At 33.6% G+C, this 120,492-nt stretch overlaps 7 protein-coding genes and 1 pseudogene across 11 annotated transcripts; 2 read left to right on the forward strand and 6 right to left on the reverse strand.

Annotated features, from left to right (window-relative positions):
* Positions 1-2,325: 2,325 nt before the first annotated feature.
* On the reverse strand, positions 2,326-7,079 carry LOC147386940 (uncharacterized). Of its 5 annotated transcripts, none has more exons than XM_086424458.1 (11): positions 6,801-7,079; positions 6,411-6,713; positions 6,186-6,293; positions 6,024-6,098; positions 5,715-5,951; positions 5,282-5,594; positions 4,887-5,148; positions 4,437-4,600; positions 3,161-3,277; positions 2,601-2,721; positions 2,327-2,520 (listed from the first exon to the last, which is right to left on the reverse strand). In XM_086424458.1, exons 2-6 carry the CDS (start codon positions 6,486-6,488, stop codon positions 5,292-5,294), a joined length of 801 nt encoding a protein of 266 aa, XP_086280584.1. In that variant the 5' UTR covers positions 6,489-6,713; positions 6,801-7,079; the 3' UTR covers positions 2,327-2,520; positions 2,601-2,721; positions 3,161-3,277; positions 4,437-4,600; positions 4,887-5,148; positions 5,282-5,291. The 5 variants fall into 5 exon arrangements, with proteins under 5 accessions (XP_086280587.1, XP_086280584.1, XP_086280585.1 ...); XM_086424459.1 differs by lacking the exon at positions 2,327-2,520 and adding an exon at positions 4,088-4,151 and having other exon boundaries at positions 2,527-2,721; XM_086424461.1 differs by lacking the exon at positions 3,161-3,277 and having other exon boundaries at positions 2,326-2,520.
* Positions 7,080-7,311: 232 nt separating this feature from the next.
* LOC147386941 (uncharacterized) lies at positions 7,312-9,631 on the reverse strand. Its single transcript, XM_086424649.1, has 2 exons — positions 8,102-9,631; positions 7,312-8,026 (listed from the first exon to the last, which is right to left on the reverse strand). Exons 1-2 carry the CDS (start codon positions 8,389-8,391, stop codon positions 7,312-7,314), a joined length of 1,005 nt encoding a protein of 334 aa, XP_086280775.1. The 5' UTR covers positions 8,392-9,631.
* On the reverse strand, positions 8,974-10,791 carry LOC147386942 (uncharacterized). The gene has a single exon (XM_086424650.1). The coding sequence runs from the start codon at positions 10,789-10,791 to the stop codon at positions 8,974-8,976; it is 1,818 nt and encodes a 605-aa protein (XP_086280776.1).
* A 26,846-nt stretch (positions 10,792-37,637) lies between these two features.
* Positions 37,638-40,970, forward strand: LOC147386943 (zeatin O-glucosyltransferase-like). The gene has a single exon (XM_086423897.1). It carries the CDS (start codon positions 39,533-39,535, stop codon positions 40,934-40,936), a length of 1,404 nt encoding a protein of 467 aa, XP_086280023.1. The 5' UTR covers positions 37,638-39,532; the 3' UTR covers positions 40,937-40,970.
* A 15,552-nt stretch (positions 40,971-56,522) lies between these two features.
* On the reverse strand, positions 56,523-67,153 carry LOC147386944 (zeatin O-xylosyltransferase-like). Its single transcript, XM_086424651.1, has 6 exons — positions 67,122-67,153; positions 66,913-66,985; positions 66,654-66,738; positions 58,432-58,565; positions 57,835-58,300; positions 56,523-57,021 (listed from the first exon to the last, which is right to left on the reverse strand). The coding sequence occupies exons 1-6, from the start codon at positions 67,151-67,153 to the stop codon at positions 56,837-56,839; spliced, it is 975 nt and encodes a 324-aa protein (XP_086280777.1). The 3' UTR covers positions 56,523-56,836.
* Positions 67,154-68,132: 979 nt separating this feature from the next.
* On the reverse strand, positions 68,133-69,198 carry LOC147386945 (putative serine/threonine-protein kinase At1g54610). The gene is made up of 2 exons (XM_086422136.1): positions 69,019-69,198; positions 68,133-68,644 (listed from the first exon to the last, which is right to left on the reverse strand). The coding sequence occupies exons 1-2, from the start codon at positions 69,181-69,183 to the stop codon at positions 68,396-68,398; spliced, it is 414 nt and encodes a 137-aa protein (XP_086278262.1). The 5' UTR covers positions 69,184-69,198; the 3' UTR covers positions 68,133-68,395.
* A 6,455-nt stretch (positions 69,199-75,653) lies between these two features.
* Positions 75,654-83,392, reverse strand: LOC147386946 (phospho-2-dehydro-3-deoxyheptonate aldolase 1, chloroplastic-like). Its single transcript, XM_086424652.1, has 12 exons — positions 82,884-83,392; positions 82,695-82,753; positions 80,714-80,787; positions 80,525-80,599; positions 80,285-80,364; positions 79,811-79,929; positions 79,575-79,718; positions 79,189-79,389; positions 77,441-77,532; positions 76,398-77,071; positions 76,050-76,295; positions 75,654-75,848 (listed from the first exon to the last, which is right to left on the reverse strand). The coding sequence occupies exons 10-12, from the start codon at positions 76,482-76,484 to the stop codon at positions 75,654-75,656; spliced, it is 528 nt and encodes a 175-aa protein (XP_086280778.1). The 5' UTR covers positions 76,485-77,071; positions 77,441-77,532; positions 79,189-79,389; positions 79,575-79,718; positions 79,811-79,929; positions 80,285-80,364; positions 80,525-80,599; positions 80,714-80,787; positions 82,695-82,753; positions 82,884-83,392.
* A 14,004-nt stretch (positions 83,393-97,396) lies between these two features.
* Positions 97,397-99,265, forward strand: LOC147386947 (zeatin O-glucosyltransferase-like; annotated as a pseudogene).
* The last annotated feature ends 21,227 nt before the right edge of the window (positions 99,266-120,492 follow it).

Below are 120,492 nucleotides of genomic sequence, written 5' to 3' on the forward strand. Positions count from 1 at the left end.
TTATTTCATAATGGTCTCTCAACCTCATCTCAAGTTATAATAATTTTGAAATATTAAAATTACCTCATTTTTCATCTTCTTCACATACTTTGGTTTTCAAATGACGATTGCAATCATTTTTGACGATTTTTATCGCAAATGATTTTTATTTATTTCCATCACAATGTGAAAAAAGCCCAAATTTGATGGCCTTGGGCCATCAAATTTCATAAAATTCGACAGACTAAGAGATTGAATTGGCGTCAAAATTTTCATTGTCAATTTTTTTTTCGACGGGCAGAAACTATCAAAATAATGAGGGATGAGAGAAATTTGACAACTCTAAGCCATCAAATCTGGGAACATCAAGAATTTCGACGGTCCTCGACCATCAAAATTCAGTTTCTAAAATTCGTGGGCCTTGGCTCATTAAATTTTTATGTCGAATTTTTCAGTTTTCACGTAGTGCATGATTTATAACAAAATATGAAGAACAAAGTTGAGATTCCAAAATTTTATATAGTATTGAGCTTAACAACAATTTCTTTTATTGTCAAGTTCAACATTTTTATTGTCGAGCTTATCACTTTATATTTTCGAGCTCACTACTTTTTATTGTCAAATTTGATATTTTATATTGTTGAATTCAACAATTTTTAAAAAGTGTTGAACTTGACTATAAAATTTTTGATCTAAATAATAAAAAGTGGTGAGCTCGACATTGGAAATGTGATCTAGATTTTTTCCTTTATATTTTTTTATTTTTTCAACTATTATACTGGTGTCGACAACAAATTTCACAAAATCTACTTCGAGATTCATGAAATAAGATTGCAAATGATTTCATTGATTTTTGATATAAAAAAAAGGAGATACAAATCTCAGTGTTTTACTCTCACTAATAATCAAATACAAAAACAAAAATGGCGTGTGTGTGTAACTTTATTCTCTCAGGGTTACGTGTGTAATCGGTTGAGAAGGTTGCTTTGACAATGACTTTGTTTGTACTTAATCTTCTCCAAAGGCTTCCATAAATTTTTTTCTCTTCAGGTTTTGCACTTTATCGATTGAAAATGATTTCTTGACTTTCAGGGAAGGGGTTTTAGGTTTGATATTCTCTTTAATCGGAGTCTGGATCTCTTGAATAACTCTACTTCGTCTCTAGAGAAGGACTTGAAAGTTTCTATCTTCTAAGAGAGAGTGATCCAGATCATGCCTCCCAACTGAAAGAGGCTTTGGTATTTATAGACTTAAAAATAATTTAGTTTCTCAATTATACATTGATTTAAAGAGATTTGATTGGTTCATCTACAAGTTAAATTCGTCCAAATTTGATTAAAATTTTTTTATGGATTGTTAGTGGGCCAAACTCATTTATTTGGGTGTAGGGCCCAATACTTAATATGTGGATCACATAGATTTATTTTAGACCATGGGCTTCATCTATGAACATCCAAATCCCCAATCTTTAGAAGGCTAGTCGATGGGTCCTTAATTAAAATATATAGGCCGAAGTTTGATTTTAGAGATTTTCTCAATAATTTAAAAACTTGCAAAGTCTCTTAAAACATTTTGATGCCTACAACTAGATAGATCTTCTCGAAATACTGAAAATGCATGTATTATAGTTGTAAAATGAATATTCAGATGAAAAGTTACAATGAAATCTTTAAAAAATTTAGAATCTCAACTTCGTTCTTCATATATTTTAAATCGTAGAAATAAATCAAAAAATATATGTAATTTAAAATTATAAGTACATCATCCACTAGGTGAAAATACCCAAAGATCGACGGTCTAAAACCGTCGAATTATGGATCAAGTCGACAGTCATGACCGTCGAATGGGACCATCGAATTTTTTCTTGTCGAAAAAAAAGTCGACGGCTAAAAACCATAGAATTCTTTATAAATTCGACAGCCGTAAACCGTCGAATAATATATTTTCGACAGCTATAAGCTGTCGAATAACATATTTTCGACAGCTATAAGCCGTCGAATAAATATTTTCGACGGTTTAAGACCGTCGAATCTGGGTTCTTACCATATTTTCGACGATCAGAACTTTTATGTGACAAAATGCTTTTGTTTTCAACCTACACCTGTGAAAAAAAATCACACATTCATATCCACATCAACATTCACATTCCATCCCATCTATTCACATCTAATCCACACCAATTTGCATTCAATTTATAGTATAAAGAATAGTAAGATTTTAAAAAAAAAATTACTTATATAATTCAAAATTTTAATCTCACATATTGGAAGAATTCCTGAGATCATATTCACATACATCAATGTATCGAAGTCTTACAAAAAAAAAAAAAAAAATCCCACTTCAATTGGACGTGTCATCCCATTTCTTCGTTGTCTTCATAGTATGTTGTAGGATGCTCCGTAGAGATGTCGAATAGGAGATAAAAATCAAACTATTAAAATATCATGTGCCTTTAATTAAGCAACACGGGTGACGGCTGCATGCATAGCATCTGCAAGGTGAGGGACTGTTCTAGAGCTTAGACTAGCCATGCTAATTCGCCTGCACAGAAACAAGAGTGAGCAAATAGGGTGAAGAGTCCTTAAAAAGATAAATAATAGTAGGGGAAAGAGCATTGTTACCCATCGGATGTCAAATAGATGTGAAACTCTTTGGTCATGAAGGCAACTTGTTCAGTGTTCAATCTTGTGAAAGTAAACATTCCAATCTGCTTGATAATGTGGCTCCAATCACCTGGCGTACCTGCCAAATGGTAAAGAGAAATATGTTCTAAAACTGAACTTGATTTTATAGGTTATTCTTTCCTCACCAACATATTTAAATAAAAAATCAGAAATCCATCAACCAATCTCAGAGTTTACAATTGTTTGGCAAACACACTCAACTATATCTCATCACTAGGAAATATAAAATACTGCAAGCACAAGTACTGTGTAGTGTTTCTTTTGCACTATATTACCAGTCCCAAGCCCAGATATGGGCATAGTAAACAAGTTTGGATTCAGCAATTATAATATAATAGATTGCACAGCCCAACTTAGATCCAGTGTGTGAATGGGTCTGCTGGCCTATTAACAGGACACCCCAAAAATAAGGATTTAAAGGCTTGATTTTGAGGGGATTCTAATCCATTAAATGCAAGTAATAAGGATTACCACTCATAGGTAATATGGAGACTTACCATCTGAGCCTTGGCATGGAGTACTTCAAATAGAGGAACTCTGCTCAAAGCCCAGTTTTGGCGGATCACTAAGCATCCCATGGTGGGAACCAGCAAACATAAACAAATCCCCTTCATCTGTGTAAGATACAAAAAAAAAAGCTATTTAACTAGCCACACACCTCCATTAATTTGGAATATGGGACAACATGGATTAAATCAAACTAGCTGCTGAAACAATCTAAGTTGGGGGTCTTTTCCAATGTTGGATTCAAGTTCACCTTCATCAAAACTAGATATCATAGCCCAAGCATGTCATGGACTCAATGCCTCTACTCATTCACAATCACATAGGGACTGTTTATAGCCATATAAACTTGGATACATGAATGCCAAACAAATCCTGATTTTTGTATGTGATGAAATTTTTTCTGATATTCAAAGTTTGCACTGTATGTGCAGTATACTAATTCTTTTCTGTACACAAATGTATAACCTTACACAACACAATAAAAGGGACTATGTTATATTTTAAGGTATATCAATTCTACAATATGGTACATAAATTTGATTCATACTGACCTTTATAAGAACAATTTCATTAATTGCTTCCAAAATAAGTGGGCAAGATAAGTTTAAAGCAGCAACTACATGAGTAACATGTGCTACAAGAACCACTCCTGAAGCCTGAAGGTAATAATGAAGAACCACTCGTGAACTTCTCTTGAAGAAACTGTAGATCAAGTTGAAAAATATTGATTTCTCTAAGAAACTCAAGCTCGCTGAGAGCTCCTTAATAGACAGTTTTATGCACATTGCTCTCATTTCTAACATGATATCAAGAACAGATCTACCAAAATGATTCCAAAAATCTCTTCTAAGCTACAACGCACGTAAATTCATTGAAACAAAATCCACTCAAAGTCAATCAAAGTTGAAATCATTTACCATTCAGCACAGATGTTTTGTTTCAGATGAGAAAGATTCTTATATTCTAAGCAACAAATTGTACCTGAAATCAAGAAATACGAGAAAGAAAAAACACTCACAAAAATCTCAAAGCTAAAACCACAATCTACATAAATTGACAGTGAAACTGAATGCGTATATATATAAAAAATGATGAACAAAAACAAAAAAGTTATAATTAGGAAATCATGTTATATTGGTTGTCCATTGGCTGAAAAGGAAACAGCAGCCAAGGTGGGCCATCTTACAAGAAGCAAAACACAACCAAAACAAAATATACAAGACGGTCATCCATAGTCAAGGAATTCAATTTAACAGAAATACTTACAAAATCAGATACATATTCAAAGGAATTTCTTTCTTGGCTTCTTTTTCCACTGTGGTCTTATCCTCTGGTTGCTTTTTAAGAAGAGAGATAAGTATCTGAAGATCACTTGTTGCTTTCCTGTAGTCTCTAATCATCTCATGTAAAGTAGCTCTTCTAGAAACAGCCTGAAAAATATAAGGGCAATTGGAATGCAAAGGTCATCAATAAAGGGATGTCAGTATGATATCAAATGAAGGCTCTCCAGAAATCTTGTAAAAGAACTTGTAGACATTAAGAAAAACTGAAAGAATGGTCATGAATCACTATGTCAAGAAAAATACAACCATCCTCCAACAAGTGAACTTAGGTCTGACCAATTTGACAGGTTTTTGCCTCAATCACTGGTTCTGATTAGTCTTAAATTTAACATCTTAACTAGATTATTGAAATTTGAGGGACAAGGACTAATACCTTGGGATATCTCATACCCATATTGTCTAAGCTGACGAAAGCGAAGTGCTATGCCATGGAGACTCTCCTCCGCTCCATCATTATTGTTCTCGGTAGCTATGACATCCAGCATTCTCTTGATGTCCTTCTCGAACAGGTACCCCAATCCTAGTCTTCCAATTTCATCGATCAGCTCTAGCCAATCTAACAGTCCCACATCTTCAGCTTTGATCATACACCTTATATCCTCCACCTTCTTGGCTCTTCTCTCATACATCTCCATCTGTGGAATTAAGGGTAGCTAGAATCAGTACAGTATGATCATTTAATAGCTAAAATTAATAAAACTAGAATAGGGACAACAAATTAATTAAATAGTACAGTATGATCATCTATCCAACATTTATGGAAATTACCTCATGCTCATCAAAATACACGACAATGGCTCCTAGGCCATCTAATCACCTCACCACAAAGAATATCAAGTAAAGTCCCTTGGGGTCCATCTCTATCCATTAGCTCAGCCGAAGAATCAATGATCTCATCGATACAAATTGAATAATACTCCATATCTGGCTTCTCAGGATCTACTAGTGCTCCTTTGGCGTAGATCACATTCCTTCTAAAGTTCATCAATAAGCATACCTTACCATTATTCAAGGATGGTAATGGTTCTGATATTGGTTCTTTACCTCCTCGCCTATTAGGAATTGTGGAATCCGATGTCGCCTATAAAATTATTGTTTATGATTAGATATATAAGCTAAAATCCATCATTTATATGAATTAAATATTTTTAAAAAAAATTAAATGAAGAATCTCTAAAGCTAAAGTGTTTTTACATTTTACCTGAGTAGAAGGACCTCCAACTTCATATGTAGATGATTTTTTTTTCTTGTGCTTGTTCTTGTGCTTCTTTTTCTTCTTCTTATCTTTCATTAGTGCATGAACTAATTGAGTTAAATTAACCATGTCTCTTTCAAACTTATCCGTATAATTCCGACATTGAGTTGTATAACGTAATGAAGTCTTTGAAACTCCACCTCCCATACCTCTTACTCTACCTTTTCCATCTTTCCCAAACACCTATGCACAACTACGATTAATATAATGTATGTAAATAAAAAATTAAAATTAAATAATATAAATCATACATACAATGGAAATAGGATCATGGTCAATATCTTTATGGGTAAAGCTAGGATCTTCTTTAATAAGATTGTTTAATTGACCCTACAAAATAATGAAAACATTACGATGATAAGTAATTTTTTTAAAGATAAAAATAAACAATTTGACCAAAAAAATGACATTACTTACGAGGGATTTGGCCAACTCAGGAGTGAGAGCACTACCATCACTCCTCGTATGACTATCAATGAAGAGCTCTGTTCTTGTGGGCTGCCGACCACCCGTCTTATATTTTTTCTGTTTAGACCAAAAATGTGCAAAATATTAAAAAGCAAAAATGCATCAATAAAAAACAATACAAATTAATGAAATTTGAAACAGAATATAGAGATTAATAATTAGATTAATACTTACCATTTCTTCTGCTTTTTTTGCTATACCCTTTCTACCGGTTGTGTGTGGAGTTCTATTTTTTTTACGAAGCTTTTTCATTTTGTCACACTTTTCTTGGTCAGTCGATGTCGATTTTAAATCGACAAACTTCTCCCAATCATCCTGTTTGATCCATCTACTTTTGGGCTTATTCAACTTTCGCTCTGCATCAGTACTACCAACTCTGCAATATTCCTTCCCCAATCGATATTTTCAATCTCTCCATGCATGGCCGGCTTTCTGTAGGCAAAACTTCTTGTGGTCCTCAGAAATGTCATAACGGGACTGTCAAAATATGAACAAATAAATCAATTATAATATAATGAAAATATTCATAATTATTACAACTAATCAATAGAATATTTAAACAACCTGGAGGAGACGCCAAATAAGTTCAAGCAACTCCGTTGGTACCTTTCTCCAAGAAGAATAGAAAGGTGGCACGTGTGCCATCGCATAACGGCCTATATTGGTCGAAAAGTCTGTCGAATTCTCCCCAATGCATTGCCCCATAGAATTGAATTCTAGATGGAGGCGTGAATCAGATGATGAATGTGGATCCGATGTCGACGAGCTCTGATGACTATCTCGTGTAGGAATCGAGGGTGTCGAGCTATCAAAATCCGATGTCGACGAGCTGTCAGAATTCTCCATTGATCAAACGACATAAGCCTGTATGGAATAACATTAAAAAATAGTATAAATATTTGAAAGCAATAAGATTAAAATGAAAGCAATAAATCAAATAGTGAGTTAAATAACAAGCAAAGCAGAAATATTATACAATATCAACAATGAATTTGTATTTGAATGAAATAAAAGTAGATCATTACTATTATAACACACTATTTTTCATAAATAGATACATAACGTACCAATATAGTTAATTTTCATCATCATTTTCAATGATATCTTCTTTAAGAACAGATGATAAAACATCCACGTTACTTGCCACAAATGCTAAAGGATCTTCAAAAGCGTCTACTTCTTTATTCAATCTCTTTGGAGCTTCTAAAACCACGTGCCAAGCTTTCGTAGGCCGATTTTGATCTTTACAATAAAAAACTTGAATTGCTTGTAAGGCAAGAATAAATGGTTCATCGTCCACTTTTGTATTTCTCATCAATCTCTCTAGATTAACATATCGTAAATTTGTGTCTCGATCAACCATATACCCATTTGAATCTTCTATACGCACCCAATCACAATAAAATACCGTCTCTTTGAAATCTAGGTAGTCCAACTCAAGTATTTTCTTTACAATACCATAATAGGTAATTTCTTCATCTACATAATTTGTATCTCTAGCATTTGCCCGGAAACTCGTTACAGCTTTCATTGACACCCCAGAGTTTTGTGTTGATAAATTCATTTCATATTCCGCTGTATAGAAAACATACCCATTTACTGCATATGCGTTATATGAAATTACAGAAGCATTTGGGCCGATAGCAAGCCTTTTTGTGATTGAGGGGCTGAAATCGTCATGTAGTTGTTCTCTAACCCAATGAGCGTATGGTATTTCTTTCTCTGCTGGTGAATTGATCTTTCGACTATTAGCCCTTGACGCAAGACTTTGAAGGTATTCATTATATTTCCTATAGAAGATAGTATGAATTAATGAGGTTTAAATTCATATAATATAGAAATAAATTTGAGTTGTTGCTACATACTTTTCCCATTGAGAATTCTCAGCAGACTGACGAAGTACCCATTTGCGAACTTGCTCGTACTCCACATTGTTCAGAACATAACGTTTCCCATTCTTATCAATAGGGTAGGCAGGTTCACAGTCATCATTCATAATCATATGTTGGCCTCGTTGATGACTTCCTATTCTACGTAAATCATCGGGCATGTAATGCATAGCATACATCATTGCTTCTTCCATAAGATAACATTCTGTGATAGAACCTTCTGGGAATGTTTGGTTCACCACATATCGTTTATAACTCTTCATCATCCTAATAATGTTTTACGAATTAGATAACGATAAGACAAATAAAAATATTCATTGCTTATTGATCATCACATACCGTTCAAAAGGATACATCCATCGATATCTAACTGGTCCGCACATTAGCGCTTCCTCCACCAAGTGCACAAGGAGATGTATCATAGAAACAAAAAAGGAAGGTGGAAAATATTTTTCAAATACACACACTGTTTCTGCAATACGTCCTTTAAAACTTTGTAACTCCAAACGATTGATTTTTTTCGAGCATAAGACATTGAAAAATATCGAGAGTTGTCGAATAGCGGCACGCAACGATTTTTGATTCTTCATCTTGAATGCGTGCATTAGCAACACCGGTAATAAATGTTGCATAAGTATGTGATAATCATGTGATTTCAAATTTTTCAATTGAAGTTCTTGTAAACTCACATTTTGTTTCCAATTTGAACTGTATCCGACAGGAACTTTCAAATCCCACAAGGTTTTACAAATTAATTCTTTTTCCTCATTAGACAGTTCGTAAAGAGCTTTTGGTAAAACCTCATTGCCATTAATATTCATCGGCCACAAATTCTTTTTTATCTTCATTTATTTCAAGTCTAAGCGAGCTTTACGGCCATCCTTGGTCTTATCCTTCGTCTTCATAATTGTTGCGAAGAGATTTTCAGTCACATTTTTCTCAATGTGCATCACATCAAGATTGTGACGAAGTGGCAAATCCTTCCAATAAGGCAAGTCAAAGAACATTGATCTCTTCGACCATGGAGTCTCATCATTCATAGATTTTTTCCTTTTCTTACCTGGTAATTTCCCAAACTCTGTATGAATTGTTTCCAACTTGGCTAATAGATCAACTCCGCTCAACCGACAATTCTGCTTCTCTTTTTCTTCATACCCATTAAATTGAGATTTTTGACTTCTGAAAGGATGGTTGAGATCAGTTAAAAATTTTCTGTGCCCCATATAAGCAAATTTTCCACCATGTTTTAACCACATTGAATCTGTTCCTTCACTACAAACAAGACATGCAAATTTTCCCGCTGTTTTACAACCCGATAAATGACCGTACGCTGGAAAATCATGTACAGCCCATAACAAAATTGCTCTCATTGTAAACATATGTTTAGTGCTAGCATCATATGTTTCAATTCCTGTAGACCACAACTCATTTAGCTCTGCAATCAGTGGCTGCAAGTACACGTCAATGTCATGTCCTGGACCATTTCTCCCAGGAATTAAAAGTGTCAACATCGTAAACTCCTTCCGCATACATAAAGATGGTGGTAGATTATACGGAACAACCATAACAGGCCAACAACTGTATGAGTTGTTTTTCATCCCAAATGGATTAAATCCATCTGTTGCAAGTCCCAACCGAACATTGCGTGGCTCAATAGCAAAATCTCCCCATTTACTATCCACTCCTCTCCAACAAGATGAATCAACTGGATGACACATAAACTCTTTTCGTTGTTGACATCCTTTAGAATGCCATTTCATGTTCTCTGCAATCCATGGCACACTATACATTCTTTTCAATCTTTGCGTTAGTGGGAAATACCTCAATATTTTCACCGGTAATAGTTTTTTCCTCGACTTCTTTTCATTAACCGGTTTCCATCTACTCTCGCCACATTTTGGACAACTATCTCTACCTTTATTCTCTCTCCAATACAATATACAATCATTAGGACATGCATGAATAATTTTGCATTTCATCCGTAAAGTCTTGATCATTTTCTTTGTAGAGTAGGTATTCTCTGGTAAAGAGTTATCATGTGGCAATATCCTTTTAATCATTTGCAACAATTCATCAAAACTCTTCTGAGACCATTGATGTCTAGTTTTCATACTCAACAACTCAACTATAACTGACAATTTTGTATCCTCTTTTCGACATGAATGATATAAGGGTTGCATCGCTTCTTTTATCATTTGGTGATATTGAATATCATATACTGAATCATCATGAACTTGGTCATCGTTTCTATCAGAACACTCGTCCATACAAGTAACTTCATCTTCTTCGTTGGAAAAACGTCCAAGCGCATCATTCAATATATCTGTCATTCTTGGGACCATATCTCCATCACACTGACGAACATATGTACTAGCCCCGACTGTTACATGATCCCCACCCCTCCAATGTTCTCCATGGAATATCCATCTCGTGTAAGAAGTATCTACACCGTCACAAACTAAGTGTTCTACGATTGTTTCTATATCTTTCCTTCTCGATGAAATATTACGACATTTGACACAAGGACAAAAATAATGATCATCATAACCGAAATTCTGTTTATTCATTTTCAAGTATTCAATAAATGACACTACACCATCAATATATTCCGTTGATAACCTAGGTTTCGACATCCACTCTTTGCTTGGAACTTCGAGTCTCTCCATCAAACATACAACTGACAAGTAAGAGGAAAAAACAAAGGATAGATTCACAAAATAAGTTGAAAATAAAAAAAATTGGACCTTAAGCGATAAAGATATATGCTAATACTTACTAAGTTGTGCACGCATGCATGCACATGGTTTAAGGGGGATCACAATGTGGACCAAAACCATCCTATGTAAACAATACATGGTAAATTTACCTATACAAATCCATCATATACATGGTTTAAAAGGGACCACAAGGTGGACCAAAATCATTATTTATAGACCAAGTATATGTTGAAATCATACAAAGAATAAGGCACGTGGAAGTACCTGCATGAAAACACTAATGTACTACTTTCACTATTAATGAATTTTAGAACATAGGTTATTGTTGTTAGTAGTTCATCGTGGGTTGTATTGTTCCACCATGTTCATTTAGGTACTTGAATGACTCATGATAAACAGAACCTCTAGGAAATCCTATACATTTAGCACCTCTAGTTTATCTTTAATTTAAACTAAGCACATTTTGTACACCTTAATATAATGAAAATAGAGAGTCCCACTCGTCTCTTTGACATCATCATCATCATTGTTAGTTGAAAGGCTTTTGGATAAGATGGGAAGAATTGTGAGTTTGGTCAGGCCCTGTCTTGGGTCTTTTTAATTAACTAGTTATAAGTCACAACTACAAGATTGAGAGAAGCATGAGAGCTAAACACTCTCAAACATCTCCATTATTATCATTATAGCACATTTTACACATTAAAACAGATAACAAAGCATTAAAAGCTGCAACTAAATAGGTCCTTAAACTCTCCTTACAAGGAAAAAACTTAGATCCAACATTGAGAGCAATGTTTTTCTCATGATTCAAACAACAGTAGCATCAGCTAGGCTTTGGCATTCCTTGATAGGCTCATTCAAGTAATTTTAGACACAAAAAAGGGTATAAAAACTGCTTATGATTATGACCATTAGATTTAAGGCCCCATTATCTCTGCTGAATGTACTCCAATACAAGAAAGGGTTTACGCTACTTTGCATTCTAAAAAGATATTCTATAGTTTTCTTTATTAAAGCATCAATTTAGTTTTGCACAAATTGGATTAGCTTGCATCAGAATATAAACAAATCAAAAGCCATAAGAAACAGACTTTTAGGATCAAATAGACCTACAATACAACAACATTCACCGTGGACTTGACCAAGCCACTTGATGGTGGGTTCTAGCCCATGATAAACAAAGGAATAGAAATCATCAATCAATCAAGTTTACCTAACTTAACTTAGGTGTATAAGTCCACACATAAAAATACAATCGAGGTCGAGGTGAGATCAATATTATATATATGGTATAAGTAGCAGTTTGCTACCTCCCCTAGATACATCAGCGGGAGTAAAGGATCTGCGCAGTCCCACGTCCTCTCCCTTTATTAATTAATACTTCAACTAAAAACTATATATAAAAGGAGTGATATGTTTTGGATCCATGGTGATAGGAATGACTTTAACGACCCCAAGAAACCCTACTCACCCATTGGTCCACGTGAGGGTTGTGAATTTGTAAGCATTACCGGTGTAGACAGAATCGCACCCAAAAATAAAATAAGACAAATAAATACTGACGTGTTCAAAATAAAATAAAACAAATAAATACTGACGTGTTTTTTTAATATTATTATTACCTATGATTTACTACAGGCTAGGTAGTACTTTGTGTTTTTACCTTCAAATGCTAGGTGTGCTTTTACTCTTTATTTCATTTTATTTTTGTGTGATTTTACTTGAAGAGATTTAACAAGTAGACATTTGACATACCAACATCAAACATTCATCTGAGTTTGGAAGATGTTCATGGGAATTCCCAAGAGAAACTATTTTCCCTCCCATCTTAATCCATCTTTTGATGCAAAAAGTTGCTTTAGGCTAGAAAAGTCCCTTGGTTGAACGTGAAAAGTAGAAGAAACAAAATTGAAAACAGAGACTTTTTGGTTGATTTAACATATGCAAATATTTAAATAAGTTTTTTGAAGAGCTAGCAAATATTTAAATAAGTTTTTTGCTCTTACGCAGAGAGATCAATACACGTGACGTGTTTGCATTGGTTCATCAGCTTGGCACAAAATATTTATAACAACAAATCATTGTTCCATAAGATGTAGTTCTTCAGGACATAACATTTGTTTTAGGAGTTTTAAAAATACTATTATGGTCATTTTGATAGAATCTAGTGGTTGAAAGCAATTTGACCTTACAGTAATTACAGCTTCTCCACCAATCATGAAAAAAAATGTGAAAATATCTTCCTGATATAGGTTCGGGTTAAACAATATTTTCCTGCCAATATAAGAAAATATATTTATCCAAAAAATATTTCCTTATGAAAATGTGCAAATGTACACTGCAAAATGAGTTGTATAGGGAAAACCATTTTCCTACTAATTTTTTTTTTTTCTGATTACACAGACCTAAATGTGTGGTCCCATTGTCCCCACTTCAAAACAAACTTAAAATCACCCAATCCACAAATGGATTTCCTAACCATCTGATCTAATGTCGATGATTGAAGTGTCAAAGAAGTAACTAGTGAAAAAGCCAGACAATCAAATTTAAGCAAATCAGACAGTTCAATATGATACAAGAAGTGGCCTACTTCATGATCTGATTTTACATGAGCAAATGTTGTCTTTCATCGAAGCCTTATCCAAAAGATTTGGTGTCAAATAAAAATATCGTGTTCATCCATTCAATTTTGTTCATAGTCGTGTGTCTTATGTTATTGAAACTTTGTCCATATAAGATTTTACTATCTTAATAACTCAATACATATATTTTTAGGCCTTAAATTCATAATAAATTATGTAAATACTACTAACATCAATCAGAGGAAAAAAAACCCTAAAAACAAGGGAAATTGATGAAGAATCAGAATAATTTAAAAATTGATGAAGAGTTAACAATTTCTACAACAAATGTTTAGAAATGTGAAGCAATACTTACTGGATCTGAACCAATCAAATGGCTGAGAAGAGAAGATCAAGGATTTGAGCTTCAGTTCTTGGAAGGCGCAGATGACGACGAGATCGAGAGGATTTGAGCTTATGTCAAAGAAGGCGATCAGCAACTTTTATAAATTGATCGATCGAGAGAGACTTAAAGAGGAGAGATCGAGAGTTCGAGAGATCGAGAGAGACAGAGAGGAGAAATCGACAGAGACTTAAAAGATGAGAGTTCGAGAGATCGAGAGAGGCAGAGAGACGAGAGACGAGAGTTCGAGAGAGATAGAGAGACGAGAGACGAGAGACGAGAGTTCGAGAGAGATAGAGAGACGAGAGATGAGAGTTCGAGAGAGATTGAGAGAGACAAAGAGTAGAGTTCGAGAGTTCGAGCGAGAGAGATTTACAGGGAGAGTTCGAAGGAGAGAAAGAGAAAAAGAGAAAAACAGAAAAACAGAACGGGCCGGTAAAACGATAGAAAAATTCGGTGGGCCAAGTCTGTCGAAATATTTTCTGGGCCTAAATGTGGGCTTTGGACCGACGAAATATAAACGACGGCTTAGGGCCGCCGAATTTACCGCTACAGTGATGCCGAAATATTCCTGTTTTGACGTTGTGATCCTCCATTCCTCATTCACGGAAAACAATCATCAGAATTGATCTCAATCCCCGTTGAAAAACCTAAGTACATAAAAAAGATGAGAAATGGTAGTTTGGGTATTTCAAAAATATTATAAGATGAGATAAGGTTCGGGGACCATTAACAAAAGAAAAGTGAACTAAATTGACTATCAAGCAATTGCAAAGAAATCCCTCTGCCAGGGACCTTTAAGTAATTTTTCCTAAATTTTATATTGTAAAATGTCCCTTCATTAAATTAAATGACAATGCTAAGTTATCTATTTAAAATTTGTAATAATCTCTTAAATCAATTATAAAGACAATTCTAACCTTAGGGGCTACTTTGCTTTGCTAAGGGCTTTACTTCCAATAAACAAAGAGGTAGAAGTGAAGCAATTGAGCTAAAGGTAAAAAATTCCCACCGAATTAGTGGTCCAATTACCAAAGCTCATGTTAGGGAAAAATTATCCCTTGAACACCAATCTTATCTCTCAAGATCAAATCAAAATTAGTTTTAGAAGAACCTAAAAAAGAGTACATGAAAAATACCTGTGATGCATAAACATAATGTAAAACATATCCGAATGTGTAAGCTATAGAAAACCAGCGATCCCTTTTGTTCCAATCAATCCAAACACTTCAAGTAATACTCCAAATCTATTAAAAAAATAAAATAAAATAAAAAAATATTAAATCATTAGTGTGGTGCTCTACCCTTGCCCTCACGCGATCAAATCAATGGGAAAGCTCACAATCTCATAATTTTCAATTAGATTGCTTTCTTGAAAATTACAACTTAGTCCCTCTTGTTTTTAGCCAACTATTATTCAATTCCATAAAAAATAAAATATTTGTTAAGACCATAATGAGAATTTTAATTTAATAAAAAACCCAAGATAAAATGAAGTTTTATTAAAAATTCCAACAGCTCGACCATATATTGTAACAAAATTGTTTTGGTCAGTGAACAATCACTATGTGAAAAAGTGTCTTCTTTGACGGTCAAGGGTCATTGAATTTTGCAAAATTTGATGGCCCAAAGGCATCAAACTAACTAAAAATGCAATTGCTAGAAGCTGTAGAATTTGTCTAGAGAAATTTTGACAACTGTAAGCCATAAAATCTGGGCAACTTAAACTTGAATTGTATCTAATAAAATATTAATGTTTTTTTATTATAGTTTAGTGAAGCCTGCAAACAAATATAATATATTCAACTGTACACCAAGCCATCCAACAATCAACATCCAGTCATTCAAACTATTGCCACACAATCCATAAAAACTATACTTCATTAAATAAAATCGAAATATAATTGCAAATCCAGTTTGTTGGATAATTCCTATCCAAGCCATATTGATTACAATGAGTTCTTGATTTACGACCAGTTGATTTTGCCATCATCATCATCGAAGCCTTATCCCAAAGATTTGGATCAGCTAAGTAGATCTTGTTCCTCCATGATTTCCATCCATAGTCACGTGTAACAATATGATTTTGTAATAAACCTAAATGAACTAAAGCAAAAGCATTTATCGAAGAAAAAGTATTATAACGAGTATCATCTTTACAAAAGCATTTGTCATAACTCAATAACTGAAATTCAAGAACAAGTGCTAAAGAATTGGAAATCAAACTCTCAATATCACAGAAAAAATTTCAGAGGTAGTACTTACACAAAGGCAACTGCTGAAAGTTGCATCTCTTAACAGGTCAGGAAGACAACGTTTTAATGATTCACAAATCCTGCATTGTGTAAACAAAGATGCCTATATATATAAATGAAAGGGTATAAATTTAAAAATTGCACCATTATCTTAGAATTCAGTTCGTGTTTACACACTCTTTAGAGCCCCACTAATCCAATATTTAGATTCTCAGTCAGTGAACCCATCCATAAAAGACTATATATAGACATGAAAAAAGATCAAACCCATTGACCATACTCAAATGCAATTAGTATAACTCATCGCTCAAATTACTTGTTTGTGTTAACAGATAAAATATAGTCATGCAATCAAAGAATTCCAACAACATTCACAATCACACAAAATAGCCATATTACTCACCAATCACAATTTCCCCTTTTTCACCTTCTTCTGAAAGAGAAATTGCAATAGCTCGATCTACATCTTCATACTCAAATAATGCATCCTGTATTCAAGTTCCTTCACAAAATAAAGTTAGAAAAGCACTAACATGAAAGAAGCAACTTAACATTTAAAAATTACAAACCCATCATCTAACCAAGACTATGATATGTTCATGGGAGATCAAGAATATAATCAAAAACAAGAACCTATCTTTATCAGACTCGATAGCATCTCGGATTCATCGATTAACTCTAAAACTATAAATTACGTCTTGCTTTCCAGCTAAATGTGAGGGAACAGAGTGCCCTAACCAAGTAAGAAGAGCATGAGAGACAAAAGAGAATTCCAACAAGATGCAATAACTGAATAAAGGTTCATCCAAAACTCTATCATCTCCAAGCTTCCCATGATATCACCCTTCTGAAATTTTACGGTTGCAACCTTTAAAATTTTTTATCAACCAACCCATAATGTGGAAGTTATCTGCTCATGGTCTGACAAAATGTTGCCTGCACATACATTATCCATTTAAGAAAGAGAAACATCAAATACAAAAACAAAGGTATCACAGTTACCTAAGATATTTGATTAATGAATGCAAATATTCACATTCATGGGAACCCAAAAGTATGAAATGAGAACAAGGACTAAGTTAGGAAGTGGAGAGTGGATGTGTGTTTAGTGAGAACCCAAAGTTCAAAGTGGATTGAGGTACCCAATTGAGAAAGGGTTACCACAATGTTTGTGAGTGGGTTTGGAGGATTTTTAAAAGAAGGATTCGGTTAGTAAGGACTAGATTCCTAAAATATCTTACTCAAGCTTTCATCTCCCTTGGATCAAACTATTATACAAATTTTTTTTTGAAAGGCTAGCAGGGTTAAGGTAGACCCAAACTAGCATAAGAAGGGGTAACTTAACCAAACTAGGTTTCGTTTTCCACTCCTTACTTAACCAGGTTTCGTTTTCCACTCCTTACAAGTTGAATAAGTAAGGATGATGTAGTTTTATCGAACTTTCAACAAATCGGGAAAAAAAATGTATCTTAACGTCATCTCTTAGAATGACAAACTATATAAATTTATAATAGGATATAATTTGAATAATAATAAGTCCCAAATAGACCTAATCTAATCTAGACAGGAGTAAGCAAAGCAATTTCCCTATGCATGTATCAACATGTTTGCCTCGGCTCTGTCAAATGTCCACCCAAGCCCAGATTCTAGTTAAATCTGACTTCAATCATCACTGAATCCAATATTTAAGTTCTCTAAATCTTATTTGTGCAAGTTTATCTCCAAGGATCATGCATTGTGGAATAAAGAAAACATAATTTGAATCAAAAGATCAATTTTCATGACAATTGTAAAGTTTTCAAAATTGGCTACCCTATAAAGTATAAAACTATCAAGAAAGTTAAAACAAAAATAAATTAAGATATGAAGGCCATTCCCCTTCCAAGTCAACATGGGTTTAGTGTACATGAGTAGATGTTAGATACAATACTGATATTTCAAAATGGATCAGAAAAGACATAATGGGAAAATGTTCAAACTAAGAATTGATTGGTCATTAGGATTGACTCATTTTCGAAGCCTGATCTATATACTAGTAGTCAATTTACCAAATCATTATTAAAAATGCAGAATGCTGCCCAACTTGCCTCACCAATGAGTCAGATATGTTTTTGGTACTCCAAAGGACATAGTTGACCTAAGTTCAAACCACCACAAAAAGTTATTCCCTTTGTAAGCCAATGAAATTGCTCAAGCTTCCCCAAAAGAATTAATCTTGAAGTAAAAAAAAAGTATTTGAGGCTTAGTTAAGATAACTTCTTGACTATGCTATTCCAAATGCCTGAAAGAAACGAAGAGCAAAGAAAACAAAAAATACACACAAGAACACAAGGGGATTTATGTGGTTTGGTAGTGTGCCTAAGTCCACGGATTAGATCAAGGAAAATTACTATTGTTTTACAGTCCTAGAGATCTCTATTTATAAAATCGGGAGTTGCTATATGCATCTATCTTCCCCAAAATTAGAACCCTCAAAAATAGAAAAAGAAAATAGAATAAAAGAATCCAAATACAACGACCCTTCCCATGTTCTTAACTAAGTTGCCTACCCATTTCCTTTTGTTTAATGGTTATTGCACCCATCAAAGTTGAGGTAAAAAGCTTGCCTTATGAAAAGGAGGACAAGTCACAATACGCCAAATGCAAATTATTTCCACGTTGCAGCGATGAAGATGCAGATGTCAAGAGCTTGACACATATAGAAAGTGTCAGAATTGGCTAACCCTAAAAAAATAGGATTTGTATACTCAAAGTCTCAAACAACACTAAATAATGTGAAAAATAAGAAATATTTATGCAATAATAAAGATAAATGAAATACGTAACGGCATATCTTACAATTTGTATCATATACCCATAGAAAAAAATACATATACGCATAATATATATCTGCTGAAAGGAAAAAAAAATTAGTTGGAATAAGTAGAATAGAACTCATACTCTATGATAAATGTTAGTTACTATCTTGCAAGGAAAGAAAAAAAGAAATCCGGAAAGTGTAGACACCCCATTTTTGCATTCGCCTAATTAATCAACTCGTCAACCCGATTGCAACGGTTCCCAATGATGAATGTTTATTCCAATACTTTATTTTGTTACCAGATTTGTTTCAAAAATTTGGATGAGGTATCTCAAACTGACAAAACTATAGAAACCACGCTACACTAGAAAAATATAACCCCAAAAGCTTAGAAATCATCATTTTTCAGACAAAAAGAAACTTTACGATAAAAATCACTAAAAAATGATCAAATTACCAAAATACCCCTAACCTTAAAATATCCCTAGAGCCTACGTTACACTTAGAAAAATCCATTCAAACACATAAAATAACAAATCGAAATCAAATAAATCATTTCGCCAATTTTCATAGAATTCAACAAAATTATAAAAATACCCCTCATAAAGTTCACGACCATTTAACACAAAAAAATTGCATAAATAATACAAACCAATATTTCCATGAATTCCTTACTAAAAATTGATTCTAAAACATCCTAGAACATCAAAAACAGACTTGAAACACAAAAAGTCCTCTCCGAGGGTAAAACGATAATTTTATAATTTTTATAATTAAAAATTTTAAAATTAATAAATAAAATATTAAATAATTAAAGTGAAATATTAATAGAATTATTTTAAAAATTTAAATAAAAAATCGATCAATCAGGCTCTCAGGCAAAATTGTTGAGAGTTGCCAAAATATTTATTCAAGGACCCCTCCATTTGGGAGTCCAAAGAATTAAAGATATAATAGAGGGGGGTTCTCCCAAAAAATTAAAGTCAATCAAGTAAGACTAAAGTCAAGATATTAAAGTCAATCAAGTAAGACTAAAGTCAAAATCTTAAAGTCAATCAAATAAGACCAAAAGTCAAAACCCTAATAGAGTTCTAATTAAATAATAATTCTATTTAACAATCCTAATTAAATAATAACTCTATTTAATAGAATTCTAAGTAAAATATAACTCTACCTAAAACAATTCTAATTAAAATATAACTCTAACTAAAAGAATTATAATTAAACACTAATTCTATCTAAACAAACACTTAAAAAATAGGGGTCCTCACACTGTATTTTCGTTTCAAATAATAAACCCTAAGAGAAGTATGTCAAAAAGCTTCCCTAACCTCTCATAAACCCTAATTTTGAAGTCCCAACTCCTTACCTAATACCCATACTTCAATTTTAACTTGAAAAATAATTAGAATCCCTTCAAAAACACCCTAAAATCCATAACAAATTTGAAGAATCTAGATCAAAGAAAGAGATACTTTGCCTCGGAGATCAGAAATCAGATTCGGAGATAGAACGAAGTAAGGAGTACGGTAAAAAGAGCGATTTTATCAGATCTGAGGGAATAAAATTTTTACTTATCGAAGGTAAATTTTTTTATATTTTTTTATCTAGATTTTATGTTAGCAATGTAGTCTTTATTGGGATAAGTAGAGATCGGCATTGGCCGGGCGGGGTTGGTGCCTAACACCTTCCAACCCCGTAATGTGATCCCCGGATTCAGTTTTTCTTTAGTAGATTATTTTTTTATCCGTTTAGAGTCAGTATCCAGTTTCTAGATCGTAATAACTAGGTGACGACTCCCAAACCTCAAAAGTCAAAAGCGGATCCACACACCCTGTGGATCGAGGGCGCTTTCAGTGGCGACTCCACTGGAGACTATTGAAGATCGGACTCTAAAAATCTCAAGTATGGGAGCATTACCAAGATGACCTAGTTTTTTTTTTTTTTTTATTTAGTTCGATTTATTTTATTTATTTATTTGTTTATTTAGTTATTTATTTTTGTGGCTTAATTATGGATGATTTTGGGTATTGTATTTTTGTCTAATTAAAGGTCACTTTTTGATGACCCCTAAATAATGAAAGATTCAAATTGACATATGAAAAGGATGGAGTGATGAAGGTTGGACAGTAATGTTAAAACATTTTTACAGAATATTCTAGTGAGAATTAAGTTTGGGCACTTCTTAACAAAATGTAGATCCCATCGAGTAGATTAATTTAGAACCTGAATTCACTCGATTTCGTTATCGGAAGCCTTGGATATCATCAATGCAAGTTAAATATGTAAATCTAGAATTGTTGCTGAATGAAGGTTGGGACAGTAATGTTAAAATATTTTTACAGAACAATCTAATTAGAATTAGATTTGGGCACCTGTTAATAAAACGTAGATCTCATCGAGTAGATTAATTTAGAACTTAAATTTACTCAATTTCGTTATCGGAAACCTTAGATATCATCGATGCAAGTTCAATTTGTAAATATGAAATTATTGCTGAATGAAGACTGGGACAGTAATGTTAAAACATTTTTATAGAACATTCTAATAAGAATTAAGTCTAGAAACCTGTTAGTAAAACGTAGATCTCATCGAGTAGATTAATTTAGAACCTGAATTCACTCAATTTCGTTACCAGAAGCCTTAGATATCATAGATGCAAGTTCAGATTGTATTTTCCTAATTTACAGAAAATCTGAATTTATCTAGTGTTAACACAGTTAATGTTCATAAGAGCGAGCTCATTTGGCACTAGGATTTTTCTCTTTGATTTTCTTTTGGGATGTGTTTCTAAATTTTTTTTAATTAAAAAAAAAGAGAGGGTTCATCGTTCCTCATCTCAACAATTATCATTCTATCATCAATGTAACATCTATTGGAATCTCGATTTATTTTGGATCATCCAAAAGTGATCATCGATTGGACCTTAAAAATTATAAAAATTATACCTATTGCAATGTTTGGATTTGATCAATTATTTTATGCCATGCTCATTAATTAATTTGCCATTGATCTTGATCAGATATATAGTTGATGTATTTATTGGTGATCTTAATGATGCTATTGGATCGGTATTTATTTTGGCTAATATTCATATGGTATTAATGTGTGATGGTATAATCAGGCCCATGGGCCCATTTGTTTGAAAAGGACCCGGGCACACCCCACCCTGTTTTGCACACACCACATGCACGTTTATTGTTTTGCAAGCTTGCATATCCCAATATAGCCAACGTGGCACTAGTGATTGGCCCGGTCTCTGCGAAGATGCGACGTCATTCATGAAAACCACAACTCCAGTCACGTACCTTAGGGTATATTAAACTGGAGCATTAGTACCGTTTGATCAGGTGACTCTAAAAGGTATATCGATGCACCCAGGCTGGAGCGACCTGAATCTTTGACTTATTGTGAGCCATACAGTCACATGTCCCGATTACCAACGTAGTACTAGTACGTGGTCGGTCATCTCGTGGGATGCCAAACCATTTATGAAAGCTACAACTCTTGACTCGTACCCGTAGGTATATAAAAGATAATCCAAGTACATCAATTGCACTTCTTGGTCAAAACCAGTGCCTAAGCGAGATCCTGCCTCGTTGTACCCTACTGTACGAGGGGGATAGACTACGTCTATTCTAGACGAGAGGTATTTAAGTGGGCCCCCTTGCTCAGCTCGTGCGCCATCTCTCAATTGGGAATCAAACTGGCTGTTTTTGGCTTCAGCGAAGTGAGTTGAAGTTTTAGATTATCACCTATACGGTATATTAAACCAAGTCACCACGTACCGTCTGATTGAGTACGCTCGAGAGGTATATAGGTGTACTTGGGTAAGGGTGGTCAGTTAAAAATGCATTGCATATAGTAAACTTAGAGTCTAGAAAGCTCCCCTGTAGGCCACGACTCGAACTTATCGTGGGTGTTCCCGGGTTGTTCATTGAATGAGGCCTTATGAAAGATGAATGTATGTGAATGATGAGATCATAATGCATGTGAATGATGAGATGAATGTATATGAATGATGAGATTAGGAATGTGCGAGTTTGTCCTTAAGGATAAATTTTTTGTTGTTTAACCTGATTTGAAATTACAGTATCACTGGGTACACCAACCCAATAAAAAATCCATTTTAAACTTGACCCAGCCTATCTCGATCCAACGATCATTGTGGGCCAAGCCATTTGAATTAAAATGAAATTCAAACTTTTTTCTAATTTGGATTTTTAACCTATTTTAAAAGACGAAAAATGCTTTCCAGAAAATAAATGCTTTAAAAAAGTAACATGTTTTCTAGAAGAATAAGATTTTCCAAAAGGAAATGCTTTCCCAAAAAAGTTTTCTAAAAGAAAATATTTTCCAAAAAAAAAAAAAAAAAAAAATATTTTTCAAAGAAAAAAATGATTTTACAAAAGATCTATTTTTGTATGAAAAATTATTGAAATATGTTTGTGAAAATTATTATTCAATAAAAACATTATTTTTCAATAATTTTCAAGAGTGCAATAAAATTATTTTCCTTTTATGGATGAATTGTTTAATGGATTGGTGTATATAATTCAATAAAATCTTAGGGTTCATTTAAAATATTATCAAGGGGTTAACACTGGAATTAATAATCCACATTTGATGGGGTTACTAGGTTATAATTGTATCTAAGTTCAATCGTCTATCGTCTAGTTAGGGTTGTAAATCCGGTTAGTTAAAGTAAATGTCAATATCAAGTCAATAGTTAGAAATGACATCAAAATTTCTCAACATTGTCCAGTTGTTCTTTGAAGATCACAGTGCCTCAGTCATGCCGATTGTAAGCAGTCCTCAGTCCTAATCAAGCCCGTTGTGGGTAGTCTTGAGTTTTCATGAGTCATTTGGGTTAGTTTGAGTCCTTTTTTTCAGTAAGGTCATGTCTTCTTTTCGAGTCGACTTTTTTTTTTTCTGTTGAGTTGAGTTAGTTTGTCGAGTCATAGAGGTATTTGTTACCCCATTTGAATTTGATTAGATAAAGAAAATTTCTAAATACCTCGAGCGCATTAACGAATTAAACACTAATCTGGTTTCAAGGATAGATTTTTTTCCTGAGTAAGAAGATAAGAGTCAAGCTCAACGTTTAATTGAGAAAACAAAGTTCATTGACCTCGGAACATAAAATAATTCCTAAAGAGATTCAAATAGAAACCCTCCTATCCCTAGAGGAACATGAGGGGATAATGAATTTACTCAGAAATTTTAAAAGACTTGTTCGCGTGATCCGATGAGGATGTGTTAGGTGCAAGCTTAGGTGTTGTTCAACATGGAATAGATACTCGCTTGATAAGATGAAAATATCGATAAAGATGTTATAAAATATCAGTGCTATCATCACTACATATTGAGTTGCAAATCACATATTATCAGTCGATATGGGGGTACCATTTGAACTGATCCCTGATGATGGGTCATACTTCAAAGTTTAAGTCATTATTCTGCGTACAAAGTTCAAAATTCGGCATCACAGATCATCCCCCTACCATCCTCAGATTAATGGAACGGTTGAAGCAGCTCGTAAGAGTCTCAAGATAATTATCGTGAAAATGTGTCAATCACACCAAGATTAGTCAGAAAAGCTACCATTCACACTATGGGGGTGTCGTACTTCAAATACAGTCTTCCACTGGAACTATTCCTTACTCTATAATATATTATCTAGAAGCAGTCTTGCTAGTTGAAATGGAAATTCCATCTCTCAGGATCTTGTTGGAAAGTCAGTTGTCAGAAGCAGATTAGGTTCGTCAACGGTATGAAAAATTAAATTTGATCAAAGAAAAACGAATAAGAGCTATGTATCACGTGCAAACTTATCAAAGAAGAGTCACCCGTGTGTTTGACAAAAAGATCAAGACCCGTCAATTATAAGTCAGGGATTTAATACTCAAAAAGAATCGGGTACCTATCTTTGACCCTAGAGGGAAGTTCAAACCAAATTGGGGAGGTCCATTCATCATCAAGGAAATATTACTAGGAAAAGCTGTCAGGCTTCAAGATTATGATGGAATCGAATTACCAGAACCAACAAACTTGACCAAATCAAACGGTACTACATTTAAGGAGGCCATTTTTGGTCGAATCAATTCTCCTATTACCTAGTTCAATATATTCTTTCTCAACCCCTTTGCAGTTTTTTCAAAAAAAATTTATATATTTTTCTTTCTCAGCCCGATCACCTAACTTAGGAGAGGAAAGATTCGAACTACGTTTTGGTCTAATCCCAAAATTCTGGGGTACGTAGGCAACCTGAGAAATTACTTCAGGCCCGACCACATCAAAATAAAAAAAATAGAATCCTCGATAAAGAAAAAATCTAATTCAAAGGAAAAAAGAAATATCATCAAAAATGGGGAAGAAAATTAAAAAAAATAAAATAAAATAAAATGCTACACAAGGGGCATTTGGGTTTTTGAGCCACAAAATTTCTTTCTTTTTATGCTCAGTCCTAAGCCTACCTATAAAAGTCCTCTTAAGTATCGTGTAAAAAAGTCAAGGAAGGTAGGAAAATATGATCAGACAGTCACTCTAGAAGTTCAGAAGGGAAGAAGAAAAAACAAAGCCTGCTAAGTTGAAAACGTGAAAATGGTGACTTAGGCAAAAACTAAGGCAAGCTCGCAAGGTTGAAAATTCGAAAAGACGGTCTTGGCAACAATTAGAGTAAAGAGAAAAAAGCTTGCTAGATTGAAAACTTGAAAAGACAATCTGGGCAAAAGCTAGAGCAAGCTCGCTAGATCGAAAATTTGAAAAGGTGATCTAGGCAAAAGTTAGAGCAACAAAGAAAAACATAAGAAAATCTCAAGAGGTTCGAGCCGAAACATTTGAAGTCCGAATAATCATGTCTAATATTTAGCTTAAACCAGGCATAGACTTAAAAGCCACAAGTATCTTGTCTATGATTGATCTGAAATTTTTTACTTTTCCAAGTTAACCAAGAGGGAAAATGGTGGATTCTACAATGAATCTCGAAAGGAAATATTTTATTTTCTTGAGCCTGACTCAAAATCTTCAATATAAAATATCGAAATTAGAAAGTTGAATCTTTATTGCGCTTGTAGTAGTCAAATAATTCAAACCTTCATACAAGGAGCATTTTCTTCCTTCTCTGATATGTAGTTTTTCCCTTATACTAGGGGCATTTTTTTTAATGATATGTTCAATTATCTCCAATGCCATGTTTCTTGTCAAACTTGGGGCATTTTATTTTGAAGGTTGAGCAATGTTAATCCTAAAAGATAAAATGAATCCCAAACTTAAGGTTACCCTCTTGATAATAATTTTTCGAAAACCCTTGGGGTTCAAAAGAAATAAAAACTCTGGTTTTAAATTCATAAAACTTTTGAAAAAAAAAATTGAGGTTCAAACAAAAACGTTTCTGATCTCATATTTTGATTTTTTCCCAGAGAATAACTCATTTACCTAGACAGGAGATAAGGCATTCTTTCATTCCCAGATGCATTAATCTTTTTCCAGATCCATTCATTCTTGGATTCGATCATTCTCTTCCAGATTTATTCATTCGTTCCCCAATTCAATCATTGTTCTCCAGATTCATTCTAATCATTCTTCCCCAGATTCATTCATTTTTTCCCAAAATTCATTCATTCCTCTGCCAGTTTTGCTCATATGCCGCCAAGGGTTATCTTGGATTTTGGTCATATGTCACCAAGGGTTATCTTGGATTTTGCTTAGATGCCGCCAAGGGTTAACTTGGATTTTGCTTAGTTGTCGTCAAAGGTTATCTTGGATTTTGCTTAGATGTAGCCAAAGGTTATCTTGAATTTTGCTCAGTTGCCGCCAAGGGTTAACTTGGATTTTGCTCAATTGTCGCCAAGGGTTATCTTGGATTTTGTTCAGATGCCACCAAGGGTTATCTTGGATTTTGCTCAGTTGCCGCCAAGGGTTATCTTGGAATTTACTTAGATGCCGCCAAGGTTATCTTGGATTTTACTCAGTTGTCGCCAACGATTATCTTGGATTTTGCTCAGTTGCCGCCAAGGGTTATCTTAGATTTTACTCAGTTGCCGTCAAGGGTTATCTTGGATTTTACTCAGTTGCCATTGAGGGTTTTCTCGGATTTTGCTAGTTCATTACTCTTTCACTCAGAGTAGGCAGAGTAGAACCTTCCAAAAAAAAATTTAGTTCATTACTCTTTCACTCTGAGTAGGTAGGGTAGAACTTCCCAAAAAAATTAGTTTATTACTCTTTCACCCTGAGCAGGTAGAGTAGAACTTCCCAAAAAAATTAGTTCATTACTCTTTCACTCCAAGTAGGTAGAGTAGAACTTCCCAAAAAAAAAATTAGTTCATTACTCTTTCACCCTGGGTAGGTAGAGTAGGACTCCCAAAAAAATTAGTTCATTACTCTTTCACTCCAAGTAGGTAGAGTAGAACTTTCCAAAAAAATTAATTCATTACTCTTTCACCTTAAGTAGGTAGAGTAAAACTCCCAAAAAGCTTGGTTCATTACTCTTTCACTCCGAGTAGGTAAAGTAGAACTTCCAAAAAAAAAATTAGTTCATTACTCTTTCACTCCGAGTAGGTAGAGTAGAACTTCCAAAAAAAAAATTAGGTTATTACTCTTTCACTCCATGTAGGTAGAGTAGAACTTCTCAAAAAGCAAAGTTCATTACTCTTTCACCTAAGGTAGGTAGAGTAGGACATTCAACTTTTGCTTGAATTTTTCTCAAATCTTATTTTTCTTTATTCAAACTCAAATTTTTTCTCAAGTTTTACCCAGATTTCATGTTTTGCTCAGTCACCTTACTCAGTTTTTTTTTTTTTTTTTTTTTATGAATGTGCAAAATAGAAATGCACTTTTCCAAAATTAGCATCATACCAATGCACACACGTGCACTTTTGCATTAGTCAGGGAGAATTTTCTAAAATTCAAGGATTTGACACCTCCAGTGAGAGCTCGTGCTCAAGGACCTGACATTTTTTTAGTTCGGAGGAGTTTTACCTCAAGGATCCGAACGCCTCGACGAATTGCTAAATCAGGCTGTAAAATGAACTGTCTCTAGCTTTGGCATTCGGATATCAAACTATCTACCAAAATAGATTTGTTATCTAGTTTTCTTCAACCCTCTGTCAAAGAGGGGCATCTATAGACACCCCATTTTTGCATTCACCTGATTAATCAACTCGTCAACCCGATTGCAACGGTTCTCAATGATGAATGTTTATTTTGTTACCAGATTTGTTTCAGAAATCCGGATAAGGTATCTCAAACTGACAAAACTGTAGAAACCACATTATACTAGGAAAATATAACCCCAAAAGCTTAAAAATCATCATTTTCAGATAAAAAGAAGCTTCACGATAAAAATCACTAAAAAAAAAAATCAAATTATCAAAATACCCCTAACCTTAAAACATCCCTAGAGCCTACGTTACACTTAGGAAAATCCATTCAAATACATAAAACAACAAATCGAAACTAAATAAATCATTTCGCCAATTTTCATAGAATTCGACAAAATTACAAAAATATCCCTCATAAAGTTCACGACCATTCAACACAAAAAATTGCATAAATGACACAAACAATATTTCCAATGAATTTCTTACGAAAAATCGATTCTAAAATATCATAGAACATAAAAAACAGACTTGAAACACAAAAAGTCCTCTCCGAGGGCAAAATGGTAATTTTATAATTTTTATAATTAAAAATTTTAAAATTAATAAATAAAACATTAAATAATTAAAGTGAAACATTAATAAAATTATTTTAAAAATTTAAAGAAAAAAAATCGATCAATCAAATTCTCAGGCAAAATTGTTGAGGGTTGCCAAGATATTTATTCAAGGACCCTTTCATTTGGGGGTCCAAAGAATTAAATATATAATAGAGGGGGGTTCTCCAAAAAAATTAAAGTTAATCAAGTAAGACTAAAGTCAAGATATTAAAGTCAATCAAGTAAGACTAAAGTCAAAATCTTAAAGTCAATCAAATAAGGCCAAAAGTCAAAATCCTAATAGAGTTCTAATTAAATAATAATTCTATTTAACAATCCTAATTAAATAATAACGCTATTTAATAGAATTCTAAGTAAAATATAACTCTACCTAAAATAATTCTAATTAAAATATAACTCTAACTAAAAGAATTATAATTAAACACTAATTCTATCTAAACAAATACTTAAAAAAAATCTATAAATAGGGGGGTCCTCACATCCTATTTTCGTATCAAATAATAAATCCTAAGAGAAGTAGGTCAAAAAACTTCCCTAACCTCTCATAAATCCTAATTTTGAAGTCCAAACTCCTTACCTAATACCCATACTTCAATTTTAACTTGAAAAACACTTAGAATCCCTTCAAAAACATCCCAAAATCCATAACAAGTTCGAAGAATCCAGATCCAAGAAAGAGATACCTTGCCTCGGAGATCAGAAATCAGATTCGGAAACGGAACGAAGCAAGGAGTACGGTACAATGAACGATTTTATCAGATCTGAGGGAATAGAATCTTTGCGTATTGAAGGTAAAATTTCTTTTATTTTTTTATCTAATTTTTTTGTTAGCAATGTCGTCTTATTTGGGATAAGTAGAGACCGGCATTGGCCGGGCGGGGTTGGTGCCTAATACCTTCCAACTCCGTAATGTGATCCCCGGATTTAGTTTTTCTTCAGTAGATTAGTTTTTTTATCCGTTTAGAGTCAGTTTTCGGTTCCTAGACCGTAATAACTAGGCGGCGACTCCCAAACCTCAAAGGTCAAAAGCGAATCTGCGCACCCCGGGAATCGAGGGCGCTTTCAGAAATGGTGTACAAAAGTTAGTTTGAGTGTCAAAATTTGACCTGAGTGCTTCACCTGTTTAAAAGATCTTCCAAAAGAATGCATGGTATCAAGTGAACATTAAATCTAACCCTCTCCTACTCTCTTCTTAATTTTTAGCTTTGAGATCTCTAACTAGAAGCTACACATTTAAAATAGACACCCAAAACATAACTCTAATTAGTGTTTAGTTTCACAAAAATTAAACAATGCCTCTACTCTGGTAATAGTTGGCTACATCTCTCACGATGTAATACTTACTAAAGAGACCCACGGGTACCGCACGAGTGGTAGTGCTTGGAACGTAAACTTCATCAAGTGAAAGTTATTGAAAGCGGGGAATCTTATTGGACTGAGGTTGAATGGAGAAACACAATGCCTGTTTTTCTCAGTACTAAACTAAGTATAGCTAGGAGTCAATATTGGAAAAGATATATCATATGTAGTTTCTCCAATTATTAGTTTGGTCTTTCTATAAGATATAATTAATGTTCCTTTAGTACTATCAGCACTAAACTAATGACCTTCCAACATGTTGCAGTCTCATCTAATCAGAATTTTTTTTTGACATATTCAAGAACTTTTTGGAAGAAGATTGATTCCTATAAGTAAAATCATGGAAAAATGATCATATCATCAATTATGAAAGTACAAATTTAACCTAATCTTAAGAATTGAGGAGAGAACCTTTGCTACTTGATTTTGCTATTAAACGTAGAGGAAATAAACTACAACAAAAAGTAGAAAATTAACCTTTTAGCTTGGAAATGGAGTGTGAGATTCGCATGTGCGCATGTGAGAAAGAGACTTACAAGTCTAAAATCAGGAGAAAAAGGTTAGAGAAATAGCTTATTGGGGGCTCCACAAATAACCTTAGAGACACGGAGTAGAGCGAGTTCTGTGTTCAGATCCTTCAATTGGCTCAACAGATTTGGCTTTGAGTTAGCTTTGAGATCATGAACCTTGATCCTCGCTGTTTAGATTAACAGAAAAAATCAAAATTGTATCCAAGTAAATAAGGATTAAAACCAATTCAGAGATCGAAGAGCTAATGGAATCATAAACCCTAGATCTCATCTTTAATAACTTAAACGGTGTTATGGATCCACCAACTAGAGAAATCAAGAAATCACTTTAAGGCTCCAGTTTAGGGTTTCATCTCCATAACGGCTTTTTCTTCACTCCATCATTTTCAGTGTTGAGAGATCAAGAGATAAAGAGAGAGAGAGAGAGAGAGAGAGAGAGAGAGGGGGGGGGGGGGGGCGGAAATCGCATAGAGACTGAGAGAGTGAGGTGGAGAACTCAAAATTCGTGGCCCCATGCACGACAAATTTGGATTTCTAAAATTCGTCGGCCAAAGTCCGAAATTATTTATTTATTTATTTTTTTCAATTTTTCCGGTTTTCGTGTAGTGAATTGGTTTTGACAAATTTTATTTTTATGTTAAATTAATAAAGGTAATTAATAAAAGTATGCATATTTTAATTTTTTAAACAAACATAAATTGATGAATAAGAGTCGGATAAATTTTTGATTTAGTTATTGTTCGGTTAATAAAATATTGAAAGATACTTTATATATTTTATTTTTTGCTAAATGCGCAGAATTGTACTAATCAAAGAATCTGTACAAAGTGGAATCCCCTTAATTTACAAGTCGAAAACATGGAACAGCAAGATTATCAGCTATAAAACACTTTCTTGTAATTAAGGGAAGACTATTAATATCTGAAATTTTAAAAAAAATTCTATTAACTAGTTCATAGTTAGCAAGAGGATCAATGAATGCATTTTTCTCTCTCCATACGTGTTGGACTCTCTAAATTAGAGAAAAAAGCTTATTTTTAATTCCTTCATTGATAATGTCCAAAATTAGAAGTTTGATAAATATTTTATAAAAGACACCATATTTTTCTACGTATATGAAAATCTGGAATGATCAACTTTATACATAGAAACCATTGAGAATTAATAACTCAACCCCCACAATACTACTATAACACCGATATCAACGTAAAGTAAAACTCTTAGGCAGTACCTCTCCACAATCGCTTTTAATAATAACTGTTATCCTTGAACCTAGATCTTGGGATCACCAACCATATAGGTTAGTTGTTGGTGATTGGTTTTGTTATAATCTAAATTTTTTTTTGTCTGGGGGTAACCTTAGCTTCCTTTCTCTTATCTAAACTTGAAATCCTAAACTCCAATTATGCTGGAATTTATAAAGGAAGAAGAAAATAATTTTTTTTTTTAAAGTTCATAGGTTCTTAGATGAAAATCATCGAAAAAACTTGAGTGATTCTAACTCTTAAATATAATTAAATTATTAATTATTTTCTATGAAAATAATGTAGTTTCATTTTTTCGATTTTTTGGTATAAATGATTGATGATATGATTTGGTCATATGATCATGTCGTGTTCATATTTTTCTATATAGTGATAATATATAAAATACAAGAAGTTCGATTTTTCTCGTATCTGAAATCGGATCCTGCCTAATGTTTGCAAAAAGAGTATAACCTTTTACCATGACATCAAATTTGGGTGAAATCGGTTCGTTGGAAAGAGAATGAAGAGATCTACAACTTTTTTAAAGAAATCAGATCAGAAAACTTCTTTTGATATGAAATATTTGAGCCTAAATTTCTGTTAATTTTTTACTGAAGGAATTTCAGATTGTTTTTGAATTTTACAAGCATTGATTTGTACATTGTTGCAATGCTAATTTTAACATCAATCATTGTTTGTGTTCGTAATATGATTAATTATTTATGTTAGGCCATGATTATTGATATTGAAAAATATTATTGAATTAAAATTAGTAGTCCAGTTTATAAATTTATCATGAAATTTTCTTTAAACAAGCCATGAGATGTCTTGACATTGAATTTGTTGTTTGTTTTTCATTGTTAATTAGATAGAGAAAATATCCTTTTTGGTAAGAAAAATTCCATATGGTGCATATATATATAAAAATATTTCTTGCTTCCAACAACTTACATAAGCTGGTTTGATAACATTAAGTTGTGACTCAGATATGGAGAGCCCTATGATATGAAACCCAAGAAAACTCATGATCATCTGATATTTGATGGAGGTTACATACATCAAGGACTGTTTGGTCTGAGGTGTGAAATACAACCTTATAGTAACGTTTAATGAGAGGTGAAGTTTTCATTGTAAGGGAAGTACAACGAAAAAAAAAAAGGATTGATGATTTGGTTTAATTGTAGTTTTGAGTTACATATTTTTTATGTACGTATAAGTTTATTGGAAGATAATGTATTTTGTTTTGTCGGTGGTTTCGGAAGTATTAATATGTTTAGGATGTTAAATGAATTCACGGACTTGTGAAACTCATGCTCTATTTATCATTTTTTAAGACTTGGAGTAACTGTGAAGCATGATTGAAAAATATGGATTCAAAAAGCATTGTATTGGTTTCAATGTTTTATTTGTATAAAAGTTGATATTAAATAGGAGATCATCCTCACAAAAAATCAATCATTCTGAAACTTCTAATCCAATTAAAAGTGGACTACAAAAATTGGACATTCCACGATTTTTCAATTTGTAAACTAGGGTTAGAAGTTTCAGAATGACCTGATTTTTGGTGATGGATGAACTCTTAATCATAGAGATCATCTTCACAAAAAACCAACCCATTCCAAAACTTCTAACCTATGTTTGAAAAATGTTTGGCATAATGCTAGGCTCTATTTAGGGCCTTTGAACGCTCCCCATATATATATATATGTAGGACATTGTTTCCTAAATAATATTCTAAGCAGCGTTTTGTCCTATATGGCAAAAAAGTTTCGAAATGGGTTGATTTTTTGTGAGGATGATCTATATGGTGAGTAGATCATCTTAACAAAAAATCAGCCAATTTTAAAATTCTAACCCTATGAAAAGTGGTTACAAACTAACAGTTAAAATGAACGATCGATGATTCTTCAACTTGTTAAATGGGGTTTGCAATTTCAGAATGGACTGATTTTTTGAGAAAATGATCCCCTCACCATAGACATCATCCTCTAAAAAATCAGCTCATTCCGAAACTTTTTGCCCATATACGACAAAACATGTAATCTACGGAACTCGACCCATATATATATATATGGGTGGCATTCGAAAGCCCTAAAGAGAGCCAAGCATTTTTACAATCTATGGGTTAGAAGTTTTAAAATGAGCTGATTTTTAGTGAGGATGATCTCTATAACGAGGAAATCATCGTCCCAAAAAATCAGCCCATTCCAAAACTTTTAACCCCATCAAAATGGTTTACAAAATTCTGATGGTCCATGATTCTTCAACTTGTAAAATAAGGTTAGAAGTTTTGGAATGAGCTGATTTTTGGTGAGGATGCTCTCTTCACCATAGAGATCATCTTCACACAAAATCAGCCCATGTCGAAACTTCTAACCCCTATATTTGACACAATGTTTCACTCTTTTTAGGGACTCCGAATGTTTCCTTATATATAAATATAAAAAGAAAAATAAAGCTAAAAAAAAAAAAAGATTTAATAACTACTAAAATATGGATGCTAGATGTGAATATAAAAAATGAATTTAAATAAATCATAAAAAATAATCATATCAAGTTCTTGTATAGGGTTAGCCGGCCAAGAGAGTATTGTACATTTTAACATTACTAATTAAAAGAACATTTTAACATTCCTTGAATTTGTATTGTATGCATCCAGAGAACATCCTCCAAACCTAAAAACATCACGTTATCAAGAATCTATATCAATTAATGTCTTAAAATATTCATTTATGCTTTTCTCAAGTCTTGATTACATGGCATGTGTTGAGGTTTGAGAGGTGAGTCTCAACTCACTGTGGGTGTATACCATTTACAACTTATTTTTAAGAAAAAAACACTTTCCTTAGTTAGCAAGGAAAGTTTTCTAACCGCACCACCTTGTCATATCCAAAAACATGATCGAATGCGGCAGGGATATAGACAATGCACCAAAACTTTCAAAACAAAATATTTAAAGAAAAATTATTTTTCGCTGTTGCATTTTAATTTAAAATTGAAAGCACTTTCCTTAATAAGTTAGTTAGGAAATTGTTAGCAAGAAAAATTTCCTGACCACATTACATTATGACATCTAAAAACATGATCCAATGCCATGAAAATGTAGATGACAAAATTCTAAGAACTTTGAAAAAAAAAATTTATTTTCACGAATTTGGTTAAAATGTATCCTAAGGGCACATGTTAAGATGCATTAAAAGTACCTTCAAAAAAAAAAAAAAAATTCCTACCAAAATGGCCTAAAAAAAAAAAATTCATACAAAAAATATCCTCAAATGCTTATTCCTTCATTTGTTGTTCTGTCTTCACCGTACTCCATTTTTGTATGGGACGCCCTTGGTAAACCCGTTGATGGAGGAAACTCAAATAAGCAAGTGTAGATGTATGCGTAGCCGTCGCAAAATATTTTATTTTGTATATAAAATCTTGAAATAAAAAATAAAATAAACTTTTTACAGATGGAAGGGCTGAGCTAAATGTGGAAGGTTATGTGTCCCCAGCACAATATTATTATTATTTTTTTTGTAAGGAAATGTTTTCCTTACTGACTTGGTAAGATTTAAAATCTTACTCAGGGTCGTTGAATACAGATGGAATTACCAAATTGGCAATCCAACACCGCAACCCTCTAGATTTCATGAATAAACTTAGTTCTAAAGAAAAAAATAAATTTTTTTTTTTTTTGGGGACTTGATCAAAAGTTTTGAAAATGAATGACTCATGAACTCCCAAATTTAAAATTAAATTTTAACTATGAAAGAACACACCTTTTTTAGAATTTTTTTTTTTTTTTTTTTTAACTTCATAGAATTGTTTCCTCTACATCCCAGTGGCATTGGATCATGTTTTAGGATGTCACAAGATGAACTCAACAACATAGTAAGACTAGACTTACTCTTTCATATATAAAATCTTGGAAAGGGAAAACTATTTCACAGTTTCACTGACATGTTGTAACTTATACCTTTCAATAAATCGTAATTTAAAAAATTTTCGGGACAAATCAATTTTATCCGACAATTTTGGGATTTAGAAAAAAAGAAAAAAACAAGATTATTTTGGCCAAAATGACATGAGTAATTGTTAGGGTTTGTACTAAGTTTGTCTTCTCCACTTCAGAGAGTTTTGAGTTTTAAGAAGCCAATAAATCATAGTTTCTCATTTTTTTTTGTAAAAAGATTTTTCTTCTAATTCCACTTATATTTTTAATTAATAAAATAGAAAATCGATTTTCTAAATTCCACTTACTATTTATAATATATATTTTTTAAAATTTCATCTTCACACTATTAGTTCACCCCTGCAAGTGAAAATCTTTGGGTCCGGCCTTGACATAATGCATCTTAACGTGTGAACTTAGGGTGCATCTTAACAAAATCTGTGTTGGACACTGCACTTACATTGTAGTGCATAGAAAACCGTAGATTTTTTTACTTGTATATTGAAGAAATAAATCTATGGTTATTTGTGCATTGTGACGGTAACACAGTGTCCAACGAAGTCGATGTAGAGCTATTCTTTAAAATTTGGGTGTTGCATGGCCATCCATTTTCAATACCTTGGGTCAAACTCAAATGTGGGAGTTGCATGGCCATCCATTTTTAACACCTTGGATCAAACTCAAACAAAATTTATATTTTTTTGTCTTTTGTATTTTTTAATTTGAGTTTTTCATGAATTAGGCCCTTTTCGTTTGAGTTTCAGGAGTTAGCTTTTTTTGTTTGTAAGCAAAAAAAAATCAGATAAATGATATTCGTTGGGTTTTTTTTTTTTTATTCCTACGGATTTCAATTGAAGCCCAAAAGTAATTCTTAAAAGAAGTCGTCAAAGAGGGACTTCTTCAAATAGCCTTTGCGAGAAGTCAAAAATGTAAAATTACTCGAGTGTAATTACTAAAATACCCTTCATCTTTAATCAAATTTTCAACCAAACTTAATCTTAAATAATTAAATGAGATTATTATACCCTTCATATTTATCAAAATACCCTTCATCATTCAAAATACCCCTCATTTTTATCAAAATACTCTTCATCTTTAATCAAATTTTCAATTAAATTTAACCTTAAAAAAAAAAGATTACCAAAGTACCCTTTATCTTCTAAAATACATTTCATTTTTATCAAAATGCCCTTCATCTTCCAAAATACCCTTCATCTTTATCAAAATACCCTTCATCTTTAATCAAATTATCAAACTACCCTTCATCTTTCAAAATATCATTCATTTTTAATCAAATTTCCAATCAAACGTAACCTTAAAAAATAAAAGGAAATTACGAAATACCCTTCATCTTCCAAAACTCTTTTCACCATTACTAAAATACCTTTAATCTTTAATCAAATTTTAAACCAAACCTAACCTTAAAAAATAAAAGAAGGTTACCAAAATACCCTTTATCTTTACTACCAAGACTAAAAGCAATTCATCATCACTACTTTATTATCAAAACACACCCTTCATCTTTATGTGGATGTTGAATTGTGTATTATGGAGATTTTTTTTACCAGCAAAATTTGATATGTTCATTTTCAAGAGGAGATACTACCAAAATTTCGATAGAATTATAAAATTTATAAATTTATTTAAATTTAAAATAAATATTTTTATAATTTTTAATATAAATTTATTATATTTATATAGTAGAAGCTTAGAGCTTGAAAAGTCACATCCAACAAAAGCTTATTCTTTACAAAAGCATATAAGTTATAAATTGATGTTCGTTTGATAACTTTTTATTGTTGGACTATGGCAAGATGACCAGAATACCTTTAATTTTGATAATGCACCCAAACTGCACAAAAATGAGTAGAATACCTTAATAAATATATAATTACACTATATATATATATATCAAATTTATATTAAAAAATTATAAAAATAATTATTTTCAATTTAAATAAATTTATAAATTTTATAATTCTATTGTAATTTCGACAGCATCTCCTCTTAAAAATGAACATATGATAAAGAAAATACTTATATAATATACAATCCAACATCCATATAAAAATGAAGGGTGTTTTGGTAATAAAGCAGTGGAGATGAATTACTTTTGGTCTTGATAATAAAGATGAATGGTATTTTGATAAAGATTAAGGGTATTTTGATAATTTTTATTTTATTTTTTAAGGTTAATTTTGGTTGAAAATTTAATTAAAAATGAAGGGTATTTTGGAAGATGAAGGGTATTTTGATAAAGATGAAAGGTATTTTGGTAATTCATTTTTATTTTTTAGGATTAAATTTAGTTGAAAATTTGATTAAAGATGAAGGATATTTTGGTAAAGATGAAGGGCATTTTGGAAGAAGAAATGTATCTTGATAATTGGTAAAGATGAAAAGTATTTTAGAAGATGAAGGGTATTTTGAAAGATGAATGATATTTTGATAAAGATGAATGGTATTTTGGTAATTCCTTTTTATATTTTAAGGTTAACTTTGGTTGAAAATTTGATTAAAAATGAAGGGTATTTTGGTAAAAATGAAGGGTATTTTGAAATATGAAGGGTATTTTGGTAAAGACGAAGGGTATTTTAGTAATCTCATTTTATTTTTTTAAGGTTAAATTTGGTTGAAAATTTGATTAAAGGTAAAGGGTATTTAGGTAATTACACTTGAGCCGTTTTACATTTTTGACTTCCCGCAAAAATCATTTGAAGAAGTTCTTCTTGAGCGATTTTTTTTAGGAGTTACTTTTGAGCTTCAATTGAAATCCGCAAGAGCCAAAAAAATCATCATTTATCTAATTTTTTTTATTTAAAAGCAAAAAAAATTGGTTCTTGAAAATCAAACGAACAGTACCTAAAAGTCTACGGTGTTAGATTGTAAATGGGGCAATCCATGTGGGCCCAACGGTCCATAGATTTGAATCTTACTAAATCTGCTAGCCTGGTTGTTTTTGATGCCACATAATGTGCAGTCAAACTAAACAAAGGTGGTCTTTTGCCTTTGTTATTTTTTTTTTTTCATTTTTTAACTAAATTTTATAATTTATATCGTCTGGTCATTTTTTTTTTTTGATAAATAGTATTGTATTAATGAAACAAAGCCAAGTCGATCGAGTTGATCAACTTGGTGAGACCTTACAAAAGAGAGCTACACACGCATAGAACAACAAATCCTATCCCATCTGTACAAAAAGTCCTCGAAGTATAGTCCCCTAAACTCCTTGTAAACTTTGGACCAACAATAGATAAGACCCAAGATAGACATAATCGTATCCGAATATTCTTTCCGTTTCCCTTCAAAAATATGCCTATTCCTTTCAAGCCATATCCCCCAACAAATTGCGAAGGGTGTAATACTCCACAACGTCCTCTTTGACCCACTAAATGAGTAACCGATTGACGACCAACCAATAAAAACGTCTTTGACTGATTTCGGCAAGCATGTCGAGACCCCATATAACCTAAAAAAATGAGCCCAAATGGCTTGAGAGAACTTGCAGTGAATTAGGAGGTGGTCCCTTGATTCTCCATCTTCCATACACAACATACAACAACTCGCCCTGCACCATCCATGCCGCATTAGAAAATTCGTCATTTGGATCCTTCCTAAAACCGTCGTCCAAGTGAAAAAGGCGACTTTGCATGGCACTTTTGGGCCCCAAATAGCAACGTGGGGGAAGTGTGGTCATCTTTTCTCATTCCATAGATTCCAGCTATATGACGATATTGATGACGAAAATGAGTTGGTGGGCACACCTCTCTTGACCAGTTCAGGTCCTATGTTGGACTGTACAAACCCATCAACCAAGCAAAGGAGTTTATAAAAGCCAAACAAACACACACACACACACACAGAGAAGAAGATCAAAATGAAAGAATTAATGAATCAAGATCATGGTGTGGTGGTGGTGATAGTTCCTCTTCCAGCGCAAGGCCACCTCAACCAGCTACTACATTTATCGCGACTCATATCTTCCTACGGTGTCCCTGTACATTATATTGGCTCAGCGTCTCACAATCGTCAAGCGAAGAGCCGTGTGCATGGCTGGGACCCTTGCACCATACCAAACATCCACTTCCATGACTACCATCTTCCACCATTCCCCACTCCTCCTCCTGATCCTAATGCCTCCAACAAGTTCCCTTCCCACCTAGTCCCCATCTTCGATGCTTCCCTTAATCTCCGCAAACCTCTTTCCATTCTCCTCAAAACTTTCCCTCCTACGATTCGACGAATCATTGTTCTACATGATTCCCTCATGTCATTTGCTGCTGAAGAAGCCTCTTTCCACCCTAACACAGAAGCTTATTCCTTCGGTAGTTGCTCTGCCTTCGCCCTGCTCCAGTTTGCATGGGAATCCCAAGGAAAGCCAGCTGATGGTGGAAACTTAATTCCACCTGATTTGCCTCTTTTCTCATTCGAGGGCTGCTTCGATGAAAGGTTTTGGGACTTTGCCGCTCGCAACGAAGAGTGGAGCAAGTTTGACGTTGGTGATATCTATAACACCTGTGAAGAAATAGATGGGAGGTTCATCAATCACATGACTCAACATCCAGTGCTTGGAAAAACTAGAAAATGGGCTGTTGGGCCACTCAATCCAGTAGCATTTTTTGATGCAGCAGCTGGACCGCGAAACAAATGCCTTGAATGGCTAGACAAGCAACTTCCGATTTCGGTTATCTATGTTTCTTTTGGGACCATGACTTCGATATCGGATGAGCAGATCAATGAAATTGCAATCGGATTAGAACGTAGTAAGCAAAAGTTTATTTGGGTGTTGAGGGATGCCGACCGAGGTGACATTTATAAGGGAGAAGAACAAGTTAGAAAAATTCGATTACCAGATGGTTATGAGGAGAGGGTAGAGGGATTCGGGTTGATAGAAAGGGATTGGGCACCACAGCTTGAGATCCTGGCTCACTCGTCAACTGCCGGGTTTGTGAGCCATTGTGGGTGGAACTCGTGCATGGAAAGCCTAAGTATGGGTGTGCCGATAGCCGCTTGGCCCATGCACTCTGACCAACCTTCGAATACTCTGTTGGTAACCGAGGTGCTAAGAGTAGGGCTTGTTGTTCGAGAGTGGGCATGTCGAGAAGAGGTAGTGTCTTCCATCGCTGTTGAAAGTGCAGTTAGAAAATTGATGGTATCGGAGGAGGGGAAGGAGATGAGGAAACGAGCCCAGGAACTGGGTGTAGCTGTTCGTCAAGCGGTGTCAAATAGTGGGAGCTCTACAACTCAGTTGGATTCCTTCATCACCCACATCTGTAGATAGGAAATTCTACCATCCAAAAAAAAAAAAAAAACAACTTCCATCAGCAAAGATATCCGGATTGAGTCTGAAAGGAGAAGATTGCGAGATAATAACTCCTACAGATGGGCTTTGAGATGTTTGGGAGCTGCTTTGTGGTTGGAAGATATCTACAAATAAACGAGAAAGTCAATTCTATATATCTTGATCAAGTCCTAGGCCATACTATCAGCATTCATGAACAATTTGGAGGGGAGAAATGTGTATTATTGAAATTGCATGAGTACAATATTAATTTTGCTTTGTAGGGTAATTTATATATAGTGATTGGTGTTCTCCTCCTGCAGCCTTGTTTTATTAATCATGTATTTTGGATAGCTTGCTCTTCCCTTTAATTAGAAGAAAGAAGACCATGTTTCCATAGCCTCATCATAGTGAAGTTTCATTTCCATGTATTACAATAGTCAATTATAATCTTTGTCTTAATCTCATCTAAACCACCATAAAATCTTATCCAAAGAAGCTGAACATGCTGAAAACTGTCATAATTGATTAGTGGATGAACCGAAAATAACAATTTAGTAGATATGGTTTCTTTTCTTAGAGGAGGTGTAGAGTCTTCAAAATCAACCAAGAAAATTTGCATAGCTCGATCAACTTTGGAATCAATATTTATAGCTTCAAATAAAGTTGGAGAGGAAGCAAAATGGCTTAGGTATTTTAATGGACATACCATTATGGGCACAGCTGGTACGGACCGGATCCTCTGTGATACTACTTTCCTGTAGTTCCCAAATCCTCTTATTTTGTGAGGATAGATCAGATGTGAAAAAACATAACCAAAAAAGAAAATTTCAAAACCAATGATCAAAGGTTTAGAAAATCGACAGTCTTAACTGGTAGATGTTGCTCTATACATTATAATAGGAAAGTTTACATAATAGAAGCCATGATAGTTCTTATAATGAGAGATCTAGAGATATTTTAATAGACAACACTATGTAACAATTGTTAAGATATGGAAATTTTATTGACTTTGTGAGATCAAAAGAGAATTAGGCATATTCACTAAGGCAGTGTTTGCTTGCGCTATTTTTCAGTGTTTATTGCTGAAAAAAATTAAATTCAGCACTTTTTGTTAAAATAGTGCGTTTGTTTACTCCATATTTTCAACGCTTATTGCTAAAAATAAGTGAAAAAAATTCAGCACTATTTTGATGCTGAAAAAAAGTGCTGAAGCGATAAGCACTTCACTTTTTTTGACACAGACAAGTATGCCCTTCATTTTTTTGAGCACGGACAAGTATGCCCTTATTCTCAAAAGGATATTACTTCTTATATCCCATGGATAAATATATAAGCACACCACAAATTAATAAACCCACACCATGGCTAAATTATTTTGTCTTATATGGGTTAAAAGTTTTGGAATGAGTTGATTTTTAGTGAGGATGATCTCCTCATTAATATATAAGCACCCCACAAATTAATAAACCCACACAATGGCTAAATTATTTTGTCTTATATGGGTTAAAGGTTTTGGAATAAGTTGATTTTTGATGAGGATGATCTCTACAATGAGGAGATCATACTCACCAAAAATCAGCACATCCTGAAACTTTTAACCCTATCAAAACAGGTCCAAGAACTGTTAATTGTCCCTTTTAAAAAAAAAAAAAACTATTTTTAATGAGTTAGAAGTTTCAAATTGATTTTTGGTGAGAATGATCTCTAGACTATATAGACCATCCTCACTAAAAATTTGCTCATTCCAAAAATTTTAACCCATATAAAACAAAAAAAATTGGCTATAGTGTGGGTTGCCCTTATTAATTCATAGGGTGCTTTTATAATAATACATCCTTCATTTCCATCGAAAATTATTCATCCAAAATTAAGTTCTTTTAATGTTGATTTCAAATTTTGGTAATTTGTATGACATTATTATTTTTTATTTAAAATTTGTGGGCTTTTATAAATAGAAATTATTATTTATAAATTGAAGATTTGAGTATTATTTATTATTTAAAAATGAATTGTATTTTAATTTTATAAGAAATAATATATTTTATTATATTTGATAAGAAATAGGCGTTTGAAATATGCAAACAATGTATAATAAGATTGTAAGGGTAACAAAGACAATTTACCAGTTTCAGCAATATGTAACAAACATGATTTAACATCTAAACAAACAACTTTTTCAGCACTTAAATCCAGCGCTTATAAGTTTCAACGCTTAATGCTATTCAACACTTATTTTTTTCAGTTTAACAAACAACACCTAAGTAAAGATTTGAAGTCAATAGAAAACTTATCATGCCTCGAATTTCGGAAGCTCATAACTTGGTCCCTAATGTAAGACCCACCTCGTGATCCAAAATCTTGAGTCGTGGGAAAAAAATGCGGAAAATATTTGAATTATCATAGAGTTCATCCTCACAAAAAATATTGTGTTGGGGACACATCACCATCCACATGTAGCTCAGCCCTTACATCTGTAAAGTTTTTTTTTTTTTATCTCAAGATTTTATATACAAAAATATTTTGTGGGGCCACACATACATCTACACTTGGTTCAGCCCCCCCCCCCCCCCCCCCCCCCCCCTCCTTTTTTGGTCCATATGTAGCTCCACACCTGCATTATGTACACCTTAGAATTAAGCATTTGAGTTTCCTCTATGAATGGGTTTCCAAGGGCATCCCATTCGAAGACAGAGCAACAAACAAAGGAATAAGCACTTGAGGATATTTTTTGTAAGAAAATATTTTTTAGTGCATTTTTGAAACATGTGCCCTTAGTGTACATTTTAACAAAATTTGTGAAAAATAACTTTTTTTCCTATTTGATTTTTTTTCGAAGTTCTTAGAATTTTGTCATCTATATCCCCATGGCATTGGATTATGTTTTTGGATGTCATAAGGTGATGTGGTCTGGAGATTTTCCTTGCTAACAATTTCTTGACTAACTTATTAAGGAAAGTGTTTTTCAATTTAAAATTAAAATCCAATGGTGAAAAATAATTTTTCTTTAAATATTTTGTTTTGAAAGTTTTGGTGCTCTATATCCTTGTGGCATTCGATCATGTTTTTCGATATGACAAGGTGGTGCAGTCAGAAAACTCTCCTTGATAACTAGGGAAAGTGTTTTTTTTTTTCCTTAAAAATAAGTTGTTAATGGTATACACTCATAAAGAGTTGAAACTCGCCTCTCAAACCTCCAAAAAGCCATGTAATCAAGACTTGAGAAAAGCGTAAATGAACATTTTAGGACATTAATTGATATAGATTCTTGATTACATGATGTTTTTAGGTTTGGAGGGTTGTCTCTTGATGCATACAATACAAATTAACAGAAAATAAAAGAATTATATTCAATGCCCACACGCAAATTTGTTGTTTTAATTAGTAATGTTAAAATGTAGAATACTCTCTTGGCCCGCTCACCCTATACAGGATGTTGATGTGATTATTTTTTATGGTATATTTCAAGTCATCATTTTTTGATATTTACATCTAGCGTTCATATTTTAGTATTTATCATCCAGTTCGTTCCTAAACTTCTAACCCCATCAAAAGTGGTTAACAAAACATGGATGGTCCACAATTCTTCAACTTGTAAAATAGGGTTAGAAGTTTCAGAATGAGCAGATTTTTTGTGAGAAGGATCTCTTCACCATAGATATCATTCTCGCAAAAAATCAGCCCATTCCGAATCTTCTAACTCCTATTTTAAAAAATGTTTGGCTCTTGTTAGGGCCTCCGAACGCTTCCATATATATATATACACAAAAAATAAAGCAAAACAAAAAGATTTAATAAATACTAAAATATGGACGCTAGAATCATATGATGCCTATACTTGCAAAGGTAATTTTGTCTTCGTTAGAACCATGTGAAGTGTATTACTAACCCAATAAAAAAGTTTCATTAGGGGATTAGAATAGGTTATCATGAGACAAAAGATCTTTTTACAGTAGGGTATGTTGAATGCATATGGAAAATGGGGTGAAAAATCAATTTCCCTTGACAATGACATTTTTCATGTGTTTGATTGCATTTTTTACATGAAAAGTCATTTTTCACCTATATTCAAAAATCCAACAAAAGTTCGTGGGTGGAAAAGTGAAATCCATATCTATTTTCATCCCAAAATTAAATACTAACTCATCTCTTCTTCTTCCCCACTACTACCATTATAATAAAAATCACCATCACACTCAACCTCAACCTCACCATCGTTGTCGTCATCGCTAACCACCTTCTCTTTCTCTCTCTCTTCTTCCTTTTCCCTTATTTTTGCTGCCACCACTACCACCATGTCCTCCCCTATTCTTCCTCATTTTCTTCTTATTTCCTCCCCTCCGTCGCCACTGCCATTACCACGTCCTCCCCTCCTTCCCTTCTATCTCCTTTTTCTCTTCTTATTTTTCTTCTTCTTCTCTATTTTATTTTTTTTTAAGTAACATCAAACAATAAATTCAAATTTCAATCCTAGTCATTTTTCCACTATCATTTTTTCATGGATTTTGAGTTTTCATGCAATAAAATACACACTTTGTGTGGTGAGGATGCATTTAGGTATTTTAAGTTATTTAATAGTAATTCCTAATTTAGATTTATTAGTTAATAATGATTTTTTTGGGTATTTTATGCTACAAATTATGACAGAAGTTTGGAAAATCCTTTCAAAGGGTAATGTTTCAAACAAAAGGTCTGGAATAGTACATATTTTATGACTGAAGCCTTTATAGTCTATAAAATCACAAATATGTCCTTAATAGTCATTTTCCCTATTTAAATCATCAAAATATTTTATTTTAATAAAATTACAAAAATATAGTTGACTAGAACGAATTTTATAAAACTCTACTGAATATTTCAAAATATAATCTGAGTCATCTCGATCATCAACTAAAATAATGTAAATTAACGTTGATAACCAACAAACTAGTACTCCAAAAGAATGATCTATTGGAGGGAGAGAACAATGAATATATAAATATATATATACACACACTCAACACTCGGCCAAGTTTGGGGGCTTAACTGAGGTATGACACACGTAAGAGTGGAGGGAAATATACACTCAACACTCTCCCTCACCTATAAGGGTGGAAAGAATTGAACCCTTGACGTATATAAATCTAATGCTCTGATACCATGATAATCAATTAACTACTCCAAAAGGTCGATCTGTTGGCACAAGGCTTGACTGGTGTATGACATATCTGAGAGTGGAGGAAAGTATCCACTAAAAACAATTCAAAACATATCTTGTTTTTTCAATAATGAGATGACTCATTTGAAACTATGATATGGGCCTATATTTTAATTAAATTTAGAATAATGCTGAAGTGAGCTCAAAATTGATTGTACCTCATATCGCACATCCTGAGGTGAAAGTGTGTAGGAACCATAGATGCTTTTCATCGAGATATAATTTAAATTGAGGTAGAATCTTGAGGTGACTCCAGCACGACTCTTAAATTTAAGAGACGTCTTCCCATTGAAATGGTAGAAAAAATCCAATAGCTCCATTAAGTGTGAGCCTCGCATTGAAATCCAAATAAATTAAGAGTAAGGCTAATCTTACTAAGGGTCATTGAGCTCACCTTTTGGAATTCAAAGACATTATCCGATGCTATAGGGATGTAGAGGAAAAACTTCTAAGAACTTTGAGAAAAAAAGAAAAAAAAAGTTAAAAAAGATTATTTTTCACTGTTTATTTTTTTTGAAATTCAGTAGGTGCTCAGTAACCATCCATTTTCGAAAACCTGGATCAAGCCCCAAAAAATTCCTTTTTTGAATCTTTTTATTTTTATTTTTTTGGATATGAGTTTTTCCATGAAATCTTTTTGTGGTGTTGGGTTCTCAATCAAGCAACCTATTTGAGCTCAATGTCCCTTAGTAAGATTTGAAAATCCTACTAAATAAGGAGCCAAAGTGTTTTTTTTTCATAGATTAATATGTAAAGGAAGATGGAGACAAAAACATTCCCCAAGAAATCTTGTGTAATTTCTTAAATTTACACTTTAGTATGTTAAGGCTATTTTGTGATAATAATTATGACGGAAATTTGGAAAAATCCTTCAAAGGCTAACGTTTCAACTGTGTGTCTTGAGTGATACATACTTAATTTATGGCTGGAGACCTTTTGATATCTTTCTTCACAAATATGACCTTAATAGCTTTTGTTTGGATTGAGAGAAGTGGAGAGAAGAGAAACTCAATCTCTCTTCATCTCGTATGGATTGACAAGAGAGAATTTGGGATAATTTTATAATTTTAAAATATCTTAAAAGAGATCTAGGGATAGAATTGGAATGATAAAACATTTTAAAAGGGTTTCTCTCCATTTCTCTCCACTTATAGAGAGAAAGAAAACTTACATTTTTTTTTTCTCTCTCCAATTCTTTACTCTTCTTTCCCACTTAACAATCCAAACAAGGGAAATAGAGAGAAATTCAATTATTTTGTCTTCTCTTCTCTCCATTTCTCTCAATCCAAACACAGCATAAGAGTCATTTTCTCTTAAATATTTATTATGTAAATAAAAATAGAGAGTTTTTATTAACATTCACCAACTTATAGGTAGACAGCCATTTGATTTCAAAAGGATTGGTCTGTTATAAGTAAAAGTTGTGCAATAGAATTTCTCTTAACATATGATCTTTACTAAGCATCTTCTAACCCACCTTATTTTATAAAAAAATTATAACTCTATGCAAATATATTAATAAATAATAGTCCATTTCGTAAAATTTTCTTTTCTAAATAATCCCTAGACCTCATCTCATGGTCATAATCTCTTTGAAATGCCCAAACTACTCTTTTCTCATCTTCTTCACTTGGTTAAGATTTCCAATGGCAATTACGATCATTTTCGGCAAACTTTGATCATTTTTATGATCTTTGATCATAAATGGAGAATAATATTCTCTTAATTTTGAACATTTAGATGTATATATATATATTTTAAAAAATATTTCATTAAACGAAGTTGAGATTCTAAATGTTTTGATGATTAAATCGTAACTTTTGATTTGCAACTATGATACATGCATTTTGAGTATTTTGAATAGATTTACCAAATATCGAAGTTGAAAAAATGAAAAATCTGATTTATATTACAATATTGAGTTCACCACTTTTTATTGTCGATCTAATTCAACATTTTTATTGTTGAACTCACCACTTAGTGTCAAGTTCATCACTTTTTATTGTTTAACATAACATTTAATTAATGTCGTTGAGCTCAACAATATTTTCATTAAAAAAACCGTTGAACTCGACAATAATTAAATGTTGAACTAGACAATAAAAATTTGTGAATTCGATAATAAAAATATTGAAATAGATAATAAAAAGTGGAGAACTCGACATTGTAAATATGATCAAGATATATATATTTTGAGTTCGATATTGGGTAAATCTCCTTGAAATACTTAAAATGCATAAATCATGGTTGTAAATAAAAAATTAGAACATAATCATCAAAAAATTTAAAATCTTAACTTCGTTCTTAATTTTTTTTGACAAATCATCACAAAAAATAAAAAAATAAAAAAAATAAAAAAAAATAAAAATACATCTAAATATTAAAAGTTAAGAGAATATCATTCTCCATTTGTCATTCATGATCGTAATTGCCATTGAAAATCCTAATTGAGTGAACAAAATGAGAAAAGGGTAGTTTGAATATTTAAAGATATTATAAATGTGAGATGACTTTCAAAGACTATTAAGAAAAGAAAAATTGACTTCCAAAATTTAGAGGGTATTTAAAAAGAAAAAAAAAAGTCCCTCTACTAAGGTCTTTTTTCAGTAATTTTTTCTAATAAATAATTGTAAATCGACTGAAATAATTTATCCAAGATGAGACGACTAGGAAGAGTCAAATTTGTATCAATAAATTCAGTGTTACCCGACGCACTACTTTGCTGTCTTAATTAATAGAAAAAGTTCATTGTCCGCTTGTGGAATATCAAAAGCTTGATGTGATCTTCTATAATGTCTTGCGAATACCATCTATGTCTATTAGTCATATACATGAATCTTTTAGTTATATATGAAAAGTCAAATATTTTATTATATATATATATAACTGAAAGATTCATGTATATGACTAATAGGGGTGTCAATGGGAGTGTCAATGGATAGTCGAAATCTAAATTTGAATTTGAAAAATCGAATATTATCTAAAATTTTTGGATATCAGATTCGGAATTCGGATGTTATTTTAAAATTCGAATGAGATTCGGATACGAATTCGGATATTACGAAATCCGATTCGATAATATCTGCTCCGATATAAATATATGTGTTACATATTCATGTTACAAACAAAACTTATTTATATACATATATATGTTATTGTGTATTCATGTTTCACAACTAAGTATAATTTTGAAATGTTTATCTTCTCCAAATAAAAACGCAGAACCAACAGCAACGCCGATGGGTTTTGACTGTACGAGCTCCCCATAGCCATCCTCTTCTCCGGCTGGCCAGCATCAGGGTAGGTTATTCTCTCTCTCTCTCTCTCTCTCTCTCTCTCAGTAAAATCCTATGTTTTATTGGAATTTTTCATAATTTTTTTTCAAAAATCAAAGCTTATTTAATTTTAAGACTAAAATACATTGAAGATTATAACTTTTGAAGTTGAAAAAAATAAGAAAATTGATTTGATTTTTACGGATTGAAGATGATGGTATAGATTGAAACTAATTTTGTTAGGATTTTTATCGAATCGGATATTCCATATATTTTTCGAATTCAAATTTGAATCTTGGTTAATGATATCCGATCGGACTCGAATTTGAATTCGGATATCAATATTTTTTTTCGAATTCGAATTTGGATATAACCCTATTCGTTGACAGCCCTATATATATAGGGTGGCGTTGTTTTGACAAAATCCTAGAAAATATTCTAGACAAAGTATTTTGTCTTATATGAGTTAGAATAGGTTGATTTTTTGCGAGGATGATCTCTATGATTAGAAAATCATCCTCACAAAAATTCAACAAATTTTGAAATTTCTAACCCTAGTTTATAAGATGAAAAATTGTGAACCGTCAACTTTTACCATTAGTTTGTAACCACTTTTCATGAGGTAGAAGTTTCAGAATTGGCTGATTTTTTGTGAGGATGATCTATTGACTATAAAGATCATCCTTACTAAAAATCAGTCTACTCCGAAACATTTTAGTCATATAAGACAAAATTTTGTCTAGAATGTTATCTAGAATTTTGTCAACAGAACACTACCTATATATATATAGTAATCGATCAAAAGGAAGACTGTAAGAGTCAACTTAATTTATTATATTTGGCAATTTGATTAGTTTGTATAAATTATTTGTACTTATTGATTTCATCATTTTTGATATTCACCAAGGGATTGGTTCAATGGTAATTTCAGACCGATAAACAGTTAATGCTCATAGATCATGAGCTTGACACCTAATATCAGCATTAATTCCTTGAGGGCCACCCATGAGGGTGCACCCTCACTTACCAGGTGCATGTGATGTGCGGGTGTTGCATGTTTCCGGGACTAGTCCCTGGACAAGACCATGTTTTATGGACTAGGCAATGTTTGAATATGGATCTAATCCAATATTCAATAAAAACAATTTTTTTTAGATTGGTATAAGAAGAGATGGTGTGAATGATTCTTATGATTGTTGGGACCCTAAGATAATAATATGTAATAATCTCTTAAATTAATAATAGAGCAGACAATTCAAAACATAGGGGCTGCTTGACTTTGCTTCAATAAAGGTGGATGCAGAAGTGGTGTAAGCAATCAAACTAGAGACAAAAAAAATGGGACCAAAACAGTAGTCCAATCAGGTTCAGCCAGATCTTGTAGCAAAATCGGTTTGGTCAGTTAACCATTGATTTTTTCAAAAGGTTATTATTAAAATAAAAAAGTGTGCATAGTTTAATTTTTCTAATAAAAAAAAAAAGTATACATATTTTAATTTTTCTAATAAATATAAATTGATTTAACTAAATTGACCAGGGTCCGAACAACAATAAGGAAAAATAAATAAATAAATAAAAATAACTTTAACGATTATTTTTCATTGAACCTGGATCTTTGGATTACCAGTCACATATGATGGATTCCCATTGGCGGTTGATTTTCTATTGGCTTTAAAACCCTCAGCTTGGACATATGGTAAACTATTATGTTTTAATATGACTTCCCCTAAGTTAATAGTAATATTTTTCTACATAATTATATTATCCTAGAATGTATTACAATCTAACAATATAAAGCAATCAATTATACATTGTCTCCGAGCATTATTCAAGTTTCATGAGCACCCTAGCAAATTAGCACGAATTCTTATGGGAAGTAGCCTACTTCCACAGCATTTATCAAAAGTGCCATGTATCACAATACATCACTGAACATCTAATAGTATAAACTTGGCTATCACAATGTATACAATAACATGTACCAGCTTTGACCAGAATGGCATATCCATTATAAGATGCCTAAACTAGCTTGTTTCCTCTCAAATTTCATTTGTTATAACAATAAGCTCCGATTCCCTAATTGATCAAACTATGCAAATTTGCTTTGGATGATTTCGAAGACTTTACACTTCCCACGACAACAAAATCAATGATTAAGAACGATTTTAAACAGTCCCTAGTTAGTAATGGTTTATGACTATTCTTTAACAAAAAAATATTGTTTAAATGCAATTTTCTTAAAGTTTATTATCGAGATTACTAGATAGGCATTCCTAAGTGTGATCGAGTTTTATAAGAAAACTTATAAAGTATAAACCATAATTTCTCTCAAAAAATGGAACTTCTCGCACTCTTGATGGTTATATGAAACTCTCCAATGTGTGATCCAAAGTGTTTCTATTATTAGGGTTTCAGTAGTGAAACCAAGGTTCTCCAATCCAGTGAACAAACATTTATGGTTTCAACCAGAGAACTCCAATGTATAGTCGATAGTCTCAATCAGATCAGGTAAGCTTATTTAGGTTCCAGATCCTCTCTCTTTTTTTTTTTTTTTTACATATATTTTCTATTTATTATGCTTTAAATGATCAAAATCGCAGGTTTTGGTTTCCAGGTTTTCGATCTTAATGGTTTTTTATTGTAATTTTCTTTTGCCTTCTTGTATCAATAATAGATCCATCCCTTTGAGATTCCATCTTGTGCTAATATTGGGATCTTTCAATTAACGTTTGGAAATTTAGGGCCTGATATTTTGTTTTGTTCATTCAGTTGAAATGAAATTTTGTTGGAATTTTTAAGTTGTAATCGTAGAAGGATTTGATTTCATTTTGCACGTTGTATTGTTTAATGAAATTTATGTTAAAAAATTGTAAAAATAATTATTTTCAATTTAAATAAATTTATAAATTTTATAATTCTATCGAAATTTCGGTAATATTTCCTTTTTAAATGAACATACGATAAAGAAAATACCTGTATAATACACAATTCAACATCCACATGAAGATGAAAGTTGTTTTGGTAATAAAGTAGTGATGATGAATTACTTTTGGTCTTGATAATAAAGATGAAGGGTATTTTGGTAAACATGAAGGATATTTTGATAATTCTCTTTTATTTTCTAAGGTTAAGTTTGGTTGAAAATTTGATTAAAGATGAAGGGTATTTTGATAATTCCTTTTTATTTTTTAAGGTTAAATTTGGTGAAAATTTGATTAAAGATGAAATGTATTTTGATAAAAATGAAGAGTATTTTGGTAAAGATAAATGATATTTTAGTAATTCTCTTTTGGTTTTAAGGTTAAGTTTGGTTGAAAATTTGATTAAAGATGAAGGGTATTTTGATAATTGGTAAAGATGAAGGGTATTTTAGTAATTTTTTTAAAAAAATTTTAAGGTTAAGTTAGGTTGAAAATTAGATTAAAAATAAATGATATTTTGATAATTCCCTTTTATTTTTAAAGTCAAGTTTAGTTGAAAATTTGATTAAAGATGAAGGGTATTTTGATAAAAATGAAGGGTATTTTGGAAGATGATGGGTATTTTGATAAAGATGAATGGTCTTTTAGTAATCTCATTTAATTTTTTAAAGTTAAGTTTGGTTGAAAATTTGATTAAAGACGAATGGTATTTTGATAACTACACTTGAACTGTTTTATGTTTTTGGCTACCCACAAAAGCCATTTGAAGAAGTCCCTCATGAGCGATTTCTTTTAGGAGCTACTTTGAGGATTTCAATTGAAATTTGCAGGAGTCAAAAAAGTCCAAACGTACATTATTTATCTGACTTTTTTGACTTAAAAGCAAAAAAAGCTGGCTCCTAAAGCTCAAAAGAACAGGGCCTTAGCTATAAGGTTTGCTGTTGTTGAAAGAACGCATGCGTTCTTGATAGAGTAGACAAAACATAATAAAAAATAGAGAACTATTATTAGCACCCCAACCTTTACTAATTACATCCCAATTAATATATATATATATATATATATATATATAGGGTGCTAATAGAAACTCTCTCTCTCTCTCTTTTCCTTTTTTATAATTTTTATTATTATTAATGTTTAAATTTCTATTTGTTAGACTTAGGATTTAATATGAGACTGATCTTAATAGTAAATAATAGTTGAAGTTGTTTAAATCTAATACTTTGTTATGTTGAGATAATAATAATTTGAGCCATTCTTCTATAGTGTTTGAATGGTATGTTTTAATCTTTAATTAGGTGGGATATATAATTTATCAAAATTAGGGTGTAGTAAGTAAAAGTTGGCGTGCCAAGTAACTCTAAAAATTCTTGTTGGGAGATCATCAAAGGTGATTTCATTGCGGTAGTTGGGGAATTTTTTAGAGATGGTGTGCTGGATCTCGGTTCTAACTGCACTTTTATCGCCTTGATACCTAAAGTGATGGGGACGGAAGATATCAAAGACCTGATATAAGTTTGATGAACACTAGCTACAAAATTATCACGAGCATCCTTGCAAAAAGACTAAAAGGTGTTATCCAAGGGTTGATTAGGGGGAGTCAAAGTGCGTTCATCAAAGGGAGGCAAATTCTGGATGGGGTTCTAATAGCAAACGAGTGTATCGATTCTAGATTGAAGTCTGGCAAGGCAGGGGTGATTTGTAAGGTGGATATGGAGAAGGCTTATGATCACGTCAGTTGGCAATTCTTGGAATACATGTTAGGGAGAATGGGTTTTGGTAGAAGATGGATATCATGGGTTATGACATGCGTGTCTTCTCCTTCTTTCTCGATTCTTGTAAATGGATAGCCCCATGGTTTTTTTAAGAGTTCTAGGGGTCTTCGACAAGGGGATCCTTTATCCCCATTCTTATTTATTATTGTGGCAGAAACGCTTAGAAAGATGATGGAGAGAGGGGTTTCGAATGGATTCTTTGCAGGGTTCTCAGTAGGAGCTAATGTTAATGTTTCGCACCTTCAATTTGCAGATGATACATTAATTTTCCTAGACAACTCTATTGAGCAGACAAGAAGGCTTAGTGGTATGCTCTGTTGCTTTGAAGTAGTGTCGGGTATTCCAGTTAATATGAGGAAAAGCAAGATATTTCCAATCGTCATGGTTAGGTGTGTCACTCTTCTTGCGGCCTCGATGGGTTGGAATGTGGGCAGGTTACCTTCTACTTATTTGGGGTTGCCGCTAGGGGCCCCATATAGGAGGGTGGAGATCTGGGATCCAATAGTGGAAAGGATCGAGAGGAAAATAGCAGCGTGGCAAGCTAATTATCTCTCCAAAGGAGGCAAATTGACTCTAATAAAAAGTGTACTATCTAGTATCCCAGTTTACTTTCTTTCTCTATTTACATTGCCTCGAAGTGTGGAACAAAGACTAAATAAGCTTTTCCGCAACTTTCTTTAGCATGATAGAGTTGGGAATAGGAAGCACCATCTAGTGAGTTGGAAACGGGTTTGCTCAGACAAGAAATATGGTGGCCTCGAAATTAGGAGACTCGGGACTATGAATTTGGCATTGAGGGGAAAATGACTTTGGAAGTTTGGGACTGACAGAAATAGCTTGTGGAGACAAGTCATAGAAGGGAAGTATGGAGCCAGACAGATGGGGTGGGAAAGCGGGTCAGTTAGATATCCTCATGGATGTGGGATGTGGAAAGGTATCATAAAGACCATTCCGTTGTTTAATCCGAGAATTAAATTCAAAGTGGGACAAGGTAATCGGGTAAGATTTTGGGAAGATATTTGGTGCAAAAACCGACCACTTATGGAGGTTTTTCCGAATTTGTACTCCATATCCTCAAAAAAAGGGAGTCCAATCATATCATTTCGACAATCCATAAGCGGTGAATGGGCATGGGACCTTGGTTTTCGGAGAGGACTCGGCAATTTGGAGCTTGAAGATGTTGTTAGATTAGTTGGTGGAGCTTCACGCTTAGAATTTCATTCGAGTAGGGAGGATGAGAGAGTGTGGATGGTGAGTAAGGATGGAAAGTTTTCGGTGCGCTCGTTCTATCATTCCCTATGTGACAATGCAAATATTTCCTTTCCTCATGTTTCAATTTGGGGCCCTAGAGTTCCAAGTAAAGTTGCGTTCTTCACATGGACAGCGTCCTTAAGAAGAATTCAAACAGTGGATTTTCTGATGCAACGTGGCTTGTGTGGGGCGAGTTGTTGTGTGCTATGTATGGATAATGGAGAATCGTCAGATCATCTTCTTCTTCATTGAAAGTTTACACATGGTATATGGGTGCATTTTTTGAATTTTTTTGGAGTTGTATCCTGTCTTCCTCAAACTCTAAAGGAGCTATTTACTTGTTGGTCTTCAACCGGTTACTCGTTTGGTGGTGCGAAGAGACTGTTGTGGAATATTACACCATTTGCAATCTGTTGGGGGGTGTGGCTTGAGAGAAATAGACGTATCTTCGAGGGGAAACAAAAAGATTGTGGAGAGACAATTTGTCCATTGTGGGTTTTATATTCTTCTGGTCCAAAGTTTTTAAGGAATTTAGGGGGGTTTTCTTCGAGGATTTTATTTTTAATTGGGATGGGATTTGTTGTATTCCTTATGAGTAGTTCCGTATTGTAAGGTCGTCTCGACTGGCTTGGTTTTCTTTTATGAATGAATTACTACTTATCAAAAAAAAATATAAAGCAACCACATGCATTATATATTAACATGAATTCTCATACGAAGTAACCTACTTCCACACTCACAGGTGGTTGCATTTATCAAAAGTGCCATGTATCACAATACATCAATGAACATCTAATAGTATAAACTGGGATATCACAATGTATTGTATAACATGTACCAAACTTTGACTAGAATGGTATATCCATTATAAGATGCCTAAACAATCTAGATTGTTACCTCTCCAACTTTATTTGACCAAACTATGCAAATTTGCTCGGTTTATTTCAAAGACTTTACACCTCCTATAAGAAAAAAATCATAAGCACTAAATTGTTATTTTCTATTCATCCACTAATAAATTATGGTGGTTTTTAGATGAAATTAGGGTAAAAATTATAATTCACTATTGTACTATATGTCCAAAAATGAGTGGGTTACTTAACTATGATGAGGCTATGGAACTATGGAAACATGTTATATTTTCTTCTACAAGAGGGAAAAGCAATCTGAACAAAATGCAAGATTAATAAAGTAACACTACAACAAGAGTAGCCGACTACTATATATAAATAATCACCCTACAAAGCCAAATAATTAAATTTCTCTCATGCAATTTCAATACAAAATCCTCCCCTCCAAATTATTCAGGAATAATATTGTGGCCTTGGACTTCATCTAGAAAAAATTGATTTTTCTCCTTCATTCCTAGATATCTTCAATTTGAAGCAAACACATCCCTAAACCAGTTCTCCAACATCTCGTAGCCCATCTTTATGATTGAAGTATTTTTTCCTCTTATTTATGGTTGATAGTAGATTTTCCTATCTAGAGATATGGGCGAGGAAGGAATCCAATTGGGTTGTAGAGCTCCCACTATTCGACACCGCTTGACGAACAGCTACACCCAACTCCTGGGCTCGCTTCTTCATCTCCTTCCCCTCCTCTGAAGCCATCAATTTTTTAACTACCCTTTCAATGGTGGTTGAAGAAACTACCTCTTCTCGATGTGCCCATGTAGGCACCAAAATTTTGAGGAGGCCTTTACAAATTTTATAAATAAAAATCCCTAACTTTATAATGGGTCTCAAATCCAAATTGAGTCCATTAAATGGAAAACGTGCCTCTTACAAGCCTGGATTTTGGACTTTCGCAGATAAGGCCCATGATCTATATAAAAATCAAGTGATCCACACATTAAGTATTGGGCCTTATATCCAAATAAATAAGTTTGGCCTAATAATAATCCATAAAATCCTTAAAATTGGATTTGGACAAATTTAGCCTTTTAAATAAATCAATTAAACCTTTTTAAGTTGGGGTATAATTGGAAAGCTAAATTACATTTAAGTCTATAAATACAAGAGCCTCTCTCATTGAGAAGGGAACTGGATCACTTTCTCTCAGAAGACAGAAGTTCTCCCTCTAGAGAAGAAGAAGCTCTCAAGCCCTCCTCCAGAGACAAAGCAAGGTTCTTCAGAGATCCGGACTCCGACTAAAGAGAAGATCAAGCATAAAGCCCTTCTTCGGAATCCAAGCAACCTTCTCAGCCGATAAAGCGCGAAGCCCGGAGAGAAGAAGATCTACAGAAGCCTCTACAGAAGATCAAGCATAAAGCAAAATCACCGTTCAAGCAACCTTCTCAGCCGATAAAGCGCGAAGCCCGGAGAGAAGAAAAGCTACATACATTGTCATTATTCTTTGTACTTGACTGTTAATCAGAGGAAACATTGAGATCTGTATCCACTTTTTATCAAAAATCAATAAAATCCTTTGCGATTTTATTTTTCACAGATCTCGAGGTAGATCCGTAGAAATTTATTGTCGACAGCCCACTCTCGAACGAGAAGGCCTACTCTTAGCACCTCAGTCACCAACAGAGAATTCTGAGGTTGGTCAGAGTGCATTGGCCAGGCAGCCATCGGCACACCCATGCTTAGGCTTTCAATACACGAGTTCCACCCACAATGACTTAAGAATCCGCCCGTTGACGAGTGAGCCAGGATCTCAGGCTGTGGTGCCCAGTCCCTTACTATCAATCCTACTCCTTCTACCCTCTCCTCATAACCATCCGGTAATCGGATTTTCCTAACTTGGGCTTCTCCCTTATACATATCACCTCGGTCGGCGTCCCTCAAGATCCAAATAAACTTTTGCTTACTACATTCTAATCCAATTGCAATCTCGGTGATCTGCTCATCGGATGGCTGAGCCGATATAATGTATTGGGACTCCTCGGGACGATATGAGACGTGAGAAGTGTAGTAATTGATTGAGGTGGCCTTGTGCTGGAAGAGGAACCATTACCACCACCACACCATGATCATGATCCATTAATTCTTTTATTTTGGTCCTTAGCTCTTGTCTCGTGTTTGGTTTTTATAAGCTTCTCCTTTGTTTGGTTGATTTGTCGTAGCACTTTGGGTAGGTTGTGGGTTCGAATCTCTTTGGCCGGTCCTTTACCATTTACAGCCAAACAAGTACATGAATTGGTCAAGGGAGGTGTGCCCTCCCATTTATTATCATCATTAACGGTTGTCTCTTTGGTGGAATCTATAGAAGGAGAAAAGAGAACTAGTGGCTGTCAATTTAAATTATAAAATTTAATTCAAAAAGAAATTATAAGACTTTGAGGTATCTGAGAGAGTCATGCTAGTCTGACTAGCAAGATTTCAAATCTTAATAAGGGTCGTTGGCCCACATGAATTACCATATTGGCATATCTAACAACATTGACTTCTAAATTTCATGGAAAAATTCAAATTAATTTTTTTTTATAATAAAAGTAAAAATAATTTTTTTTGAACACGAAACAATGGTGATCAAATTGAATAGTCACCGAAATCCAAAATTTATAATTAAAAATCTATGGTGAAAGTTAGTTTTTTTTTTTAATTCTTAGAATTGTTTTCACTAGATCCTGCGTTGAGCTAGTATTTTTCTAAAATATAAGTATATATTTTAAGAACGTCCAAATCATCTTGGTGGGGTTCAAGAATGAGAACGATATTCAATGTGAATCTATATTTTAAGATTTCAACTTGAGATCACCCCAACACCACTCAAAAACTAATCAATGGACATAGACTTTTAGAAAAAATTATTGTTTGAGAACCATGTTATACTGACTTCCAACATCACAGAGCTGACGAGGTCGTAGTGTAAATAGAACCATAGATACCTTTTACTCGTATATCAAGGAAAACATTATTTTCCTAATTGTGCACACTGTAACGTCAGTATAGTGTTAAAGAGAGTGTTATATAGAGTCAGGTTAGCATTTTTCTAAATTCAATAATGAAATATTTATTTTTTAACTAAGAAAGTCTTCCCTATGGACACGGAATCAGAGATCTTTTTTTCTCAGGATATACAAATATGAATAGTTATAAAAGATATCCATTTGTATATCACCCTGAAAACTGATCTATAATTTCGTATCTGTAACACGTCAATCAAGTATTGACGTAATAGTTAGAATATCAACACTCTATGATTAACAAGTAACAATCAACTAATCAACTGACTTTAAAGTGAACAGCAACCATAGATATTTTTAATGTTTCCGATCCACTTTCACATCAAAACTCTAACACCACTCAAAAACTAATCAACCAACAGAGAATCTTAGGAAAGATTATTTTCCTCAAAAAAATCTATGGAACTGTGTACTATTAGACGATAGAGACAGGAAGAACCCAGTCAAGTTTGACAACTCATCCTTCTGGGTTATGACTTAATGAGTGCGATTTTGTTGACTCATAGTGACCCTGACCTCCAATCCTATTGGAAGATTGTTTGAAAAAAAATTTCAGCAGTCTTTCATCTTAATTTTTTTTACAATCCTTGTACTCTTTATTAATTAAGGACAAATCCAAATATGGTCATGCTCAATTGAAGTAGTGAAACACTAATGTAGTAAGATTTTAATCCTTATTAAGGGTCGTTTTACTTATATGGATGATCACATCACCATTCTAACATCACAGCCCTCTAAGTTTCATTGAAAATTTCTGATAAAAAATAAATAAAAATAAAATTTAAGAAACAACTTTTTTTTTTTTTAATTTAATCCAAGTTTTTGAAATTTTAAATTCACCGGTGAAAAAATAACCTTTTTTTTTTTGGATTTGTTTTCTCAAAGTTCATAGACTTTTGTCCTTTACAATATTCAAGCTTCCCATCATGTTTTTGGATCTTAATAGGTAAGCCCAAGGTTAGTTGGGTAGAGTAAAGTATTTTAGAGAAGCACTTTTCCTACAAACTTAGTGAGATTTGAAATCTTACCAAGGGTCGTTGAACTCAAATCAGTTACCAAATTGGTAATCCAACACACAGGTTTCTGATCATGAAAAAAGAAAAATCAAAAGGTAATTTATGAAAAAATAATTTTTTTTTGAATGAAAATGACTTCCTAAAAAAATTTAGATAAAAAATATGGAAAAAAATAATATTGAATGACATAATTTTCTAATGAACCTGCAAAAATAAAAGGTGTTTTGACTTTTTACTATGAGAGATATTTTAAAAGAGGTGTTATTGGCACCCCAAATTTTACTTATTACACCCCAATTAAAAATAAAGAAAATAAGTTAATGGTCGACAATAAGTAAAAGTTGTGGTGCTAATAGAAACGCGATCATGATTTTTTGCTTAGATTTTTTTGTTTTGGGTTTAGGAATTTATATGACCTTTTATTTATTCGTAAAAAGCTAATGAAATTGTTTGAATTAGGGCTATAATATGCTATTTTGTGGAGATTGTAATTTGAGGCAAACCTTAGTAATATTTGAAGAGTTGATTTTAATATTTACTTGGGGTGTGAGCTAATTTAAGTAATTGAAATGTAATAAGTAAAAGTTGAGGTGTCAATAACATCTCTCTTAAAATATCTCTCGTAGTAAAATGTCCACACACCTCTTTTTATTTTTGCAAGTTAATTAGAAAAATATTTTTCATTTAACACTATTTTTTCCATATTTTTTATTTGAATTTTTTAGGAAATCATTTTCATTCAAAAAATATAATTTTTTTTTTTTTATAAATTAATTTTTAGATTGTTTTTTTCATGATGGGAAACCTAGGTGTTGGATTGTCAATTTGGTAACCCATCTGAGCTCAACGACTCTTAATAAAATTTCGAATCTTACTTAGTTAGTAGGAAAAGTGCTTCTTTAAAATACTTTACTATGTCCGACTAACCTTGGGCTCACCTTGTGGCATCCAAAAATATGATGATTGCTTCACTAACGTAGAGGGCAAAAGTCTATCAACTTCGAAAAAATAAATCCCAAAAAAAATTATTTTTCACCATTGAATTTCAATTTTAAGTTAGGGAGTTATTTTGAAATTCGATAACCATCAATTTTCAAAACTTGGATCAAGCTAAAAAAAAATTGTTTCTTAAATTTTATTTATTTATTTATTTATTTTTATATCTGAATTTTTCGAAGAAACTTAGAGGGCTGTGGTGCTGGATTGGTGATGTGGTTATCCGTATGTGTAAAACGATGCTTTGTAAGGATTAAATTCTTATCGTTAGTAAGACAAGTGTTTTGCTATTTCAATTGAAAATGATGGATTTATATTTAATTAATAAAGAGTATAAGAATTGTAAAAAAAAATTAAGATGGAGGGACTGTTAAAATCTCTAGCAATCCTCCAATGGGATTGCACAGTCACTATGCGTCAACAAAATTGCATTCGACTTTTGTAAGGTTGAGAGGATAAAAAGGGATTGAGTGCTCTCATAATATGACACGGTTTTAGTACATGCCCTTGATGCATTTGCTCACAGCCAAACACACATTTGACATGTGATGCGAATGACATTAGCAATAAAGGGATTCTCTATCTTGCCCACTGCCAGCATTTGTTTTTTTTTTTTTTTTTCATATTTCAAATCTTAAAAAAGATTGTTGGGCCTACATTAATTATCACATTTATAATCCAACAACAAAATCTTTTAGATTTCATGAAAATATTCATATTAAAAAAAATATTTTAAAAATATTGCTTTTTGAGCTTGATATAAGGTGTTGAAAATGGATGGCTGGAGAGCACCCAGATTTAAAAATAAAATTCAACGGTGAAAAATAACTATTTAAATATTTTTTAAAGCTCATGTAATTTTGTCTTCTACAACTCCATTGCATCGGATCATGTTTTGAATGTCACAAGGTGATTAGATCGGAAAGTTTTCTTTTTTTCATTATGGGCAAGAGAGAGAAAATGGTGTCGGGGCATTAGGCAAAAAACCGAATCATATTATCAAAATTCAAAGGGATTAGTACCAATAGGATTGCGCGGCTACTATGTGCCTCAACAAAATTGCACTCGACTTTTCTAAGGTCAAGTGATAACATAGGACTAAAAAGAGAAAAAGGGATTAGCGCCAATAGAAACCCCTAGGGATCAATCTTCTCATTTCTGTTACATGTGTCCTTGAAATTGATCTGAAATCGATGTCAATCTTGAGGTTCCTCCCGCATGACTCTTTTCCAATTAACTGAATCCTTTCAACTTATATTAAGGGATAAATATTACAATAATGCTGAAGTGAGCTTAAGATTGGACCTCACATTGCACTTCTTGAAGTGAAAGTGTATGGGAAGCATAGATGCATTTCCTTGATATGCAAGCGAAAAAGCTTCTATGGTTCCTATTCACTTTCACGTCAATGTATGATATGAGATCCAATCTTGAGGTCACTCCAGCTCGACTCTAAATATTATTGACGACAAATTCACATTAGTTTAATTTTTTGGGTAAATTACTTAAAGGGCCTTGGCACAAGGGATTTTTTCTCAATAGTCCCAAAGTTTTGGATTGTTGCTTGATGGTCCATTTAGTAAAATTTTTATTTCATAATGGTCTCTCAAACTCATCTCAAGTTATAATAATTTTGAAAATTAAAATTACCTCATTTGTCATCTTCTTCACATACTTTGGTTTTCAAATGACGATTGCAATCATTTTTGACTATTTTTATCACAAATGATTTTTATTTATTTCTATCACAATGTGAAAAAAGTCCAAATTTGATGGCCTTGGGCCGTCAAATTTCATAAAATTCGACGGACCAAGAGATCAAATTGGCTTCAAAATTTTCATTGTCAAAATTTTTTTTTTCGACAGGCAAAAACTATCAAATTAATGAAGGATGAGATAAATTTGACAAGTCTAAGCCATCAAATCTGGGAACATCAAGAATTTCGACGGTCCTCGACCATCAAAATTCAGTTTCTAAAATTCCTGGGCCTTGGCTCGTCAAATTTTTATGTCGAATTTTTCAGTTTTCACGTAGTGCATGATTTATAACAAAATATGAAGAACAAAGTTGAGATTCCAAAATTTTTATATAGTATTGAGCTTATCAACAATTTCTTTTATTGTCAAGTTCAACATTTTTATTGTCGAGCTTATCACTTTTTATTTTCGAGCTCACTGCTTTTTATTGTCAAATTCGATATTTTATATTGTTGAATTCAACAATTTTTAAAACAGTATTGAACTTGACTATAAAATTTTTTATCTAAATAATAAAAAGTGGTGAGCTTGACATTGGAAATGTGATCTAGATTTTTTCCTTTTTATTTTTTATTTTTTCAACTATAATACTGTTGTCGACAACAAATTTTACAAATCTACTTCGAGATTCATGAAATAAGATTACAAATGATTTCATTGATTTTTGATATAAAAAAAAAAAAGAGATACAAATCTCAGTGTTTTACTCTCACTAATAATCAAATACAAAAACAAAAATGGCGTGTGTGCATAACTTTATTCTCTCAGGGTTACATGTGTGATCGGTTGAGAAGGTTGCTTTGACAATGACTTTGTTTGTACTTAATCTTCTGCAAAGGTTTCTACAAATTTTTTTCTCTTCAAGTTTTACACTTTATCGATTGAAAATGATTTCTTGACTTTCAAGGAAGGGGTTTTAGGCTTGATATTCTCTTTATTCGGAGTCTGGATCTCTTGAATAACTCTGCTTTGTCTCTAGAGAAGGACTGGAAAGCTTCTATTTTCTAAGAGAGAGTGATCCAGATCATGCCTCCCAACTGAAAGAGGCTTTGGTATTTATAGACTTAAAAATAATTTAGTTTCTCAATTATACATTGATTTAAAGAGATTTGATTGGTTCATCTACAAATTAAATTCGTCCAAATTTGATTTAAAAAATTCTATAGATTATTAGTGGGCCAAACTCATTTATTTGGGTGTAGGGCCCAATACTTAATATGTGGATCACATAGATTTATTTTGAACCATGGGCTTCATCTATGAAAATCCAAATCCCCAATCTTTAGAAGGCCAATCAATGGGTCCTTAATTAAAATATATAGGCCAAAGTTTGATTTTAGAGATTTTCTCAATAATTTAAAAACTTGCAAAGTCTGTTAAAACATTTTGATGCCTACAACTAGATAGATCTTCTCGAAATACCTAAAATGCATGTATTATAGTTGTAAAATGAATATTCAGATGAAAAGTTACAATGAAATCTTTAAAAAATTTAGAATCTCAACTTCATTCTTCATATATTTTAAATCGTAGAAATAAATCAAAAAATATATGTAATTTAAAATTATAAGTACATCATCCTCCATTCCTCATTCACGGAAAACAATCATCAGAATTGATCTCAATCCCCGTTGAAAAACCTAAGTACATAAAAAAGATGAGAAATGGTAGTTTGGGTATTTCAAAAATATTATAAGATGAGATAAGGTTCAGGGACCATTCACAAAAGAAAAGTGAACTAAATTGACTATCAAGCAATTGCAAAGAAATCCCTCTGCCAGGGACCTTTAAGTAATTTTTCCTAAATTTTATATTGTAAAAATGTCCCTTCATTAAATTAAATGACAATGCTAAGTTATCTATTTAAAATTTGTAATAATCTCTTAAATCAATTATAAAGACAATTCTAACCTTAGGGGCTACTTTGCTTTGCTAAGGGCTTTACTTCCAATAAACAAAGAGGTAGAAGTGAAGCAATTGAGCTAAAGGTAAAAAATTCCGACCGAATTAGTGGACACCAATCTTATCTCTCAAGATCAAATCAAAATTAGTTTTAGAAGAACCTAAAAAAGAGTTCTTGAAAAATACCTGTGATGCATAAACATAATGTAAAACATATCCGAATGTGTAAGCTATAGAAAACCAGCGATCCCTTTTGTTCCAATCAATCCAAACACTTCAAGTAATACTCCAAATCTATAAAAAAAAAAAAAAAAAAAAAAAAATCATTAGGTGTGGTGCTCTACCCTTTCCCTCATGCGATCAAATCAATGGGAAAGCTCACAATCTCATAATTTTCAATTAGATTGCTTTCTTGAAAATTACAACTTAGTCCCTCTTTTTTTTAGCCAACTATTATTCAATTCCATAAAAAATAAAATATTTGTTAAGACCACAATGAGAATTTTAATTTAATAAAAAACCCAAGATAAAATGAAGTTTTATTAAAAATTCCAACAGCTCGACCATATATTGTAACAAAATTGTTTTGGTCAGTGAACAATCACTATGTGAAAAAGTGTCTTATTTAACGATCAAGGGTCATTGAATTTTACAAAATTTGATGGCCCAAAGACATCAAATTAACTAAAAATGCAATTGCCTGAAGCTGTAGAATTTGTCTAGAGAAATTTTGACAGCTGTAAGCCATCAGATCTGGGCAACTTTCAATTTGAATCGTATCTAATAAAATATTAATGTTTTTTTATTGTAGTTTCGTGAAGCCTGCAAACAAATATAAGATATTCAACTGTACACCAAGCCATCCAACAATCAACATTCAATCATTCAAACTATTGCCACACAATCCATAAAAACTATATTTCATTAGATAAAATCGAAATATAATTGCAAATCCAGTTTGTTGGATAATTCCCATCCAAGCCATACTAATTACAATGAGTTCTTGATTTACGACCAGCTGATCTTGCCATCATCATCTTCGAAGTCTTATCCAAAAGATGTTTGGGTTAGCCAATTAGATCTTGTTCCTCAATGATTTTCATCCATAGTCATGTGTAACAATTCGATCTTGTAATAAACCTAAATGAATTAAAGCAAAAGCATTTATCAAAGAAAAAGTATTATAATGAGTATCATCTTTATGAAAGCATTTGTCATAACCCAATAACTGAAATTCAAGAACAAGTAGTAAAGAATTGGAAATTAAACTCTCAATATCACAGAAAAAATTTCAGAGGTAGTACTTACACAAAGGCAACTGCTGAAAGTTACATCTCTTAACAGGTCAAGAAGACAACATTTTAATAATTCACAAGTCTTGCATTGTGTAAACAAAGATCGTGCATGATGCCTATATATATATATATAAACAAAAGAGTATAAATTTAAAAATTGCACCATTAACTTAAAATTCAATTCGTGTTTACACACTCTTTAGAGCCCCATCAAACCAATATTTAGATTCTCAATCAGTGACCCATCCATACAAGATAGACATGAAAAAAAGATCAAACCCATTGACCATATTCAAATGCAATTAGTATAACTCATCGCTCAAATTACTTGTTTGTGTTAAGAGATAAAATATAGTCATGCAATCAAAGAATGCCAACAACATTCACAATCACACAAAATAATCATATTACTCACCAATCACAATTTTCCCTTTTTTATCTTCTTCTGAAAGAGAAATTGCAATAGCTCGATCTACATCTTCATACTCAAATAATGCATCCTGTATTCAAGTTCCTCCACAAAATAAAGTTAGAAAAGCACTAACATGAAAGAAGCAACTTAACATTTAAAAACCAGAAATCCATCAGCTAACCAAGACTATTGTGGGGGGGGGGGGGGGGGGGGAATTCTCAAACATGGACACGTGGCTCGAATGAAGCCCGAAAGTAAGGACTTGAAGCTCGGATAGACTGTTATATGGGCCCAGTTGACTAAACTCCTCGGATGCAAGGACGTCCGGCTCGAACCTGCACCACCAATCAATTAAGTAGCACGGACAATGACAGTATAGGTCGGTAAATCGAGTCTGACAGATGTGCCATTGATTGATAGCTCTGACAACCCATATCATGTCAGATCAGTCCTGATTTTCCCAGAGTTGACAGGGCAGTTGCAACTACTCCAACAGTTGACATGTCAGAGGGTGAGCTAACTGCCCTGAGTAAGCTAACTGCCCTGGGTCACTTTAAAGAGTGGCACAGATAACAATCAAGTTGGATGATTATAAAAGGAAGAGGATCATGGATAAAGGGAGGTTCGAATTCTTCTTCTTTCTAAACTAAATTAAGATTGATCAACTCTCACAGTGTCTAACTTGATTGTCGGAGTGGGCTAATTCGCAGGTCCGCCTGAGCAAAGAGAGAGGAAAAGTGTAGAGCAAATTCGAGCATCCACAACTATGATATGTTCATGGGAGATCAAGAATATAATCTAAAACGGGAACTTATCCTTATCAGACTCGATAGCATCTCGTATTTATCAACTAACTCTAAAACTATAAATTACATCTTGCTTTCCAGCTAAATGTGAGGGAACAAAGTGCCCTAACCAAGTAAGAAGAGCATAAGAGACAAAAGAGAATCCCAACAAGATGCAATAACTGATCAATGAATGCAAATATACACATTCATGGGAACCCAAAAGTATGAAATGAGAACAAGGACTAAGTAAGGAAGTGGAGAGTGGATGTGTGTTTAGTGAGAACCCAAAGTTCAAAGTGGATTGAGGTACCCAATTGAGAAAGGGTTACCAAGAGCCAAGTTATACAATGTTTGTGAGTGGGTTTGGAGGACTCTTAAAAGAAGGATTCGGTTAGTAAGGACTAGATTCTTAAAATATCTTGCTCAAGCTTTCATCTCCCTTAGATCAGACTATTATACAAATTTTTTTTGAAAGGTTACTATGTGAAAAAAGTCCATATTTGACGGACCATTTTGTCAAATTTGCCCATCAAATATTTTCTTGTAGAATTTTTTTTTTTTTTACAACCCTGAACTATCAAATTATTGGAGAAAATAAGCTTAAAAAAACAAAAAAAAATCCATCGAATATGGAGGTTTAACAAACAATACGGTAGTCCTCTAATTCACCAATCACAATAAACGAAATAATAATAAAAATATCAATCATTTTTCTGGATTTATAATAAAATAAATTTATTTTTCTGAATTTATAATTTAAAAAAACAGATCATTACATTCATCACAAATATTCTTTCAATAATTTGGTACAAAAAAGGTACTAAAATACAAGATTAATCAAAAATAAAAAAAAGTGGATCAAGGCATGTTTGCTTTCCCTTTGACACAAACACCACTCTTATCTTTTAGAGATACTTTCATATGTAGTTAGGAAGGTACACGTGTATCACCCGTAGTCTACTTCTTCTGTATTGAAGCACCCACTACAATACGTTCCACCAAAGGACCAAACCATGTTTGCACCGGTCCTTTAGGGTACATGAAGGTCATGGAACTGAAAGAGTCATCTGGTGGATACTTATCAAAGGAAGGATCAATGTGATGTGAGGAACCCAAGGGGAAGCCAAGTGTTCCATCTTGGTGTGGTGGAGGAAACTTCTCACTTTTGCTCTTTGCATTTCCATGTGTAATTAGACGTTGTCGCCTCTGAGAAAGAAAGCAAATACATTGAACAAACTTAAAATTTATAGAATAACTTCATTAAATATAGCATAATCAAGAAAAAAAAAAACCCATCAGTTATACAGACATTTACATTTATTTTGAAGATAACAAAATGGATTTCAAATAACAGTTTGTTACTTTGATTTCCACTATTTAAGTTCAAAATTTAAAATTCTTGAAAAGCTCTTATTTTTATCCTCTCTATTGTTTCTTTGGAACAAAAGGAAAACTATAACCAATCAATGAAATGTTGGTTGTTCAGAATATGTCATGTATTATTTTTCTGTAATCGAAACCTACTCATCAAACCAAAAAAAAAAAAAATTTGATAATTAAAGGATTCTTATCTGGCATACATCAAGATTGGGTTGAAGCTCTGCATTCACTTTGGGAGTAGGAAATGCCCTTGTAGCTTGATCACGCGAGTGACTTTTCTTCACACCAACACCATTGGCTTTGTCACCATCTGCTCTCAGCCTACACAGCCACAAGCCCACAACTATGATTTGGGTTACCAGCATGAATAAAGTATGAGCAAGAGACCTATATATAAATACAACTAATATCTTATCAAATGGTTGACATGGAATTTAAGGCCTCCCTGCATGGAAGCTTTTGAAATTTTTTTAGTTAAAATGTAATTTTTACTATTTTAGAAATTATTAAGAAAGCTACTAGTATTGGAATACAGGCAAATAATGTAAATTTAGTCACCCACAGACCTAACTTCTTCATCCCGTAGCTTAGCGTCCATTTCCTTGCTTGAAGGATATTGTGGGAGGCTTGAGGGCTCACACGCATATGGTTTGGTTGTGAAGAACTACAAAACAGAAAATAAGCAATCATGGAAACCATCTTGCACAATACATTGGAAAATATAAAGGGAATTGTAGAAAGACTATCGACTCACACCGAAAAGACCTCATGAAACCAAACCAACAGCTTAACAGAAATTGAGTGGCCATGTTATTGGAAAAAGATAACCAAACAGAGCAATAAGTTGCAAAAGTGCTCATGAACCATCAAACCTCATCTTGAAAGAAATCAAAACATACAAAAATTGAGTCTTGAGAAGTCGATCCCAACTTCTTCATTTCATGTTTCCTATAAGAATAGTAAACTTGTAAGAAATAATCATCACCATATCCATCTCTTCTTCTCTATTTTTCTTACTCATAATCATCTTACTTAACTCCTTTGCCTTCTTCCTCAGTGTCTCACCTTCCTTGTCTATCACCACCTCATTAATCACCTTTGCCACCTCATCTCTTACAATCCTCTCTTCACCAATACCATTATTATGCTTCTCTCTTTTTACCTTGATCCCTGCACCGAGCTCCATGGATGTAAAGCATAAAATTTAATTAACTTCAGAAAAAAAATATGTCAATGTTGATTGACACCTTTTAAATGAAAATTTTCTCAAATAATTATCGATATTATCATAAATACTATAAGTGCTACAATGTTGACATAATTATTACATAGTGTTGCTATAATGTTGACAACAGTTCCTCTAAACTATCTTTCCATTTGCAAATGAAAAAAGACCATACAGAACAAATAATGAATCAAGGTTTAAAATGCTTAGGCAACAGAACCATTATCCTGCTGGTCTTTGAGAAAGGCATTACCAGATCTCATCCTTTTCTTCCTCAGCCTCTCTGCAATGGCTAAAGCAAGCTCTAGAGGCTGTGACGCGTTGAGTCTGGGGTCGCAGTATGTGTGGTACTGTTAAATAAGTCTAGGGTTATTATAGTCTTTTTCTTTTTTATTAATCTTATGTAACTCTTTTATAGCCTAATTAGGGCTAATTAATGAGAACTTAATCTTCTCTCTATTATCGAACTTGGTATCAGAGCTTGGTATCGAACTCCTCCTTCTTCACCTGTAACTCCTCCTTCTTCACCTGTAACAGACCTTAATCAACTTCGTACACCCCTACACTACTTGTCTTCAACCTATATCACCCCTACGGGGGTTCTCTGTTGCTGCAAACCCTAATCGCATCATGCGATAGGGAGTTAAACCATATTCGAAGCCTGCGATCCATTTTTACGTACAGCAACGATGCTGTTTAGAGCCTGCGACTCCTAAGGCAGCTATATTTCAGTCCGGCGACACCCACGGTGGCTGTATTGAGGTCTGGCGACACCCAAGGTGGCTGTATTGAGGTCCGGCGACACCCACGGTGGCTGTATTGAGGTCCGGCGACACCCAAGGTGGGTTTTTTTTAGACGTCGTGCGACTTGTTTCTTGCACAGACGAACCTAATCAGTGCTGTTCTAGTTCGTGCGACTCAGCTGGTGGCTATGTTTTAGTTTTCCGATCCCCATAGTGGTCATATGAGGGTTCCGGCAGTGTTCTTGAACATCTACGAAGGGTTTCGATCACAACCAGTGCTGTTTAAGGCTGTTCTCACCTCTCTACTGACCCTCGAACCCTTGACCTTTGGCTGTTTACACAACTTATTAATCAACCCGGCTGCAAAGAGGATTACTTGCGGTAATGATTACGTGGGCCATCCATAACAGTGTTTAATCAACCGTTATAGCTCTTTCGATCGTGTATTGTCACCTTTAGGGTGCTGCGATCACTTTATTCTAGAAAGTCGTACCCTCATCTTCGTGAACTCTCTTCAAACCAAAGTATTCGGATTATTTGATGGCTTCTGACTCATCCTCTTCCTCTATCACTGGTTTTAGTAATGGATCGAGTGGTCTTCCTTCTCATTCAACTGACTTTCCAGGCATTCAAATTACTACTGTGAAATTAGATGGTCCTAACTATCTCCTTTGGGCACGATCGGTTGAAATGTTCATTGGTGGAAAAGGGAAGATTGGTTTCCTCACAGGGGCGGACAAACAACCTGCACTGACCGACAGTTCTTACTCACAATGGTTTGCTAATGATTTTATGGTCCGTTTTTTGCTGGTTACATCTATGCAATCACACATTGCAGCTGGTTTTATGTTCTCCTCGACAGCAAAACAGATATGGGATTCCGCAAAGAGTATTTACACGCAACGTCAAAACAATGTTCGCATTTTAAACCTAGAACGTGAGATTTCTCAACTCTCGCAGGGTGACTCTTCTGTTACTACCTATATATCACAACTACGTGCTCGGTGGGAAGAGTTGACATTTTATTCTTCGTACTACTCTTGGAAGGACCCTCTTGATGAGACATTGTATGCGTCAATTCTGGATAAGAATCGGGTTTTTCAATTTTTGGCTGGTCTCCGGGATGAGTTTGAGTATGCGAGGATTCATTTATTGGGAATGGATCCTTTTCCTTCCCTACAGACTGCGTATTCCTATGTATTGGCTGATGAGAGTCGTCGTGCAGCTGTCATACCCCTTTCTTCGGGAGATCACTCTGCTATGCTTGCTCGTCTACCTTCTTCACACTCCCCCAGTGGGTCTCTGCCTACCCGTCAGCGACATAAGTGTGATCATTGTGGAAAATTAGGTCATGTGAAGGCTCGCTGTTATGCACTTCATGGTCGTCCTAACCAGCATCGTCAACAGTCTCAACGGTCTTCAGCTCATGTAGTTTCTCAGCAAATGAATGATTTAGCACCTCCTTCAGCTACTACCTCCTCATCGGATTCAGTTTCTCTGTCCCAAGACGAGCTTGACAAGTTTAGAAAATTCTTCAATCAGATAGAGACTTCATCTCAGCCAGTTTCTACCTTCGCTCACTCAGGTACCTTTGCATCTGCACACAGTGTTTCTACCACTTCCTCACCATGGATCATTGATTCTGGTGCCTCAGATAACATGACCGGTACGTCCTCCCTCTTTAAAACCTATAGTGTTTGTTCTGGTCATCGCAAGGTCCGACTGGCTGATGGTTCTTTGTCTTCCATAGCTGGTCAAGGTCATTTACCCGTTACATCTTCTTTATCCTTAATTAACACACTTCATGTTCCTCAACTTACTACTAACCTTGTATCTGTTAGTAGTCTTACAAAAAATTTGAACTGCAGTGTAACTTTTTATCCCTCTCATTGTGTCTTTCAGGATCTGGAGTCGAAGAGGACGATTGGCACTGGACATGAAGAAAATGGATTGTATCTCTTGGACGTTCCCGGTTCACCTAGCACTCATTCTGCTCTTCAGCTTAGTAGTAGTCGTAGTCAGTCCAATAAGGCTCTTGTAATGCGTTGGCATTTACGTTTAGGCCATATTTCCTTTGGATATTTAAAACACATGTTCCCTACTTTATTTCATAATAACAATTTGTTTGATTTGTCTTGTGAAACTTGTCAATTAGCTAAACATGTGCGTTCTTCTTATCCTATTAGTATGAATACTACTACACCTGCTATGTTTGACTTAATTCATTCTGATGTGTGGGGTCCTTCCCCGGTCACATCCACTCTTGGTTTTCGCTATTTTGTTTTGTTTATCGATGACCACAGTCGTACCACTTGGGTTTATCTTATGAAACACAAGAGTGAGGTTTATGGGATCTTCAAGCAATTTCTTGCTATGATTCATACCCAATTTGGTTGTACCATCAAGACCTTCCGTTCTGATCATGGTACTGAGTACACCTATAGTGAAGTCTTGAAACTTTGTTTAGAGTCTGGCATTGAGCATCAAATGTCCAATGTAAAAACCCCTCAGCAGAATGGTCGCTCAGAACGAAAAAATCGCCATATTCTAGAGTTAGCTCGTGCCATTTCTATTGGCATGAATGTGCCTCAATCCTATTGGGCCGATGCAGTTCTTACTGCCGTTTACCTTATTAATCGGACCCCCTCTAGTGTTCTTCAGTTTGCCACACCCCTCTCTAAACTCTCTCCAGATCGTCCTGTGTTTCCACTTCCTCCACGCGTGTTTGGGTGTGTCTGCTTTGTTCAAATTCTTGCCCCAACTCGTACTAAACTTGACCCTAAGGCTGTCAAATGTATCTTTCTGGGTTATTCCTCCACCCAGAAAGGATACCGTTGTTACCATCCTCCTTCTCGACGGCGTTTCATTTCTCGAGATGTTTCCTTTTTTGAGCATACTCCTTACTATAGTGGGTCCGTTGGTATTCAATCTGAGTGGTTTCCTCTAGATTCACCTGATGATTCTTTTCCTTCTTTATTTCCCCTTCCCATGCCTGTTCCTCCCTCTCCACCCCCCGTCAGTTCGTCCTCTCCTCCATTGCAGGTTTACTCTCGACGTCCCCGTGATACTTCCATCACTTCTATGTCCGACCTCCTCGCCTCCAGTTCCTCCTCCGTCGGTTCCCTGTGATGATCGTCCTATTGCCACTCGTAAGGGTAAGCGTACTTGTACTTATCCCATTTCAAATTATATCTCTGATTCTGCACTATCACCCTCCTATCGGAGTTTTCTTGCTTCTGTTTCCTCTGTTTCTCTTCCTACTACTGTTGCAGATGCTATTGCTCATCCTGAGTGGCGAGCAGCTATGATTGATGAGTTGACTGCTCTTGACAAGACTCAAACTTGGGAAATTGTTCCTCTTCCGCCTGGAAGGAAAGCTGTGGGTTGTCGCTGGGTCTTCACGCTTAAGCATAATCCGGACGGTTCCATTGCTCGTTATAAGGCTCGTTTGGTGGCCAAAGGTTATGCTCAGACTTATGGGATTGATTATCAGGAAACTTTTGCTCCGGTTGCCAAGATGACCACCATTCGTGTTCTCCTTTCTGTTGCTGCTATCCGCGGCTGGCCTCTCTTTCAGTTAGATGTCAAGAATGCTTTTCTCAACGGTGATCTTCAAGAAGAAGTCTATATGGTCCAACCTCCTGGGTTTCTTTCTTCTGCTTCTCCTGCACATGTTTGTCGTCTTCGCCGGTCCCTTTATGGTCTGAAACAGTCTCCTCGTGCTTGGTCTGAGCGCTTCACTAAGGCCATGCATCAGTTTGGTTTCCATCAGAGTTCTGCTGATCACACCTTGTTCTTGCGTCACTCCCAAGGCAAAATTGTTGCTCTGATTGTGTATGTGGATGATATTGTTATTACTGGCGATGATGCCGATGGCCTTACCGAGGTCAAAACTTACTTAGGACGTCAATTTGAGATTAAGGATCTTGGCCATCTTCGCTATTTTCTGGGTATTGAGGTTGCCCGGTCTCAGTCCGGTATATTTATTTCTCAGCGTAAGTATGTTCTTGATTTACTCAGTGCCTCTGGTCAGCTTGGATCTCGTCCAGCTGATACTCCTATTGAGCAGAATCATAGGTTGGCTGATTCTGAGGGGGAGTGTGTATCAGATATTGGCCAATATCAGCGTCTTGTGGGAAAGTTGATCTACTTATCTATGACTCGCCCTGACATTGCCTATGCTGTTAGTGTTGTAAGTCAGTTTATGCACTCGCCTCGAACATCTCATCTTGCTGCTGTTTATCGTATTCTTAGATACCTTAAGGGATGTCCTGGTCGAGGTATTTTATTCAACAACCATGGTCATCTTCGCATTGAGGCATGGACAGATGCAGATTATGCTGGTTCAGTGACTGATAGAAGGTCTACTTCTGGGTATTGTACTAAAGTTGGTGGTAACTTGGTAACTTGGCGTAGTAAGAAGCAGGATGTAGTTTCTCGATCGAGTGTTGAGTCAGAATATAGAGCTATGGCACTTGGAGTATGCGAGTTGTTGTGGCTCAAAATCTTACTCGCTGATTTATGTCTTCCTGTGCCGGTCCCCTTCTTACTATATTGCGATAATAAATCAGCTATTAACATATCTGCAAATCCAGTTCAGCATGATAGAACGAAACATATAGAAGTTGATCGTCATTTCATTAGAGAAAAGATAGTTTCTGGACAGAGTTGTACTCCCTTTGTTCCTACCTCTCAACAACTTGCTGATGTTCTTACTAAAGGAGTTAGTAAAACTTCCTTTGAAGATGTCTTATCCAAGTTGGGCATAGTTGATATCCACGCACCAACTTGAGGGGGAGTGTTAAATAAGTCTAGGGTTATTATAATCTTTTTCTTTTTTATTAATCTTATGTAACTCTTTTATAGCCTAATTAGGGCTAATTAATGAGAACTTAATCTTCTCTCTATTATCGAACTGGTACCAAGAGCTCAAATCATTAAAAGTCACCGTCCTTGACCCTCCAAGGCACTCCGTGACATTCTGCCCAGTCATCTCCAAATGAACTCCTCCCGGGTGGCTTCCCTCTTGGTCGTGAACATCGAAGAAAGCCCTCAACTCCAACTGAGACAATTACATAACTCCTGACATCAGCCACTAGGGATATATAATGGTGTAAAGGAATATGCTACAAAAAAGCTTCAGTAGTGTAAGAGAAGTTATATGGGGTGCCCGTGCGCTTGAGGCTCTAGCATGGATCATAAGCACAAATCAGCCCCAATCAAATGATTTTGAATAACCGTTTGTTGGATTGGTTTTACTTACCCTGATTGAGTCAAATGAGCGTGTCTTGAGGCCACACGGAGCCTTGATGGTGTTCCCATGCATGGGATCACTCACCCATGTGACAATAAGTCCGGCCTTACGAACAGCTCTAATCAGATGGGGGAGTTTAACTCGCATGTTCGCAGCTCCCATTCGGACAATTATTGTTAGCCTTCCAGGCTTGTTTTGAGGGTTTAAAATTTCGCACAACTTCACGAGCTCCATTGGATCTATCTTGTCACTCACCTGCATCACAAGCACCAATGCCCATGTTGGAAACTCCCAAAAATATAAATTAAGTGAATGTAGACGAACCAAATCATCCCGACCCTAAGAGGAATCACTTACCTTTACTCCTAGAGGATTGGATATGCCACGGAGGAACTCAAGATGGGCTCCATCCAATTGCCGAGTTCTTTCACCAACCCAAACCATGTGAGCAGAACAATTACTTGTGGAGTTTGGAGGAGAAGAGCCATTACATTTACACAGGAAATTGATATTTTTTGGAAGACAAGCCTTTTCTTTTTTTATAGACAGAGTGGGAAACCTCAATTCTTGGAGTTGGTAATTTTATCCAACTCCTTGTTCTCTTTTTGCCACGTGGTATAATTTTGGAGCCCACTTATAAATAGATAAACAAAATAGAGAGGCAAACAAACAAGTTTACTCTAGAACTGAAATTAGATTTCTAATTGATTTAAAACAGAAACCAATTGCAATTTTCAACAAAATAAGTTACTGACCGTCACGCTTTCCATGAAAATTCTCCTCTTTGGGTCAAGAAATTGGTTCGTTTTCAGCTTTTATGTTGTCTGCATTAGTCAAGGTGACTGATGCTTCTGAAGGTTTGTTTGGCTTTTCAATATCAATAGTATCTTGCTTTGCATTAATCCATTAGTAACTATTAGCACATTATGAGTTCTGATTTTAATTAGTTGTGAACTTGAAATTGAATAAACAGTTGACCATCATCGAATAACATACCTTGCAACCCAGACACATTGTTGTTGCCCATCTCACTGCCCAAAAAATAAAGTGCATGACCAAAAAATACCAAGAAAATGAAATTGAAGAACTATGTACAATATTGAATTATCTTCAATAGTTATAAGACAATAGTAGAAGTTGCCAACACATATGAGATTGCATCAAATAGAAACAAGATTCATGAAAATCTAATCAAGAAAACCACCACAGGCAAAGCCAGAAAAAGATGGACTATCTAGAGGAGTTATATCCAAAGGTTAGTCTTACAGATTAAATAGTAAATCTAATCAAGAAAATCCAACCTAGTTCGCATTCAATTTTCAAACAGCTAGCATTAATTAAAGAAATTATACTTGAATAGTGGACAAGAACAGGAAACAAAAAGAGAATATGGATTAAACCTCATGCCCCGGCAAGTCCAGCTCCAATGATTGCCACTTTCAACTTTAGTAATCTATAATGCTCAAGTTCTGGTGGAACGGTCCATTTAGAGCTGACAAAATAACAAACTGTTATAATGGTTCCCAAAGTACTTCAATCATGGAAGGAGCTGAGTATTCTTACAGAAAAACGACGATTTAGCTACATGTGTTTCTTCTAAAGCACTCCAAAATTCTCAGGGGAACTAAAAACCTAAAGGTTAATTTTACTAATACAAATATTTTTGCTTATAGTACTGTCTTTTCTCTTATGTGGGCGAGTGCGCACTGTCCATAATATTGAAATCAATATCTCTTTCCTGGGCATCAGTCCACCACAGATTTAGTTAGCAATTGAATTTTAACCTCTTGCTTATTTTGGCATGGAATGAAGTAAAGCCCAACCTACGAAGCTTAAGATGCCAAACTATAAACAAGTCAACGCATTTCATAAACAAAGCCTTATATCTCAAGGATTTGGGGTCGTATAAACAAAGCTTGTTCCTCCATTCCACTCTACCTAAAACCATGTCTACCTAAACAAACACCATCTAACCCACCATCATCATTAAAACCATATCCCAAGAGTGGAAGAAAATATACACTCAACAAATATATAGTTTCACGCATGCACATACACACACCTTTATTGTACCAACTAGACCATCCATAAATCCAAGAAGAAACCTTGTAATAAGTGCCATCCAAAAGCTTGTACTGAGGCCAAAGAGAGTGTTAAATATGACCATGATATGTATTATTAAAACAGAGTAAATGACATAAATAGTTTTGAGACAACAATTCAAGTTTAATTATATAGGGAATAATGTCAAGCAATACTAACACTGAAATTGTGCCCAACACTATAACAGGTTTCGACCATATCGATCAACTATAACTCTCCAAAGAAGAGAAGTTAAAGCTCTTCCAAACATATATGAAGCTCCTACAACACATTAAACGTTTGAAGTCCTATCCCCAGCCCCTAGGACTAGGCAAGGTTCAAAGACTGAATTTTAATTTTGTTGGAGACAGACAGATCTGTTTGGTGAAACAGTTCTCAAAAAAATAAAACATGCATGTGCTGGCAAAATACTTTCTAATTTAAAAGGGCGATGAGAATATATAAAAAAAAATGATTGTGACACTTCAGCAAAAAGCAAGATAGAGCCTGGACATATCAAGAATTAGGGTTAATTCAAAGTTAAACACAACATTATGACTTTAAAGGTTTTAAATGAAACTGAGCCAAGTTGGAAACTTGAAATTTTCAAACTGACCCCAGAAAAAACAGGTCCACTGGGTTGGTCGTGATTGGCTGGTAGTTTAGGTCAGTGTTTTCAAATGTGAAACTGGTGATGAGATGCTTCAATGGTCTGTAGTGTGAAGAGTAAGCCTCACAAACACATCGTTTATATTAATACTAAAAATAAAAATAAATAACAAATACATTAATTCTTGAGGACTTCTTGTCTTCCTATCAATAAAATTTAACTCATCAAAAAAAAAATTATCTGATTCATGTGGGATGAAAAAATAGGATTTTTTTTGTTATTTACCAAGAATAGCTTATTATTCTTGGTTCATAACGAAAAAGAAAATATATACATGCACACACACACACACTTAGAGGGAGAGAGAATAGCTTATTATGTTTAACTCTAGGGCAAAAAACAACACATAAGGGAAACAGATTGAAGTGTGAATCTAAAATGCCACAACCAACCAACCTATGAATTTAAGGAAAATGCCTTTGACACAGCATTTTAAGACCACAAGCAGTTTTACAGCCTCGGCGAATGTGGTATTATGTCTCACCAGCTTTTCCACCTTTAGTGAGCCTGAGGCGTTTCAGGTAGAAGTGTACCATGGGCAGATAGGGCCCGGTTACAAGTCAGTCCCAGTACAACCTTAGTTTGAAGACATTCAAACTGAGCCAAAAAAAAGGCACCAAGAGATTGGGTTCTGTTAAACGCATAATAACAGAACAAAAGTTAAAGCTCTTCCAAACATATATGAAGCTTTTCCTTTTTTTTATGAATACATGAACACACTGGTGTTAACACTGACAAAAAATCAAAATATAACAGAATTATAAGAAAGATGGGTGACTTACCTCGGACCAATAAAAAACATGGGTGATTAAGAAGTATAAGCAGTCAAGTCTATGATGTTTGGCAGAAAAATGACAGAAAGGAAGCACTTCAATCATCAGCTGAAGTAAGTCATCAAGCTTAGTTGAAAGAAACTCTTCATAGTCCTGGCCATATGAATTCAGCAAAGAGATTTGTGAGAAGAACATTCCAAAGTGCAAAACATAGAAATTTAAAGCCTGGGTATTAGAAACTTCACATATATTTAATAATGCTTAGTTGTAGAAGTGAAAACTACAAGGCCATTTGCCCATTTTTGTGGGTAAAATCCAGTTACTGATCTGATTCCATCAGTCTGTCCTGCGCCCACTTGCCAATCTGCAAGGCCATTTGCCCATTTTTACCCATTAATTCAAAAGTGGTAGTATTTATAATGATGTTAAAATATAACATACAAAGTTCCATAAACTGTAAATGCAGCAGTGGTATAACTAAATCCAGGCACACAATTAGACTTGCACAACCTATGGTTTCATACACTTTATCCCTACATGCATACACCAAATAGTTAATATTTGGTCAACAAATAAAAGCAGGACAAACTCCATCAGAAGATAAACATCGCATGTCCATGACATATATGAAATTATGTAATGTGCCCCCTCCGCAAACTTAAAACATCACCAAATTCTATACTAGAAGATATTCAGGAACGAGGTTCGTTTTTTCGTACCTGTGGCCAGCATGTTGGAAGAGTAAGCCTGGAGTATATGGCATCATCCTTGTTCCAACACGTTCTTTCTTTTTACCGAACTGGAACACAATAAGTAATTTTAATTTTAATTTTGAAATATAAAGGGGGGACATTGTTTGTTTCATGATTGTGTTGATTTTCAAGATAAACTTTTACACTTGAACACAATCAGAGGATGGGGAAAGGTTGTTACATGTCTATAGATTGCTATTACTATACCTTATCATGATCCCAAATATTTAAGAGACCATCCTTTGCAGCACTGCCAAAAACAGACGATCTGTCCGGACACCACTGAATAATAAATAAATTTTCAGTTACAAAAGAAAGGAGGTGAAAATCCAAGCATCAATACAGAATAACAATGCAATCGTAAGAAAGTAATAAGCCAAGAAAATTATCCCATACCCAGTTAGAATAAGGTTTACATCATGAGGGTTCCAATCAACACAGTGAAGATCAGCATTATGAGCTTTCTCGACCTGCCCACCCAAGATAAATAACACCCAAAGAACATCATAATCAAAAGGAGGCATTGTTTAATAAAGAATTGTGCATATCAGGATAGAGAAACTTTTATTGAACATTACCAAGGTTAACTACATGAAAAAATACAAGAGAAAAATGGGGGAAAAAAAAAAGAAAAAAGAAAAAGAGGGGTAACGACTTAGATTTAAATAATGTCTGAGATACTAGTCTGATGTTATCATTGTCATAGTCAATCCTTGTCAGCGCTGCAGTAAAAGAACTTTCGTGGCACAACAGAAACATCGTTCAAATTAAGACATAAATAGGTGGAGATATCAGTTGTATTAGAATGCAACTTCTCTATTTTCTTGCCTTCCCAAAAAAGAAAATTTCACACTATCAAAGTCCACTCTATTTTACTGAAAGACATGGCTATAGATAGAACTAAAAGGAAGAACACGACCAATGCAGTCAAGCCCATATGGTTGGGATAAGTCTAATAATAATGACGATACCAATATTGGAGTGAGTCTACAACACACAAATTATATTTTGAGTATTCACCTGAGGAGTTTGTTCGGTAATGGGCATCTTTTCAGGTTCTCCATGTGTTGCACAGGTACTAGAATAAATCGTGTTTACACCATATGCTGCCATTGCTTCCAGTACTACCAATGTGTTTGATGTAATATTATGATAATACCTGCAGCAGAGTCAGGAAGTTTATTATGAAGGGATACGGCCTTTTTCTTTCTATGCTATAAGATGTGTAGCTTTAATAACTTATTAAAGTGGGCTCAAGCAAAAGACAATGTCAAGACTCAAGTAATCTAATTCTCTTAAAAAATGAGAGAGAGAGAGAGAGAGAGAGTTGTTGGATAACATGTGAATCAATTTCCAAGTAAAAAAGGAACTTAAAGCCACTTCTCTAGAACAATACTATAAAAAAAGATACATAAAACATTTTTCATATATTTGAACTAAGCAAAAGATAGTATTTTTACTCTCTTAAAAGTTTTGAATTAAACTTACATGTGTATACTACTTCCTTTTACAAGCTAGGACCCTCTCATTTCAATGGGATATATCCATTGTACTGGATATACTAGTATCTCCACGTGACACTATATATGGATCCATCTGAGGGATCTAATCCCACATTGATTCCTAGATCCTAGTTGATGGTATAGATCCATCTTGAGGGTTTCAAAATTCTAGATTACAATGCCATCATGTTCAAATCCCAATTCTTGTGTTTAAGAAGCATGTTCAATATTAAATTAAATCTGGAAATATGACGCCCAAATAAATTCCTCATCAAAACCAATTAGGCAATGACGTTTTTAACTCAATTAAAAATATTTGCTCGAAATGCAACTTCATTTCTAAATTAGTTACAATCAGAATAGGTGATTGGTACTATGCTACATTTCCAAGAAAAACAAAAGAGAGAAAAAAAAAAAACATTACAAATGTGTCTCTATGAATTTTTCAGCGAAGAAATTCAATTACTTTGGCAAACTTGTCCGATCCCGCTATCTACCAATCCAATAGTTATTAGCAGGCATAGCCACATTATTAATGAAATTTCTAATGATCCAGTCTGGAAGATTTTCAAGATCAATTTAAACTGATCAGCTAATTGCCATAATCGGATTAATCTGATCAAGGTTAGCGTTCTAAAATTTTCTTTAGAATTAAAGTGAATAATGAAACTTTGTTGGAATCTATCCAGGGTTTTTTTATTGTTACAACTTGCAACTATCAAATTGCGAAATAAATGATTCTAGGATTCCAAAAATTAAGTTCAAACATCCCCAATTCTCAGACAGTTGAAGAAAATTGGAAGCAGAAGTAAACCTCAATCATGAATCATGATGATATATAGATAAATATGAACTTGGAAAGGAAGAATAAATACCTTGAACTTGGCTTGCTTAAGTATCAGAACATCTCCAGTTGCCCTCAGATGGACAACCACTGCAGGAGAAACCAGAAACAGGTTGACACCTCTATTAACGAACTTAAAAAAATATGAAACCCTAAACCTAATCTTGAGATCAAACAAAGAAGAGATTTGGAGGGATTTGTCAATCGAGGAGAGACAAACCTTTGCAGAATGAAGTCGATAGGTCACTTCGAGCTATCAGAGATAGGTAGTGATGAGATACAGAGAGAACGAGGATCAGATCGAGATCGAGATCGATCGATCAAATAGAGTGGGAGATGAGATCTATCGACGGAGACAGATCGAGAAATTGATCGATCGATTAGATAGAGGGGAATATAAGATCGAGAGAGAGAGAGATGGAGAAGACGATCGATCAATCGAGAGAGAGATGGATAGATCGATCAATCGAGAGAGAGATGGATAGATCGATCAATCGAAAGAGAGAGAGAGAAAGAGCTAGGTCGTTCGAGAATACAGTGAGAGACATAGAGAACCAGATACAGTGAGAGAGAGAGAGTGAGAAAGAGAGAGGAGATCGAAAGTACAGTGAGAGACGAGAGAATGAGATACAGTGAGTCAGACAGTGAGAAAGAGAGAGGAGATCGAGAGAGAGAGAGACTGAGAGTGAGACTGGAAACGTGGTTCATAGGCCGTGGTTTTTGAGGTTTAAAATTCGTCGGGCCAGGCCAACAAATTTTTTGATGAAAATTCGGAATTTTCACGTAGTGTTAGCAGGGTTAAGGTGGACCCAGACTAACATAGGAAGGGGTAACTTAACCAGACTCGGTTTCGTTTCCACTCCTTACTAGGAATCGTCGACATCAAAGGCATCTACAAGTTGAATAAGTAAGGATGATGTAGTTTTATCGATCTTTCAACAAATTGAAAAAAAAATTGTATCTTAACATAATCTCTTAGAATGACAAACTATATAAATTTATAATAGGATATAATTTGAATAATAATGAGTTCCAAATAGACCTAATCTGATCTAGACAAGAGTAAGCAAAGCAATTTCCCTATGCATGTATCAACCTGTTTTCCTTAGTTCTGTCAAATGTCCACCCAAGCCCAGATTCCAGTTAAATCTGACTTCAATCATAACTGAATCCAATATTTAAGTTCTCTAAATCTTACTTGTGCAAGTTTATCTCCAAGGATCATGCATTTTGGAAAAAAGAAAACATGATTTGAATCCAAAAATCAATTTTCATGACAATTGTAAAGTTTTCAGAATTGGCTACCCTATAAAGTATAAAACATATCAAGAAAGTTAAAACAAAAATAAATCAAGATATGAAGGCCATTCTCCTTCCAATTCAAAATGGGTTTAGTGTATATGAGTAGATGTTAGATACATTACTTATATTTTAAAATGAATCAGAAAAGACATAATAGGAAAATGTTCAAACTGAGAATTGATTGGTCATCAGGACTGACTCATTTTTGAAACATGATCTATATACTAGTAGTCAATTTAACAAATTATTACTAAAAATGTAGAATGCTGCCCAACTTGCCTCACCAATGAGTCAGATACATTGTTAGTACTCCAAAGGATGTAGTTGAGCTAAGTTCAAACCACCACAAAAAGTCATACCCTTTGGAAGCCAATGAAATTGCTCAAGCTTCCCCAAAAGAAATAATCTTGAAGCAAAAAAAGTAGTATTTGACGCTTAGTTAAGATAACTTCTTGACTATGCTCTTCCAAATACGTGAAAGAAACGAAGAGCTAAGAAAACAAAGAATGCACACAAGAACACAAGGGGATTTATGTGATTTGGCAGTGTGCCTAAGTCCACGGATTAGATCAAGGACAATAACTATTGTTTTACTGGCTTAGAGATCTCCATTTATAAAATTGGGAGTTGCTATACGCATCTATCTCCCCCAAAATTAGAACCCTCAAAAAAAGAAAAAAAAGATAGAATAAAAGAGTCCAAATACAACGACCCGTCCCATGTTCTTAATTAAGTTGCCTACCCCTTCAAATTTTGACACTCAAAATTGAGGTAAAAAGCTTGCCTTATGACAAGGAGGACAAGTCACAATACGCCAGATGCAAATTATTTCCACGTTGCGGCGATAAAGATGCAGATGTCAAGAGCTTGACACATTTAGAAAGTGTCAGAATTGGCTAACCCTAAGAAAATAAGATTTGTATACTCAAAGTCTCAAACAGCACAAAATAATGTGAAAAATAAGAAATGTTTATGCAATAATAAAGATAAATGAAATACGTAATGGCATATCTTACAATTTCTATCATATACCCATAGAAAAAAATACATATACGCATAATATATATCTGCTTAAAGGAAAAACAAAATCAGTTGGAGTAGGTAGAATAGAACTCATACTCTATGATAAATGGTAGTTACTATCATGCAAGGAAAGAAAAAAAGAAATCCGGAAAGGGTGCACAAAAGTTAGTTTGAGTGTCAAAATTTGACCCAAGTGCTTCACCCATTTAAAAGATCTTCCAAAAGAACATTAATTTTATAGAAGCTACACATTTAAAATAGACACCCAAAACACAACTCTAATTTGTGTTTGGTTTCACAAAAAATTAAACAATGCCTCTACTCTGGTAATAGTTGGCTACATTTCTCACGATGTAATACTTACTAAAGTGACCCACGGGTACTGCATGAGTGGTGGTGCTTGGAACATAAACTTCATCTAGTGAATGTCATTGAAAGTGAGGAATCTTATTGGACTAAGGTTGAATGGAGAAACACAATGCTTGTATTTTTCAATACTAAACTAAGAATAGCTAGGAGTCAATATTGAAAAAGATATATATATCACATATAGTTTCTCCAATTATTAGTTTGGTCTTTCTATAAGATATAATTAATGTTGCTTTAGTTCTATCAACATTAAACTAATGACCTTCCAACATATTGCAGTCTCATCTAATCAGAATTTTTTTTGACATATTCAAGAACCTTTTGGAAGAAGATTGATTCGTATAAGTAAAATCATGGAAAAATTATCATATCATCAATTATGAAAGTAGAAATTTAACCTAATCAATCGAGAGAGAGGCAAAGAGGGAGAGAGGGGAAAAAATCATATAGAGACTGGGAGATTGAGGTGGAGAACTCAAAATTCGTGGCCCCATGCCCCGACAAATTTGGGTTTCTAAAATTCTTCGGCTGAAGCCTGATTTTTTTTTTTTTCAATTTTTCCGATTTTCATGTAGTGAATTGGTTTTGACAAATTTTATTTTTATGTTAAATTAATAATAGTATGCATATTTTAATTTTTTAAACAAACATAAATTGATGAATAAGAGTCGGATAAATTTTTGATGTAATTATTGTTCGGTTCATAAAATATTGCAAGATACTTTATATATTTTGTTTTTTGCTAAATGTGCAGAATTGTACAAATCAAAGAATTTGTACAAAGTGGAATCCCCATAATTTACAAGTTGAAAACATGGAAGAGCAAGACTATCAACTATAAAACACTTTCTCGTAATTAAGGGAAGACTAATATATCTGAAATTTTTTCAGAAACTCTTGTAACTACTTGATAGTTAGCAAGTACGCGCTGGACTCTCTAAATTAGAGAAGAAAGCTTATTTTTAATTGCTTGCATCAAAACAATACCTTCATTGATAATGTCCAAAATTAGACGTTTGATAAATATTTTATAAAAGACACCATATTTTTCTACGTATATGAAAATCTGGAATGATAAACTTTATACATAGAAACCATTGAGAATTAATAACTCAACCCCCACAATACTACTATAACATTGAGATCAACATAAAGTAAAACTCTTAGGTAGTACCTCTCCACAATCGCTTTAATAACTGTTATCCTTGAACCTAGATCTTGGGATCACCAACCATATAGGTTAGTTGTTGGTGATTGATTTTGTAATAATCTAAATTTTTATGAGTCTGTGGGCAATCTTAGCTTCGTTTCTCTTATCTAAACTTGAAATCCTAAACTCCATTTATGCTGGAATTTATAAAGGAAGAAGAAAATAATTATTTTTTTAAAAGTATGTAGGTGTGAAGAACGCATTCTCTAGATGAAAATCATCAAAAAAACATGAGTGATTCTAACTCTTAAATATAATTAAATAATTAATTATTTTCTATGAAAATAACGTACTTTCATTTTTTTGATTTTTTGGAATAAATGATTGATGAAATGATTTGGTTATATGACCATGTCATGTTCATATTTTTCTATAAAAAAATCGTGATAATATATAAAATACAAGAAGTTCAATTTTTCTCGTATCTGAAATCGGATCCTGCGTAATGTTTGTAAAAAGAGTATAACCTTTTACCACAACGTCGAATTTGGGTGAAATCAGTTCGTTGGAAAGAGAATGAAGAGATCTACAACTTTTTTTTAAAGAAATCAGATCAGAAAACTTCTTTTGTTATGAAATATTTGAGCCTAAATTTCTGTCAATTTTTTACTAAAGAAATTTCAGATTGTTTTTGAATTTTACAAGCATTGATTTGTACATTGTTACAATGCTAATTTTTAACATCAATTGTTGTTTGTGCTCGTAATATGATTAATTTTTTATGTTAGGCCATGATTATTGATATTGAAAAATATTATTGAATTAAAATTAGTATTCCAGTTTATAAATTTATCATGAAATTTTCTTTAAACAAGCCATGAGATGTATTGACATTGAATTTGTTGTTTGTTTTTCATTGTTAATTAGATAAAGAAAATATCCTTTTTGTTAAGAAAAATTCCATATGGTGCATATATATAAAAAAATATTTCTTGGTTCCAATAACTTACATAAGCTGGTTCGATAACATTAAGTTGTGACTCAGATATCGAGAGCCCTAGGATATGAAACCCAAGAAAACTCATGATCATCTGATATTTGATGGGGGTTACATACATCAAGGACTGTTTGATCTGAGGTGTGAAATACAACCTTATAGTAACATTTAATGAGAGGTGAAGTGTTCATTGTAAGGGAAGTACAACGAAGAAAAAGGATTGATGATTTGGTTAAATTGTAGTTTTAAATTATAAATTTTTTGTGTACGTGTGAGTTTATTGGAAGATGATGTATTTTGTTTTGTCGGTGGTTTCGAAAGTATTAAAATGTTTAGGATGTTAAAATGAATTCATTGAAACTCATGCTCTATTTACCGTTTTTTTAGACTTGGAGTAACTGTGAAGCATGATTGAAAAATATGGATTCAATAAAGCATTGTATTGGTTTCAATGTTTTATTTGTGTAAAAGTTGATATTATATAGGAGATCATTATCACAAAAAATCAACCCATTCTGAAACTTCTAACCCAATTAAAAGTGGGCTACAAAAATTGGACGTTCCACGATTCTTCAATTTGTAAACTAGGGTTATAAGTTTCAGAATGAGCTGATTTTTGATGAGGATGAACTCTTCATCATAGAGATTATCTTCACAAAAACCCAACCCATTCCAAAACTTCTAACCCATGTTTTGAAAAATGTTTGGCACAATGCTTGGCTATCTTTGAACGCTCCCCATATATATATATATATATATATATATATATATATATATATATATATATACAGGACATTGTTTCCTAAATAATATTCTAAGCAACGTTTTATCCTATATGGAAATATTTTTTCTAAATGGGCTGATTTTTTGTGAGAATGATCTATATGGTGAGTAGATCATCTTCACAAAAAATCAACCAATTTTAAAACTTCTAACCCTATGAAAAGTGGTTACAAACTAACAGTTAAAATGAACAATCCATGATTCTTCAACTTGTTAAATTGGGCTTGCAATTTCATAATGGATTGATTTTTTGAGAAGATGATCCCCTCACTATAGAGATTGTGGACATTGGGATTTTCAACTCTTTGAAACGTCCTTCCACTTTGGGGTGTTTTGGAGTTGCCATCATTCATTTTCGGAAATGGGTGTGAATAGTCACCCGAAGTTGTATTTTTTGAAAAACATGTCATTTTGACATTTGATGACTCTCGTATGAATATGGTACATGGTTCAACCTTGATTCAAGGTAAAGGGGTCTATTTATGGAGTAGGGAAGGTGTTAGGCACCCAACTCCATTCACCGTAGGTGGTAACCTCGGATTCGATCAACTTTAAAAAAAATGATAGATATTGGAAATTTCGATATGTGCCCTCAAGTATGAGGGGCTTTCGGTATTGGTTCAAACCATTGTGACACCCTTATTGAATAATGGGCCCTTTGGTGATTCAAACCGTTGTGGTGTGTGCAAAGTGTAGAGAAATGGGTGAGTAGAAAAGGGAAGTTAGAGGGGGTATTCCTTTTTTAAACCCACCTTGATCCAATCTTGATCTTCAAAGATGTACCCATTGATGAGTCTTCCTTTTTCCTTTCTTGATTTGTTTGAGAGAAATTTGAGAGTTGAGGGTTGTGAGATGAGTTGAGAGTTAATGGTGGTTAGGGAGTAGAGTAAGAGTTGAGAGTTGAGGGTTGAGTTGGGATGAGTTGTGATTTTTTTTTTTTTTTGAGGTATTTTCCTTAATTTTTCATTAGGTGTTGTGAGGGGAGAATGAAAAGATTTTTATAAAAGTTGGGGGGTTATTTTAAGGGTATAATGGGATGAAGGATTGGGGGAATGGTTAATGGTATGGGTTTTAGAGATAAAGGGTATGAAATTTGAAATGGAAATAAGGGTATTCGTGTAATGAGAAAAATTGATTGTATTTTGATCAAAATGGTTTGAATCTTATCCAAATCCATTTGGGTAGAGTGTTTGGTGGGGTGAGATGAATGATGGTTGATGGGGGTGATAGGGGTGTAAGAGAGTTGTTTGGAGAATGAGTGTTAAGTTGGTTGAAGGGGTGAGGTGTTTAGATTTAGGAGAATGAGTTGTGTAAAGGGTTAGGTGTTTGAATTTTTGGGAGGCGTAGTGAGATGATGACATGTGTTAAAAGGGAGGAGTTGATGTGGTGATGAGAGGAATTGATTAGTGATGATGGTTGGTTGATTAGAGAGAAAGGTATGGGTTAGTTTGGTGATGATGGTGGGAGGTATGGGTTGAAGTGATTTTATGAGAATGTTTTAAGGGAAAGTGATGGGTTAGGATGTAGGAGATGTGGGTGGTTGATGGTGTTAGAGAATGGTGATAGATTAGGGTAAGATATGGGTTGAGGTGATTTTTGAAGAGAAGTGATGTGGTTGATTGATTTTTTTAGAGAAAGGTGATGGAGGTAGGTGATTAGATGAGGAAAGTGGAAGGGGATGATGACATATGTCATCTTTTGGTGTTGAATTGGTCATTGGTTTGATGTGGATGATGGGTTAGATTGGGTTTGGATAGTGAATTGGGCTTGGGTGATACGTTGGGCTTTGGGTGATGGGCTTAGGTTGGGTTGGGTTTATGTTGGATTGGGTTTAGAAATATAGAATAAGATAGTTTTGGATTTTAAGTGATGAGCTTAGGTTAGGTTGGATTTGTGAGTGGGCTTGGACCATTTATGGAATATGAGAGAGGGCTTTTGAGGGATTTGAGCTTTGAGGGCCCGATGCAATTTTCATTATCTTTTTGGGTATTTTTGCATCAAGGGCCCGCTCAAATTTGGGTGTCTACAGAGATCATCCTCATAAAAAATCAGCCCATTTCGAAACTTTTTGCCCATATATGATAAAATATGTAGTCTACGGAACTCGACCCCCATATATATGGGTGGCGTTTGGAAGCCTTAAAGAGAGCCAAGCATTTTTACAATCTATGGGTTAGAAGTTTTAAAATGAGCTGATTTTTAGTGAGGATGATCTCTATGATGAGGAAATCATCCTCCCAAAAAATCAGCCCATTCCGAAACTTTTAACCCCATCAAAGTGGTTTACAAAATTCGGACGGTCCATGATTCTTCAACTTGTAAAATAAGGTTAGAAGTTTTGTAATGAGCTGATTTTTGGTGAGGATGCTCTCTTTACCATAGAGATCATCTTCACATAAAATCAGCCCATTTCGAAACTTCTAACCCTTATATTTGACACAATGTTTTGCTCTTTTTAGGGCATCCGTATGCTTCCCTATATATATAGGGAAATGTTCAGCACCCTAAGTTTTACCACACACTTTAACAAACGTTTTTTGTCCTACATGGGTTAGAAGTTTTGGAATGGGCTGATTTTTGGTGAGGATGATCTCTATGATTAGAATATCATCCTCCCCAAAAATCAGCCCATTCCGAAATGTTTAGCTCCATGTTTACATGTTGAAAAATCGTGAACCGTCCATTTTTTGTAAATCATTTTTGATGGGGTTAGAAGTTTTGGAATGAGCTGATTTTTGGTGAGGATGATCTCCTCACCATAGAGATCATCCTCACCAAAAATCAGCCCATTCCAAAATTTCTAACTCATGTAAGACAAAACACATTTGTTAAAGTGTGTGGTAAAACTTAGGGTGCTAAAGGGGACCCATATATATATATAGGGTCCCTTTCAGCAACAAACATTTTGACAAACATTTTGGCAAAACATTTTTCAAAACATGGGTTAGAGGTTTTGGAATGGGCTGATTTTTGGTGAGGATGATCTCTACGGTGAGGAGATCATCCTCATAAAAAATCAGCCCATTCCAAAACTTCTAGCCCCATGTTAACAGGTTGAAAAATCGTGGACCGTCCATTTTTTGTAAACCATTTTTGATGGGTTAGAAGTTTTGGAATGGGCTGATTTTTGGTGATGATGATCTATTCCCTGTAGAGATCATCCTCACCAAAAATCAGCCCATTCCAAAACCTGTAACCCATATTTTCAAAAATGTTTTGCCAAAATGTTTGTCAAAATGTTTGTTGCTGAACATTTCCCATATATATATATATATATATATATAGGGAAATGTTCAGCACCCTAAGTTTTACCACACACTTTAACAAACGTTTTTTGTCTTACATGGGTTAGAAGTTTTGGAATGGGCTGATTTTTGGTGAGGATGATCTCTATGATTAGAAGATCATCCTCCCCAAAAATCAGCCCATTCCGAAATGTTTAGCCCCATGTTTACACGTTGAAAAATCGTGGACCGTCCATTTTTTGTAAATCAATTTTGATGGGGTTAGAAGTTTTGGAATGAGCTGATTTTTGGGGAGGATGATCTCCCCACCATAGAGATCATCCTCACCAAAAATCAGCTCATTCCGAAACTTCTAACCCATGTAAGACAAAACGCGTTTGTTAAATTGTGTGGTAAAACTAAGGGTGGCGAACGGGACCCATATATATATATATAGGGTAGCGTTCAATGGAAAACTTTTTAGCAAACTTTTTGGCAAAACATTTTTCAAAACATGAGTTAGAGATTTTTGAATGGGCTGATTTTTGGTGAAGATGATCTCTACGGTGAGGAGATCATCCTCACCAAAAATCAGCCCATTCCAAAACTTCTAACCCATGTTTACAAGCTGAAAAATCGTGGACCGTCCATTTTTTGTAAACTATTTTTGATGGGGTTAGAAGTTTTGGAATGGGCTGATTTTTGGTGATGATGATCTCCTCACCATAGAGATCATCCTCACCAAAAATCAGCCCATTCCAAATCCTCTAACTCATGTTTTGAAAAATGTTTTGCCAAAAAGTTTGCTAAAAAGTTAGCCATTGAACGCCCCCCATATATATATATATATATATATATATATATATATAGGGGGACGTTCAATGGCAAACTTTTTGGCAAAACATGAGTTAGAAGTTTTGAAATGGGCTGATTTTTGGTGAGGATGATCTCTACAGTGAGGAGATCATCCTCACCAAAACTCAGCTCATTCCAAAACTTCTAACCCCATCAAAAATAGTTTACAAAAAATGGACGGTCCACGATTTTTCAACTGGTAAACATGGGTTAGAAGTTTTGGAATGGGCTGATTTTTGGTGAGGATGATCTCCTCACCGTAGAGATCCTCCTCACCAAAAATCAGCCCATTCCAAAACCTCTAACCCATGTTTTGAAAAATGTTTTGCCAAAAAGTTTGCTAAAAAGTTTGCCCTTGAACGCTACCCATATATATATATATATATATATAAGATTTAATAACTACTAAAATATGGATGCTAGATGTGAATATCAAAAAATGATGAATTGAAATAAACCATAAAAAATAATCACATCAAGTTCTTGTATAGGGTTAGTGGGCCAAGAGAGTATTGTACATTTTAACATTACTAATTAAAACAACAAATTTGCGTGTGGGTATTGAATATAATCCTTTCATTTTTCTTGAATTTGTATTGTATGCATCTAGAGTACACCCTCCAAACCTAAAAAAACATCATGTTATCGAGAATCTATATCAATTAATGTCCTAAAATATTCATGTGTTGAGGTTTGAGAGGCGAGTTTCAACTCTCTATGTGGTGTATACCTTTTACAACTGATTTTTAAGAAAAAAACACTTTCCTTAGTTAGCAAGGAAAGTTTTCTAATTGCACCACCTTGTCGTATCCAAAAACATGATTGAATGCCGCAGGGATATAGACCATGCACCAAAACTTTCAAACAAAATATTTAAAGAAAATTATTTTTCACTGTTACATTTTAATTTAAAATTGAAAGCACTTTCCTTAATAAGTTAGAAAATTGTTAGCAAGAAAAATTTCCTGACCGCATTACCTTATGACATCCAAAAACATGATCCAATGCCATGAAGATATAGATGACAAAATTCTGAGAACTTTGAATTTTATTATTATTTTATTTTCACGAATTTTGTTAAACTGTAGCCTAAGGGTACATGTTAAGATGCATTAAATGCACCTTCAAAAAAAATTTCCTGCCAAAATGCCTTTAAAAAAAATTCATACAAAAAATACCTCAATTGCTTATTCCTTCGTTTGTTGTTCTGTCTTCACCGTACTTCCTTTTTGTATGGGACACCCTTGGTAAACCCGTTGATTGAGGAACTCAGCAAGTGTAGATGCACGTGTAGCACACCCCCCCAAACCCACACAATTTTTTTTTTATTATATAAAATCTTGAAATTAGAAAAAAAAAAAAAAAAAAAAATCCTTTTTACAGATGTAAGGGCTAAGCTACATGTGGATGGTTATGTGTCCCCAACACAATATTTTTTTTGTAAGGAAATGTTTTCTTTATTGACTTGGTAAGGTTTAAAATCTTACTTAGGGTCGTTGAATACAGATGGAATTACCAAATTGGCAATCCAACACCGCAGCCCTCTAGATTTCATGAATAAATTTAGTTCTAAAAAAAAAAAAAATCAAAATTATTTTTTTTTGGGGACTTGATCAAAGGTTTTGAAAATGAACGACTCCTTTACTCCCAAATTTAAAATTAAATTTTAACTATGAAAAAAAAACCTTTTTTAGAATTTTTTTTTTTTTTAAGTTCATAGAATTGTTTCCTCTACATCCCAGTGGCATTGGATCATGTTTTAGGATGTCACAAGATGAACTCAACAACATAGTAAGACTAGACTTACTCTTTTATATATAAGGGTAAGAAAAACTATTTCACAGTTTCACTAACATGTTGTAACTTATACCTTTCAATAAATCGTGATTTTAAAATTTATCGATACGAATCAATTTTATCCAACAATTTTGGGATTTAAAAAAAAAAGAGAGAGATTATTTTGGCCAAAATGACACGAGCAATTGGTAGGGTTTGTACTAAGTTTGTCTTCTCCACTTCTTTGGTAAGAGAGTTTGAGTTTTAAGAAGCCAATAAATCATAGTTTCTCATTTTTTTGTAAGAAAGATTGATTTTTCTTCTAATTCCACTTATATTTTTAATAAAATAAAAAATCGTTTTTCTAAATTCCACTTACTATTTATAATATATATTTTTTTAAATTTCATCGTCACACTATTAGTTCACCCCTGCAAGTAAAAATCTTTGGGTCCGGCCCTGACATAATGCATCTTAAGGTGTGCACTTAGGGCACATCTAAATAAAATCTGTGTAGGACACTGCGCTTAAATTGTAGTGCATAGAAAATCGTAGATTTTTTACTTGTATATTGAAGAAATAAACCTATGGTAATTTGTGCAATGTCACATCAACACAGTGTCTAACGAAGTCGATATAGAGTTATTCTTTAAAATTTGGGAGTTGCATGGCCATCCATTTTCAATACCTTGGGTCAAACTCAAATGTGGGAGTTGCATGGCCATCCATTTTCAACACCTTGGATCAAACTCAGAGTTGCATGGCCATCCATTCTTAACACCTTGGATCAAACTCAAATATAATTTGTTTTTTTTGTCTTTTGTAATTTTTAATTTGAGCTTTTTCATGAATTAGGCCTTGTTCGTTTGAGCTTTAAGAGCTAGATTATTTTACTTTTAAGCAAAAAAATCTAAATTAATAATATTCGTTTGGAATTTTTTTATTCTTACGGATTTCAATTGAAGTCCAAAAGTAGTTCTTAAAAGAAGTTGTCTAAGAAGGGCTTTTTCAAATGGTTTTTGTGAGAAACCAAAAACGTAAAACCGCTTGAGTGTAGTTACTAAAATACCCTTCATCTTTAATTAAATTTTCAACCAAACTTAACTTTCAAAAATGAAATAAGATTACTAAAATACCCTTCATCATTATCAAAATACCCTTTATCTTCCAAAATACCCTTCATTTTTATCAAAAATACTCTTCATCTTTAATCAAATTTTCAACCAAACTTAACCTAAAGAAAATAGATTACTAAAGTACCCTTCATCTTCTAAAATACATTTCATCTTTACCAAAATGCCCTTCATCTTCCAAAATACTCTTCATCTTTAATCAAATTATCAAAATACCCTTCATCTTTTAAAATATCTTTCATTTTTACCAAAATACCATTCATTTTTAATCAAATTTTCAATCAAACGTAACCTTAAAAAATAAAAAGAAATTACCAAATACCCTTCATCTTCCAAAATTCTCTTTATCTTTACCAAAATACCCTTCGTCTTTAATCAAATTTCCAACCAAACCTAACCTTAAAAAATAAAAGAAGATTACCAAAATACCTATCTTTACTACCAAGACTAAAAGCAATTCATCATCATTACTTTATTATCAAAACACACCCTTCATCTTTATGTGGATATTGGATTATGTATTATACAGATTTTTTTTTTATCAAAAAAATTTTATATGTTCATTTTTAATAGGAGATGCTGCTAAAATTTCAATAGAATTATAAAATATATAAATTTATTTAAATTGAAAATAATTATTTTTATAATTTTTAATATAAATTTGTTATATTTATATAGCAGAAACTTATAGCCTGAAAAGTCACATCCAACAAAAGCTTGATCTTTACAGAAGCACATAAGTTAGAAATTGATGTTCGTTTGATAATTTTTTATTACTAGATTCTGACAAGATGACCAGAATACCCCTAATATTGATAATGCATCCAAATTGCACCAAAAATGAGTAGAATATCTTAATAAATATGTAATTACACTATATATATTAAAAAATTATAAAAATAATTATTTTCAATTTAAATAAAATTATAAATTTTATAATTCTATTGTAATTTTGGCATCATCTCCTCTTAAAAATGAACATATGATAAAGAAAATACCTGTATAATACACAATCTAACATCCACATAAAATGAAGAGTATTTTGATAAAGATTAAGGGTATTTTGATATATTTTTTAATTTTTTAAGGTTAATTTTGGTTGACAATTTAATTAAAAATGAAGGGTATTTTGAAAAATGAAGGATATTTTGATAAAGATGAAAGGTATTTTGATAATTCTTTTTTATTTTTTAAGGTTAAGTATAGTTGAAAATTTGATTAAAAATGAAGGATATTTTGGTAAAGATGAAGGACATTTTAGAAGAAGAAGGGTATCTTGATAATTGGTAAAGATGAAAAATATTTTAGAAGATGAAGGGTATTTTGGTAATTGATCAAGATGAAGGGTATTTTGAAAGATGAATGATATTTTGATAAAGATGAATGGAATTTTGGTAATTCCTTTTTATAATTTAAGGTTAAGTTTGGTTGGAAATTTGATTAAAGATGAAGGTCATTTTGATAAAAATGAATGGTTTTTTGAAATATGAAGGGTATTTTGGTAAAGATGAAAGGTATTTTAGTAATCTCATTTTATTTTTTTAAGGTTAAATTTGATTGAAAATTTGATTAAAGATAAAGGTTATTTTGATAACTACACTTGAGTCGTTTTACGTTTTTGGCTTCCTGCAAAAGCCATTTGAAGAAGTCCCTCTTGAGAGACTTCTTTTAGGAGTTACTTTTGAGCTTCAATTGAAATCTCTAAGAGTCAAAAAAGTCAAAACAATCATTATTTATCTAATTTTTTTTGTTTAAAAGTTCTTGAAACTCAAACGAACAGGGCCTAAAAGTCTATGGTGTAAGATTGTTAATGGGGCAATCCATGTGGGCCCAACGGCCCATAGATTTGAAATCTTACTAAATCTGCTAGCCTGGCTGTTTTTGATGCTACATAATGTGCAGTCAAACTAAACAAAGGTGGTCTTTTGCTTTTGTTGTTGCTGTTGTTGGTTTTTTTTTTTTAACTAAATTTTATAATTTATATTGTCTGGTCCTCTTTTCTCATTCCATAGATTCCAGCTATATGACGATGTTGATGATGAAAATGAATTGGTGGGCACACCTCCCTTGACCAGTTCGGGTCCTATGTTGGACTGTACAAACCCATCAACAAAGCAAAGGAGTTTATAAAAGCCAAACAAACACACACACAGAGAAGAAGATCAAAATGAAAGAATTAACGAATCAAGATCATGGTGTGGTGGTGGTGATAGTTCCCCTTCCAGCACAAGGCCACCTCAACCAGCTACTACATTTATCGCGACTCATATCTTCCTACGGTGTCCCTGTACATTATATCGGCTCAGCGTCTCACAATCGTCAAGCGAAGAGCCGTGTGCATGGCTGGGACCCTTGCACCATACCAAACATCCACTTCCATGACTACCATCTTCCACCATTCCCCACTCCTCCTCCTGATCCTAATGCCTCCAACAAGTTCCCTTCCCACCTAGTCCCCATCTTCAATGCTTCCCTTAATCTCCGCGAACCTCTTTCCATTCTCCTCAAAACCTTCCCTCCTACGATTCGACGAATTGTTGTTCTACATGATTCCCTCATGTCATTTGCTGCTGAAGAAGCCTCTTTCCACCCTAACACGGAAGCTTATTCCTTCGGTTGTTGCTCTGCCTTCGCCATACTCCAGTTTGCATGGGAATCCCTAGGAAAGCCAGCTGATGGTGGAAACTTAATTCCACCTGATTTGCCTCTTTTGAAAGGTTTTGGGACTTTGCCGCTCGCAACCAAGAGTGGAGCAAGTTTGATGTCGGCAATATCTATAACACATGTGAAGAAATAGATGGGAGGTTCATCAATTACATGACTCAACATCCAGTGCTTGGAAAAACTAGAAAATGGGCTGTTGGGCCACTCAATCCAGTAGCATTTTCTGATGCAGCAGCTGGACCGCGACACAACTGCCTTGAATGGCTAGACAAGCAACTTCCGATTTCGGTTATCTATGTTTCTTTTGGGACCATGACTTCGATATCGGATGAGCAGATCAATGAAATTGCAATTGGATTAGAACGTAGTAAGCAAAAGTTTATTTGGGTGTTGAGGGATGCCGACCGAGGTGACATTTATAAGGGAGAAGAACAAGTTAGAAAAATTCAATTACCAGATGGTTATGAGGAGAGGGTAAAGGGATTGGGGTTGATAGAAAGGGATTGGGCACCACAGCTTGAGATCCTGGCTCACTCTTCAACTGCCGGGTTTGTGAGCCATTGTGGGTGGAACTCGTGCATGGAAAGCCTAAGCATGGGTGTGCCGATAGCCGCTTGGCCCATGCACTCTGACCAACCTTCGAATACTATGTTGGTGACCGAGGTGCTAAGAGTAGGGCTTGTTGTTCGAGAGTGGGCATGTCGAGAAGAGGTAGTGTCTTCCATTGCTGTTGAAAGTGCAGTTAGAAAATTGATGGTGTCGGAAGAGGGGAAGGAGATGAGGAAGAGAGCCCAGGAACTGGGTGTAGCTGTTCGACAGGCAGTGTCAAATAGTGGGAGCTCTACAACTCAGTTGGATTCCTTCATCACCCACATCTGTAGATAGGAAATTCTACCACCCAAAAAATAAACTACTTCCATCAACAAAGATATCCAGATTGAGTTTGAAAGGACAGGATTGTGAGATAATAACTCTTACAGATGGGCTTTGAGATGTTTGGGAGCTGATTTGTGGATGGAAGATATCTACAAATAAACGAGAAAAATCAATTCTATATATCTTGATCAAGTCCAAGGCCATACTATCAGCATTCATGAATAATTTGGAGGGGAGAAATGTGAATTATTGAAATTGCATGAGTACAATATTAATTTTGCTTTGTAGAGTAATTTATATATAGTGATTGGTGTTCTCCTGCAGCCTTGTTTTATTAATCTTGTATTTTGGATAGCTTGCTCTTCCCTTTAATTAGAAGAAAGAAGACCATGTTTCCATAGCCTCATCATAGTGAAGTTTCATTTTCCATGTATTACAATAGTCAATTATAATCTTTGTCTTAATCTCATCTAAACCATCATAAAATCTTATCCAAAGAAGCTGAACATCCTGAAAACTGTCATAATTGATTAGTGGATGAACGGAAAATAACAATTTAGTAGATATGGTTTTTTTTTTTCTTAGAGGAGGTCTAGAGTCTTCAAAATCAACCAAGAAAATTTGCATAGCTCGATCAACTTTGGAATCAAAGTTTATAGCTTCAAATAAAGTTGGAGAGGAAGCAAAATGGCCTAGGTATTTTAATGGACATACCACTATGGTCACAGCTGGTACAGGACCAGATCCTCTGTGGTACTCCTTTCCGGTAGTTCCCAAATCCTCTTATTTTGTGAGGATAGATCAGATTTGAAAAAAACATAACCAAATTTTTTTTTTCAAAACCATGATCAAAGGTTTTGAAAATCAACAGTCACTAAACTCTTAAATCTACATGGCATAGATTTAGTGTTGTGTTGAGGTGTCCCATATATTAAACGCCTAAGACTAATACAGGTAACTTTAGGAAAGAAATACTACAGAGGATCTGCTTCCAACTGGTAGATGTTGCTCTATACATTATAATAGGAAAGTTTACATATTAAAAGCCATAATAGTTCTTATAATGAGAGATCTAGAGATATTTTAATAGACAACACTATGTAACAATTGTTACGATATGGAACTTTTATTGACTTTGTGAAATCAAAAGAGAATTTGGCATATCCCCTAAGAAAAGATTTGAAGTCGATAGAAAACTTATCATGCCTTGAATTTCGGAAGCTCATAACTTGGTCCCTAATGTAAGACTCTCCTCGTGATCCAAAATCTTGAGTCGTGGGGAAAAAATGCGGAAAATATTTGAATTATCGTAGAGATCATCCTCACAAAAAATATTATATTAGGGACACATCACCATCCACATGTAGCTCAGCCCTTACATCTGTAAAAAGTTTTTTTTTTAATCTCAAGATTTTATATACAAAAATATTTTGTGGGCCCCCCCCCCCCCCCCCCCCCCCTTGTTTTTTTTTTTTTTCCATATGTAGTTCCACCCCTGCATTATGTACACCTTAGAATTAAGCATTTGAGTTTCCAAGGGCATCCCATTCGGAGACAGAGCAACAAACGAAGGAATAAGCACTTGAGGATATTTTTTGTAAGAAATTTTTTTTTAGTGCATTTTTGGAACATGTGCCTATTAGAGAATAAGATGCATTGTATTAAAATGCATGAGATACGTTGTATCATTGTTAGTGTATCTTACACAAATGGAAGGTTGTGATGAAGGATATTCTAGAATATATATTGATATTTAGAATATATCAATTAGGATATTCTAGAATATTTATATTAGGTAGTTTTCATATATCTTGGTTGATGTAATGCTTATAAATACCCTATTGGGACTTTTGTAATATTCATCCAAGAATTATCAATAAAATTCAATATTTTCTACATGGTATCAGAGCTCAAGCTCCACTGAGCACATTGATCTTGGTGCGCCGTTCTTCGGTGATGGCGCCACCGCCATCGCCGAACCTTAATCATTTTGTTATGTTATTAGTATTTTTTTCAATAAAAATACTGTCTTTCTCTATATTTCGGATCTAGATATCTTTTATTCTCTTCTTTTCTATTATTCTAGGTTTTTTGTTTTTCCAATAAAAATCACAACTCCTTCTATATAACTACGAATCTCCCAATTTCACACATTCATGTTATATGATCTTTTTTTTTTTCCTATATAAAATCTCTCTAACGAGAGTTTTTTCATTTAAATGGCACAATCCTACTTTTTCTGCTTCTGGGAGAGATCATGATAGATTTGGTCTAATAAGCCACCGGCTCCGACGGACTCAAAAAGAGCGGGATGCATTGCATTAAAATGCATGAGATACGTTGTATCATTGTTAGTGTATCTTACACAAATGGAAAGTTGTGATGAAGGATATTCTAGAATATATATTGATATTTAGAATATATCAATTAGGATATTCTAGAATATTTTTCATCATAACCTTCCATTTGTGTAAGATACACTAACAATGATACAACGTATCTCATGCATTTTAATGCAATGCATCTTATTCTCTAATAGTGCCCTTAGGGTACATTTTAACAAAATTTGTGAAATATAACTTTTTTTTCTATTTAATTTTTTTTTTCAAAGTTCTTAGAATGTTGTCATCTATATCCCCATGGCATTGGATTATGTTTTTGGATGTCATAAGGTGACGTGGTTTGGAGATTTTCCTTGCTAACAATTTCTTGACTAACTTATTAAGGAAAGTGTTTTTCAATTTAAAATTAAAATCCAATGGTGAAAACTAATTTTTCTTTAAATATTTTGTTTTAAAAGTTTTGGTGCTCTATATCCCTGTGGCATTTGATCATGTTTTTTGATACGATAAGGTGGTGCAGTTAGAAAACTTTCCTTGCTAACTAGGGAAAGTTTTTATTTTTATTTTTTTGGCTTAAAAATAAGTTGTTAGTGGTATACACCCATAGAGAGTGGAAACTCGCCTCTCAAACCTCCAAAAAACCATGTACTCAAGACTTGAGAAAAGCGTAAATGAACATTTTAGGACATTAATTGATATAGATTCTTGATTACGTGATCTTTTTAGGTTTGGAGGGTTGTCTCTCGATGCATACAATACAAATTAACAGAAAATAAAAGAATTATATTCAATACCCACACGCAAATTTGTTGTTTTAATTAGTAATGTTAAAATGTAGAATACTCTCTTGGCCCGCTAACCCTATACAGGATGTTGATGTGATTATTTTTTGATATTTACATCTAGCGTTCATATTTTAGTATTTATCAAACATTTTTTTTTTATAGTATATATATGGGTGCCCTTAAAAAGAGCCAAATATTTTTTTAATGTGAGGAGATCATCCACACAAAAATCAGTTCGTTCCTAAACTTCTAACCCCATCAAAAGTGGTTAACAAAATGTGGATGGTCCACAATTCTTCAACTTGTAAAATAGGGTTAGAAGTTTCAGAATGAGCTGATTTTTTGGGAGAAGGATCTCTTCACCATAGATATCATTCTTGCAAAAAATCAGCCCATGCCGAATCTTTTAACTCCTATTTTAAAAAATGTTTGGCTCTTGTTAGGGCCTCCGAACGCTTCCATCTATGAATATATATATACAAAATATAAAGCAAAACAAAAAAATTTAATAAATACTAAAATATGGACGCTAGAATCATATGATGCCTACACTTGCTAAGGTAATTTTGTCTTTGTTAGAACCATGTAAAGTGTGTTACTAACCCAATAACAAAAGTTTCATTAGGGGATTAGAATAGGTTATCATGAGACAAAAGATCTTTTGAATCTTTTTATTTTATTTTTTTGGATATGAGTTTTTCCATGAAATCCTTTTGTGGTGTTGGATTGTCAATCAAGCAATCTATTTGAGCTCAACTTCCCTCAGTAAGATTTGAAAATCCAACTAAATTAGGAACGTGTTTTTTTTTTTTTTTTCATAGATTAATATGTAAAGGAAGATGGAGACAAAAACAGTCCCCAAGAAACCTTGTGTAATTTCTTAAATTAACACTTTAGTATGTTAAGGTTATTTTGTGATAATAATTATGACGGAAATTTGGAAAAATCCTTCAAAGACTAACGTTTCAACTGTGGGTCTTGAGTGATACATACTTAATTTATGGCTGGAGACCTTTTGGTATCTTTCTTCACAAGTATGACCTTAAGGTTTTGTTTGGATTGAGAGAAGTGGAGAGAAGAGAAACTCATTAAGAGAAGAGAAGTCTCCATCACATTTGGATTGACAAGAGAGAATTTGGGACAATTTTATAATTTTAAAATATCTTAAAAGAGATCTAGGGATAGAGTTGGAGTGATAATACATTTTAAAAAGATTTCTCTCCATTTCTCTCCACTTATAGAGAGAAAGAAAACTCATATTTTTTTTCTCTCTCCAATTCTTTTATCTTCTCTTCCACTTAACAATCCAAACAAGGGAAATGGAGAGAAACTCAATTATTTTATCTTCTCTTCTCTCCATTTCTCTCAATCCAAACACAGCATAAGAGTCATTTTCTCTTAAATATTTATTATGTAAATAAAAATAGAGAGCTTTTATTAACATTCACCAACTTATGGGTAGACAGCCATTTGATTTCAAAATGATTGGTTAGTTATAAGTAAAAGTTGTGCAAATAGAATTTCTCTTAACATATGATCTTTACTAAGCATCTTCTAACCCACCTTATTTTATAAAAAAATTATGACTATATGCAATATATATTAATAAATAGTCCATTTCGTAAAATTTTCTTTTCTTAATAATCCCTGGACCTCGTCTCACGTTCATAATCTCTTTGAAATGCCCAAACTGCTCTTTTCTCATCTTCTTCACTTGGTTAGGATTTCCAATGGCAATTACGATCATTTCCGGCAAACTTTGATCATTTTTATGATCTTTGATCATAAATGGAGAATAATATTCTCTTAATTTTGAATATTTAAATGTATATATATATATATATATATATATATATATATATATTTAAATGTTTCATTGAAAAAAATGAACAACGAAGTTGAGATTCTAAATGTTTTGATGATTAAATCGTAACTTTTGATTTGCAACTATAATACATGCATTTTGAGTATTTTGAATAGATTTACCAAATATCGAATTCGAAAAAATGACAAATTTGGTTTATATTACAAAATTGAGTTCACCACTTTTTATTGTCGATCTAATTCAACATTTTTATTGTTGAACTCACCACCTAGTGTCAAGTTCATCACTTTTTATTGTTTAACATAACATTTAATTAATGTAGTTGAGCTCAACAATATTTTCATTAAAAAAATCGTTGAACTCGACAATAATTAAATGTTGAACTAGACAATAAAAATTGGTGAATTCGATAATAAAAATATTGAAATAGATAATAAAAAGTGGTGAACTCGACATTGTAAATATGATCAAGATATATATATTTTGAGTTTGATATTGGGTAAATCTCCTTGAAATACTTAAAATGCATAAATCATAATTGTAAATAAAAAATTAGAACATAATCATCAAAAAATTTAAAATCTCAACTTTTGTTCTTAAATTTTTTTGACAAATCATCACAAAAAAAAAAAAATAATAATAATAAAAAATAATACATCTAAATATTAAAAGCTAAGAGAATATCATTCTCCATTTGTCATTCATGATCGTAATTGCCATTGAAAAACCTAATTGCGTGAACAAAATGAGAAAAGGTAGTTTGAATATTTAAAAGATATTATAAATATGAGATGACTTTCAAAGACTATTAAGAAAAGAAAATTTGACTTCCAAAATTTAGAGGGTATTTAAAAAATAAAAATAAAATCCCTCTGCTAAGGTCTTTTTTAAGTAATTTTTTTCTAATAAATAATTGTAAATCGACTGAAATAGTTTATCCAAGATGAGACGACTGGGAAAAGTCAAATTTGTATCGATAAATTCAGTGTAACCAGACGCACTACTTTGCTGTTTTAATTAATAGAAAAAGTTCATTGTCAGCTTGTGGAATATCAAAAGCTTGATGTGATCTTCTATAATGTCTTGCGAATACCATCTATGCCTATTTGTCATATACATGAATCTTTCAGTTATCCATACGTGAGAAAAGTCAAATATTTTATATATATATATAGGGTCGGGTTCGTAGACACACATTGCGACAACATATTTTAGCTTATATGGGCAAAAATATTTGGAATGGGCTGATTTTTTGTGAGGATGATCTCTATGGTGAGGAGATCATCCTTGCCAAAAATCAGCTCATTATGAAACTTCTAACCCCATGTTTACAGGTTGAAAAATTTTAGGCCGTCCAATTTTTGTAAATCAATTTTGATGGGGTTAGAAGTTTTGGAATATGATGATTTTTTTGCAAGGATGATCCCCTCATCACAGAGATCATCCTCACAAAAAATCAGCCCATTGCAAACATTTTTGCCCATATAAGACAAAAACATTGTTGCAATGTGTGTCGTAAGAACCCCACCCATATATATATATATATATATAGGGTCCCTTTCAGCAACAAACATTCTAACAAACATTTTGGCAAAACATTTTTCAAAACATGAGTTAGAGGTTTTGGAATGAGCTGATTTTTGGTGAGGATGATCTCTACGGTGAGGAGATCATCCTCACCAAAAATCAGCTCATTCCAAAACTTCTAGCCCCATGTTTACAGGTTGAAAAATCGTGGACCGTCCATTTTTTATAAACCATTTTTTATCGGTTAGAAGTTTTGGAATGGGCTGATTTTTGGTGATGATGATCTCCTCACCGTAGAGATCATTCTCACCAAAAATCAGCCCATTCCAAAACCTGCAACCCATATTTTGAAAAATGTTTTGCCAAAATGTTTGTCAAAATGTTTGTTGCTGAACATTTCCCATATATATATATATCTTTCAGGGGTGGCGTTCAAGGGCCAACTTTTTAGCAAACTTTTTGGCAAAACATTTTTCAAAACATGGGTTAGAGGTTTTGGAATGGGCTGATTTTTGGTGAGGATGATCTCTATGGTGAGGAGATCATCCTCACCAAAAATCAGCCCATTCCAAAACTTCTAACCCATGTTTACAAGTTGAAAAATCGTGGACCGTCCATTTTTTATAAACTGTTTTTGATGGGGTTAGAAGTTTTGAAATGGGCTGATTTTTGGTGATGATGATCTCCTCACCGTAGAGATCATCCTCACCAAAAATCAGCCCATTCCAAAACCTCTAACCTATGTTTTGAAAAATGTTTTGCCAAAAAGTTTGCTAAAAAGTTGGCCCTTGAACGCCCCCCATCTTTCAGTTATCTATACTTGAGAAAAGTCAAATATTTTATTTTATATATATATATATATATATGGGTCCCGTTCAGCAACAAACATTTTGGCAAAACATTTTTCAAAACGTGGGTTAGAGGTTTTGGAATGGGCTGATTTTTGATGAGGATGATCTCTACGGTGAGGAGATCATCCTCACCAAAAATCAGCCCATTCCAAAACTTATAGCCCCAGTTTAAAAGTTGAAAAATCGTGGACCGTCCATTTTTTGTTAACCATTTTTGATGGGGTTAGAAGTTTTGGAATGGGCTGATTTTTGGTGATGATGATCTTCTCACCGTAGAGATCATCCTCACAAAAAATCAGTCCATTCCAAAACCTCTAACCCATGTTTTGAAAAATGTTTTGCCAAAATGTTTGTTGCTGAACATTTCCATATATATATATATAGGGAGCGGTTCAGCAGCCCCTTATGGTGCCCCATATGGTGCCACGCATTTTTTGTAAATCACTTTAGATGGGGTTAAAAGTTTTGGAATAGGCTGATTTTTTGTGAGGATGATCTCTACGGTGAAGAGATCATCCTCACAAAAAATCAGCTCATTTTGAAATTTCTAACCTTAGTTTACAAGTTGAAGAATCGTGGACCGTCCAATTTTGTAAATCACTTTTGACGGAGTTAGAAGTTTTGGAATGAGCTGATTTTTGGTGAGGATGATCTCCTCATCATAGAGATCATCCTCGCAAAAAATCAGCTCATTCCAAAGCTTGTAACCCATGTTTTGAAAAATGCGTGGCACCATATGGGGCACCATGATGGGGCTGCTGAACCGCTCCCATATATATATATATATATAAGGGTGTCAATTGATAGTCGAAATCCGAATTCGAATTTAAAAAATTAGATATTATCCAAAATTTTCAGATACCAGATTCGGATTCGGATGTTATTTTAAAATTCAAATGAGATTTGGATACGAATTCGGATATTACGAAATCCGATTCGATAATATTTGTTCCGATATAAATATATGTGTTACATATTCATGTTACACAACAAAACTTATTTATATACATATATATATATATATATATATATATATATATATATATATATATGTTATTGTGTATACATGTTTCACAACTAAGTATAACTTTGAAACGTTTATCTTTTCCAAATAAAAACGCAGAACCAACAGCAACACCGATGGGTTTTGACTGTGCGAGCTCCCTATAGCCACCCTCTTCTCTGGTTGGTGAGCATCAAGATAGATTCTTCTTTTCTCTCTCTCTCTCTCTCTTAGTAAAATCTTATGTTTTATTGGAATTTTTCATAATTTTTTTTCAAAAGTCAAAGCTTATTTAATTTTCAGATTAAAATACGTTGAAGATTATAACTTTTGAAGTTGAAAAAAATAAGAAAATCGATTTGATTTTTACCGATTGAAGATGATGGTATAGATTGAAACTCATTTTGTTAGGGCTTTTATCGAATCGGATATTCGATATATTTTTCGAATTCGAATTTGAATTTTGATTAATGATATCCGATCGGATTCGAATTCAAATTCGGATGTCAATATTTTTTTTCGAATTCGGATATAGCCCTATTCGTTGACAGCCTATATATATATATATATATATATATATATATATATATATGGGGGGGGCGTTCAATGGCCAACTTTTTAGCAAACTTTTTGGCAAAACATTTTTCAAAACATGAGTTAGAGGTTTTGAAATGGGCTGACTTTTGGTGAGGATGATCTCTACGGTGAGTAGATCATCCTCACAAAAAATCAGCCCATTCCAAAACTTCTAACCCATGTTTACCAGTTGAAAAATCGTGGACCGTCCATTTTTTGTAAACTGTTTTTGATGGGGTTAGAAGTTTTGGAATGGGCTGATTTTTGGTGATGATGATCTCCTCACCATAGAGATCATCCTCACCAAAAATCAGCCCATTCCAAAACCTCTAACTCATGTTTTGAAAAATGTTTTGCCAAAAAGTTTGCTAAAAAGTTGGCCATTGAACGCCCCCCTATATATATATAGGGTCCCGTTCGCCACCCTTAGTTTTACCACACACTTTAACAAACGCGTTTTGTCTTACATGGGTTAGAAGTTTCGGAATGAGCTGATTTTTGGTGAGGATGATCTCTATGGTGAGGAGATCATCCTCACCAAAAATCAGCTCATTCCAAAATTTCTAACCCCATCAAAATTGATTTACAAAAAATGGACGGTCCACGATTTTTCAACGTGTAAACATGGGGCTAAACATTTCGGAATGGGCTGATTTTTGGGGAGGATGATCTTCTAATCATAGAGATCATCCTCACCAAAAATCAGCCCATTCCAAAACTTCTAACCCATGTAGGACAAAAAACGTTTGTTAAAGTGTGTGGTAAAACTTAGGGTGCTGAACATTTCCCATATATATATATATATATATATATATATGGGAAATGTTCAGCAACAAACATTTTGACAAACATTTTGGCAAAACATTTTTCAAAATATGGGTTACAGGTTTTGGAATGGGCTGATTTTTGGTGAGGATGATCTCTACAGGGAATAGATCATCATCACCAAAAATCAGCCCATTCCAAAACTTCTAACCCATCAAAAATGGTTTACAAAAAATGGACGGTCCACGATTTTTCAACCTGTAAACATGGGGCTAGAAGTTTTGGAATGGGTTGATTTTTGATGAGGATGATCTCCTCACTGTAGATATATATGGTCTCGTTCAACAACAAACATTTTGGCAAACAATTTGGCAAAACATTTTTCAAAACATGGGTTATATATATATATATGGGTCCCGTTCAACAACAAACATTTTGACAAACATTTTGGCAAAACATTTTTCAAAACATGGGTTAGAGGTTTTGGAATGGGCTGATTTTTGGTGATGATGATCTCCTCACCGTAGAGATCATCCTCACCAAAAATCAGCTCATTCCAAAACCTCTAACCCATGTTTTGAAAAATGTTTTGCCAAAATGTTTGTCAAAATGTTTGTTGTTGAACATTTCCATATATATGGAAATCTTAGACAATATTCTAGACAAAGTATTTTGTCTTATATGGGTTAGAATAGACTGATTTTTTGTGAGGATGATCTCTATGATCAAAAAATCATCCTAACAAAAAATCAACAAATTCTGAAATTTCTAACCCTAGTTTATAAGATGAAAAATTGTGAACCGTCAATTTTTACCATTAGTTTGTAACCACTTTTCATGAAGTAGAAGTTTCAGAATTGGCTGATTTTTTGTGAGGATGATCTATTGACTATAGAGATCATTCTCACAAAAAATCAGTCTATTAAAAAAAAATTTAGTCATATAAGACAAAATTTTGTCTAGAATGTCATCTAGAATTTTGTCAAAAGAACACTTCCTATATATATATATATATATATATGGGTCCCGTTCGCCAGCCTAAGTTTTACCCTATATTTTAACAAACGTGTTTTGTCCTACATGGGTTAGAAGTTTTGGAATAGGCTGAATTTTAGTGAAGATGATTTCTATGGTGAGGAGATCATCCTCACCAAAAATCATCCCATTCCAAAACTTCTAACCCCTTAAAAATGGTTTACAAAAAATGAACGGTCCACGATTTTTCAACTTGTAAACATGGGGCTAAAAATTTCGGAATGGGCTGATTTTTGGTGAGGATGATCTTCTAATCATAGAGATCATCCTCACCAAAAATCAGCCCATTTCAAAACTTCTAACCCATGTAGGACAAAACACGTTTGTTAAAGTGTAGGGTAAAGCTTAGGGTGTTGAACATTTCCCTATATATATATAGCAATCGATCAAAAGGAAGATTGTAAGAGTCAACTTAATTTATTATATTTGGCAATTTGATTAGTTTTGATAAATTATTTGTACTTATTGATTTCATCATTTTTGATATTCAATCAAAGACCTCGAGGGATTGGTTCAATGGTAATTTCAAACCGATAAACAGTTAATGCTCATAGATCGTGAGTTCAACACTTAATATGAGCATTAATTCCTCGAGGGCCACTCACTAGGGTACACCCTCACTTACCAGGTGCATGTGATGTGCAGGTGTTGCATGTTCCCTGGGACTAGTCCTTGGACAAGACCATGTTTTATGGACTAGGCAATGTTTGAATATGGATCTAATCCGATATTCAATAAAAACAATTTTTTTATAGATTGGTATAAGAAGAGATGGTGTGAATGATTCTTATGATTGTTGAGACCCTAAGATAAAAATATGTAATAATCTCTTAAATTAATAATAGAGCAGACAATTCAGAGCATAGGGGCTGCTTGACTTTCCTTGAATAAAGGTCGATGCAGAAGTGATATAAGCAATCAAACTAGAGACAAAAAATCGGGCTAAAATCGGTTTGGTCAGTTAACCATTGATTTTTTCAAAAGGTTATTATTAAAATAAAAAAGTGTGCATACTTTAATTTTTCTAATAAATATAAAAAATAAAAAAGTATACATATTTTAATTTTTCTAATAAAGATAAATTAATCTAACTAAATTGACTAGCGTCCGAACAACAATAAGAAAAAAATAATAATAATAAATAAAAATAACTTTAACGATTATTGTTCATTGAACCTGGATCTTTAGATTACCAGTCACATATGATGGATTCCCATTGGCGGTTGATTTTCTATTGGCTTTAAAACCCTCTGCTTGGACATTTGGTAAACTATCATGTTTTAATATGACTTCCCCTAAGTTAATAATAATATTTTTTTACATAATTATATTATCCTAGAATGTATTATAATCTAACAATATTAATCAGTCAATTATATATTGTCTCCGAGCATCATTCAAGTTTCATGAGCACCCTAGCAAATTAGCACGAATTCTTATGGGAAGTTACCTACTTCCACAGCATTTATCAAAAGTGCCATGTATCACAATACATCACTGAACATCTAATAGTATAAACTTGGCTATCACAATGTATACAATAACATGTACCAGCTTTGACCAGAATGGCATATCCATTATAAGATGCCTAAACTAGCTTGTTTCCTCTCAAATTTTATTTTTTATAACTATAAGCTCCAATTCCCTAGTTGATCAAATTTACTTTGGATGATTTCGAAGACTTTACACTTCCCACAACAACAAAATCAATGATTAAGAACGATTTTAAACAGTCCCTAGTTAGTAATGGTTTATGACTATTCTTTAACAAAAAAATATTGTTTAAATGCAATTTTCTTAAAGTTTATTATCGAGATTACTAGATAGGCATTCCTAAGTGTGATCGAGTTTTATAAGAAAACTTATAAAGTATAAACCATAATTTCTCTCAAAAAATGGAACTTCTCGCACTCTTGATGGTCATATGAAACTCTCCAATGTGTGATCCAAAATGTTTCTATTATTAGGGTTTCAGTAGTGAAACCAAGGTTCTCTAATCTAGTGAACAAACATTTATGGTTTCAACCAGAGAACTCCAATGTATAGTCAATAGTCTCAATCAGATTAGGTAAGCTTATATAGGTTCTAGATCCTCTTTTTTTTTTTTTTTTTTTACATATATTTTCTATTTATTATGCTTTAAATGATCAAAATCGCAGGTTTTGGTTTCCAGGTTTTCAATCTTAATGGTTTTCAATTGTAATTTTCTTTTGCCTTCTTGTATCAATAATAGATCCATCCCTTCGAGATTCCATCTTGTGCTAATATTGGGATCTTTAATTAACGTTTGGAAATTTAGGGCCTGATATTTTGTTTTATTCATTCAGTTGAAATGAAATTTTGTTGGAATTTTTAAGTTGTAATCGTAGAAGGATTTGATTTCATTTTGCAAGTTGTATTGTTTAATGAAATTTATGTTAAAAAATTATAAAAATAATTATTTTCAATTTAAATAAATTTATAAATTTTATAATTCTATCGAAATTTCAATAATATTTCCTTTTAAAAATGAACATACGATAAAGAAAATACCTGCATAATGCATAATTCAACATCCACATGAAGATGAAGGTTGTTTTGATAATAAAGTAGTGATGATGAATTACTTTTGGTCTTGATAATATAGATGAAGGGTATTTTGGTAAAGATGAAGGATATTTTGATAATTCCCTTTTATTTTCTAAGGTTAAGTTTAATTTAAAGATGAAGGGTATTTTGATAATTGGTAAATATGAAGGGTATTTTGGTAATTTTCTTTTATTTTTTAAGGTTATGCTTGGTTGAAAATTTGATTAAAGATGAAATGTATTTTGATAAAAATGAAGGGTATTTTGGTAAAGATAAGGGATATTTTAATAATTCTCTTATGATTTTTAAGGTTAAGTTTGGTTGAAAATTTGATTAAAGGTGAAGGGCATTTTAGTAATTTTTTAAAAAAATTTTAAGGTTAAATTTGGTTGAAAATTTTATTAAAGATAAATGATATTTTGATAATTCTCTTTTATTTTTAAAGTCAAGTTTAATTGAAATTTTGATTAAAGATGAAGGGTATTTTAATAAAAATGAAGGATTTTTTGGAAGATGATGGGTATTTTGATAAAGATGAAGGGTCTTTTAGTAATCTCATTTAATTTTTTAAGGTTAAGTTTCGTTGAAAATTTGATTGAAGATGAATGGTATTTTGATAACTACACTTGAACTGTTTTATGTTTTTGGCTACCCACAAAAGCCATTTGAAGAAATCCCTCATAGGCGATTTCTTTTAGGAGCTACTTTTGGGACTTCAATTGAAATTTGCAGGAGTCAAAAAAGTCCAAACGAATATTATTTATCTGACTTTTTGGACTTAAAAGCAAAAAAAACTGGCTCCTAAAACTCAAAATAACAGGGCCTTAGCTATAAGGTTTGCTGTAGTTGAAAGAACGCATGTGTTCTTGATAGAGTAGACAAAACATAATAAAAAATAGAGAACTATTATTAGCACCCCAACCTTTACTAATTACATCCCAATTATATATATATATATATATATATATATATATATGGGTAGTGTTCAATGGCCAGCAGTTTGGCCAACAATTTGGCAAATACATTTTTCAAAACATGGGTTAGAGGTCTTGGAATGGGCTGATTTTTGGTGAGGAGGATCTCTACGGTGAGGAGATCATCATCACCAAAAATCAGCCCATTCCAAAACTTCTAACCCCATCAAAAATGATTTACGAAAAATAGACGGTTCACGATTTTTCAACTTGTAAACTGGGGCTAGAAGTTTTGGAATGAGCTTATTTTTGATGAGGATGATCTCCTCACCGTAGAGATAATCCTCACCACAAATCAGCCCATTCCAAGACTTCTAACCCATGTTTTGAAAAAGTGTTTGCCAAAATGTTTGCCAAATTGTTGGCCATTGAACGGGACCCTATATATATATATATATATATATATATATAATTAATTAATTAATTGAGGGTGCCAATAGAAACTCTCTCTCTTTCTCTTTTTAATTTTTTTAATTTTTATTATTATTAATGTTTAAATTTCTATTTGTTAGACTTAGGATTTAATAGGAAGTTGTTTAAATCTAATACTTTGTAATGTTGAGATAATAATAATTTGAGCCATTCTTCTATAGTGTTTGAATGGTATGTTTTAATCTTTAATTAGGTGGGATATATAATTTATCAAAATTAGGGTGTAGTAAGTAAAAGTTGGGGTGCCAAGTAACTCTAAAAATTCTTACAAAATTCGAGAATCTTGGCCCATGGAATTTTTTTGAATGTTATAGGCTGCCAAATTTTAATGTCGAATTTTGATGTCACCAGAAATAATTAGCCTTATTGTTTTAGAAGTTCTCCCAATACCAAAGACGACGGTTGTTAAAGCGTTTTGAGATTAAATCGTAGGGTCTAGATAACAATTTTTTATTTTATTTTATTGAATTATGCTCTACAACCAGTGGCATCAGAATATGTTTTTGGTGCCACAATGTAGTATGGTCATGAAACTTTCCTTACGTAGTAAAAAGGGTGTTTCTCTGTCCCAAATTAGATGAGTATTTTGATGTTAGTTTCTATAGAATTATCATTTTATTTAATCCAAATTATTTGAGCCAATAATGGGTTTAAACATTAGAATACATGAGAGGACAATTTCTTGTTAAGTTGACATCTTATTTGTAATACCTTAGATGACGATTTTTATACAATTGTCATTGTATTTATACCACATTCGATGACAATTTGTATACATTTGTCATCACATTTATACCAGATTCGATGATAGTTTTGATCAAATTGTCATAGTATTTATGAGCACAAAATTGGTGTCAAGATTGGATACATTAGATTACAGTTTCTTGGAAGACTATCATCTTATGTTTTGAACATAAGATGATTGCTTTTTATTTTTTTCAAGTCAGCTATGGTTTATGAAAACTTTAGATGATGATTTTTCTAAGAGGTGTCATTAAAGATTTAGACTTTAGATGACAGTTGTTTGAAAAGCCATCATCTATTTCTTTTTAGCAAGCGCCATTGAACATGTCATTTTTGTAGTAGTGTTCCTCGTCGATTCTGTGATTGAGGAGCAACAATTGTTGACCCATAGTTTATAAAGTGCACTAGTAGTTGATCAAACTTGTGTAAACTGTGTGTGAGGGTGCCCTTTTGTAGGGCTGGCAATGATTCAAAATATACCTAATGTCTGAATTGGTCCAATCCGAAAAACATGAAAAATCGGATAGGATTCGGATTGAAATCTTAGATCCAAAAATAATATCGGATTGGATTCGGATCTACGCCAATCCGATCTGAACATAATTCAATTATTTTTTTTGTTCTTAATTTCATATAAATACATATAGATAAAACGTTTTAATATTCTTGATTTCTTTATATATTTGTAGTAAGAAAGTAGATTTTTTTTTTTTTAATTTTAAAATTTTTAAACATTGATAATTTGAAAATAAGGCATGTGTTTGGATCGATTTCGGATTAAGGGTGAAGTGAAATGAATCGGATTCAGTTCCCATATTCAATAATTTGTTCGGATTGGATCGGAGTGGCATTAATTTGGTACCGAACCGATCTGTTGCCAGCCCTACTCGTGTGCACGCCCATGTATACGCTTGTGTGTGTGCACACACGCATGTGTGATTGCTGCATAATTTGATACATTGGCTTGTTGATATACCTATTGTTAAAATTCAACACCAGCCCAAATTGGAAAAGCCCACATTTATTGTCCAAGCCCAATAGTTATTTATAGCCCAATTTCTAGAATCTTCCTAGAGAAAATTCTAGATGTCTTTAGATAAGAGAAAAATAGAAGATTCTAGAATTATAGATATTTTGGTAGAAAACTCTAGACTAATAGATATTTTTAGAAAATTCTAGATGACAAAATTGTAACCACTAGATTAAGAATGTGTTGGCACAATCCTAACCATTAGTTAAGGAGGTGCCACTAGTATAAATAGGGGTGAGTCCTCTCATTTTGTAATCAAGTAGTTAGAAACAAGTGAGAAATAAGTTGTGAGTAAGAGGTCTTGAGAGGTTGTAAAAAGTGTGAGTGTTTGTAAAAGTTTGTTTTTCTTAATAGAGTGTTATTTTCTTCTTCAACTTGTGAGTGATATTTTTATTGAGGGTATAGTACAAGTAAATCGTTTACTTGTTTATATCCAACATTTGAGTATTTAGAGTCGAGTACTCTAGATTTTTTCCTCAACACCTATCACCTACATGTTCTTTCTTGAACCCATATTTCTATCCAAACTGTTGAGATTTTGTTATAATCAGAAATATAGTGGGACACATGCCTATATTTGATCACGCAATGGATGATGGAAAGAGCAAGAGACTTTCCAGGGCATACCCTTCGTCCAACTCCAAAGGGTATGGGCTGGAAGTTCTGGCCTTTTAGATCAACCTCTGAACTAGATATCCATTCCCTTTACTAAACCTCTCGGGTAAGAATTTGAGAAGGTCTTCCCAGTACTTGGAATCTTGAACCCATTGACCACACAATCCTCAATGGACTCATGTGGGACCAGTAGGGTCCCGGATGGCGAAGTCGGTTTCTTTTATGATAGCTTGCAAGTAAGGTAGATCTTCCAAATCTGACACCTCTACCCTTCTTTCCTCCCCAATCTTCATGTCAATCTCCTTCTGCGCCTTCTAAGAATTTCAGGATTGTTGAGAAGCTCAAGGGTCCACTCAGGATGTAGTATCCATAGTTGCAAAGATCATAGTTTGTCTCAAATAATTAACCAAATTTTCAAAAATACCCAAAGTATTATGTGTGTTGATACAACTACCACGTGATGTTGACAAAATGTTATCATTAGCAACATTTCGAAAATACCGAAAAACTTTTGTACGTATTTGAGAATTTATCATAAATAAATATTATTGAGGATAAATTTACATTAGTTTATTTTTTAGGAGAAGTTAGTTGAAGGACCCTAGCACAGGGTTTTCTTTCTAAATAGTCCCTAAGTTTTGAACTGTCCCCAATTTAGTAAAAAATTTATTTCTTAATGGTCCCTCAACCGCATCTCAAGCTATAATGTTTTTGAAATATCCAAACTACCTCATGTTTTTATCTTCGTCACATACTTAGGTTTTCGAATGACAATTGCAATTATTTCTGATGATTTTTAATCACGGATGACTTTGATTTATTTCTATGATTTTTAACAAGATATGAAGAAATTTTATATAGTACTGAGCTCACCAACATGTTTTTTATTGTTGAGCTCACCACTTTTTATCGTCAAACTCACCACTTTCTATTGTTGAATTCAAAAATTTTTTAAAGTGTCATACTAGAAAATAAAAATTTTGATCTCAAAAATAAAAAGTAGTGAGCCCAATCCTGGAAATGTGATCCAGATTTTTTTAGTTTTTATTTTTTATTTTATCAACTACAATACTGGATAGATCTTCTCGAAATACCTAAAATGCATGCATTGTAGTTGTGAAATGGACAATCAGATCAAAAGTTACAATGAAATCTATAAAAACTTTAGAATCACAAACTTCGTTCTTCATATATTTTAAATCATTGACATAAATCAAAAAATAAATTTAAATGTTTAAAATTATAAGTGTCGACAATAAATTTCAACAAATCTCCCTTGAGATTCGTGAAATATGATTGTAAATGATTTTATTAATTTTTTTTTATGGAAAGGAAATATAGATCTTAATGTTTTCTTTGATTAACAATCAAGTGCAAAATAGTGATGATGATGTATGTAGCTTTTCTTCTCTTAGGGTTTTGGGTTTTATCGATTGAGAAAATTGCTTATGTGATGGCTTTGCTTTGTGTTTGATCTTCCATAGAGACTTCTGTAGATTTTCTTCTCTCTGGGTTTCGCACTTTAGATGCTTATACTGGACCTGGGACTGCTACTGTAGGTAGGTATGTACCGAAAGTCGGAACAAGAGGGATGTGTAAAAAGTCGAACAAGCATCAACTGCTGCATCTGTCTCTGCTTTTGCTGTGATTTTTACATATATAACCTCCTATGGGCTGGCCGGCCTTCTGTTTCGAAGAATGGAATCTTAGTTAGGAGAACAAGACCGGGGACAAACCCTTCCAACATAAGTTATTAGAACCTTTTTCGATATTACCATCAACAGCAAAGCGTGGCTTCTCGCCCCGGGACTCAAGGTTCCTTAGACCCAAGTAGGCGAAAGCCCTGACTTCCCATTAGCAGCAGTCGAGGGACCGGGAACAGGGAATGAAGGAAATGACCCCAGGTACTAGATCAATCCTTTGCCATCTTCTGATTATGATCCAAGCCTTGAAGAACGAGTGGAAGCCATCGATTCGTCCCCATCTCGTGTCCCAGTCCCTTCCTCCGAACCCAGGTGGGCAATAGAAGCGAATGAGAGAAGGTACGAGGAATGGGATCCACCGGCACCAAGGAATCTATCTCTTTCGGACCCTGCCTTAGGTGTCTTAGTTCGGAATGAAACTTAGGGCATTCCTAATCCCTTCCAACCTCTTCTGCAGCTGAGAAGGTTTTCTTGACTTTCGGATAAGGGCTTTATGCTTGATCTTTTCTTTAATCAAAGTCTGAATCTTTGAAGAACTTTTCTTTTGTCTTTAAAGGAGGGTTTGAGAGCTTCTTTTTCTCTAGAGTGAGACCTTCTGTCTTCTGAAAGAGAGTGATCCCAATCCCCTCTCAATGAGAGTGGCTTTCATATTTATAAACTTAGGGTAAAATGATATTTCCAAATATGTCCCCTTTTTCTGTGGTTGAAGATAGCATGTCTACCATGGCTAATCTAATTCTTTATTTATTTATTGATAAGCTGGGGTTAAAGGGACCCCTCCCTAAAAAACATTATTAACGAGTGTAGATACAAGATAAATCATCTGCTACGATTTTTAACAAATTTGGAGGTACATTTGAAATATCCTGAATTATAAAAGAACCATCCGAACCAGCCCCCAACTTAGTTAAAAAGTCCGCTGCCCTGTTTGCTTCCCACCATTGGAACTCAAAATCACAAACATCAAATCATGAGCCTGGATTTCAATCTCCTTCAACGATTCTTCATATTTCCATGAAGGAATAAGTTCTTTCTTTATGCACTTGATAGCAGACAACGAATTTGAAGAAATCAGAATATGTTTGAAATCTCTTAATCTTGCAATCTCACACAATTTTCTATTAACTTCATTGTTTCTATTTCATTCGTGAGGATCTTTCCTTGGGTGGCTTGAAGTGTCAAGTCTTAAACTTAAGGTTTTCTCATATCTGGAAGCTGAACATGAGTGGGAAGTTCATGCAGTTACACACCCTTTATCTGGATTTACGTATTTCCTTACTAGTTTCCAGGAAAATTGCTTTTCTTGAATGCCAAATCTGACATGTCTCTCCATGTGTGAAACAAGAGTTTCTAATCTCTGGGCAACCCGTATAGCACTATCAAAACTCCCTGTTTTATTTAAACTCCGTTTTCAGAATTGTTTGTGTTGCTGTGGTACTGGGCCATGTTCGACAGTTTCAAAAAGATATTGTATTGTAGATACTGTTACATTTGATTTGAGCAATTGATGTCTGTTCATGTTAATTCAAAGGATGAAAATTTTATTGCTCGTGGGTACTGAAAAAATGTGGCTTTATATGACATAGGCAGCGGAAAGCGATTACAAGTTTTCACTAATAGGCACAGAGGGCACATAAATGTTGTTAAGTTTTCCCAGCATTCCCCCTCCATATTTGCTACTTCATCGTTTAATTGAGATGTCAAGATGTGGGACTTGAGGCACAAACCACTAAGACCCTGCTTTACTGCTTCAAGTTCAAGAGGAAATGTGCTGGTGTGCTTTTCTCCTGATGACCACTATCTTCTTGTATCAGCTGTTGACAATGAGGTATTCTTTACATTTCAAAATGAGATTTTAAACCTTGATGGTAACTACAGTCTATAAATTGTGTACTATAAATTACTATTATAAAGCTACAATGTACCTTAATTGATATTTGCTCTGAGGCTAACAGGAAAAATTGGTCATGTTGTAGTTAGATACGTTAGTATGTGTGTGTCATGCTTTTCTATTAACTATTAGAAAACAAATGCTTTCACAGAACTATGCGTATCATTTACATTAAACGTGGCTTCGAGGAGCTGGATTTGGCCCTGGTGATGATGATATTTTTAACATCTGTCTTAACCATAATTTTTTATTTATTTAACATATATGCCAAACTAGTAATTATAGTTTTACTGCTACAGTTTAACTGTACAAATGGGTGGCCAAATTTTGAATTTGAGGAGTTCATTGTCTTACTCATGTTTGCTACATTGTTCGACATGCTCATTATTGTGTGACTGCAAGAAACTCCTGTTTCAGATCAGGACCAGATGAAAAGAACAGCTTGATAATCCCAAAAATACCATCGTGGCACTAAATCCTTACTCATATTATAGGCTTTTGTCGGATGGCTCAAGTCTCACTAGAGCCAATGATTGAATCTTTTGTTTTTCCCCTAAATTTGTCAATACGTTTATGCACACAGCTGACCAGTATGGAGACCTCTTGATGCAAAGCAGAAACAAAAACATAATAGGGGAAGAATTCAATAATGATACGTATGAAACTGAAATTAGCTGAGAGAATCAGTTTGGAAAAAAACTCCTAAGCAAAAGAAAATAAGTAGCTATCTTAAGCAAAAGAAAATAAGCATGCACACTAAAAAATATCTTGTAAGAATTTTCTCAAATGTGTTATTTTGCATCAGTTTTGGATTCATCAAAGAAATTTTCCATTTTATGACTTCATCGACTATGATATTTATAGTTTTAAAAATCGCTGATGGAATTACTTTCTGTTCTTTTGCAGATTAAGGGCTCTAGGAATTCTATGTTTGTGCAGTCTTTGAAGGGTGATCCTTTCAGGGTGAGTGATGTGTTCTATTGTCTAGGGTCACAACTAGTCGCTCCTTAG

The sequence above is a fragment of the Akebia trifoliata genome, chromosome 14 (genome assembly GCF_017979445.1).
Source record: "Akebia trifoliata isolate Shusen 1 chromosome 14, ASM1797944v1, whole genome shotgun sequence".
Lineage (NCBI taxonomy): Eukaryota > Viridiplantae > Streptophyta > Magnoliopsida > Ranunculales > Lardizabalaceae > Akebia > Akebia trifoliata.

Coding starts and splice junctions, on each gene's coding strand:
- LOC147386944 (XM_086424651.1), bottom strand. CDS start 67,153: ATGTCAACTGTTGGAGTAGTTGCAACTGCCCT. Junction 66,986..67,121: donor GGAGTAGTTGCAACTGCCCT/GTCAACTCTGGG, acceptor TTGGTGGTGCAG/GTTCGAGCCGGACGTCCTTG. Junction 58,566..66,653: donor AAAAGGGAAAATTGTGATTG/GTGAGTAATATG, acceptor CTCCTTCTATAG/ATTCCACCAAAGAGACAACC.
- LOC147386942 (XM_086424650.1), bottom strand. CDS start 10,791: ATGGAGAGACTCGAAGTTCCAAGCAAAGAGTGGATGTCGAAACCTAGG.
- LOC147386940 (XM_086424461.1), bottom strand. CDS start 6,488: ATGAAAAAGCTTCGTAAAAAAAATAGAACTCCACACACAACCGGTAGA. Junction 6,294..6,410: donor CAAAAAAAGCAGAAGAAATG/GTAAGTATTAAT, acceptor TGGTCTAAACAG/AAAAAATATAAGACGGGTGG. Junction 5,952..6,023: donor ACCATGATCCTATTTCCATT/GTATGTATGATT, acceptor AGTTGTGCATAG/GTGTTTGGGAAAGATGGAAA.
- LOC147386946 (XM_086424652.1), bottom strand. CDS start 76,484: ATGGTTTGGGTTGGTGAAAGAACTCGGCAATTGGATGGAGCCCATCTT. Junction 76,296..76,397: donor CCAATCCTCTAGGAGTAAAG/GTAAGTGATTCC, acceptor CTTGTGATGCAG/GTGAGTGACAAGATAGATCC. Junction 75,849..76,049: donor GCTCATTTGACTCAATCAGG/GTAAGTAAAACC, acceptor TAATTGTCTCAG/TTGGAGTTGAGGGCTTTCTT.
- LOC147386943 (XM_086423897.1), top strand. CDS start 39,533: ATGAAAGAATTAATGAATCAAGATCATGGTGTGGTGGTGGTGATAGTT.
- LOC147386941 (XM_086424649.1), bottom strand. CDS start 8,391: ATGATGAAGAGTTATAAACGATATGTGGTGAACCAAACATTCCCAGAA. Junction 8,027..8,101: donor GAGAATTCTCAATGGGAAAA/GTATGTAGCAAC, acceptor TATCTTCTATAG/GAAATATAATGAATACCTTC.
- LOC147386945 (XM_086422136.1), bottom strand. CDS start 69,183: ATGCTGGTAACCCAAATCATAGTTGTGGGCTTGTGGCTGTGTAGGCTG. Junction 68,645..69,018: donor AGCTTCAACCCAATCTTGAT/GTATGCCAGATA, acceptor TTTCTTTCTCAG/AGGCGACAACGTCTAATTAC.